The sequence below is a fragment of the Mustela lutreola genome, chromosome 1, assembly GCF_030435805.1.
Source record: "Mustela lutreola isolate mMusLut2 chromosome 1, mMusLut2.pri, whole genome shotgun sequence".
In the NCBI taxonomy this organism is placed as follows: Eukaryota; Metazoa; Chordata; class Mammalia; order Carnivora; family Mustelidae; genus Mustela; species Mustela lutreola.
The window spans coordinates 89,180,663-89,324,841 of record NC_081290.1 but is presented as its reverse complement, the minus strand read 5'-3'; the positions used below and the strand labels follow the sequence as shown (position 1 = coordinate 89,324,841).

General features: G+C 37.7%; 1 protein-coding gene across 1 annotated transcript; it reads right to left on the bottom strand.

Moving 5' to 3' along the window:
* Nucleotides 1–38,692: 38,692 nt before the first annotated feature.
* Nucleotides 38,693–107,321, bottom strand: QRFPR (pyroglutamylated RFamide peptide receptor). The gene is made up of 6 exons (XM_059169320.1): nucleotides 106,587–107,321; nucleotides 70,577–70,735; nucleotides 67,786–67,847; nucleotides 63,665–63,900; nucleotides 62,399–62,496; nucleotides 38,693–61,645 (listed from the first exon to the last, which is right to left on the bottom strand). Exons 1-6 carry the CDS (start codon nucleotides 106,924–106,926, stop codon nucleotides 61,305–61,307), a joined length of 1,236 nt encoding a protein of 411 aa, XP_059025303.1. The 5' UTR covers nucleotides 106,927–107,321; the 3' UTR covers nucleotides 38,693–61,304.
* Between the last annotated feature and the right edge of the window lie 36,858 nt (nucleotides 107,322–144,179).

The following is a 144,179-nucleotide window of genomic DNA, read 5'->3' as shown; positions in this document are numbered from 1 at the left end:
AATAGAATCCAAGAGAACCATAAGGAAATATGGTCTTCAATGTTTGGGAGCTCTGAGCAGTTGAAAAAGGACCTAAGATAAGTTACCTTAGAGGATTCAAGCAAGAAAGCGATAAGAGATTAGATTTGGATCTGCATGATACCTATTAAAGACCATAATTTATTGTCAAAACCAGAAAACTTTTTCAAAAAGCGAAAGGAGATACCACTAATAATTGTGTTAAATATATATATAATATAATATAATATAATATGTATTATATATATATATGTGTGTATATATATATATATATATATATATATATATATATATATAACTGGGACTTGGGGGCAAATTGGAATCTAGACACCTTACATGTAAATCAAGGACATTTCTTGTGGACTTTTGCCCACACCCAACTGTCTCCAAAGGAAGATTGCTCAGTACCGAAGGAGAGATAAAGGAAAGACGGACTGACAGGGAGCTGCAGGGAAACACTGTATATGTTTACATAAAGTTTATCTTTAAATCAACTATAAACAAAAATACAGCTATTATAAAATGTAAGGGGAAATACAGGAAGATAGAAAAACAACAAATATCACAGTGTACGTCTATCTGGTCTTTTAAAACTCATAGTTACATGTGTATTTTTAATCCTACTGTATTCAAATTCATATATCTCATTTTTAAAATTTAAGTTGTAACGCAAATATTTCTATGTTGGCTCAAATTATTTGAGATGTGATTCAAAGAGCTACATAAAACTTTACTTAGTGGCAATATTCTTGTTTCCTAAGCCACTGTCTTTTTTTCCAGTATTTAGATTGTTTTAAAATTTTCATGACCCTTATGAATGTACAAGTCAATGTCAACGAGCGTCGCCATGTGTAGTGCTCTTTTCCCCTTACAATAGATTTCCTTCTTTAATCTTTAAAAGTTAAACACCAAGTTAAACATTTTGAAAGCTTTGATGCTTTTAATTTATCCCCACCCTCCAAAAAAGCGTTGAACATTCTGGCCGGTGATCTCTGAATACATCTATTCTAACTTGTAAAATTTATCTACCTTGAGCATTAGCATTTAAAACTTTGCTCTTTCTAAAGGAGAAATTATTATTGTCTCAGCTTGCATTTCTTTTATTACAAATAAGATCAAACACTTTTCCATTATTATTCTAAACAATTATATTTCCTATAATACAACAATGCTCAACTTGTTAGTTCCAGGACACTTTGACCTCTTAAAAATACTAAGGACCATAGAGTTTTTGTTTATGTGGGTTATATCCTTTGACATCTTACCATATTGGAAATTAAAACTGAGAGGTTTTTAAACATATACTTATTAATTCACTGTAAAAATAAATCTATTACATATTATCACATATAACATTTTAATGAAAAATAGTAATTTCCAAAACAAAAGATTTTTGAGAAGAGTGGCATTATTTTACATTTTTACAAATATTTTTAATGTCAGACTGATTAGAAGACAACTTAATTCTCATACTTGCTTAGATATGTTGGCAGTCACAATATGTTGCTTTAGTTGAATTATATGCAGAAAATCCAATCTCTCACCAATATGTATCCTTTCTTTACGAACTACAGTTGACCTTTGAACATTATAGGCTTGAACTGTGTGGGTCTACTTATACACAGATTTTCTACAGTACAGTACTCTAAATATATTTTCTTTTTGGGGGGTGATGCTTTTTATATTATTTTTTTCATAGCTTCCTTCATTGTAAGAACACAGCATCTAACGACCATAACATAAAAAATATGTGTTCATTGATTGTTTACGTTACCAGTAAAGCTTTCAGTCTAGTATGCTATTATTAGTTACATTTAGTGGGAGTCAAAAATATAATAATGTTTAATAATAATAATATAATGTAAAAGTTATAGGTGGATTTAGGACTTCACTGGGGGTCAGAGTCCCTAACTCTCACCTGCTCAGGGGTCAAATGTAGTTGGTAAAGAAGAGATATTGTAGGGGGATCTGGGTGGTTCAGCCAGTTAAGCATCTGCCTTTAGATCAGGTCATGATCCCAGGGTCCCTCATTGGGCTCCCTGCTCAGTGGGAAGTCTGCTTCTCGCCTCCCCCGCCCTCCCCCTGCTTGTTCTCTCCCTCCCTCTCTTTCTCTGTGTCAAATAAATAAATAAAATCTTTTTAAAGAGTCTATTTTAATAGACTTTTCCTGAAAAAAATGTAGCTGTTTTTTTTCAATGATACACCAGAATTCAACAAGTGGTTGTTTCTTAAGGATTACTTCCAAAAAATAATCTGAAAACACATCAATGAAACTTTAGTGTTCTTTTCATTAAAACCCACTGGTATTTCCAGCTTTTAAATAGATTATTTTACCCTTGATTTTAAAATATCCTGTCTTAGCCATTTAAAAAATGTTAGTTCACTGAGTAATGCAAATCTTCCAAATGTTATATTTCATTATAAAATGTCAAAACTCCAACTTGTTAATCTTACCACTGAATATCATCAGAAAGGTCTTGAAGAACTGGAAGATATCAAGTTCACAATAGTAGTTACATATTTTCCAATATTCTAAATTTCACTTGAAAGCTGAGATTTTAACATTGGCAAGTGACAGGCTCACTTCCTTCAATTAAAAAAAAAAAAAAAAAAAAAAGTCTGTCAAATACCTAAGTCTGAATAGCCATAATTTGCCTGTCATTTCTTTCAAGTAAAAATGTTTCATGAAAAAAAATGGCTAGGTCATCTTGTAATTTAAACAATGACAAAGTGCTTTCTTGAGATGCTCTTGTATTTTGGTACTCACCAAAAAGGCTTTGCTCATACTTCCCATATTGTCACACAGAAAATTACCAATAGGTGTCCTGAAGGATTAAGGTTTAATAAAATCCATAACATTTGCTGCTTCATTGAGGACATTCTTCAGTAAAATTGGCCTTTTTGTTTTGTTCTGTACATAGCAGTGGAAAATGCAATGATGATGACTTTGGTGCCATTGTCTTGCTGCATGTTCAGGCACCAACAGTTTACCCACCATGACTTTTGTACAATGTCAGCATAGAGTACCTTGGGGACTTCTAGAGGTCCACAGATAACACAGTCAGATCACCACTACTGAAGTGAACTTTTTATTCACATCCTTTTTTCATTTGCCTGTTGGAGGTTTCCTGGGTATAGGTTCATTATATACTGTAGATATTAACCTTTTGCTGTATTTGCTATTTAAATTATTTTTTTCATATTATAGTTTTGGTCATGTTCTTATTTTTTATGCACAGATTTTTAAACATTTATATACTCTTATTCATTGGATCTTTTGTGTGTAATGCCATTCTTGCTTCCTTTTTCACTTAAATTTTATTAATATTTCTGTAGATTCACATGCAGATGTAAGAAATAATACAGAGAGATCCCAAGAAACTTACTGAGGTTTCTCTTCAATGGTAACAAATGAGCAAAATAAAATAAAAAAATCTGTTTGCAAAAAAATAGTCTAATATTGCAACCATGTTATTGATACAATGCATTGGTTTTATTCAGCTTTCCCAGTTCTATTTGTACTCATTGTCTATTTACTTCTACTAATTTTCTCACATGTGTAGGCACCTGTGTCCAGTCAATGTACAGAAACAGTTTCATCACCTCAAAAACCCCTTGTGTTTCCCTTCCCACGTCCACATGCCTTCTGCCTCCCCTCTTTCCCTACTTCTAATCTCTGAAAACCACGAATCTCTTTTTCAATTCTAAAATTTTCTCAAAAATACTATATGAATGGGCGCACCTGGGTGGCTGTTAGGTACCTTCAGCTTAGGTCATGACCCCAGGGTCCTGGAATAGAGCCCTGAGTGGGACTCCAAAAATTGGATCATACGGTAGTTACATATTTAATTTAGTTAGTATGTATGTGTGTGATGAAAGATATATAACATGAAATTTGCATTTTAAACCATTTTTAAGTGAATAGTTCAGTGGCATTAAGGATGTTCACATTGTTTTGTCCCATTAACAATCTCCAGAGCATTTTCCTCATCCAAAACTAAAACCCATTACCCATTAACCAATAACTCCTCATGACCCCTCCTCCCCAGCCCACACTGTATGACACACTATTCTACTTTCTGTCTATACAGTGACCATTCTAGATACCTCTTATAAGTGGAATAATAAAATATTTGTTCTTTTGCATCTAGTGTATTTAATTTAGCATCTTTTCAAGGTTTATCCACATTGTAACATGTGTCAGAACGCCATTCAAGGCTGAATAGTATATCATTATACATACATATTGTGTTTATCCATTCGTCCATAGATGGATGCTTGCATTGCCTCCACATTTTGACTCTTGTGGATATCATTGCTCTGAATGTGGATATATAAATATCTCTTTAAGTTCTTGATTTGAGTTCTTTTGGGTATATACCTGGAAATGAAATTTCTGGATCATATGATAATTCAGGGTTTAATTTTTTGAGGAACCACCATATTATTCACTACCATTTCACATTCCCATATGGGTTCCAATTTCTCCGTATCCTCACCAGCACTTGTTTTCTGCTTTTTTCTTCCTTAATAGTAGCCATCCTAAGAGTCAAGCATATTTAGTTCTAGTTCAAACTGCCAACTTGTTTTCCAGAGTGACCATGCCATTTCACATTCCTAGCAGCAATGCAGGGCTCATTCAAGTTCTCTGCATTGTCTTCTGTATTTGGTGTTAGCACTATTTTTTGTATTTCAGAAAATGTGACAGACGGGTAATGATATCTTCTTGTATTTTTAATTTGCATTTCTCCAATGGCTAATTATACTGAACATCTTTTCATTTGCCATCTGTATATTCTCTTTGATAAATTTCTTTTTATGTCTTTTGTCTATTTTCTAATTGAATTTTTTAATGTTGAACTTTGAGTGTGCTTTGTATTTCTAAATACTAATCCTTTATCAGATACATGGTTTGCAAATTTTTTCTCCCAGTCTGTAGCTTTTTTTCCATCTTCTTCACTTGGTGTTTTCCAAAGAAGAAATTTTTAATTTTGATGAAGTTCAGCTTATCAATTTTTTCCTCTTATGCATTGTGCATTGGTGTCAGTCATAAGAACTATTTGCCTAGCCCTAGATCCTGAAGAAGATTCTCACTGTTTTTTATAAAAAATTTTTAATAAACATTGTAACACATAATACACGTTATGAACATTTTATGGTTTATGTTTACATTTAAGTCGACAAGTCATTTTGAGTTAATTTTTGTATAAGATGTGAGGTTTGAGTTGAAGTTCAAATTTCTGCTTATGGGAGCGCCTGAGTGGCTCAGTGGGTTAAAGCCTCTGCCTTCGGCTCAGGTCATAATCTCAGGGTCCTGGGATCGAGCCCCACATCGGGCTCTCTGCTCAGCAGGGATCCTGTTTCCCCCTCTCTCTGCCTGCCTCTCTGCCTGCTTGTGATTTCCTCTCTCTGTCAAATAAAAAATAAAATTAAAAAAAAATTTCTGATTATGAATTTTCAGTTGCTCTACCAGCATTTATTGAAAAGTTATCCTTCCTCCACTGGATTATTTTTGTATCTCTTTCAAAAATTATCTGAGCATTTTTATAACAGTCTCCTTCTAGGTTCCCTACCCTGCTCCACTGTTTTAAGTATCTATTCCTCTGCTAATACTGCATTGCCTTGATTACTATAGCCACATACTAACAACAAGCCTTGTCCCACTTTATTCTTCTTTTTCAAGGTTGTCTTAACTATTCTAAGGCCTGTACCTATTAAAATAAATTTTGGAATAAGCTTGTCTATGTTTACAAAAAAAAAAAAAAAAAAAAAAAAAAAAGCTTGGTAGGATTTGAATAGTAATTGCATTGAACCTATAGATCAACTTGGAGGAATTTATACCTTTACTATGTTGAATTTCCCAGTCCATGAACAGAATACGTCAATCTTATCTAGGTTTGCTTTTAATTTTTTTCATAAGTCATTTATAATTTTCATCATATGGATCCTAAAATGTCCTTTTTAATACATTTTTAAAAAGATTTCATTTATTTACTTGAGAGAGAAAAGAGTGAGAAAGAGAGAGCACAAAGGGAAAGGGACAAACAGATTCCCCACTGAACAAAGATACCAATGCAGGACTCAGTCCCAGGACCCCTAAAATCATGACCTGAGTTGAAAGTAGACACTAACTGAGTCACTCAGGATTCCCCTGAAACATCCTTTTAAGAGTACACCTAAGTATTTCATTTTTTTGGAGTAATTTTAAATGGCATTGCATTCCTAATTTTGACTTCAACATGTGTAATTGTTTGTGTACAGATATATGGTTGATTTTTGTGTGTAGATCTTGTAATCTGTAACCTTGCTGAATTTATATATTAGTTCTAGGATTTTTTTTTTTTTTTGGTGGATTCCCAGAGATTATGTTTGTAGACAATAATGTAATAATGTCTCTGTAAATAGGGAAAATTTTATTTTTTCCCTTTCCACATTATATGCCTTTTATTTCTTTCTCTGACCTAATCGTAGTTGCTAGAACATCCAGGACAATGTTGAATAAGAATGGTGAAAGTGTACCTATTTCTACTGCTTTTAAACTCAGACAACTTTCTGAGTTTATATGATAATAATGGTTTCTATGTTCACCTAATTTTGTTTCTACTTTATTTTTTACACTACTCATGTGACCTTTAGAATTATTTAAACCCCTTCAACTTCAACATTTTCTTCTATAAAATGGGGCTATTAACATTGGTCACTAAAGTTAATAGAAAGGAATGAATAAAATAATATAAATAACTCAAACATAATTTTTTTCAACAAACAATTGTTGGTCGTTGAGAGGTGTAAAATAATAGTGCTTTACCCAGCCTAAGTTTAGTAGCGGTTAGAAGAAAATTGTAGAAGTCAGGCAGGTGAAATAAAAATAAAACCTTTACTACTGATAAAGCTTTGTTGATGGATATGGCTTGTGGCAGAAGGCAAATGACACTTCTGTTCTCTTTGCAAAACTCACCTTGGAATATATACTTTCCACCACCCCTGAAAGAAATAGCCTCCAAAGTAGAAGAGCTTGTCCAGGCTTAGACTGGTCTGCAGGAAAGAAGAAAAAAACAAAACATAAGGCTTTTGATAGGTTACCATCATCTATATGAGAAACATGAACCGATGGTTATTAACAAATCAACCAGGTAACAACCAGGTAACATTCTCAGACATTCGAGGACTGTTTCCTGAATGATAATGAGTATTGCCTCTGTTATCACATAGTAGTAATAGACTAAATAAAGTTAGAATTTATATTAGTACATTGCATAAGGAGAGGATATAATAGCTTTTACTTCCAAATAGCTGGTCAACAATACCAATTCACAAGTTACTTTTTTCCAGACATGAATATTTTAACTCCCTTCAAAAAAAAAAATTACAGTATGTTTTAGGGCTTAGATCAATTTGTAACTCTATATCCAATTGTGTTGCTAATACTATAGTTTTTACCTTTATGTATTTTAGTAGCCTGTAAAACTAGCTTCTCTCACCCACTCTCACTACTAACTACATGATTTATTAAGAAACTTCTTGCTACCATTTCCTGAATATTCTTTCAGAAAATCTGTTTCTATAAAGATATAACTTTCTATCAGCCCCCAAATAATTTTCTCTTTTCTAATAATAGCTTTAATCTCTTAACCCATTCAATGTACTTGGGATCTGAAAGACGACATTGGTTTTGTTAGGAGGAAGCTGAAGTTCAATTCCATTGCCTCAATATTATATTCTGCTTTTGAAACCGTTAATATGTAGGTACAGGTTTTTCCATTTACAATGTGAACTCATCCATCACTCTTTGTGCGTTAAAGAACCCCCAATTTTCTCTCCTGCTGACAGGGTTTGAGGTCATTCCAACACAGAAAAATTCAAAGCTACTGTGATAATTTAGATACAACTACTATTTGCAAGTAATATGTAGTTGCTACTGTAATAAAAACTAGAGATACAAATGCTTGCAACAATTGTGTTAGGTTAAGAATGTTACTGAAGCAAAAACTGATACTTTACTTACAACTCAAGGATTTCTGGCTACTACTCCAGTGGAGAGATAGAAAGATGAACCATTCATTGTGCGCTTTAATTAATGTAGAATTCTTGATATCAATTTAGCTTGCCAAAATGTCACCATGATAGTATAATATTATCCTCAGTATGTTTTGCTCTTGTACAGTTTCCTTCCCTTTCAGTATGGATGGACCTGTGAATGTGATGAGACAAGCACTTGATTATCGTGGGGTTTTCTTCCACAAATTCCACCAAGTCTTCACAGTGAAGAGTTAGGAAAGATCTCATTATGCATCTGACAGAGGGAAAGGAAAAGTAACCATTTTGAAAGATGCTCAGAGAATTCTCCATAAGAAAGAGCTACTATCCAGGTGAAAATGCTTTACCAAAGCCTCATCCCACCAGCTCAAAGAGCAGTAACTAAATTCAGTTCCCTCCAGCCATCTTGAATAAACCTAAAAAGGAAAAAAAAAATCTAAGGAATACTTGTAAAGGTCATAGCCTGGGGCGCTGGCCCACTAACAGACTGAAATTTAATCATAAGATTATAGAATGCTTTCCCTTTTAATATCTTACCATCAAAGCAATAAGACTTCCGAATAATAACAGTGGATTACAGCTAAAAGAGCTTCAAGCCTCAGACTATTTAACAAAGAATTTCTAGGAATACCCAAAGGCACAACAGGGGGACAAAAACAAGAATGCTAGAGGAATTTAAAGTTTCTGATATCGATAGCTCCAAACAAACAATAAACATAATTCAATTTCTAGCCATATTAACATGAAACCATACAAAAAAGTTCTTATTTTTTTTAAGATTTTATTTATTTATTTGACAGAGAGAGAGAGAGAGATAGATCACAAGTATGCACAGAGGCAGGCAGAGAAAGAGAGGGGGAAGCAGGCTCTCTGCCGAGCAGAGAGCCCAATGCGGGGCCCAATCCCAGGACCTCGAGATCATGACCTGAGCCGAAGGCAGAGGCTTAACCCACTGAGCCACCCATGCTCCCACAAAAAAGTTCTTTAGGTCAGTTATTACCCTATACATTATATCTGGCTTTCAACAAAAAATGGCAAGGTATGCTAAATGGCAAAAAAAAACACAGTTTCAAGGGACAAAGCAATCTTCAGAACCAGACACAGATATAACACATAATTATTAATATGTTAAGAGCTAATGGAAACATAGACAACATAAAAGAACATATGGTTAATGTAAGCAGAGAGATGGAAACTCTAAGAAAGACTTAAAGAAGTGCTGGAGAAAAAAAAAAAAAACTATAATTGAAATAAAGAATGCATTTAATGGGCTTATCAGTAGATGGGCACATGGCCAAAGGAAGAATCAGTGAGGTTTAAGATATGTCAGTTGAAACTTCCAAACCGAAATACAGAGAAAAAAGAATGAAAACAAAAAAACAGGACATTCAAGAACTGTGGAACAATTTCTAAAGGTGTAACATATTTATAAATGCCCTGTCAGAAAAAAGCAGAAGAGATATTTAAAACAATAATGTCCAGGAATTTTCCAAAATTAATGACAGACACATAGCCATAGATCCAGGAAGCTCTGAGAACATCAAGCAGAATAAATACCAAACAAAAACAAACTATACATAGGCATATCATATTCAAATTACAGAAAATTAGAGACAAAGAGAAAGCCAGAAAAAGATACCACAAAACTACAGGTCAGTATCTCTGATGAAAATAGATGCAGAAATTCTCAACAAATATTAGCAAACCAAATTGAACGATACATTTTTTTTATTAACATATAATGTATTATTTGTTTCAGGGATACAGGTCTGTGAATCGCCAGGTTTACACAATTCACAGCACTCACCATAGCACATCCCCTCCCCAATGTCCATCACTCAGCCACTCCATCCCTCCCATCCTCCTGCCCTCCAGCAACCCTCATTCTCCATGATCAAGTGAGATTTATTTCAGATTCAAGGATGATTCAATACCCACAATGTGGAGAAAAAGGAACCCTTATACACCATTGGTGTGAATGGAGATTGGTGCAGCCATTAAGGAAAACAGTATAGATGTTGCTCAAAAAATTAAAAATAGAATTACAGGGGCACCTGGGTGGCTCAGTGGGTTAAAGCCTCTGCCTTCTGCTCAGGTCTGGGATCGAGCCCCGCATCAGACTCTCTGCTCAGCAGGAAGCCTGCTTCCCTTCCTCTCTTTCTGTTCGCCTCTGTGCCTACCTGTGATCTCTGTCTGTCAAATAAATAAATAAAATCTTTAAAAAAATAAAAATAAAAATAGAATTACCATATGACCCAGCAGTTCTACTTCTGGGTATTTATCTGAAGAAAAGGAAAATACTAACTTGAAAAGATATATGCACCCTCATGTTCATTGTAGCATTATTCACAACTGCCATGTTATGGAGGCAGCCTGTGTTTATCAGTGGATGAGTAGATAAAGATTATAAATATTACATGCTACAGTGGAATATTATTCAACCATTAATAATGAAATATTGCCATTATGATGACATGGATGACACTTGAGGGCATTATGCTTCAAGTGAAATAAGTCAGACAGAGTAAGACAAATACTGTACGATCTCACTTGTATGGGGAATCTAAAATCAAACACAAGCAATAAAACCAAGTTTATAGGGGCGCCTGGGTGGCTCAGTGGGTTAAAGCCTCTGCCTTCAGCTCAGGTCATGATCTCAGGATCCTGGGATCGAGCCCTGCATCGGGCTCTCTGCTCAGCGGAGAACCTGCTTCCTCCTCTCTCTGCCTGCCTCTCTGCCTGTCAAATAAATGAATAAAATCTTAAAAAAAAAAAAACAACAACCAAGTTTATAGATACAGAGAACAGATTGATAGTTACCAGAGGCAGGGATTGTATGGAGGAAAAATGCATGAGAGGAGTCAAAAGGTATACATTTCCAGTTCTAATTTAAGTAAGTTATGATAACGTACAGTATGGAGACTGCAGTTAGTAATACTGCATTTCATATTTGAAAGTTCCTGAGAGAATAAATCTTAAAAATTCTCATCATAAGAAAAATAAATTCTATAAATACATATTGTGAAGGGAGTTTAACTAGACTTATTGTGGTGATCCTTTTGCAATATATACAAAAATCAAATCATTATGCTGTGCTAATAATGTTGTGTATCACTTATACTTTAATTTAAAAAATGGATAAAAGGACCAAGGTTTTTAAATTTTACTGGTGCTGATCTGTACAGACTGGATTTCATGTCCTCCAATGATACAGATAATCAAATACCGGCATTTCCTATGCATATATGTGAGCTCCCTGGCAACCTCTGAACTGCAGTCAGGTAGTAAACTCCCTGACTGACCCCGATGACACCTCCTCGGCTCCCATCTCTAGTGGTTTACCCCTGGTAAACCTGGTAAACCTGGTTTATCCTGCCTTTGCAGGAGATCACCACTGAGAGTAACAGTTTCAAGAAGCTTGAGTTTACCTTTAACGGTACCTACTTAGCCAATGGGAAACTCCTCCACATTCTTGCCAGAACATTTTCTCTAAGTGGGGTTGCCTTCCTTACTTCCCTGTCACCTTGCCTTGACATTATAAGCTATTCCCTCCAGCCTCCTGACTTCAGAGTTCTTGAGATATAGGAAGGGACCCGTTCTATGTTCACATTTCCTAACCCTAGGGGACACCCATCACTTTCTCTTAAAAGCTCTTCCACTTCACTCCTTCTTTGCCTGAATAGAGATGGTTATCAGATTTTGAGAATTTAGAAGATTCTTCTTTGGGAAGTCCCATAGGCTTAAGGCAAGGATGGGAAGAAAAATCTGTATGTTCTCCACCCCTGTGTAATCTCTTCCTGGAATTCTCCCAAAGAACTAGATGTCAGGGTGAACATACAGAGGACCGAGTTAGCCACCGCTGAGTGGACCCATAGAAATACGTCTTGCAGGCTTTATTTAGAAAGCGAGGGTACCTATAGAAGTATTCCAGGACAACAGAATAATTGCATTTCCTTCTGGGCTTTCTCTCCCTGAATAATACCTACTACTGATGAGTAAGTAGCCATATATGATACATATTGCTAGGCAGTAATCTATGAGCTTTACATGTACGAATGCCTGATACCTTCTTTTTCCAGAATACTTATAAAGATTTAAGTATTCAAGAGATATACAAAGCAAAAAGATAACATAGATAAGAACTGATGTAAAGAGATAAGAAGGCAGTAACATGGATTGAAGCCAGAAATAAGGCTAATCTGCAAATGTACTCCATGAAATTCTTAATATTTGTAAAACAGAGAACTTAATTTTGGCTTTAATTTTTGTTGTGGAGGGGGAAAAAACCTCAAAATGGAAGCATGATCAGCTCCATCAGTTATCTAAAAGATCAACGCTCAGCAACCTTCTCAGGTTGTCCTCAGAATTCTCATTAAGAATAGACTCTAAAATGTAATACACAATTTCTCAACAAGTAAACTCTTCGCTCCATGACTGACTAAGGGTGATTAATTAATATTTTTCCTTTCTTCCTGTTTTGTTCTATGATACCCCCCAGGCAGAGTATAGGAAGGAAAAAAAAAATGGTACTGAAGCTTTAGGAAAATCAAGTAGAATGTCCTTTGAACACAGTTAAAAATCAACATAGATCTTGTACTAGGGAATTTTCAAGTCTAAATAATCTTTCTTAGGAATTAGTTCTTCAGGTAACAATTATAATCTAACTATAATCTATAACCTAATTGTCAATAATCTAACAATAACTCACAGAATTTTAATATGTAAACACTTTTGCTTCTTAAACTTAGCAGAATTTATAGGAATTAAAATGTCCCCAAAACATATTTACTATAATTTGTATAAGAACAAAAAACTTGCTACTTAATAAGTATGCAAACATGTGGCATTCTCTAGGTAGCAGAAAATGAGATTGTTTTATCTCTTGTTATGAGTATTTCTTAAACCCAGTTCCGTAGTTGAAATGTCAAATTACTCACCCAAATTATTAAAAATCGTAATTGAATAATGCTAGAAACCAATTTCCTTTGGGGGAGAAGAAGTTTGAAGTTCTCATAGGATACAGAACAAAGCTATTAGAATGGGCTGCTCTGGGGTTATTCGGTTGTCATGATCTAAAGAAAGGATTTGGCAGGGTCTTAACTTTCAAATCTTTATTCTGCTGCTTACAAATACACCAGCTTCTTGGAAAGTACATGGTTAGAGTATAAACTAAACAAACAACCTTGCTTGATTGCCGGCTGGAGTAGATCCCCAAATCATTATTTTCATTCCAATCCTAATGATGTAGCTTCCATGACTTGTAAGCATGGAGATAGCTCCTGGTTACTCATTCTGGGGCTCCATTTCCCTGATCCTACCTCAGGCCCTTCTTGGTCTTCCAGCAACATAGTGTAGCTACCTGAAGGAGCAGAGGTTTGGGGGGAGAGAAAGGGATTTCTAAAGGAATAGCATTTGCCTTTGTCCAGTTTTATTCAACCCCCACCCCCACCCACAATTCTATCTCCTTATTGGATATCTATTTGAGATTCCATAAAAGTTCTATTTTTCTTTGACTTGATTTTAGAGAACTTCCCCTGCATGGTGTGGAAAAGAGTCTGGAAGGAGAAGACTGGCATGGCCCAGCACCTGAAGGCTAAAGTGTGTCTCACACAATGTTGCCGGAGGCGTCTAGCTTACAGCATCTGCCAGCTCACCTGTTTAGAACACGACCCTGATAGGGGTAGTGCTAAGGTTTAGATCCTTTATCAACTAATGCATTGAATGGGTTTATCTCAAAGGGAGAACAGTCAGGAATTGACTGCACTTTTTCTCTCACCCCAGCCTTTAGGTATCCTCACTGTGGGACGTAGCCCTTGAAATCCTCTTAGACAGGCCCCAGAGTTTTCAGTTATGCTTCTTTCTAGTAATTACAACTTGTTTTCAGGCTTTAAAACTTCCTAGTCCAATCCAATGCAGAAGTTCAATTTTAGACTCTGAGAGTCAATACAATAATTTCACAGTGTCAATTTTGCCCTGTGACTTGGAAATTCCAGTGAAGAAAAGGGAAGAGTTGTTCTTCCTACTGCCTTTCCAACTCTGCGACATTCATGTCTTGCTTCCTTCTCTTGCATATCGTGGCCAGAAGATACAGGTAGGGGAAAGGCACAAAGTTCCAGAGGTTCCTATAACTGATGGATAGGAGTGCCCTGTAAGACAGGCAGAGCCAAATGCCCTTTGGGCACATTTGCGATTTTCATTGGGAGGCTTCCTCTGTAGCTTCCCAAAAACCGTGAATGACTTTTGGTTAATTTCCAAACAAGGCAACATGCAATCTTCCCTTTCTTTGCTCAGTAGTTACATTCGTGCAAAATCAGGCTTTGTTAAAATGGTGCCAGAGTTTCCAGGTGTTTACATGTGCAGTGGAGTTAAGTTCTGGGTTTAGAGAATATCCAGTGAAATACTGGAAGGTTGTGGGAGGAGCAGGACAATTCTTCGCTGTGTGGCACTGCCCTGTGCACTGCGGGAGGTCAAGCATACCCACCTCCTCCCACTAACTGGCAGAGGCAGCAGTCCTACCCCCTTGACAGCCAAAATTACCCACTCAAATTTCTGGAAATTCCCCGGTGAGGAGTTGTACTGCCCTCATCGAGACCTCCAGCGGTTAATCTTTGAATATGGGGACAATTATTACTCCCTGTCCTCAATCTGTGCCTTTAGCTGAATCTTGAAGATAAAAGTCATGACTGAGAAAACCACCACTACGGGTTCCAGATTAACCTACACCTATGGTGCTGTGTGCTAAGAATATACATTCTCACAAAATTACATTAGGTTAAACTTTTACAAGTGACCAAAATCCGAACACTTAGGTAATTTATCTGAGGTCATTGAACTAATAAATGGTAGCATTGGAATTTGAGTTATACCTTTCTGATTCCAAAACATGAAAATAACTAAACTATCCTTTATGTAAGAAAAACCAGAGCAAGAAAAAACAAAGACCACATTATAAAATGGAGCAAGGAATAAACTTTATATTCATAAAACGTCTGCAATAAGGTTCAACGTAGCGCCTGAGGATGGACCACAAATTTTGCTCTGAAAGATAAACTACAGAGAGTCACACTCCCTATCTTTAATCCTGCCTTTCTGAATTCTGTGGCTTTAATTACCTATTGGCCTCATTTAGCATTCAGTATATATTCGTTCGTACAGTTATTTACCTTGATGCATGTTTTCTCTCTTTGACTTCACTGTGTGCTACTTGGAGCAGAGACCCTTTCTTTTTGCTTTCCATTTTCTAGTAAGAAACTCTAATATGTAACATAGACAAATAATGGAGATGTCCTAACTGATGCAGAGGTAGCAGTCCAAGGCCCCTTCCTTCATCTCCCTGGGTCTACACACACACACACACACACACACACACACACACACACACACGGCACACACAGACCTCTTCCCCACCACACCCCGTTGCAGGCACATCAAACACCATAGAGCACACTTTCAGGAGGGAGCACAGGCAGTCTTGGAAGGATGATCAGCAGCTGCGTTCCTCTCCAGCAACGCTCTTCCTCCGTAGGGCAAGGATGAAAGCATTTTCACTGCTGCTTGCCCCTTGGTGCTTCATCAGATCTCGCTGGCTTTCACTCTGCCCACTCCTCTCTAAGTTGTTCTCCCACTGAAGTCTTTCCAGTTCTATGAATGTGCTGTTTGCTCCCTAAAAGGCTCTCCAACTGATGAATAGCAAGTCACCAAAAATCAATGAATACCTGTTGCCAAAAGCTCATTTGCTGAACCATTAAGGATGGTTTTCCTCAAGATTTTCTTTTTGTTGTGGCTTCCCTACTCCTGTCCCTGACTCTCTCCATGCCTTGGACTTGGCCGCTCACCTTCCCCCGCTCCAGCCTCTATATCTGCCCCAACATCTGGCCTTGCCTCTCCCTCTTCTGTATCTTCATGCCATCCTATTCTCACTTCATGTTATCATTTAGGGAGGAAAGGATTATTTGGCTTTAAATGAATGTGCTTTGGCTATTTGATTTTCAATGAATTGATTATTCAGAGCACTGCTTTTCTTCCTTCTTCTTCTTCTTCTTCTTCTTCTTCTTCTTCTTCTTCTTCTTCTTCTTCTTTTTTTTTTTTTTTGTCTATTGGCTGTCAGTAGATTTGATTTTTTGAGAACTTCCCCAGAGCTCACTTTGATAAGTATTGTAGAAGATTGATGTCGTGGAAAAAATGATGATGTTCTCAATTCCATAAGCTCTCTAGAGCCTGCATTCTCCTCTCTGTCCTCAGTAGTGCTCACTACTAGTGATTCAGTATCCTGAATCTCCTTGGCTCTGGCCTGGCTCCACACTGTTCCCACATTGCTGTTAAATTCTTTTTAAAATGCAGAGCTAACTATATCTCTTATCTGCTTAAACTATTCTAGTGGTTTCTTTTCTTTTCTTTTCTTTTTTAGATTTTATTTGTCAGAGAGAGAGAGGGAGAGCACAAGCAGAGGGAGCAGCAAGCAGAGGGAGAAGCAGGCTCTCTGCTGAAGAAGGAGCCTGGGGTGGGACTCGATTCCAGAACTCTGGGATCACAACCCAAGCCAAAGGCAGACGTTTCACCAACTAATCCATCCAGATGTCCTTATTCCAGTGGTTTCTTTCTTTCTTTCTCTCTTTCTTTCTTTCTTTCTTTTTTTTTTTTTAATTTTTAAAAGATTTTTGTTTATTTATTTGACACAGAGAGAGAGAGTACAAGCAGGGGGAGTGGCAGGGAGAGGGAGAAGTGGACTCCTTACAGAGCATGGAGCCTGATATGGGGCTTGATCCCAGGACCCTGAGCCGAAGGCAGATGCTTAACTGACTGAGCCACCCAGGTGCCCCTCTATTGGTTTCTTAATATCTATAGGGTAATGGCTAAATCCTTAAAGCACTATAACAAACTCCTCTATGACACTCTGTTCCTGATTATCTCAATCTAATTCTATGCCCTACTTGTGCCCTATATTACCATCTATTGAACAACTTACAGTGCATAGCAAGACTTTTGTGGACCAGGAGAAACCTTCCCATGCTGTTCCTCCTGCTTGGAATACCCTTTATAGTCCATCCTCCTGACACATATGCCTTCCTTGCTTTGGTCAAGGATCATGGTATTACTAAAGTTTCAGTATTACCTTGCCCTATGCTAGGTAATAAATAATCCCCAAATTTTGGTGGATTACAACCATAATCATTTATCTCATGCTGTCTTACAGATGAATGGGAGAAGAGCCCTGTGTCAGACTGTGGGTCAGGTTGACAGCTTCTTCTTGTGTCTCTGATTATGGGACCTGTGACTACTCCAGGCCTATTTTTCTCCTGGTGAATGACAGGTTTGGAAAAGCAGTCAATCACTAAAATAAGTTTAAAGATTTTTAACATTCCACTGCTTGGTGCAAGGTACATGGCAAAGCACAGAATCAAAGGAGTGGAAAAGTATACTCTCCCCATTCAACAGCCAGAGTCACAGCACCATTGGTCCTTGAACAACACGAGTTTGAACCCCATGGGTCCATTTATGTGTGAATTTCTTATAACACAGTATTATAAGTGTATTTTCTCTTCCTTATGATTTTCTTGGAAATATTTTTTAAAGGATTTTATTTATTTATTTGGCAGAGAGAGATCACAAGTAGGCAGAGAGGCAGGCAGAGAGAGAGAGAGAGGAGGAAGCTGGCTCCCTGCCCAGCAGAAAGTCCAATGCAGGATTTGATCCCAGGACCCTGAGATCATGACCTGAGCCAAAAACAGAGGCATAACCCATCGAGCCACCCAGGCGTACTCTTCCTTATGATTTTCTTAATAACACTTTCTTTTCTCTAACTTACATTACGAATACAGTACATATAACATACAAAATATGTGTTAGCTGACTATTTATGTTATTGGTCAACAGTAGGTTAGGAGTGGTTAAGCTTTGGGGACATTTTTGATGCTATCCATGGATTTTTGACTACATGGTGGGGGGCGTGCCCCTAACCCCTACGTTGTTCAAGGGTCAACTGTAATGTCTCATGGAAAGTGGCGTGGATACATAATTTTGTTTTAGAGAGACAGTGAGTACCTGGGAGCTATAATTCAGTTGGTACTGATTATCTTCTTCAATCCCCCCCAGACCCTCAACAGAAAGATTGTTTTTTTCTTGTGGATCTATGTCACCATAGACATAAGTTCATGATAGCACCTTTACCATATTTAGTAAATTTCCTTCTTGAAACACCTTCCTTCTTCTATTTGATGGTAAAACCATGCTTATTCACATGTGTGTTCTTGAGGTTTATCACAGACCCTGGCACACATTTAAAAAATAGTTATTGAATTAATTACTTAATTTTGTCACTACATACATTGAGCAAAAGAGCATAAACGAGTATAAAGAGTCTAAGTAGGTTGTGTAAACTCTTGACCACAAGAAGAAAAACAAGTTGTAGATCATTAAATCAAGTTCATAAAGAAAGGAAGGCCTTTGACTGTACATCTGTCTTTGAGAGTATAAAATAAAGATATCCAAAGCCAAAGACAGCTGGGATAGGGTGCTTGGTTTCTTCAGACCAGATTTATGAGACTATTCTGTGTAACCCTTTAAAAGAGGAAGTAGTTACTTAAATAAGAAATCAGTCTGCTGGAGAAAAAGAAAAAGGGGCATGGATTATATGTCTTTGTAGATAATGCACCAAAAATATCTCTGAAAGATTGGATAGTGTTTATAAGCTAGGATTAAATACATGTGTAAAACTTCATTTCAGTTAAAATTATTTTTTAGGGACACCTGGGTGGCTCAGTCGGTTGAGCGGCTGCCTTTGGCTCAGGTCATGATCCCAAGGTGGTGTGATCTTGTCCTGCACTGGACTCCTTGCTCAGCGGGGAGCCTGCTTCTTCTCTCTCTGCCTCTACCTGCCACTCTGACTGCTTGTGCTCTCTCTCTCGGACAAATAAATAAAATCTTAAAAAAATATATTTTTTTATACTTTTAACAGTCCATAACATATCTGCACATGAATGCCACTATCCGTGTTTACTCAAACTCTTTCTTGTCAATATTAATCATGGTTTCTGCGTTTTACCAAGTCATCACTTAATATATTTCGTTAAACTAAAGTGTATTGTGCAAGATGGGGGAAAGATTTTTTAATCAGTAAGAAACTAAAGATTCAAATATCACATTCTTCTGAATTCTTCTTTTCTTCACAAGACTTATTTTCCCTGTATCCCAAGTCCAAGAAGGAAGAGCTTAGAGTGGGAGAGAATTAACTTACTGTAATCCTCTCAATCAAGGCTTCAGTACTTTTTTCACCACTGTCCTTAAATCAGCAAAAATTTTGCTGTGGAATTGGAAGCCAAGAAAGATCTCAAAGTTAGAGTTTGGATTGCTTAACAAAGTCCCAATTTCCTTTGGGTTTAAGTCTTTAACCTTTCCTATTGAGGAAAAAAAAAAAACCAACTTAGTCTCCCCTAAATTCCCAAATTTCTAGCAACAGTTTCTTGCTTTTAGCGTCCACTTCCTCACCAATTCACGTCTCCATTCACGTCTCAACCCGCCTGGATGCGAATCTGCTTTCATCATAATTGCCAAAATCTCCTTGGGCATTCTCGGGGATCAGCGTTTAAAAGTCAGTTTTCCTCACCCGTCCGACTCTGCATCTTTTCTCCTCTACAGAATATTTTCTCTATGACTTATCATCCCTCTTTCCTGCCTCCTACCTCTGGCCCTGGCTTTGGTTCCCATCTCTTGGCTGACAATACCCATATTCATCGTGGCAAGTGAGACACTGCCCACCCTGGCTCCCAGCCCTGAAGGAAAGGGCGTCACAGCCCACCAGACATACTGACATGGTGGTTTCCCAAAAAGCTCAAGTTCATTTTATTCCTTAGGGCATAGGTAACATCCCTGTCCACCCAGCTGAGCAAATCAGAAATGTGCAAATCCTTCCTGGCTCCTTTTTCCTTCTTTGCCCATTACTTCCAATCAGTTATTAATTGGTTTTCCTTCTTTAATATCTCTTTTTTTTTTTTTTTTTTTTTTTAATTTTTTATAAACATATATTTTTTATATACATATATTTTTATCCCCAGGTCTGTGAATCACCAGGTTTACACACTTCACAGCACTCACCAAATCACATACCCTCCCCAATGTCCATAATCCCACCCCCTTCTCCCCAACCCCCTCCCCCCGGCGAATCAGTCTGTATCTTTTTGTCTTAACCACTATTTGAAAGGGTCAGGCTATTATTATCTCTCACGTGACTTACTGCCTCGGTTACTGACCAGCTCACCCCCAGCCTCAGTAAACCCCAAACCTTGTCTATGCTGAAAATGGGATTTTTGTTCTTCAATACAGATCTGATTTTGTTACATTCCTGCTTTAAGCCTTTCCACAGTTTCCTATTGTCATCACAATAGAATCAGTAAGTCTTAAATTGCCATAAGGGACCTCATGATCCACTTCAGATTTGTCTCTAGTCTCATCAAATACCATGCCTGCCAAGCCATTTCTCACACAAAATTAATTTTTCCAGACATACTGAATGGCCTTCATTTTCTAAAATGCTTTCTCTCGCCAGGACTTTAAATGTGCTGCTTTCTTTGTCCTCCACACACTACCCTTCCTCACATCAGCTCAAAAAACCCCTCCTTATGCTCCCCTTCCTGACTCACACCAAGATGTAGACATTCCCCATCTTGATGCCCACAGCTGTCTGCATTTTTCCTTGTAGCACAGCACTTTTCACGCTATTCTGATTATTTTGCTTGATTATGTGTCATCCCTACTTCTCTGTAAGTTCCTTGAAGGCAAGGAATACATCTTATTCCTTGTTACATCTTCAGTGCTCATTAAATATTTGCTGAATGAATATAGACATGAAGATAAAATGAAAAGATTGATAAGAAGCTAGATGTATGAAAATGAAATTAAAGTCCTTTGGTTATCCTCTAAGAAGAACACGGTGCTCAATATCTTGACGGTTTCTATAAAAGTTCTTTATCTTACAACTCACAAAGGGTAGTTTAGAGAAATCAACCTACCTTTCTTAAACAACACACATACGCTTAATGCATTCCTTTATTGTCTGCTTCTCAGTAAAATGTAACTTCCACTTTGATTCTCGATGTAAAAGGAATCTTGTGCATTTATCTACACTACCTAAGTTTTGCTATTGTGTACACTGAACTCCAGGGACCTCACGCACAGTGGCTTGTGGTGTAGTTACTTGGCAGCACAAACTCTGAAACAGGACTCTGGGTTTCAGTCTTGGCTTCTCCACATCCTGCTGTGTAACCTGTGGCAAATTATTCAAATTCTGTATTTAGTGTCTTCACCTGTGAAATGGAAATAATGGGGTTATTGAAACGTTCAAACAAGTTACTGGATGTGAAGCACTAAGAGCGGGATCCGGTAACTAGTAAATACTAGGTATGTATTGTTATTTGCACACAGCTGATGCTTTCAACACTCCTCCTTATTCTCAGACTGCAACTGCCTCTCTCACATTCATCAGTAACTCCTTGTGGACAGGTACTGTGGTCTAAACTGCTTTCTCCTCCTAAGCACCTAGACTAGGAGGAGGAGCATAGTAGTTCAGTGAATCTTGAGTATGATTTAATTTGTAACCTGGGTGTACTCATTCACCACCTCAGGATACAAATATGTTCACACCTCTTGGTTGTGCACAGTTCATCAAGGCTCCTTTCATTTGCTCTCAGAACTTAGGCCCTCTAGAAGGAGCTTCATGTCCAGGTACCAGGCAGTGCCTGCTGCATGGCTACTTGGATCCTGAATGCATTGGTGGCTGTGATTGCATTTGTGCAAGATTTCCTTGCTGGCCCCGATCCCTATCCATGCCTTGATGGTACCCAGCTAGGCTCCAAGATTAGACCTACAAGCTCAGTCACTGTCCTCAAGCACTATAATCTAGTGGAGGGTTTTCCTAACGTGAACAACCCTTGGGCAAGAATCAGCCCCAGGTCAAGAGCTTTGGGTCATCAGCTTGGATCATTCCTTAAGGACTTAAAGATGTTCTTTTGTGCCTTCAGGTTCAAGTCAGGGCCACCTCATTCCACCATGCCCTGTTTTCTTAACCTTAAATTGTTAAGGACTGTAGGTTGGGGGAGGTGTTTCTTTCCTTCCTTCCCAGAAGGTTTTTGGGCTTCTTCTGCAAATTTGCCCACCCCCTTCCTAAGTTCTGTACACTAAAGGACAAGTCCGTATTAAAAAACAAAAACAAAAACAAAACAACAACAACAACAACAACAACAACAACAAAATTTTAAAAAAGCAGGGGCTCCTGCGTAGCTCAGTCGGTAGAGCATGAAACTCTTGATCTCGGGGTCATGAGTTCAAGCCCCAATTTGGGTATGGAGCCTACTTAAAAAAAAAGAAAGAAAGGAAAATGATTCCTCCTCCTCTTCTTCCTTCTCTTCCTCCCCCTTCTTCCCCTCCCCCTCCTCTCCCTCCTCCTCCTCCTTGCTAGACATTCTTAAAAGGTTATTAGTTTTTGAAGGTTTTACTTATTTATTTGTCAGAGAGAGGGAGAGCACATAAGCAGGGGGAGCATCAGGCAGAGGGAGAGAAACAGGCTCCCCACTGAGCAAGGAGCCTGACATGGGACTCTATCCCAAGACTCTGGGATCATGATCCACATAGGAATCTTTAAAAGTTATTTTTCACAAACACCTTTTAAAATGCAAGAGGGTTCTGATTCTTTGGAACTGTTTCTCACTTAGTCTTTAATGCATCATAGGAGCCTGCATACTAGAAGACTATAAAATTCTATAAAACAAAACAAAAAAAAATCCTCTATTGGTATGAGCTGAACATGGCAGGGACTGTTTGGGTTTTAGTAGTGTGAAATTAAAATGTAATTTTTGCCTCAATCCTGAGTTTCCAACTAGTCACAATATATATAAGTGAGGACTGTCTCAAATAGTATCTCCTCTGCCAGAGTCATGATGTCCTGACCCCATTCACTTGGGAGAAGTGTAATTGTTCTTCATATACCCCACGTCTCTGTCAAAACACTGGCATTTCTGAACATAAGTAAGAAATGAGTTTACAATATCATGTTCCTGGTTTGATGACAGAGGTAAGACAAGTATGGAAAGACTGTTTTCTGTTTTCCCTCATAGGCAAGAAAAAGCATGAATTTGCCTTACCATAGAAAGAAGGGCTCTCAAAAACAATGCTGTGTGTATACATTTTCTCCTTGTTAATCACAGTTAAGATGGTTCTGAGCTTTATCTCTGGAAAACTGCATGATCATTTATATTTCCCACTGACATGCTTTTCTCCTCACTCTTCACATTAATGTTGAGGTCAGGACTAAGGAGGCTGCCAGGGCCCCGGAGGAAGCCAGAGAAAGAAGAGGGGATGGTATATGGGCTCTTACAGGGCACAGCTGAACCTGGAGAATGAAGGGAGGAACAGAACAGACCCAGCAGCCATCTCCCACTCCTAAAGCAGGGATAGTATTTTGAGGATAATAGACTGCTGTGTTTCATTTCCTCCTATGAATCCTGCTCCTTCGAAGTCCCTAGGCTAAGTCCTGAGGTCCCTATAGGAAAGGAGAGGACAGAGCCCTCCAAGAGTAGGAGGTCTACCATTAACCTTGCCTCTTAGAGGTAGCCTTCTCTAGACTACAGCAAGACAAGAGTAGTGATGCACAGTCTTTATCAAAATATTAAAAAAAAATCCAAGCTTATTCTAACTTATTTATTAAATATATCAAAAACCTGGCCTGGTAGATATAATCCTTAAGATCTTTCATAAGGAAATTCCTTACCTGAGAGAAAGAAGAATGGGAGGGTCTGCCTCTTACTCTTTTGCTGGCTTGTGTAAGGAAAATGGGCATTGAAGACAAAACAGGTAGAGTAACGCCATTTCTGGAAGTCCTATCTCTGAGCAGGAGTTCTGAATGTAGATGGCATGCTAAATAATTATAAGGCAATGCACAATACACACGCACATGCGCGTGCGTGCACGCGCGCACACACACACACACACACACTGTTGCTGCTCTTGCTGCTGCCACCACCACCAACAGAGACTTGGGATCCCCAACTGATTGCCACATGGCCAGAGTCAAGGTTCTAGAGGCCCCATTAAACTCTTTGTGGCACGAATGTGTTAAAATCATCTTGCGTTCTCTCAGGAGGGACGCGGATAGTAGCCAGTCGTCCAGGCCGATCAGCATAGGTGAAGGAGGAATGTCACAGTCACACAGGCAAATGACCAAGGCCACAAGCTGATTTGGAGCCCAACCTCAGGAATAGAAATTGAGCCAGTCAGAGCCAAAGCAGGGCCAAGTGAGGAAAGAGGAGCCCTGAGAGAGCTGAGTTCATTTGCCAAAAAATTCAGCTTTCTACGCCAGAGGTTGTACAGTAATCAGGTGGAAGGAACACTGTATGGTGACAGAAAAGGTGAGAGGGTTGCAGGGACTGATGTGGGGATCCCCGACACTCCCTCTTCTCTGTTGCTATGAGGCTATGCAGCTCCCCACTTCTTACTGTTGGGAAATCTATCTGTCTACCTGTTGGGGTCTCCCTGTCTAGAGCACTGGGGTGAGGAAGGAGGCAATTACTGAAAAACTTAGTGTTATTCAAGAGAGTATTTATATTATTAGATCAAATGTGGTTTTCCAAGTTGGACCAAATGCTTTTCTCCACAGCTTGGGTTTGTAGCATCTCATGAGAAAGATCAACCAATTTCTGAAAAGAAAGAAATTGTATTCCGCTTGAACACCTGAGTTAGGGCGCCTGGGTGGCTCAGTTGGATAAGCGACTGCTTTCAGCTCAGGTCATGAACCTGGGGTCCCAGGTTTGAGTCCCACATCGGGCTCCCTGCTCAGTGGGGAGTCTGCTTCTCCCTATGACCCTCCCCCCTCTCATGCTGTCTCTCTCTCATCCCTCTCTCTCAAATAAATGAATAAATAAAAATCTTTAAAAACAAACAAACAAAAACCAAGAACCAAAAAAAAAAAAACGCCCCCCAAAAACCTAAGTTATTCCGCAGCTCTGCTACACCTGTCTGAAAATACCCAGAAGGCAGTTTCTATGCTCTCTTAAAGTGATTAACTCTTCATAGGTAACTGAATATGCCTGCAAAAAACGTCCTTGGTGGTTAACTGATGTGCCCATCTCCCCCAATGAACATTATGGGGGACCTTCATGATTGACTACCACTTATTTCAAATTTTCTTCCCTCTCAGATGCATCCTGTTTGCAAAGGAACTAGCTGTATGAGGAAGAGAAGGATGTATCTCCTAGTTCCACTCTTTCAACAGTCAAAACAATGCAGGCAAAAACAACACGTGTCTTTAAAAAAAAAAAAAAAAAAAGCAGTCTTCAGCTACTTTTCTGGTGGAAACTGACATTACAACTCTCATTTGTGGGGCTGATCCTCAAGGCAGAGCCACCCTAGGACAGTCTGTGCTGGCTGCAGGCCAACCACAGCTCTGTTACTTGGGGGAACTTCCGGGCTGTGGTTGGTTGCTCCTTAGTGATATGGGCTGCTCGACTGCTGTGACTTTAAACTTCCACCTATGAAAACAGAAACCCTGATCCCTTAGTTATATTGTCAGTGTGCTTCTCTTTTAGATTTTTCTCTAAAATTTTGTTTTACTAAAATTTAGTTCCTTCAGGCAGTTTTCATTTGAAATAAGGTCAAAGGAATAGATTCAGTACAGACCTACATGATCTTCGCTTCTGTGTTTCATTATCACAAAGTGTTTAAAAGTTGAGTCATGAAAAAAGCTCACATGTTTGGAAAATTATTTGTGGGGGGGTTAGACATGCTCCAGTAATTGCATGGTTATCACATTTTATCAGGGCTTCTTTTATGTGTAAAGTTATATGTATAAAATTAAGTATGTGTTTTCCTTCTTTTCCTTATCCCAATAATAAGTAGCAAGTTCTCTTTGAATGAGATGTTCCAGGCAATTCAACCTTACTAGATCATGTAATTAGTGATGGCTATTCACTCATGTATCCTTTGTGGACTCAAAAAATATCTGCTGAGCACCCACTATGTTCCAGACACATGGTGGGTAATGGACCCTCAGAGGTTAACAAAAGCTAATCCCAGGCTTTGAAGAGTGTAAGTAAGGAGAAGAGTGTTCCAGGAATGATCACGAACATTGTAGATATGTCATTATAGCCAACTGGTGAGATATGTAAGCAGTATACCAGCTTGGATGAAATGCCATCTGTGTCCATGAACCAAAGATTTTGGTTTTGAACAACTTATATATAAAGTTCAGAGGTTAGATCTGAATCCATGTCATAACCCCACCCCCAGTTTATGGATGCCATAACAAGCCATTTCAACTAATTTACAGAATATTTTTAGAGAACACAAAAGAAGATTTTGTTGGCATTAGGGAACAAAGAGTGTTGGGGCAGTTCCTCTAAAATACCATTGTCCAAAAAACAATCCAGTTGACCATGCTGTATAGCAAGAATGATCCCAATTGGTATTTTTGTTTGTTGCCTTTAGAGATTTTCCTTAATTTTGTCCCCCTAATCCTTTCTAATGCCTGCTCCTTCGAGCCATAATGCCTCCCTTACTTTCTAATTACGTGTTTGCTTCTTGCACTCCTCTGCTTTCTTCTACCTCCATGTTCTGTAATTGAAAATCCATTTTTAAAATTCATCTATCTCCCACCTTTTAGGTTTCAGAGTCTTTTCCCCCCTAAACTCTTCCTTCTAACCCTCCCTCCACTGACTTGAGCAGAGAGTGAGGAGCACCAAGATTTAACCCCAGTTCTCCCACTGTCTGGTTGTGTGACAGCTCTGGACAACTTCCTAACTATGTGGGGTCTCATTAGCCTGATTGGTCATGGGAAAGGGATCTGAATCACTGGCCTCCAGGCCCCTTTCTGGTTTTCTGATCTTATGGTTCTATGAATTTTCCGGGAAAAGTAAAGTCCCCAAAACTTTGTTAATATTTTTACAGTCATTCTTTGACATTTCCTAAACGCATCTTCCTCTCGTTCTTGGGGTAAGACTTACAAATACAGTGCTCTCAAGATCTCTGTGGTCCTTAGTCTTTTGGGGCTGTTGGCTCCCCAGGGCTGAAAAAGAGAAAGGAGGGCCTTCCTAGAGACTTACAGACACATTAAAATATTCAGTGCTAAAACCCATGGTTTTTTCACTGTCTACTTAATGCTATTCTCTCTGGCTTTTTATCTGTCCAGAAATAAAGGCCCTAATACATACCAGGAGCCATTTCCTGATACAGCCACCTCTGTCACGGTAGCTTTGAATGGAAGATTTAAATCTCAGACTACCTGTGTTCCTTTCAGTCTAGCCGAGATGTTTAACTTTCTATCTCTGCTTCATCCTGCCTCTCAGGTCTCATTAAACCAAAGCATCCCCTAGAGCTGGGCTCCTCTGAGGCTCAAACTAGTCTCTTGGATGTATATGGTAATCCAAGGCAGAATCTTTCCTTCAGTTTGAAAACTTTTTCTGTATACCTGGATGTTGATTTTTAAAATCCAAGTTCTCCTGAGGTCTTTTCCACTGACTGATTTCTCTTCCACAACTTCTATAAGCCTTTCTATTTCACATTCAGGCCACGATTCTCAAAGCCTTCATTTTTCTGCACAACCCAACAGACCTAATTCTAACATTAGTCTTGATGGATGCATAGATGGGCCTGTAATTGAGCCCCAATTGCAGAATATCTAGGAAATGTGATCTGGACCCTGATGTGGAGACACCTGGCAGAAGCTGAGTCCCAGGCAGGCTCAGACATTCTGATACAGTTCCTGGAGAACATGCTCAAGCATCATTCCCTTGTTCCCAATCTGCAGTTAGATTCATTGTCCTCCTCTGTAAGGTTTATTATCTATGTAATAGATTCTACTTGTTCAACTAATGCTCATCAGTTATTAAGCTACAGTTTGGCCAGGCCTCATAAAGATCTGTGGGATAGTTTACAAGGAGGCAAAAGACATCTCATGTCTTCTAGTATTTTTCCAAGATCTGAGAAGGGTTGCAGAGTGACCATACAGTCTAGTTAACTGGGGACAGTCTCAGTTCCTGTTTGTTCTCCTGCTGTCCTTATGAACAGAGCCTCTTCTCATTTTCTGAAGTGTCCCTATTTAGATAATAAATTATACAACCCACCTAGTTTTGGCATTGTGTAGGTGTGCTGCCGATGTGTGGCTAAAATCCTACCTCCTCATCTATGCATGTTGCTAAAGTGACCCACTTAATTCCATGCCGAACTAAACAAATGACATATTCACTCCTATTTCTAAAGCATATTTGACTTGTGATAAAAAGAAAACTAGTGAGATGGGCCTTGCTAAATCGCGGTGGGAAAAAAAAGCTGAAACTTCTAACAGTAGAGAATTGGTTAAAAATAATAAATCAGTCTGTTGAATCTTTTCATGAGAAGATTAGATAGGAATTTTCCTGATATAACACAAGCATGACCTGCTATCTTTCTCACCTCCCCTCGTAAGCTTATACACACTCATACACAAACCTGAGAAGGTTGTCTATGGATTTTTATAGAGGTTGATAGATAGCTCTTCATGAACCGTGTTCATCAAGGAGCTACACATCCATGATCCACTCTTAGTATGTTTCTACATGATGATGAAATTAGGAGCCAGTTCCACCTTTGTCAGAAAAGCCATCCAGTTGAAAAGACAAATTTAAAACTTTGTTTCAACAAGGGTAAATCAAATATTTGAGAGAGTGCAGGTTTTGCTTAACTATGATATAATTAAGTGATTCTGTGCAACTTAGTCTTATCTTTTGGGAAAAAGAGAGCTTTCTGGTAATGGTCTATGTTACATTTACAAGAATTCTGGAACTCACCGATGTCAGGAGAGATATGGCTGTGTACACTGAACTGGAAAAAGCACTGTCATTTACTATTAATAATAATATCAATAATAGCTAAAATTGCTTGGGTTTCCTGAATGTAGAACATCACACTAAACACTTAATGGGCAGTACTTAATTCAATCCACAGAAACCCTGCTTTTGATATGCTAGAGAGACATTGTGGGATCGTATTTGTGGGAAGTCTCAACTGACCTATCAATGTAAAGTAGTAATAATTTTTTCATGGATTTTCCAATGATATATCCTCATGATTCTCTGCTTCAGTGCTCGAAAATATTCTCATGAGTGTAGATTACTGTATGTGGAGGTTATAAATTATTTATAGTAGTCAGAAGGTAGGTAAATGGAGTGATAATAGGTAGGACAGAGTAAAGGTTTCCCCCATACACACCATTAGATGATAGCCGAGAGGTTGCTAGTTTAAAATACTGTGAATCTGAATGTAAGGACTGAAATATTAATCAGAGGAAAATTGTGTGTAGTATTGGGAATTATATGTCAAGGCAGAGAACCAGAGTTTAAGGAGGTGGGTGGATATTACTGGAAACCCTCAGAAAAATCCCCTACATGAGTATGAGGCTGTCTTGACACTGCTGTCTCTGATTTTTCCTTCCAAAGGAACTAATGAGGTTCAACATGCTGTCTCTTTTGTCTATTAAACAAGATATGCCATATTTTCTCAAGAGCTAAGCAAAGCAAAGCAAAACCAATATTCCTTTATTACCCGAGGGAGATGAACAAATAATTTCTGCAAATCTATTTAAAATTTGTTTATAAATCTTGTTTGACTGAAATTTCACACACACACACACACACACACACGCACATATATATATGGTAATGGACTCATAATCAAAGTAAACTTATATTATTATATGTACCCTAAAGGGCTATGAAGGGCAAATAATCTGGGGCTATTTCTCCTGCAAGTTCGAAAGAATGCTTCTAGGTCATGGTGACCCTAATAGAAGAAAGGATGTCTGCATAGTGAAGGCATATTCTTTTATTAATCATTCCTGATAGTAAAGGTTTAATAAAATACGTTGAAAAACAAAGAAAATGAGCCTACTTACTTTAAAATGTATGATGCTGTTCTAAAATGGGCTCAGGGACTGAATCCCCTAGATTAATTTCCCTTCCTTCCCTACAGTTAAATGGGTCTCAAATGTTTGAGGCTCCTTTGAGTACGAAGCACATGTAACATGTTCACTTTTTAGTGGAATATCAGTTTATAGCTAAATAAATGATTCTGACATTAGTCTATACATAAATAACATTTATGTAGCTCATATGGTTATGAAGCAGTTAAATAAAAGAATAATATTTGGGACATGAGAAGTGGAATTGATGAATTGGGAAAGGAAAAGAATTCTATGTGAGCCATAATTTCCAAAAGAGAGAACCCTTTTCATAATGGGGCAAATCAGAAGCTTCACTTTCCCTTTTTGAAAGTAAACATTAAAATAAATGCTCTTCTTGCCACAAATATAAAATACAGAGAGAAATATGGTCATAGAAAAATAAAGTTAATCTGGACTAACAAGCTGCAGGTAGCATTTACAGAATATATTAAGCATGAATAACCCTTAAATTCTAGTATTTCATGCTTCTATGCAGTGTCTGGAACACAAAAATTTCTCGAAACAGTTTCTCAAAATACTATTCTCAGGGGTTTACTTTTCAACAACTTACAAATAGAAAGAACTCTGAATTCTCTACAATTGAAAGGTATCTTTCAATACAGGCCTCATAAGGGATAAACGTTATAAAAAACAGGATAGAGTAAGAAGTACTATTAAAAATCCCAGATGAACTGGTGGATGCACAGACCTCAGAAGAAGTAAATGGTACAAGAAACGAGAATCTAAAATACTATAAAAACATAAAACAGTGGTTCCAAAGGGGAATGAGATAAAGTAGTCAGTAAGTACAAACTTAGAGAAAATCCAGAAGTTGTGGTAAAGAATTAAGACTTTAAGTACCCAGGATTAATAAATTAAAGAAAGTTTAAATAAATATGGAGAAAACAGATGAAAGGACAGCGGATTGGAATAGAGAATTAGAGTCTGTAAGAAAGAATCAAACATTCGAGAAATGCAAAACACAGAATTTGAAATTAAGAAATTTTTGATGAGCTTAAGAACAGGTTGAACACACAAGACAAGGTTTGTAGACTCAAAATGGGTCAATAGAAAGTATTTAGGAGGCACAGGCAGCCAACAAGAGTGGAAAAAAACAAATGTAATGTATAAGAGATATGATATATCATTAAGATACCTAACAGGCACACAGTTGGAGTCCCAAAAGGAGAGAAGAATTGGGACAAAAGAACTATCTGAGGAAGTAATGGCCAAAACCTTCTCAAATCTGGTGAAAAATAACCCACAGATTCAAGAAGTTCATGGATTCTAAGCATGATATATACTAAGAAACTTCAACTCTTACTCTAAAACTAATAAGAGAAAATCCTTAAAAGAGGAAAAAAACCCCACATTATTTGCTAGAAAGTACTGTTAAAGAACTGAATGAGAAAACAAAAACAAAAACAAAAACAAAACCTTCTAACCTAGAACTCTATACAGAGTGAAAATATTCTTCCAAAAATGAAGAAATAAAGACTTTTCATATAGCCAAAGCTGAAAGAATTGTTGCTAGTAGACCTGTAATAGAAGAAATACTAAAGATTGCTTTTCATGTCAAAGATAATGGCCCAGATGAAAAAACAGAAGCACAGGAATAGAAATTCAAGAGTTTATAACTTAGGCAGATGGGGAAAAAATGAGACAACAGCAAAAATAATGGTAAGAGGATAAATGGAGTTAAGCTATTATAATCTCCTTGCAGTACTTAGGACTTCTACTACTTCTACTACTTTTATGTAGTCATGATTGTATTTTGAATTTCTAAGGTAATCTCTAAAATAGTGATGCAAAAATGTATAACAAAAAGTTAATAATAAAACATAATAATAAAATGTAATCTATTAATGCAAAAAGAAATAATATCTATAGTCGGTAAAGAAGAGAAGGATATGATTTTTTTTTTTTTTTAAACACAAGGTTGAACTATTTGAACTGAGTTTCTACCTTGGGCTTCTCACTCATGTTATTTTGATATGCTCTTAGAAACAACATGTACCTTATTATAGTCCCCGTTTTCGTTCCCACTCCATATCAATATGCCTGAAGCTTGGGACTACATTTCTCTATTAGTTTATTTACTTGTGTATTTATATATTTATGTATTTATTTTTTATTTTTTAAGAAGATTTATTCACTTATTTAAGAGAGAGAGGGCAAGCAGGGGGAGGGGCAAAAGAAGAGGGAGAAGGAGACAAGCAGACTCCCCACTGAGCACAAAACCTGATGTGGGGCTTGAATCACAACCTGAGATCATGACCTGAGCCGAAATAGAGTCGGATGCTCAACTGACTGAGCCACCCAGATGGCCCCCCCCTTAGTCAACTTAAATTGCACAGTGGAGTGTATTAGATTCCCCCGCCATCTCCATTCACTTGATACTTTATGTAGTAGAAAGTTTGCAACAAGACATGTAAGTGTGCAGCGTGCCCAATAACCAGAGACCAGCTCATAAAGAACCAAGCCAGCACAAAGATTATTATTTTTTTTTAACCACACATATGTTCTATTCCATTATTAGATATCATTGGAAGGTGAGCATGATTCTACTCTTACAATGTATTAACGTGGACTTGAGAGAAAAAGCAATTTTGATTAAAGTGTCATCGGAAGGCAGTGAAGGGATTTAAATTCCAGAAATCCAAATTTCCACTTCTCACCCTCAGCCATCTTTTTATTCATTTCCAGGTTTGTAAATGTATTGATTTTCACATCAAAGCACCAGCTCTGGGAGTGTAGCCATTTTTTTTTTTTTTTTTTGGTTTCTAACACCAGTTTTCTTATTTGTTCTTTACAGGCCAGGCTTCCAAGACTCACCAAATTCTTGGAGTGTTTCACAGAGCATTTAGAAATAGAGAGTCTCAAGTTTTGCCTCAAACCTAATTGCATTGTAATCTGTGTGGGTGGGGCTCAGGAAATTTTTGTTTTAAGATATGGAAATCATTCTTCCAGACTATATTTTTTTCTTTTTTTTTTTAAAGTAGAAACAAATAAGCCAACCAAAATCTCTACCTCGCAACAATCTGCTTGTGAAGTACAAGTTATACTCTGTGAAATACACAGCAGCCCACAGTGCTGAGAGTACAGTGGACTACACCCAAAAGAGCTGAGCCAGAGTCATGGTTGGGTGAATCTTTCCTGAGCATGTAAACATTCTTCTCCCAGGCAACTCCTCCCCACCTTCCCACAGGTGAAGACGGTCTCTTGAGAAGAATGGCATATTTGCATACCAGCCCAGGTGAGCTCTGAAAGAAGCAAAACAAGGCAAGAGCTGGGCTGTCAAGGGCTTCCCACTAAAGGCTAAGGCACTGCACCCTCTGTCTTGCTGAGAAACCCACTTGTGAATTAATACTGCCAACTCTTTTTTACCTTTACTTTCCAGGCAGTAAAGGCAATTCGCCAACATTTAACCACAGACCAAACCTGAAAAAACTTAGCTCTGACCCAACCTTGTGCTGGAGTTGCAGATGATCCTTAAAATTAACCTGTTCTGACTCCTCTTGAAGGCCAATTTTTTACGCAGCTGACCTGCCACTATGTGGCAATGGCGCCACCTACAGAACAATGTGGAAAAAAAGACAAGCGCCTCAGAGATGGAGGTCAGATTTGGTGCAAAGAATGGAAAGATATAATTTTTTTAAAACTATAGCATATCAGGGGCACTGGGTGGCTCAGTGGGTTAGGCCGCTGCCTTCGGCTTGGGTCATCATCTCGGGGTCCCCGGATCGAGTCCCGCATCGGGTTCTCTGCTCAGCAGGGAGCCTGCTTCCTCCCCTCTCTCTCTCTGCCTGCCTCTCTGCCTACTTGTGATCTCTCTCTGTCAAATAAATAAATAAAATCTTTAAAAAAGAACTATAGCATTTCACAGTGTATTTACGATATGCACTTGGTAAGTTTAGGCTATCTTTACTTTTAAAGGATAGCTCTGCCTATCTTCGTTATCAACAGACTGTTTTACTTAAACATGTGAAAAGGGGAGACACCTGGGTGGCTCAGTCAGTTAAGAGTCTGCCTTAGGCTCAGGGTCCTGGGATGGAGTCCCCCATCGGGCTTCTTGCTCAGTGGTGAGTCTGATTCTACCTCTGCCTGCTGCTCCCCCTGCTGGTGCTCTCTGTCTCTCTCTGACAAATAAAATAAAATCTTAAAAAAAAAAAAATGTGAAAAGGAAAGAGATAAAAACATAAAAGAGAAAAATAGTTAATTTGAAATGAACAAATCACAATCCACGCAGTGCGTGAATCATGACAAACAAGATGGGGTCTTGACGTCAACAATTGCAGGGGTAGTCTCTTGATTCCTCCTCTTCCAGATTGTATCAGAGAAAAAGGCTTTTAGTCAAGTCAGTTGCACTTTATGAGAGTAATTCCTGCAACCTCAGTCTAGAGCTTGCTCTCCCAGCCCTTCCAAAAATACTAGGAGTCACCACAAAACTCCGCTATAACTTTTTTTGACATAAATTGAGTAAAGAGTGTTCTGTTGTCTTCAACCAAACCCTAACTCTATATGATACATGGGAGTGAAATAGATTAGTGATGGAAGAGAGTTGAGGGGCCTCTGCTGCAGCGGTCACAGAAAGCCAGCTGCTCCCATGGCTGGATTTTTCCACAGAGGCAGCATGAGGAGTAGAAGTGGGGCTTTCTAAGTTCGATTTATGCTCTTAAATAATTAGGAGTGACAGTTATGAAGGTAGATACATAAATGTAATAGGTGTGTCTCCTAGATCCCAGGCTGATGGTAGATCACAGGGAAGCCTGACCTCTAAAGGCACCTGGGATATGTCATCCTTGTCTCCCAGACTGCAGCGTGCAGAAATTCCACTTCATGCAGGTGGGAATGGAGGTGGTGAGCCTGTCTTCAGTACCAGCCTCACAGGATTTCGGCCTCAAAGTTTTTTCTGTGACTCACCAAACTCTTCTTTCAGAAATTATAATCTTGATATAATCATCATTTTTTTCCAGGGCATATTAAATAAATATATGACATTTAAGTTTCAAAATGTTCAACTCAATGCCACCAAAAATTCGTCTTATGTGCCACCGCTGAGCACCCTGGTGCATGAAGAACTGCAGGTTTTAGATTTAGATCTGGTCCTGCTCTACCTCTATTAACCTCACTTCACTTTGGCCTCCACTTTCTCAGGAGGATTTAGTCATAACACATGTAAATTGTTACCAGATCCATCACCCAGTGGCTCCAAAAATGATTAACTTTTAGATTTTTTTCTATTTTTCAAAGTTTCTAATGTGATAACTGATCTCTCTGGAAATCTGAAATATTTAAATATATGCCATCTGACAACTATCTTCAATGGAGTAAGCTAAGATGTCACTCAGTAAGAAAACATGGAGCACAGTTTATAAGAAAGCCAACATTGGTGTCAATAGAGAAAAATTCTAAAATTACTTTTGTTTTCTGAGCTCAGTGCTTATGATTTATGTCCTCTCTCTCTCTCTCTCTCTCTCTCTAGTAGAAAAAGAGAAGTGCCAAGAGATTTCACTGAATTAAACTTGGAATAGGTTGATGAAGTTAAATAAGATATGGAAAGAATGTGTAGTGAATGCAGATTAGATATTCTGGTAGTATGAAGACAGCAAGAAAAAGGCATACAGCTCTGTGCTGGGAATCTCAATACGGAGTATTGTTTTTCATATCCAAGAGTCTCCTATTTTGCACCGTAATACAAATGGATTTAAGTCAAAAGTGAAAACATTATTGCAAATTACTCTTCAGTCAGGATTCTCACTTGGCTGTTTTTCCCACTGATTTGAGTGAAGATTATGTATTTTTTTTTAAATTATGACCCCCTCATGTCATGTAATTTGTTTCTTCTCTTTATGACTTCAAGTAAGTATTTGTTGCTATATACCACTGTAGTTTCAGACATCTTAAATGTATGTGCTCTTTCAAGTACTTGGAAAACAAGTACTTTTTTTAAAAAAGATTTTATTTATTTTATTTTATTTTATTTGACAGAGAGAGAGATCACAAGTAGGCAGAGAGGCAGGCAGAGAGAGAGGGGGAAGCAGGCTCCCTGCTGAGCAGAGGGCCCGATGTGGGACTCTATCCCATGGGATCATGACCTGAGTGTAAGGCAGAGGCTTAACCCACTGAACCACCCAGGTGCCCCCGTAAATACTTTTTATCTCAAAAATATGTAATGATGCTGTAGAGAGGAAACCTTGACTCAAAGAACAAAAATGTCAATGCTAGGAGCTACGCAACATGAGTTTTATGAAGAAAAGGATGTTTCTAAAGGTATTGTAAAAGCTGAAAGGAGCAAAGAACACATTTAAAAAGATACTACTGGAGATGGATATTGTAACTAATGGGAGAAAATTACTCTTAAACTTTGTTTATATTTCTAAGTGGCGTAAGTTATAAATAAATTATAATAAAAGCAGTAGGAAACCTATGTGTCCCCAATAGTACCACCTTGAAATAATATGATATATAATAATAATAAGAAGAAGAAGAAATAATGATAAAACTAGTATGGGCAAAACTCTGGATTCTGCTGGTAAAGATAGTCACAGAAACTTTTGGCTTTTCTGTGACGGTGAATGCAGAGGTCCCAGGGCTCAGTTCCTCATTCTCCAGTGTTAAACAGCAGATCATAGGTTGTCCATTCACATGGAATGGATAGTGGCAGAAACTGTGTGGTCTTGGAGCCAGCAGCAGGAGCTCGCTTCCCAGTTCTCCACCTGTCAATGTTGGGTAACTTAAAAAAAAAAAAAAAATTAAAAGAAAAAAAAGGCTTGACATATTTAAATACACGAGGGTAGAGTCTATGTTTGTTCTGCTGTCAGTAATTGAACCCTAAAAGATGCAGGATGACAGAATGATAAATGATTAATAATAGAAAATATGAATGATTTTAAAGTTTAGAGGAAGAATTGTGGCCCATTTTCAGAAAATTTAGGATAAAATCAAGAACCATGTGTTTTCTGATTTTAGTGAACTATTGCCTAATTCTGGGAAACTGAAGAAAATATTACTGTATTTAGTTCTATGTCTCTGTGTCGTAGAATGGAAGGTGGGATATTACTGTGACTTTATAGAAATAGAAATGATCATAGAGAATGCAATAGAAATTATACACCAAAAAATTCAATAGCTTAGATGAAACTTAAAAATTCCAAGACCTGGGGCACCTCGGTGGCTCAGTCAGTTAAGAATCTGACTCTTGATTTTGACTAAGGTCATGATCTCAGGGTTGCGAGATTGAGCCCCACATTGGGCTCTGCACTGAGCATAGAGCCTACTAAAGATTCTCTCTTTCCTTCTCCCTATGCCCCTCCACCCCTTACTTGTGCTCTCTTTCTCTCTCTCCCTCAAAACAAAACAAAGCAAAACAAAAAACCTAGAAAGACACAAACTACTGAAACTGATTCAAGAAGAAATTTAAAATCTGAATAAACCAATAATAAATGAAGAGATTAAATTCGTGATTAAAAAAAATCCTCCAAAAAACCCCAGGCCCAGATGACTTTATGGGTGAGTTCTACTAAATGTTTAAAGAAAGAGTAACATATTCACAAACTCTTCCAAAAACAAAACAAAACAGAAAAATGGGAAAATTTTGTCAATGCATTATATGAAGCCAGTATGACCCTGATACCAAAACCAGATAAAATAATCACAAGAAAAAAAAATCATACACCAATATCCATTATGAACATAGATACAAAAATCTTCCTAGCAAACCAAATTTAGGGATGTATAAGAATCATGTTTCTATTTTTTAATTTGTTTTTTAAATTTGTTTACTTATTTGTACTTTTATTTGTTTGTTTATTATGTTTCTATTATCCAAGGAATGGAATGTTCATTCAACATATGAAAATTAATAAATGCAAATACCTCATGCTAATGGAATAGAGGGAAAAAACCACATGAACATCTCAATAGATATTAGATAATTGAAAAGAACTTATCCCATATGATAAAAGGCATTTATGAAAATCCCACAACTAATATCATACTTTATAGGGAAATACTGATAACTGTCCCCCAAATCAGGAACAATGCAGGATATCCATTCTCACTATTTCTATTCAACATTCTAGAGGTTCTAGAAGCTCTAGTCAGGGCATGAGGGGAAAAAAAAAGAAAAGGCTTCCACACTGGAAAGGAAAAAGTAAAATTACTTCTATCTACAGAAGACATGATCTTATATATAGAAAAGCTTAGGAATTCACAATAAAAACAATCAGTGAATAAATCAGTTGAACAAGGTTGCTTGGTATGTGTTCAATATATAAAAATCTGTTGTATTTGTACAAAGCAGCAACAAGAAATGAGAAAAGGAAACTTTTAAAAATTTCATTTGTAATTACATCAAAAATAATAAAACACTTAGGAATAAATTTAGTAAAAGTACAAGACTTGTATACAAAAAAAAAAGTACAAGACTTGTATACAAAAACCATAAAACATTGTTGAAATAAATTAAGGAAGTCAAATAAATAGAAAGACATCCCATCTTCATGGACTAAAAGATTTAATATTGTTGAGGTTGCAATACTTCCCAAATTGATGTATGGATTCAGAGCAATCTCCATCAAAATTTGCACTGCTTTTTAAAAATCTTAAAATTCATATCCAAATGCAAGGTAACCAGAATACCCAAAACAATCTTGAAAAGAAAGTACATAGTAGGAGTACTCATGCTTCCAGATGTTAAAATTTATTATAAAGTTAATCAAGACAGTGTGGTACTGGCATAAAAACTGACATATACATCAATGAAATAGAATTGAAGGCCCAGAAATAAATCTAAACATTTTTGGTCAGTTGGTTTTTGACAAAGGTGCTAAAACCATTAAACAAAGGAATGTCTAGTCTTTCAATAAATGGCACTGGGACAACTGGATATCCATATGCAAAAGAATGAATTTGGACTTCTACCTCAAAATGGATGAAAGTTCTAATGTAGTAGCTAAAAGTCTAAAACTCTCAGGAGAAAGTATTCATCTAAATCTTTGTTACCTTGGAGTAAGCATGTTTTTTTTCAGATATGACATGAAACACAAGCAACTGAAGAAAATAGAGGTAAATTGGACTTCATCAAAATTTAAATTTTTTGTGGATCAAGACACTGTTAAGAAAGTGAAAAGATAATCTACAAAATCGGTGAGAATATTTGCAAATCATAAATCTAATGAGGAGTTAGTTTCAAATATATAAAGAGCTCCTTCAACTCAACAATAAAAACCTATTTAACCCAGTTAAAAAATTGACAAAGGATTTGAATCTACATTTCTCTAAAGATGATATACAAGTGGACAATAAGCTCATGAAAATATAAACATCATTAGTGAAATGCAAACTTGAAACCACAATGAAATATCACCTCATACTTACTGGGACATTCATGAAAAAAAAAATTTAGAGAGTAACAAGTGTGGTGAGATTGTGGAGAAATCTGAATCCTTGAACAATGGTATTGGTTGAAAAAAATGTGTGATTACTGTGAAAAGCAGTTTGACAGTTCCTCAGAAAGTTAAACATAGAGTTAGTTTATGACCCAGCAATTCCAACCTAGGTATATATTCAGTAGAACTGAAAATTTATGATCAAACAAAAATTCACACATGAATGTTTATAGCAACATTATTCATAATAGACAAAAGGCAGAAAAAAATGTCCATCAACTGATGAATTGGTAAGTGGTATATCCACCCATAAAAAGGAATGGACTACTGGTACATACAACAACATAATAAACACTACAGCATCCCCTCTTTGTCTGCAGTTTTGCTTTCCATGGTTTCAGTCACCTGTGGCCAACAGTGGTCTGGCAACAGATGATCTTCCTTCTGAAGGTCAATAGTAGTCTAACCCACAATACCTTTGTCATTCACCTGACTTCATCTCATCACAGAGGCATGTCATCATCCCACATGACCATAAGAAGAAGGATGAGTACAGTACAATAAGATATTTTTAGAGAGAGACTACATTCACATAACTTTTATTCCAATACATTGTTATAATTGTTCTATTTGTTATTTGTTATTGTTGTTAAGAATAGGTTGAATAGGTAAATGGGTGCCAGAATAGGGAAACCCATAGAGACAGAAAGTAGACTGGTGATTTCCAGAGACTAAGAAATGGCATAGTGGAGAGTGACTGCTGATGAGTACAAGGTTTTGATTTGGTGTAATGAAAATATTCTGACATTAGACAGTGGTGATGGTTGCACAACTTCATGAATACTAGAAACTATTGAATTTCATACTTTTAAATGGCAAATTTTATGCTATGTGAAATGCATTGCAAAAAAAAAAATCTAGGTGTCTTAAAAGCAAAGGCAGGTTTTTTTTTTTTTTTTGCTAAGCATTAGAGAATTTTTTTACTGTTATGGAAATGAACCAAATCTAACTCTCTAACATGCCTTGTTAGAGAGTTTCTTCCCCTTCTGAGCCATAAAGAAATTATTTATGTCAAGTGTTTCAGCTCCCAGAAATAATATATTGGAATAAGTGACTTCTTAAAAAAAAAAAAATTCAGTGGTAGAATGAGCAAGCAAGGAAACTACTACAGTGAAGTGAATGTTTTCATATTCATCATGGTGTTGGTGCATTTAGATAAATGTTTTCTTAATCCCTACAACAGCATGATACATTATCTTATTACTTATATTTACTTATGTATTATATAATTATTTATATATACTTATTTATTATATTTGTTATAATCACAGAGAATATAAGAAAGTCTACATAGTAAGATGTAAGGAGGAAAGAGTTGATTTTAGAAGTCCCAATTGGAAGAGTGTCAGTCTTAATTTGAAGATCAAACAATCATGCATAAAACATAAGGGGGAAATATTTCAGAAAAATCTTGAACAGCGTAATAGAAAAATAATTGAAATTCCTAGAAGATAAACACACACCCACACACAAACACAAACACACACACACGCACACACACATATCACATCTAGAGAAATTCTCAGGGCATAGAAGATCAATATCCCACAAATCAGCTTCTGAGTTAGAAAGCATTTAATAGTTTTAGAAAATATGTCTGGTTATTTAAGGCCTTTTTCCTTTCACTTTATGGTCAGTTCTATCATGGATTATTCCTGATTCCTATTCACTGCCCTCTCCAGTATAGTCCTCCTCCTCCTCTGATTCCAAACCAGCTGATTTCTCTGTAGCTGATGTATTGTTCTCTTCAACTTGCCCATTTTATCTGAAATTTTTATCCTTTTCTTATACCAGTAGAGGCTATAAACTCCCAGAGTGATCATTTAATTTGCGTTTCATGCCCAGCATTTTAATAACTATAGGCACATCAACAGATGAATGGATAAAGATATGGTCCGTATATACAATGGAATTTTATGCCTCCATCAAAAAGGATGAATACCCAACTTCTGCATCAACATATATGGGACTGGAGGAGATTATGCTGAGTGAAATAAGTCAAGCAGAGAGAGTCAATTATCATATGGTTTCCCCTACTTTTGGAGCATAAGGAATAACATGGAGGACATTGAGAGTTGGAGAGAAGTGAGTTGGGGGAAATCGGAGGGGGAGACAAACCATGAGATACTGTGGACTCTGAGAAACAAACTGAGGGTTTTAGAGGGGAGGAGGGTAAAGGGTTGGGGGAGCCTGGTGGTGGGTATTAAGGAGGGCACATATTGCATGGAGCACTGGGTGTGGAACACTGAAAAAAAAATTAAATTAAAAAAAGATACCACAAAACAATATTAGAGAAAAAAATAACCACTATAGGCACTTAATAAATACATACTAAATTAATGAATTTATATATAAAAGAAAACTTGACTGTTTTGGTAAATTGATATAAATTCCAACCTCAAGCACAACTGTAATTTAAATCTACTTGCATTCTAATACCAAATATAAATGGCTTTATCTCTTTACTATACTTCCCATTGTATTTTTTCCACATGTGAGGCAATAAAGATTTATAGCATGAGAAAAGTAGTACTATAATTCTAGTGGGAAAAATAAGAATATCTACTTTTGTTTTAGGTCTTGAGTTTTATACTCTCAATGATCTGTAAAAGCAAGGTAATCATCAGATAAAAAAAACCCAAAATAGCTATTGGAGATAAAAAATTGCTTGAATTATTCTAATTTAAAGTTATTAATTTACCAGAATTCTTTTATTTTTATTATGAAGCCCAACTCTCTATGCTTTTTTACCAAAAGAAAGCTTATAGTATGCCTTTTTTATTTTCATTTAATTATGTGGCTTTTTTTGTTGTTATTGTTCTTGTTTGTTAGTTTGTTTTAGAAAATCATGTTCCTGGAAAAACTTAGTTCTATTTGAGTAGCCATTTTAAATTAAATCTGCACAATAAGGTAAACATTTCTGCAACAATAAAATATAAATAAATTTAATATTTGCAGATGGAATAACCAGTGACTCAATGTTTAAACTAGTTTCCTGCCAACCTAGTGAAATAGAGGCTCTGTAGTTAGAGTTAATTTTATTAATTTTAACTTTAATTTAGCTAAAGCAAATAAGTAAATATGGTATTCTTTAACTGCTTTTCTCCCCTCAGTAAACAGTAACTTCTTGGATGTGATTCAACCATATATGCTTATCCTATCCCTCTTGTGACACAGGCATGTACTGATGAAAGACCAGCTAGGAATAAGGCTGTCATCTATAACCATGGAAACACAATACTTTCATCAGTTCTTGGGCAATCTTAAGAGCTAACATTTCTCCTACAGAATGTTGAAGGCCTCCATGAGATTCCAGTCTCAGAGGACCTTATTATCAGTAAGGTAAGATCCTCAAAAGAGAAAAACACCCTCTTCCTTTTCCACCCAGGGAGGTGATGAGGAGGAAGTGGTGTCCAGAGGCTCAGCCACATCAAATTTTCAACGAGAGGAATGCTACCAGACAACCTGAAATCTCGTCTACTCACAGAAGTCTGCCCTATCGATGTTGTCTGTGCCACATTGCACACACTTCCCACTCTCCTCCTGTGGCCACCCCTGTTATCTGTGTCTGATGACAGAGGGAGAACTTTTCATATCTACTCAAAGAAAGTAATTTCTTTTCATCTTTATGTTTTCTTCTGCTTTCTTCTTACCTTTTTTCTGTTATTAAAAATAGAAGTGGTTACCTTTTCTTATTTTAGTGTTCCTTTTGTGTTCACCTTCTCTGCTGATCTGAATTTTCCAGACAACCCAATTGTCTCTTTGGCACTATTAGAAAATTTTATAAGATCATGCTGCTTTGATTGACCACTAACTTGTGAAATCTAACTTAAATCTGGCCCACCTGCTTACTCAGAAACGCTTTCAATCATCCCTTATTGACACATTCCCCATAGTTGGCTGTTCTGGACCATTTCCATATAATCTAAACCTACAAGCACTATTCCAATACTACTCACAGGAGATGGGTTTGCTCTAAAACAAATCTTATCAGATTTTTGATAGAATTCTTCCTCAATCTTATCAGATTTTTTATAGGATTCCAGGAATCTTTCTTTGCACCATTTCCCTTAATCTAGACATATTTTTTTTTTCCTCCAGACCATTCTACCCCACAACTTGTCTAAATATTTCAAATTTCAGATCTTGTTATTTTATTGTCTCCTTGAATATTCCAGAACCCTCTCTAAATTTCCTTAGGAATATTTAAATATCTTCTTTGACCCATTTTTTGCTGTCTAGTATTGTCTTTTCTTTTCTTCCTTTTATTTATTTATTTATTTGACAGACAGAGATCACAAATAGGCAGAGAGGCAGGCAGAGAGAGGGGAGGACACAGGCTCCCTGCTGAGCAGAGAGCCTGATGTAGGGCTCGATCCCAGGACCCTGGGATCATGACCTGAGCTGAAGGCAGAGGCTTTAACCCACTGAACCACCCAGGCGCCCCTAGTATTGTCTTTTCATGTGCATATTCTGTCTTCTTGAGTAATGATAAATATCAAGGCAGAAATAATAATATAACTTATAGTGTCTCAGAATTCACACTTAATAAGGCTGCATTTTGGAGGAGAGGCAAGACGTACTTGTTTGTTAGTTTGTTTTAGAAAATCATGTAGCAGACTGAAATGACATTGGATTCCAGGAGTTCAGCCAGATAGGCATTAAACCATTCTGAACACCTACAAACTCAACAGGAGACAGAAGAGTAGCAATTTTAGGAACAGAAAATTGATCACTTTCTGAAAGGTAGGATGTGGGGAGAAGTGAATCCGAGTGAAAGGAAGATAGCCTGGGTGGGTGGGGTGGGGGGCGCTCCCAGCAAGTGGCAGAGCAATGAAGCACAAAATCAGAACTTTTAGAAGTCTGCTCCACTAAAAGGACATTGCTCCAGAGGCTAAGTGAGGGTGGAACCCTCACGGGGACATTGTGGTCTCTGGTCCCACAAGGTTACAGAAAGATCAGGGGTGTCTGAGTGTGGCAGAGCTGCCAGGTATTGGCATAGGGAACCTGACTGCAAAGACAGAACCAAGGAGTGAGCTTTCAGATCGGGGTTACCTTAAACCCTGATCCAAGGCATATTTGGACCACTGCTCCTCGAGCAGGGACCCCACAAGTGGCAGTTCCAGGGAGACTCACCTTCCTCCTCCAGGAGGAGCAGTGTGGCAGGAATCTGCTGGGTTTGGAGACTCCAAACAGGGCCATGCACCAGAGATAGAAATGCTCAGTCAAAGGCTGGGTGAGCTTGGAGTGCAGTTGGAGACCAGGGAGACAGGAGTGATTGACTGCTTATCTCTGAGGACACACTGAGCAGTGGAGCCCTGAGCTCTCAGATCCTCCAGGCCAGAGATTGGGAAGATTCCATCTTCATTACTATACTACAAAGCGATACAGAAAGTGTTCAGGGAACAAAAGCTCCAAGAGCGAACCCAAGCAGATTACTTAGCCCAGTCCCGGGCAAGGGTGCAATTCCCCTTTGGGCAAAGACATTTGAGAATCACTGCAACAGGCCCTTCCGCCAGAAGATCAGCAAGAACATCCAGCCAAGACCAAGCTCATGGATTAAGGAGAACAGTGGAACTCCAGAGCTAGGGGAGAGCAAAGTATAGAATTCATTGCTTTTTCCTCATGATCTTTTAGTCTTGCAAAGCTAAATTTTTTTTTAAATTTTATTTTTTTCTTATTCTATTTTTTAAAATTTTCCTCTTTCCTCTTTTAACTTTTTTAAACTAGTTTATCTTAACAGTACCTTCCTAAAATAAATCTTTTAAACCTTCATTATTATAGTCATATTTTATCCCTTCATTGTATTTACCCTTATTTTATGTGTACATATAGATTTTATTTTTTCTAAAAAATTTTGGGGTAAAATTTCTTCTAATAGATCAAAATATACCCTAATCTAGCACGTGGGTTTGTTCTAGTCTCCAGTCTGAGCACATTCCCTCCTCTTTTTCTAACCAAATTACCTTACAAATTCCTTTCTTAGAATTTTTTTTTAATTTTTATCTTTACAGTCATATTCTATCCCTTCATAATGTTTACCCTTATTTTTGTATACATATAAGTTTTTCTTTCTTTAAAATTTTGAGAGGTAGTTTCTTCTAAGAGGCATAAATATATGCAAATTCAAGTGGGTGGCTATGTTCTATTCACCAGTCTAATTTTATATATATGCATATATAATTTTATATATACATATAATTATAAAATATGTATGTATTTTATTTTTATTTCTTTTTTCCCCCTTTATCTCCTCCCAGTTTTACACCTTTTCTGATTTGGTTAGCATACATTTTTCTGGGGTCTTTGTATCCTTTTAGTATTTTATTCTCTTGCTTATATATTCTTACCTGGATAAAATGACAAGGTGGAAAAACTCACCACAAAAAAAGAACAAGAGGCAATAACAATGGCTAGGGTCCTAATCAATACAGACATTGGTAATATGTCAGAACTAGAGTTCAGAACGATGATTCTCAAGGTGCTAGCTGGCTTGAAAAAGGCATGGAAGATATTAGAGAAATGCTGTCTGGAGAAATCAAAGCCCTTTCTGGAGAAATAAAGGAACTAAAATCTAACCACGCTGAATTTAAAAATAGCTATTAATGAGGTGCAATTAAAAAATGAAGGCTCTTACTGCTAGGATAAGTGAGGCAGAATAAAGAATTAGTGATAAAGAAGACCAAATGATGGAGAATAAAGAAGCTAAGCAAAAGAGAGACAAAAAACTACTGGACCACAATGGGAGAATTTGAAAGGTAACTGATACCATAAGAGGAAAAAATATTAGAATAATTGAGATCCTAGAAGAAGAAAGAGAGAGAGGGGCAGAATGTGTATTGAAGTAAATTATAGCAGACAATTTCCCTAATATGGCAAAGGGAACAAGCATCAAAATCCAGGAGGCACAGAGAATGCCCCTCAAAATCAATAAAATACATCCACACCCTGTCACTTAATAGTAAAACTTACAAGTGTTAGTGACAAAGAGAAAATCCTGAAAGCACCTCAGAAAAGAAGTCTGTAACATACAATGGTAGAAATATTGGGTTGACAGCAGACCTATCCACAGAGACCTGGCAGGCCAGAAAGAACTGGCATGATATATTCAGAGCACTAAACGAGAAAAATATGCAGCCAAGAATACTATACCCAGCTAGGCTGTCTTTGAAAAGATAGGAGAGACAAAAAGTTTCCACGACAAACAAAAATTAAAAGAATTTGCAAATGCCAAACCAACCCTACAGGAAATATTGAAAGAGGTCCTCTAAGCAAAGAGAGAGCCTAAAAGTAGTAGACCAGAAAGGAACAGAGACAATATACAATAACAGTCATCTTACAGGCAATACAATGGCACTAAATTCATATGTCTCAATAGTTGCCCTGAATGTAAATGGGCTAAATGCCCCCAATCAAAAGACACAGGGTATCAGAAGAGATCGGGCACATTCAGGGTGGTATGGCCGTAGATGTCACAGGGTATCAGAATGGATAAAAAAACAAGATCCATTGATATGCTGTCTACAAGAAACACATTTGAGACCCAAAGATACTTCCAGATTTAAAGTGAGGGTGTGGAAACAATTTGCTATGCTAATGGACATCAAAAGAAAGTTGGAGTGGCAATTCTCATATTAGATCAACTAGATTTTAAGCCAAGGACTATAATAAGAGATGAGGAAGGACACTATATCATACTCAAAGGGTCTGTCCAACAAGAATATCTAACAATTTTAAATATATATGCCCCTAACATGGGAGCAGCCATTTATATAAACCAATTAATAACAAAATCAAAGAAACACATTGACAATAATACAATAATAGTTGGAGACTTCAACACCCCATTCACTGAAATGGGCAGACCATCCAAGCCAAAGATTAACAAGGAAATAAAGGCTTTAAATGACACACTGGCCCAGATGGACATCACAGATATATTCAGAACATTCCAGCCCAAAGCAACAGATACACATTCTTCTCTAGTGCACATGGAACATTCTCCAGAATAGATCACATCTTGTGTCACAAATCAAGTCTCAACCAGTACCAAAAGATTGAGACCATTCCCTGCATATTTTCAGACCACAATGCTCTGAAGCTAGAATTCAATCACAAGAGGAAAGCTGGAAAGAACTCAAATACATGGAGGCAAAAAAGCATCATACTAAAGAATGAATGGGTCAACCAGGAAATTAAAGAATTGAAAAAAAATTCATGGAAACAAATGAAAATGAAAACATAACTATTCAAAATCTTTAGGACACAGCAAAGGTGGTCCTTAGAGGAAAGTATATAGTGATACAAGCCTTTCTCAAGAAACAAGAAAGGTCTCAAGTACACAACATAACCCTACACCTAAAGCAGCAGGAGAAAGAATAGCAAAGAAAGCCTAAACCCAGCAGAAGAAGAGAAATCATAGAGAACAGAGAAGAAACCAATGAAATAGAAACCAAAAGAACAGTAGAACAAATCAATGAAACTAGGAGCTGGTTCTTTGAAAGAATTAATAAGATTGATAAACCCCTGGCCAGACTTATCAAAAAGAAAAGAGAAAAGACCCAAATAAATAAAATCATGAATGGAAGAGGAGAGATCACAACCAACACCAAAGAAATACAGACAATTATAAAAACATATTATGAGCAACTATACCCCAGCAAATTTGACAATCTGGAAGAAATGGATGCATTCCTAGAGACATATAAACTGCCAAAACTGAACCAGGAAGAAATAGAAAACCTGAACAGACCCATAACCAGTAAGGAGATTGAAGGAGTCATTAAAAATCTCCCAGCAGACAAGAACCCAGGGCCAGATAGCTTCCCAGGGGAATTCTACCAAACACTTAAAGAAGAATTAATACCTATTCTCCTGAAACTGTTCCAAAAAATAGAAATGGAAGGAAAACGTCCAAATTCATTTCATGAGACCAGCATTACCATAATCCCAAAAACCAGACAAAGACCCCCTCAAAAAGGAGAATTACAGAACAATATCCTTGGTGAACATGGATGCGAAAGGTCTCACCAAAATACTAGCCAGTAGGATCCAACAATACATTTATTCACCATGACCAAGTAGGATTTATTCCTGGGTTTCAAGGTTGGTTCAACATCCACAAATCAATCAATGTGATATAATACATTAATAAAAGAAAGAACAAGAACCATATGATACTCTCAATAGATGCTGAAAAAGAATTTGACAAAGTACAGCATCCTTTCTTGATCAAAACTCTTCAAGGTGTCAGGGCGCCTGGGTGGCTCAGTGGGTTAAAGCCTCTGCCTTCAGCTCAGGTCATGATCCCAGGGTCCTGGGATCGAGCCCCGCATCGGGCTCTCTGCTCAGCAGGGAGCCTGCTTCCTCCTCTCTCTCTGCCTGTCTCTTTGCCTCCTTGTGATCTCTGTCTGTCAAATAAATAAATAAAATCTTAAAAAAAAAAAACCTCTTTAAGGTGTAGGGATAGAGGGCACATACCTCAATATCATCAAAGCCATGTATGAAAAACCCAAAGTGAATATTGTTCTCAATGGGGAAAAACTGAGAGCTTTCCCTCTAAGGTCAGGAACATGGCAGGGATGTCCACTATCACTTCTATTCAACATAGTACTAGAAGTCCTAGCCTCAGCAATTAGACAACAAAAATAAATAAAAGGCATCTGAATTGACAAAGGAAAAGTCAAACTATCACTCTTTGCAGATGATATGATACTTTATGTGGAAAACCCAAAAGACTCCACTCCAAAACTGCTAGAACTCACACAGGAATTGAATAAAGTGTCTGGATATAAAATCAATGCACAGAAGTCACTTGCATTTCTTTACACCAACAGCAAGATAGAAGAAAGAGAAATTAAAGACTTGATCCCATTTATAATTGCTCCCCAAACCATAAGATACCTAGGAATAAACCCAATGAAAGAGGCAAAGAATCTGTACTCAGAAAAGTGTACTCTTGAAAGAAATTGAGGAAGACACAAAGAATGGAAAAACATTTCATGCCCAATGGATTAGAAGAGCAAATATTGTGAAAATGTCTATACTATTTAAAGCAATCTACACACTTAATGCAGAGTCGATCAAAATACCATTAATTTTTTTCAAAGAAATGGAATAAATAATCCTAAAATATATATGGAGTCAGAAGAGACCCCAAATATCCAAAGAAATGTTGAAAAAGAAAGCCAAGGTTGGTGACGTCACAATTCCAGACTTCATATTCTATTACAAAGCTGTGATCATCAAGATGGTATGGTACTAGCACAAAAACAGACACGTAGTTCAATGGAACAGAATAGAGAGCCCAGAAATAGACCTCGACTCTATGGTTAACTAATCTTTGACAAAGCAGGAAAGAATGTCCAATGGAAAAAAGACAATCTCTTCAACAAAGGGCGTTGGGAAAATTGGACAGCCACATGAAGAAAAATGAAGCTGGACCATTTCCTTATACTACATACAAAAATGGACTTAAAATGCATGAAGACCTCAATGTGAGACAGGAATCCATCAAAATCCTTGAGGAGAACACAGGCAGCATCCTCTTTGACCTCAGCTGCCACAACTTTTTCCTAGAAACATCACCAAGGCAAGGGAAACAAGGGCAAAAATGATCTATTGGGACTTCATCAATATCAAAAGCTTTTGCACAGCAAAGGAAACAGTTAACATAACCAAAAGACAACTGAAAGAATGGGAGAAGATATTCACAAATGACATATCAGATAAAGGGCTAATATCCAAAATCTATAAGGAACTTATCAAACTCAACACCCAAAGAACAAATAATCCAATCAAGAAATGGGCAGAGAACATGAACAGACATTTCTGCAAAGAAGACATCCAGATGGCCAACAGATACATGAAAAAGCATTACACATCACTTGGCATCAGAGAAATACAAATTAAAACCACAATGAGATACCACCTCACACCAGTCAGAATGGCTAAAATTAACAAGTCAGGAAACTATAGATGTTGCAGAGGATGCAGAGGAAGGGGAACACTCATACACTGTTGTAAGAATGCAAACTGGTGCAGCCACCAGTGGAGGTCCCTCAAAAAGTTGAAAATAGAGCTACCCTATGACCCAGCAATTACACTACTGGGTATTTACCCTAAAGATACAAATGTAATCATCTGAAGGGGCACATGCACCCGAAAGTTTATAGCAGCAATGTCCACAATAGTCAAACTATGGGAAGAACCTAGATGTCCATCAACAGATGAATGGATAAAGAAGATGTGGTATATATATACAATGGAATACTATGCAGCCATCAAAAGAAATGAAATCTTGCCATTTGTGATGACATGGATGGAACTAGAGGGTATTATGCTTAGCGAAATAAGTCAATCAGAGAAAGATAACTATCATATGATCTCCCTGATATGAAGAAGTTGAGATGCAACATGGGGGAGTTAGGGTGTAGGAAAAGAACAAATGAAACAAGATGGGATTGGGAGGGAGACAAACCATAAGAGACTCTTAATCTCATAAAAAAAAATGAGGGTTGCTGGGGGTCGGGGGATGTGGAGAGGGTGGTTAGGACATGGACATTGGGGAGGGTGTGTGATACGGTGAGTGCTATGAAGTGCTTAATTGTGAGGATTCACAGACCTGTACCCCTGAGGCAAATAATACATTATATGTTAATAGAAGTAATTAATAAAAAATAAGGCTGCATTTTAAAGTATAAACAATTATTTAACAAGCATAAGTATGTAAGATTTTGCACATTTTATAAATTCTTGCTTTATCATCTTCTCGAAAGTTTTGAAAATGACTAATTAGTAATGTTATGTGTGTCTGCTTGTTTTCAAGATGATAAGTCAGTTTTGTTCAAAGCCCATTCTATGGACTAATAACTAATGAGTAGAGCTATCTTGTAAATGTAGGTTTGGCATATAGAAGTCACTCAATAAATATATATTGGATGGATTGATAAACAGAATAAAAATGTGATGGCTTCATCCTTTTGGAAAAAGGAATTCAATTGACATTGGGATGAAGGCCAAGGTTACCTGAGGGGGAGAGGAGTAAACAAGGACAGAATAGTCTGAATCACGGTGCTAGTAACTCTGTCCCTTCAGGGACATCCTCTCTTTCTGTAAACTCACAAGGAGGGTAGCACATGGATGCAGCCCCTTTCAGGCTTCCTGCATATTACTAGCCAAGATCTCTAACACTTTAAGAGGGAATAAGAACACACAGAATAAATTATGGAAATATCTGAAAAACACAGCTACTATTAAAGGATGAGGGTAGAATAAACAATCTATGTAGCCATGCAAAATAAATGGAATGAGGATATCAAGAATTTAAAATAAACATAACAGGGACACCTGGGTGGCTCAGTCAGTTGAGCATCTCACTCTTGATTTCAGCTCAGGTCATGACCTCAAGGTCATGAGAGTAAGCCCCACATCAGGCTCTGTGCTCAGTGCTCAGCATTAAGTCTGCTTGAGATTCTCTCTCTTTCTCCCTCTGCCCCTCCCTCCCCCTACTCACACATGTTCTCTCTCTCTCCCTCTCAAAAATAAATAAATAAATAAATAAATAAATAAATAAAAATGTTTAAAAAATAGCATAATAAATATTCTTCACAAAATGTTACAGAGCTCACCTATACTTTCGTTAAAAAATTGTATTAATCTTAAGGAGGTTTCTGGTGCTATGAAAAGAAACAGTTACAATGAAAAATCAAGCGGATATGCTGTGTATGAAAAATATAAAATTGAAATAAAAATATCATAAGACAAGATCAAAAGGCAGAGTAGAGAGAGAAAAAGAAAAAGTTATTGAGCAAGAATATTAAATTAAGAAACTCTCCCAGAAGACATCAAGGAAGTTTTAAAAAAATGAAAAAAATCATTAATGAAAAATTAAGTGAAACAGACAGTGGAAGTAGCAGTGTCAAATCCATAGAATAGAAATTCTGGAATAGAAAAAAAAACAAAAACAAAAATAAAGGGAGGGAAGGAAATATTTGAAGAAATAATAACTAGAGCTTTCCAGAAATAAAGATGCAAAACCTCAGACTGAAAGTACTCAAAGAGTCCCAAAGGGGGGGAAAAAAAAACACATCTAAATACATGGTGATAAATTTTACAGGATCTAAGTCAAAGAGCAAATTTTAAGAAATGCCAAAGAGAAAGAAGATATCTCAAACCAACATCAGAATTCTAAGCAGCCTCACTGAAATCAAACAAACATCACAGATTTAGATGTAGTGCAAGAAATGAACTGAGAACTTGGACTTTTATATCTACCTAACCACCATTTAAGTATGAACATGTTACTGAAGATGTTCAGACATTCAAGTACTGGATATTTTCTGTTTGTCCACCCAGAATCACCTACCTGCATCATTTTCCTCCATGCCCGGATCAAGGGGGATCCTTTGCATCTTGACTGTTTTGGGGAATGGAGACCCCTTGCAGATTAGAGGGAGCATGAGTCCAGTTGGTGCATTTGTGTCCATGGCACCTGCCATGAGGCACCTGCATTTGATATGCCTTGAAAGCTCACATTCCATCACTTTCAGCCACATTTCCTGCAAAGAATGTCCCATGTAGTCCTCTTTTATAAACACATATTCTCACTAACCTGCCTTCAAACAAACACCAATTTTTGGGTGCCTGGTTAGAAGCATGGGCTGGCTCACTCTTCCACCCACGGTTACAGCTTCAATAGATGGCTCCCTACACACAAATCTTTCACTGTCTCTCAGTTTCTTCTTTTTCCCTTCCTGTTCTTCCTCTTCTTCCTCCTGCTCATCTTCCCCAATCTTTTTGTCTGCCCTTCAGGCCTAGGGATGGGAACACTGCCTTGCTATAATTGGCAGCTGGTACTGCACCAACCCTTCTGTTTTTCTGCACCCTGCTCACTCCTTTGTAAATTGTCCTTTTATTAATGCCACCTCGAATTACTCCATTTGAATGTACCATCTGTCTCTAGACAACACCTTGAATGAGACATAGCCTCAAGTGGTTTGCCATACAAATATAATCTAGGAAACACATGTGAAGGAAATTTTCTGGGCTCCTCTTAAGTGTATGGGGAATAAAGATGAGTAAATTATCTATTTTAAAATTTAGCAGTCTATCTTTAAATTTTTAGAGTTTTATTAATCCAATTTTTTCCATTTGTAGCATGCTTTATTGATGGTTTTATAAAGATGGTATCTCCTTACATTTCTGTGAGAATAGCACTAATTAAATTCATTTCTAGATTTTCTTTTGTTACCTTGAATTATTTGCTTATTCTAGAGTTAGTATTCTATCTATATCATAGTCTCATTCCTTCATTTTTCAGAGTGTTCTAAAATGTTCAACAACCCTTTAAGGAGGCAGAAATGAGAACTGGCCAAGAGCTCCGTGAACACTGGATGATGGTGGCAAGTGGCTGGCTTTGATTAGGGTGATTGGGGTGTGGATTCATTACACTAAGACCCTCTGGTATTCCAGAACCCTGTGGCTTCTGCCAATGGTCATACCAACTGCTGTAGTTCTCCAAAATCATTCAAAAGGAAACCTGTGTGTTTGTGGGTCAGGGAGGAAGTGTTAAGTACTGAAAAGTAAACGCTTTTGTTATGGCCATTTTGTACATGATGAATAATGGGATGGATGTAGACAAATCATCAAGGTATTCCTCCCCCTTTTACCTATTTTTTTTCTCTCACTCTCCTTCTAAGATACCATCTAAAATATCCCAAGTCTCTTCAGGATTCAGCTAAAGAGAATATTTTCCTCTTCTTGTTTTGATCTTCTCTGGGTATATCCTAACCTATAACTTCCTCTGTTTTTCTTCATGATTATGATGTTCATAATCAACATCTAATTTTTGTTTTCAAGAAATTTATTGAAAATTCTCATCAACGGTGACTACCCTCTGTTTTTCATCAATGCTGTGGGTTTATACATTTTATTACTCTTTTGTTATCATTCTGGTAGGATTTCAGTAGGGAAAATAAATATGTTTACACAATCTGCTATCTTACATAAAAAATTCTTTAATTATTTTTGAACCCATTCAGGCTGTGGAGCCTAGAGAAAAACTGACACTCAAACTGTGTACTTCCTATAAAGAGGAGCTATAATTATAGGTTTCCCAGATGCTCTTTTTCATTGAAATCTCCTTTTTTAAAAACTGCCTTTGCCAGCTCATCAAAGATTCCTTTTAGAAATGGTATCAGGATACCTGGCTCAATCAGTTAAGCATCTGAGTCTTGATTTTGGCTCACATCATGATTTCAGGATCATGAGATTGAGCCTTGTAGGCTCAGCATGGAGCCTGCTTGAGATTCTCTTTCTCCCTCTCACTCTGCCACTCCCCATAGCCTGTGTTCACATTCTCTCTCTCGCTCACTCTAAAAAAAATAAAAAATTAAATTAAATTTTAAAAATGGTTTCTTCATATCTAGGTTTTCCTGAGTTAACACAGTTTTGTAAACATAGAAACAGCCCAGGAATCTGACATGGTGACCAGAAACCAGTGGAATTGGCACAGTATTTCACTAAGTCCTGTCTTCTCAGGATTCTAAATATACAAATTGGAATATTTTTATGTCCTTTTATCTTGTTTCTTTCTGATTTTTTACTTTCATATATGAATCATAATCTCAGTTCTAGAAAACTAAAAATCTGAGTGAAAAAGAGGGCCAAGGGCCTGAGATAGAAGCCCGTAAAGCTATGCATGATTTTAAGTATATAGATTCACTTGATTTTATGACTTTATTCCCGCTGTTCTCTTGTTTGCCAGCCAACACTGTTTAGCCTCATGTGGTTCAGAATAGAAAAGATTTTCTTGATTTTGAAATGGAAATAGGGTGTCTAGTTCTGACACATAGCAGGAACTCCAAAAATATTATTAAATAAGTGAATGAGAGCAACATCTAAGAAAAAGAGTGTAGGCAGTCTACACTTTTTCATGGGTGGGTCTGTTTCAACATTTGAAGGTCTATTGCATTAATATTGCCGCTTTGGTCAAAATAAGTTGTCCATATCTATGCACATCCACTTCTGGTATCTGTTCTTTTGCAATTGTTTATATGTTTATCGTTAAGCCAATGCCACCCTCTTTTGATTATTGTAATTTATAATAGGTCTTCAAACAAGGTAGCATGGGCCCTGCAACTCCATTCTTCTTTTTAAAACATATTTGGGCTTAGAAATTAGTCTTTAGTCAAACTAGCATGTAGAATGCTGATGTCCTGATCCATAGCAACTACGATAAAAGAGGTGATTTTTTTTTTTTTTTTACTTTTGTTTTTGTTTTGGTAGAGAAGAAGAAAAGACACAGCTCTTTTTGGTATAACGATCCATAATGAAATAAAAGGCTTAGAGGCCTGAACAGTAATGCAAATCTTTTCATGGACTTCATAGACATTTTACCAAATGCTAATGAATGGTTTTAATGCCTAGCTTTCTGGACCCCCCCACATCCCTGCCTCCCAGATCCAAAAAACACCTTTTCAATTCTCACTTAAACACAAGTTAAGGGGAAATCATATGGAATAAAATGAGTGACAGCCCAAGGCAAAGGAAAAAAAAACAGGGGGAAAAACAAGTGCCTGGGTGGAGGACAAAGGGCCTAAGAGACTAAGAGGGCTGCAAAGTCAGAGGAAAGCAAAAGGAACACTTGGATTTTGCAAATCCAAGGTGAACTCTCTGTGGGCTTGTCAGCTGTGTTACAGCTTAGTCAGGACTCAGTGCCCAGACTGGACTGAGAGCTGCTTTGACAAATTGTAACAGTTTCTCAATAATGAATTAAACCAATTTTCTCTTCGAAACCTTTAAAACAGAGAAAAAAGATTGCATGTTTATAGGACAATTTTTTAAAAAGTATTCTATTTTTGTTTCTAGAATAGCATTAATTCAATGTGGGGGCGGAGTCTTTCATAGAATATCTGGACATTTTAGAGTAATTATTTAAATTATAATTTAATACCTAAATGTTTTTAGATCAAGCTCTGCAATGTTTAGGAATTTAAAAAAATCTCTAATCTTCATAGTTAAATGTTTAATAACACTGTCGATTTATCCATTCATCATTAAGTTATATTAAGAATATGTGTACATCAAATTTAGGAAGAGTCTGATGGATATTTACTGATTAAATAAGAATATACAAAATCAGAGAATCTGATTTATATTTAATGGCTTAATGATTTGGTGACAATTCTTGTTTTGCCACAGGGTAGCTAGTCATAACAGGAGGTGCACACACATAACCCATAAGTCTATTTTAGCCCAAACCAAATCATCAGTTTTCTTCTCTTGACCTTGTTAATTTTGTGTCATATTGCCATTTTTTCTTAATACCATGCAGTGCTTCATTTTTGTTTCTTTATTCATCCTTACAGTGACACACCTATAAAGTTAAATGTCTATATTTTGAAATATCCCTATGGCCTGATTTCTCTGGTTTCCAAACCTTAAAGCTTCACAAGTAATATACCCTGAGAATTCTTGAGCTTCTCTTCCTTTCTGTCCTTCCTGACAGAAGGAGTAATTGCTAGAAAACTGGAGGCAGAAGAAACACTTGACCCAAGAGGCTCTGAAAGGACTTTGGGAATCTCAGATGTTAAAGGGAAAGTGATAGGCCCTGGGATGTGGTCACCAGTTCCATGACATTTGAAGGTAATAAGAGAAGACTAGAAAGAAAAGGGGTTAAGTTGAAGTGAGATTTAGTTCAGAGATACGGATGGGGAACTCTGTTGTTCTTCCTGGCCTTGCTCTCCTGAGGGTCAGTCTCAGGCACAGTTAAAATCTCGTGGTCTTGGAGCTGATTTTCTTTCATCTACTAACCACATCTATAGGTCCTTTTACATAACAATCAGTCTTTCATCCCTCTGGTAAAATAAGGGGTTTAAAAATAGAAATAGTTGAGATAGATTAGCTTATGTATATTACAGTCAACCTATACATGAGGATCACAGAAATCTCCTTTTTTTTTTTTGATGAGGGAATCCAGCTACCAACCAGGAAGAGGTGGAAAGCTTGACAGGGTTGAGGGCCATTCTCGAGAAGCAAAAGGGAACAGAATGGGGAGGCCTGGAACATGCTTCAGAACTTGAGGTTGCTTTAGAATACAAAGCACTGGCAGTGGTCCTGCAAGGCAGAAGAGGCACCATCCCAGGTTACAAGGGAAAATACAGAGGCTTAAAGTGGTTCAGTGGCTTACAGGTCATCAAGGCTATGGTAGCTGATAGGCCTGTGAGTAGCTCAAACCTGGGCATCTGCCTCTTAATTTCATTCTTCTGTCATTTTGCAGCTTCTTCGTCTTCTCTGACTTTATGATTATTGAACAGAAGTCATTTGTAAAAGACTGTATTACCAAACTCCAACAGTACACTGAAAATTACATTACTGTATTCAACTATTAACTTAAGAAAGAAGGAGTAATTTCTAAATTTAGAAATTTATTTCTAAATTCTAAATTTATTTCTAAATTCTAAAAATTATTTTCTCATCTAATTTAGCAATACATAGAAAGTCACATTACAAGGGTGCCTGGGTGACTTAGATGGTTAAGCACCCGACTTTTGCTTTTGTCTCAGGTCATGATCTCATGGGTCCTAAGATGGAGTTCCCCACTGGGCTCCTCACCCAATGGAGAGTCCACTTGAGATTCTCTCCCTCTGCACCCCACTCCACCTCTCTCTCTAAAATAAATAAATCATTTTTTTAAAAAAAAGTCATATTACATGGATTGCATTGGGGGAAATACTACTACCCAAGAACATTAATTTCTGTACAATTTTTTTCTTAAATCCATGATCTAGAAGGATAGTTTACTAATTTTTCAAAACTGTGCTTTCATCTCTGTCATATTTTTATGAAAAAATGATTTACTTCTTTTTATCATTCCAAGAATAAAAAAAATCTTCAACATTCGCTCAAAATAATATTCTCTTCTAAGGGGGAATCCTCCTACACTGCTGGTAAGAATGCAAGCTGGTGCAGTCACTCTGGAAAACAGTATGCAGTTTCCTCAAAAAGTTGAAAATAGAGTTACCCTACAACCCAGCAATCACACTTCTGGGTATTTACCCCAAAGATACAAATGTAGTGATCTGAAGGGGGCACGTGCACCCAAATGTTTATAGCAACAATATCCACAATAGCCAAACTATGGAAAGAGCCTAAATGTCCATCAACAGATAAATGGATAAAGAAGATGTGGTATATATATATATATATATATATATATATATATATATATATACACACACACACACACACACACACACATATATATATATATATATATATATATATATATATATATATACACACCATAGCCAAACTATGGAAAGAGCCTAAATGTCCATCAACAGATAAATGGATAAAGAAGATGTGGTGTGTGTATATATATATATATCCATATAAATGGATAAATCAGATGTGTCTGATAGCCATTTGTATGTCTTCATTGGAGAAGTGTCTGTTCATATCTTCTGCCCATTTTTTGATATGATTGTCTGTTTTGTGTGTGTTGAGTTTGAGGAGTTCTTTATAGATCCTGGATATCAACCTTTTGTCTGTACTGTCATTTGCGAATATCTTCTCCCATTCCGTGGGTCGCCTCTTTGTTTTGTTGACTGTTTCCTTTACTGTGCAGAAGCTTTTGATCTTGATGAAGTCCCAAAAGTTCATCTTCGCTTTTGTTTCCTTTGCCTTTGGAGACCTATCTTGAAAGAAGTTGCTGTGGCTGATATCGGAGATTACTGCCTATATTCTCCTCTAGGGTTCTGATGGATTCCTGTCTCACATTGAGGTCTTTTATCCATTTCGAGTTTATCTTTGTGTACGGTGTAAGAGAATGGTCGAGTTTCATTCTTCTACATATAGCTGTCCAGTTTTCCCAGCACCATTTATTGAAGAGACTTTTTTCCACTGTATATTTTTTCCTGTTTTGTCGAAGATTATTTGACCATAGAGTTGAGGGTCCAGATATGGACTCTACTCTGTTCCACTGGTCTATGTGTCTGTTTTTATGCCAGTACCATGCTGTCTTGGTGATCACAGCTTTGTAGTAAAGCTTGAAATCAGGTAACGTGATGTCCCCAGTTTTATTTTTGATTTTCAACATTTCCTTAGCAATTCAGGGTCTCTTCTGATTCCATACAAATTTTAGGATTATTTGCTCCAGCTCTTTGAAAAATAATGGTGGAATTTTGATCAGAATGGCATTATTAAAAGTATAGATTGCTCTAGGCAGTATAGACATTTTAACAATGTTTATTCTTCTGATACAAGAACACCATCTTTTTGTGTCTTCTTCAATTTCTTTCATCAGTGTTCTGTAGTTCCTTGAGTACAGATCCTTTACCTCTTTGGTTAGGTTTATTCCCAGGTATCTTATGGTTCTTGGTGCTATAGTAAATGAAATCGATTCTCTAATTTCCCTTTCTGTATTTTCATTGTTAGTGTATAAGAAAGCCACTGATTTCTGTACATTGACTTTGTATCCTGCCACGTTGCTCAATTGTTGTATGAGTTCTAGTAGTTTGGGGGTGGAGTCTTTTGGGTTTTCCATATAAAGAATCATGTCATCTGTGAAGAGAGACAGTTTGACTTCTTCATTGCCATTTTGGATACCTTTTATTTCCCTTTGTTGTCTGATTGCTGTTGCTAGGACTTCTAATACTATGTTGAACAAGAGTGGTGGGAGTGGGCATCCTTGTCGTGTTCCTGATCTCAACAGGAAGGACACAAGCTTTTTCCCATTGAGGATGATATTTGCTGTGGGTCTTTCATAGATAGATTTTATGAAGTTCAGGAATGTTCCCTCTATCCCTATACTTTGAAGCATTTTAATCAGGAATGGATGCTGTATTTTGTCAAACACTTTTTCTGCATCAATTGAGAGGAAGGACCATGTGGTTCTTCTCTCTTCTCTTATTAATTTGTTCTATCACACTGATTGATTTGTGAATGTTGAACCATCCTTGTTGCCCAGGAATGAATCCCACTTGGTCATGGTGGATAATCTTTTTAATGTGCTGTTGGAACCTGTTTGCTAGGATCTTGTTGAGAATCTTAGCATCCATATTCATCAGTGATATTGGTCTGAAATTCTCCTTTTTGGTAGGGTCTTTGCCTGGTTTGGGGATCAAGGTAATGCTGGCTTCATAGAAAGAGTCTGGAAATTTTCCTTCTGCTTCAATTTTTTGAAACAGTTTCAGGAGAATAGGTGTTATTTCTTCTTTGAAAGTTTGGTAGAATTCCCCAGGGAATCCATCAGGTCCTGGTCTCTTGTTTTTTTGGAGGTTTTTGATCACTGCTTCAATCTCGTTTCTAGATATTGGTCTATTCAGGTTGTCAATTTCTTCCTGGTTCAATTTTGGGAGTTTATAGTTTTCCAGGAATGCATCCATTTCATCTAGGTTGCTTAGCTTTTTGGCATATAACCGTTGATAATAACTTCTGATGATTGTTTCTACTTCTGTGGTGTTAGTTGTGATCTCTCCCTTTTCATGAATTTGGGATTTCTCTCGTTTCTTTTGGATTAGTGTGGCCAATTAACCATAAGAGACTCTTAAACTTAGGAAACAAACTGAAGGGGAGGGGTGGCGGGGGAGAGTTAGGGTGGTTAGGTTATGAACATTGGGAAGGGTATGTGCTAAGGTGACTGCTGTGAATTGTGTAAGACTCAAGATTCACAGACAGGTACCCCTAAAGCAAATAATACATTATGTGTTAATTAAAAATAAAAATGTTCTCTTCTGATTAAGCTATTAATGGTACTAATTATGAAGGCCTTGTTATAATTAGTGTCTGCTGCCTAAAGCAGAATTCTCAGAAAGTTCAGAGTTGAACAGGGTAAGATGTCATTTGAGATATTTTTTCTCCTTTGGTTGTTCACACAATTTGACTTCAATGTTGCCATCACTGAATGCTTCTCCTTTGGTCTCCTCCACAGGATTCTGTCTCCGGAACAACATTGCTTTCTTCTGCATCATTGTAATTCCTGAATTTCTGTGCCTTCGTGCTGGAGATAAGGTTTCTTTCACTATGCAATAACAAACTGCAGATAAAAAATTTTTTTTGAAGTTTTCGTTCAGAAATGCATAAACAATGGGATTACAGATGGAATTGGAAAATCCAATTATCTGCACTATGGCAAAAATCATCTTGATTGTAACATCGTCATATTCCTTTTCAAAATTACCTGAAATAAAAATTAATAGTCTAGAATGTATTATGTTCTAACAAGCAGAAAATAGAATTTCTGTTTATCATCTGTCTTAACTGACCACTTACACTTTGACAAGTGGATAAAGATATAAAAGTCTCAAGACAATTCTGGGAAGAGCCATCTCATGTCAGAAGAAAAATAAGCTCTGTGATGTGTCCTCATTCATAGAGAATCTTGCCTCACAAGCACAGCCTGGCGCCCAGCACATATTAGGGAGCTTACTGCATTTCTACTTGATTCTAAGCTTTGTATAAACTGGAAGCAGAAGTTACCAATCACATGTTTGCTTGTGTTATGGAAACACATCACCTGAGAATTATGTTAAGTCTCAGATTATCAAAGGTAATACAGTGAGGGTCTGACTGAAATCCTAGGTGTTATTAAATGTATGTGGTTCAAGTAGGTATTCTAATCAAAATGGAGAACACTCATAGTATGTCACACTTCTCCAGTGTCTGAATGGCTTATGGAAAATGGGAGGCATGGCATGAAAGAAACTCAAACATGTTTCTGTATCTTCTGTAATTATTAAAAATTTGGTCAAAGTCATACATAATTATCTACCATGTAATGATCTGGGGTCTTGAAAACATGAAAGAAACCCACAAAATGTTTGATATTTGATTACCCAAGTGAATAACAATAAATTTCTATGATTCATTACATTATCCATTCTAGCAGGAAATAAACTAAAACTTCTATCAAATGAGAATGAAAAGCACTCACTGTATTCAATCATCATGTGAACGATGTGGAAAGGTGCCCAGCACACGGCAAAGAGAGCCACCACTGTCACCATCATAATGACAGCTCGCTTCTTCTTCCTGGACCCATAAGGATACATTGTATTAGTTAACTTCTTGGAAAATTTGTCACATTGATATCAAAGTTATTCAAGTTTGAGCCTAAATTTCTCCACCATAATTTTTCAAATATTAATAAAGCTCATGACAGGTTAATTGTGGGCTGTTTCTCATTTTTCCCATTTCCCTATGTTTCTCATATTATAAACATCCTTATGATGTGTGCTCATAATAGGTCAAGCACTTGGCTAGATGCTTGGTGTGGATTATGTCATTCATCTTCTCAGTAAGCCATTTATGGATGCAGAAACTGAGGCACGGAGAAGTTTATGTCACTTGCAAAGTCGGATGACCAGTAAGGTATTTAAACTGTAAGGGGTAGAGTGGCCTTAAAGTTATACAGCTTAACTTCAGTATTAAGCTCTTATTCCCTTCATACTGAAGAGCATTCTTCTGAGGAAGTGGGAGAGCTAAATCAGCAGTAAATCCCAAGGTGCTCAATAGTCCAGTACCCACGCTGACAGGGAGGATTGCTTCATACAAACTGGGCACCAGAGGTCGCTGCACACTTGAAAAATGAGACAATTTCACCAAACCACAAAACTCCCTTAGAAGGTTTTTGTTTTTGTTTGTAATAGCCATTCCACGTAGATTATAAAATAAACATATGGACTACAAGTGCCATATCAGTAAATTGTGTTTTATTTTTATTAGTAGTGAATATGTTCAGAAAAGAAAGCTTTTAGTGTTATATCAATAATAATAATTTAAAGTAAATAGCATACACTGACCACCAAAGGATTTCCATATATATCTCGTGCATTTGAGCATCACTTTTGGGTAGGAGGAAGTGAGGATGGATTTTTACTAAGCTCCTTGCTACATAGGAGGAAAGCAGGAGCCTTAGTCCACTCCATGTGGCTGGTGAGTTGTGGGGAAGAGAAGACCACAACCCTTACCCCCATGTCATGCTGACATGGAGATGAAAATGTAACAATTTTCCAAATTTTCTAAACTCCTGCCATACCTAAAATCTCCAAAGTTTAAAGTCAGCCCATGTCCTAAACATGAATTACAAATGGCACTTCGGCTAAATTTCCCAGGAATTGAGAGATTTCTAGCACCTGCTCCTTCAAGCACAACTAATTACAAATATTTTAAACAGAGGTGAATATTTCATTAAACGGACCTGGTTATTTTTGACATTTCTTTTCCATGAATAGTTCGAAGCACTGAGCAATCCCCCACTCTTTTCTTTATCCAAAGTTCATAGCCGATTTTACTATACAGGATAAGCATCAGCAAAAGAGGCAGGAGGAAGAGGATGACAAGGATGAAGGTGGAATAGATTTTCTGGTGTGCAGGGCTGGCCCACTCTTCCAAACAGCAGACATGTTCTTTTTCATATAAGAAGTCGTACTTAATCTTTGATACAAGAACAATTCAGTTAGAGGAACCAGAGTCAGCATGGAAAGAACAGAAAGCAGTTAACTACCATTGTAATGCTGCATTTTTCAGATCCTTACATATTTACTGTGGGGACATATTTCAAATGAGAAATATTTTTGATTGTTCTTTTGTTGTGAAGTGTCGTTTTTCCTTTATTCCTTACATTCTTAATAGTTTTATACTTTCTTTTCTATTTTAAAATGGAATTGAGGGCAATAACCTCTTTATTTTATTTTATTTTTTAATCTCCCACAACTTTTTTTCAATTTGGTAAAAGAGAGCTATGCTCTTTGACCAGAGTATGTATGCAGAGAGTACAGATGAAGAACGTTGCTTTCCAGGTGGAGAATACACTACAAATACAACCACCAAAGTATTGTATGAAAAAAATATTTTGTACTTGCATGCCAGCTAGTTTAATGTTACATTATTTTGCTTCCTCAATTGTTGAAGAGACAAATTTTGGCAAGGCATCAGATATCTCTCAATTGATAGTACTGAAAGCCTGTATTTTGTTACAGCTATTCCAGATTGGAATGATCAGGTTGTTTGCAAAGATTTTAGAAACGTAACTGATAGCTTTAAGATCCGAGATGAACAAGAAATTGAGATTCAGAGTATTGTCAATCTACAAATATTCAGACTCAGCTCTGAGCCTGATAATGTCTACCTCAATTGAGGTAGATATCTTACAGAAAGACAATGTCTCCTTATTAATATTATTTCTGACCGACTCATGAGTTCAAAATATTATTAATAGCAGTATTAATAATAACAGCAAATGTTAATAAAGGACAAACTTAGAGAAGCATATCAAGAGTTATTTAACTGGATAATAAGAAAAAAAGAGAATTTAGCAAAACTACTGCTATTTTGGTCATTTTAGAGCTTTCCAGATGAAGAACACCTAGGTCTTAGACATATTTTTGCCTTCATTCCTGCGAATTTTATCATCAATTGTTAGTCAGTTGAATTGGGAAACAACCTTTCTGGTATACTCATCAAAGTTAAGAAAATTCAAGCTCTGATCAAGGTTGTTCTTTACAAATACAGTGAGGGATGAAAACACTTACTGAATAATAATTTCAAGATCCAAACTCCCTGGGAACCGGATATAAAGTGAAATTCAATCTGACTCCATGGAGGAAGAGCCCACAAAGGCACAGCCATGGGGGCAACACACTGGCACATGGTAAGGCACAAACTACCCCAGCAGTCTCCAAATAGGTGCATGTTGCCCTGGAGACAAGCACAGACTTTCTGAGGGCACAAGGCAGATGGCTTTAAGGGAGCCAATTTCAGATCTTCTCTTAGCAACTGCACAGTCCTCTAAAATTCTGCTACCTCGGGGTGCCTGGGTAGCTCAGGCCTTAAAGTGTCTGGCTCTTATTTGGCTCAGGTCCTGATCTCGGGGTCCTGGGATCGAGCCCCCCTGTCAGACTCTGTGCCCAGCGCGGAGTCTGCTTGGGATTCTCTCTCTCCTTGTACCTCTGTTCCTTCTCCCCACTCATGCTCTCTAGCTCTCTCTAAAGTAAATAAATACAATCTTTAAGATTCCACTGCCTTGGAGAAGCCTGAAACTGAGTGTTGTGCTCTCTCTATAGTCTCAGTTTCTTGTTTCTAATCCCTCTTCTCCCCAGCTACAAAAGCCAGATCTCTTACCCAACCACAGTCTTACTATGAGGCACTGAAAAAGGAGGTGGCTTGAATTACTGATGTCAGTGAAGCCACCATGATCAAGAAACCATAAATACATGACAGGGCTTTGTGCTTTTCCCTGTATTAAACACATTTCTATTCAGGGTAAAGCTTGGCATTAGGAAAAAGTGTTTTGACAGATGTTGAGATGCTGTGAATTTACATTTTTCATACAGTGAAGGGGCAGAAGTAATGACAATTTTAATTTTACCACCTCGTTGCTTCCATCCCCTGAAAAATTGTCAAATACATCACTCCTGAGAGAGAGCCCGGTGAGAGCAAAGCAAAGAGAACTTCAGTGGGTGGAAATGGTGACGTGTGGGTGCTTCGTTTCACCCAGGTGAGACATCCAGGCTTTCTGCATGCTCACACACACTCTCTCTAGTAGAATTTTAGGAGTGAGAAGGTGGTCACGGGATGCATATTAATAGATTTATCTGGTATGAAAAATGAAATCACAATTTTTCCTGACAGAAAGCAAATCTGACTTGGCTGATTGGTGTGACAGTGAGGACTGGCTTTGCCCATTTCATATGCATTTTCTACAAGCTGAATGAGTTACATATTTAAACTATATTTAGAGCAGATGATAAAATAAGTTTATTTAAAGAAACAGACAAATACCCTGTGTCTATGGGCTAGGAATGGACCCCTCAAATGACTACTGGATTGGGTCACTTAGGAGAGGACTCCACTGGTACAGGATTCCTGTTAGGATAAGGGAGAAAAGAGCTGGCCACATACAGTTGTGTGTGGAAGCTAGAGGGGCATGATAAACAGCCTGCTGGAGAAGGGAATAGCAGTCAGAAGCCTCAGTGATGTTATCTTTGAAAAACCCACAAGTAAAGACTTAATTGTGAGCAATAGTCACGGGCAGAGGGCACTGACACCAGGGTACACCTGCCCCTTCCTCCCCTCACCTTTCTCACCAGCTCCCAAAGAGCCAGAGGCAGTCCATTGAACGGGAAGGGAGAAATGCGCAGTAAGGAAGGGGAGGTAATGCGGATTATGTCCCTTTTCCATACTGTAGGATTCTAGACCTAAAATAGCTTAATCTGAGGGAAGGGGTTGTTTTGCTTTGATTGAAAGTATGGATTTATGTGGTTGGGACACTGGGCTGGGCATTTAACCACAGAACTAACACTTTTGTTGTGACTGAAAGTGACCAGAGGAATGTTGCGCTTTGAACGGTTGGAAGAGTAACAGGGCCTACCCAGGGCTTCATCCACAGCATTGCATCAGAGTACTGGGAGGTCCTCGGGTCACATTTTTACAGGCAGCAATGGACAGAATAAAATTACCTTCTGCTCTCACCTATGGAGTCCGGCTCATTCAATACACAGGTTACATAAAAAAATTAAGTCATGTTTTCAATGTACCCTTGCCTGAGAGCTCATTTGTTATCCTTGCCATTGGACACCGCACATCCAATCCAGTTTCACATTTGCTTCCGTCAATTTAAAAAGGTATAAAAGGATACATGGTTTAAAAGATTATCTTCGTGGTGTGTGAACAACGCCCTACTGCCTTTGAACACTACTATCTGGGCTAGATCGTGTATGCAGGACACGTTGAAGTATGTATGCCCCACTGGCGAGACTGGGTCACCAAAAACAGCACCATGCTCCCTCCACTGTGAATCCCCATGCAATGCTGGGCCCATTAAATAAAGGTGTGAGGGAAGGAAAGAGGTCAGATAAGATGATCCTGGCATACACCCTAATTCAAATTTCAGTTTGTCAATGTATGGGAGATGAATAAGAAAAGATTTATGAAGGAGAATCAACTAATAAGCAGATAATCGATGACAATTTTTTAATGTGATTCAAAAATAAAAGAAAAATCTAGAGCAACCACTGAACTCTTCAAATGCAACAAGACACCAGAGGCCACTTGGAAAGGCATGCTCAGCTTGCAGGAAAATGTAGAATGTGACCCTGGTTAATTTTCTTTTAAGCATTAAAATCTTAATAATACAAGATCAAGGGAGAGTTAGATAAATGGGGGAAGGGGAGGATCTTAAAACAAATTATTTTATTCCACTTGAATAATTTCCAGTGAAATAATTGGGATCATACAAATTTGCAGGAAGAAATTGGATTATCACTGAGAGGGCTGGGAAAACTTTCAATAACATGACTATCAATCCCAGTCCCAATCTACCTCAAGACGTTGCACATGCCACATGGGCGATCCAACGATGACTGCCACCAGCCAGACCACACCTGCCAAAACATTACAATCATCAGAATATGGCTCCAACAGCAAAGCAAAACACATGTATGCTTATGAATAAAGCAGATGCTCTGAACATAAAGACTCCTTATATGCAATCATATTTGCCCTCAAGCAGAGCAGGGGTCTACCCATTCTCATGGCCACTCTTCCATCATCTTCAAAATTGCTGGTGGAACAGTCTTCTGAAACATTTTTAAATGCTTAATTAAAACTTCTTAAAACAATAACAATAAAACTCCTGAATAGTGTTTCAGTGACTTCAAGATAAAACCCAAAACCTTAACCTGGTTTCTGGGGTTCTCTCATTTGCCTCTCTTTCCTCTTACATTTCTGTCCATGTTCTTCAAAACAGCATCCTTTACTGAGGAATGTACAGATTTGCTTTCAGTCCCTGTATCTCAGAATGCATTTGAGGTGCTCTGACACTGTCACCCCAGATGGCACCTTATTCCACTCATTTTCCAGGACTTGACTCAAATGTCACTTTCTCTATGGAATCTTTGAAGGTCGCCATCATTTCCAAATAGAACTGATCGCTAATTCCCTGTTGTCTCCATGTGCCCTCTAGTCATTTGTTGCCCTTAGTCATTTCTTCTCAACTTCATCTAAACTCACTGAGTCAAAGACAATGCAATTTACTTGTTTTGTTTCTTTGTTTCCCCAAACAAGAGTCCAAGGATAATTCCTGGCCCTCAGTAGGTGTTGATCAAGCATCATAACATGAGTATTATTTCCTTATTAACAAAAACAAACACTTAAACATCAGAAACAAGAGTGCTCTTTCCAAATTCCCCATCCACCATGTTTTTGTTGAGGGAATTGCTTTAGTGATGTGTCCTGAGCCAGGAACAAAAGAGAGTCCGAACAGACTAGTATAAGGCCAAAACCAAGAGACTCAACATCAATTCTGAGAGCAATTTCTCAGCTCAAATTTTTCTTGTGCTTTCTGTATTGAGTAGAAAACAATCTATTGCCTTGGGTTTCAAGAAACTGAGACTCACTTAAGCTATAGCTGGGGCTTATTATAAAGAAACACATGAACTGGCACTGTCTATAGAGAGTCAAAGATTTAAGATGGTTTTAAGACTCACAAATCAATCTCTCTCCACATTGCCATACACATCTATTCTATTCTAGTCCAATCACTATCTCATATTATATTAAGTCCAATCACTTCTCCAATCTTTAGTAGAAATTCTGGAGGAATTGAGTCTAATTGGCTTAATTCATTGACAGTCCTTCTGTGTCTACTACCTGTTCTGGGATAGCAGGGGCAGGGTTAGATTTATATTACTGGTATAATCTGTGAAATCTTGTGGGCAAGTGAGTCTAGCAGGTCATTGCTGATGTCCTGGGGGCAAGGCAGTCTCAGCGAGGAGGTACTGGGCATGAGGACAGGGCTGGTTCCCAGTGTAACAGAGCTAGAGAAAGATGTCAGGCAACACTGCATGCAAGCCCCATAGAGACAGGAGACTCCTTGGTTTAAAATCCTTTCTGTCTCCCATGACTCTTTCGAGTAGAAATTGCCTTGACTGCCTGTTATTGACTTTGCCTTCAGATCCTTAGACTCTCTACTTCTCTTTCCTTTTTTAATAACTTCCCTCCTCCACATATTCCTTTTTTCACCCTCTTTCCACATCCACACACACCTTTCAGATTTTTCGAAGGTAGAAAGATGTCAATTATTAAAAGCAACGAAGCCTTTGAATTCCTTGTAGGGAGGATATGCCATACATTTGAAACTAACTAAAACTAATGAATATTTTTCCTGTTGATTTATCTGTTTATTTCAAACTATGTAAAATGGGTTTAGCATTGCAAAGCCTTCAGGAGTTCTTTCTGTAATTCTACTCTCCCATGCTGGCTGATTCTTACAGCAGAAATAAACGTTTACTCATTCCTCTCAAGTGAGATATTAGTAAAAATTTCTCTTTGGTTATCGCATTAGTTGCTCCCTCGACCTCTCATTGGTGAACTGTCATACATTCAAACCACTGGGAAGCACATTAAGATTTTAAATGCTTTGGTTATAATGATCAGATAGAGAAATTCTTCCATTTTACTGTGCTAGGCTTTAGGACATCACCTTGAGCTCGCCACTTATCAGGAGGTACCTGCTCATCATGACTTGTTCACTCAGGAATGGTTACATAAACCTGAGGATTCAGGAATGCCTGAGCAAAATTATGAAGTGGATAGAATTTGTGCTCATCAGGCACCTCTAGCATTCAAAACCCAGGGTTCTCATGAGTCCTCTGAACTTCTACTATTGTGGCCTCACCACTGGGGTCACCTCTGAGCAGCACTCCAGTTCTCTACCTTTCTGAAAAGCATCTTTCCTTCCCATATCAAAATCTACCTGCTCTAAGAAGGGCCTCTTACCTGAGGATGACAGTTTACAAATCTAACAAATGTTAATGTGATAATGCCACTGAAGGGTGATCTTAAATTAGCTAAAAGTAGTGCTTAAAAGGTTAAGACTTGAACTGAAGAACTAACTCTGAAATGCAAAATTTTAAATGTGGGGGTAGGCCTAAAGGAGAAAAGGAGCCAAGGTCTAGGTAAATGGGAGAGGTCTGAAATCCTGAAGTTACCCCGTGATGCCTACAAGCTACACCCGAAGCTATTTGTGTGGTTCATCAACACAGTTCACTTTGAAGAAATTCAGTGTGCTCTGTAATAAAGAATGGCCATACTGCCACTGGTACATCCTCACCTAGCATGGTGAAAGCCCTTCTGTTGGTGTACTGCCACTTCATTTTAAAAGGATGCACAAGTCCCTGGTGCCTTTCCACAGCAATGCAGGTCATGGTGAGAATCTCTGTCATGATAGCAGTGGACTGGACAAATGGCAGCATCTTGCAAACGAAGGCACCTGCAAAAAGAAAGAGGACAGTCAAACATCAAGAGGGAAAGTTTTTCTGTGTTTCTGTAATTGTTGCGGTTAATTAATTCTGAGCCTCTGTTCAAAAGTTTTATGACTATAATTACATTATAGATTCAACATAATTGAGAAAGGTGGAACTGGCTAACATTTTCTCTAAGTACCTAAATTATAGGTGATTACCTAGAAGAGGACAATGAAAAGGCAAGTAAATATCTGGTCATTGATAATAGGCAGGAAAAAAAATCAATGTGAGTCTTGCTGAAGAAAGAGCAAAGGCAGTCTCCTAGAGTCACAACCACACAGTAATCTTTGATTATTTTTTCCTTTTTGGTTCTCTGTCAAATCATGACAAAGGAAGAATTCTCACCGAAGACTCCAATCTCTTCTTTTATTTTTTAGTCTCCTTTGATTTTCTGTCTACAACCTTATGTGTGGCTTACATCATTATACTCTTAACTGATTTCACTTTCTCCAGTGCAAAGGCCTCAAACTGGTGGCTCCTGGGCAAGATTAGGTCTACAAACATGCTCTGCATGATTTACACAATATTCTTGCAATACGTGAATACATCATCAGCATTTGAAATGTTTACACTACTTGTCTTGCCCTGTCACCATTTATTTGTAACGCTGATTTGATGTTTCTGCTCTTGAATCCATCTTACTCATGGCTATCAAACTCATTACTCTTTTTATCAGATAATCGGAGCTCAGGGAATATGAAAAGTTGGAAGAAACCTCAGAAGTCATGGAATTTTCAAGCTCTCTCCAAAACCAGAAATCATCTTTTCAGCTTCTCTCACAGATGCTCTGCCAAACTCTGCTTAACACACCTGCAGAGGAGACTTCCTGGCCAGCATACTCCCATCTCAAGCTGATGCTTTAGGTTTTTGTTGTTGTTGTTTTTCCTTCTTCTGCTTAGAATATTCTTCCCCCAGACAACTGCCTCCCACCCTTCACCATGGTCTTTGCTCAAGTGCCTCTTCAATGAGGCTCATATGCTCTGACAGCATATCCTTAACTAAGGTTTGCCCCATTCCCCTTCCACCTCCTCTCATCCCTTGGGTCTTATTTTACTCTTTTCCTATAACTCTTTCACTAGAGAAAGTGCTTTTTAATAGTTCTACCCGCTTCTTCCAGTTTCGCTTTCTGAAAGTTTCAGAACTAACCAACTATCTTTTCCAAACCTCCGCTCTTATATTCAAAAGAAACTTTCATGTCATTCCTAGGTCTTTTCTTTTCGGATTGTCCCTGCTGTTCTTCATTTGACATGATTTTCAAACTTTCAATTCCTTGGACACCTTCCAAGGACTTCCTCTTGTTAGTAAACACGTGGTTAGGAAGGAAGGAAACCTACCATCCTCAAGATGCAGTCTGGCCAAAGCAGAAACTGCAAGATTATATTGCCTCCTTGGGTCTGAACACCCTCTTCTGTGACTGTAACTAAAATTTACATCAGTCTTTGATGTTAGAATTTTTACATGGTTGGTTTCCATTGCACTTGAAATCAACTTGGAATAAACTAAATTGGTCTAATAGAAAACTACTGTTTTTTAAAGAAAACTTTTGTTAATCCAAGATCTTGTGACTAAGGAAAAAAAAATGTATGTAGATATCACTAGATATTCCCTTTCTAGTCCTTTTTGGAAGCTTCCAATTTCAATCCAAAAGTCATTCACACTCACTCTTATCCTCTGTTCCTGTTCCCCAAATCCCAACCCTGTTCAATGTTAAGGCCTTTCCTTATCTAGCAAGATAGTTTATATGCTAAGTGCAGAAATTTGCTTTCAATTCTAATGTATTTCACTCTTCAAATACTGATCACACTGTGAATGAATTAAATTAGCTTAAATCCTGTTTTGGATGTGACACTTGAATAGAGGAATATATGAATAAATTATTCATCTGAATGTTTCTCCTTTTTTTGTTTTTGTTTTTAAATCTGATGAGTTCTTCTATTCTTTTAACCAAGTTGTTTATAAAAAAAAAAAAAAAAAAGTCTGACAGGCTGAGGTTAAAGAAACATCAGAAAAATTTTCCATGAAATAAACATAGACTCATTATCAGCACAGCTTAGATATAACTATCCAAGCAACTAAGAATTATTATGGTAATGTTATTTACTCTATATAAATATATTATATTTACATATGTTATATACATTTTATACATATATATTTATATACATTTATATAAGTAGATAAGACTACATTCACTGTAGTCTTATCTCATGGTAGTGTTATCCATCTCAAATATATTCATTTTGTCTATCATAACAGCATGGGAAATTGGTCACCTGATTCTGTGCTATCAGGACACATTGTGATCCTGAGTCACCTGATTCACTCTGAGCCTTGATTTCATCATTTGTAAAAGGGATTAATAACACCCATCTGTCATAAGACTGAAGTGTGTGCTTTATAAAATCACATAAATACCCAGTACAGATGTGTTACTTAATAAATGAAAGTTCTGGGGCAGCTGGGTGGCTCAGTGGGCTAAAGCCTCTCCCTTCAACTCAGGTCATGGTGTCAGGGTCCTGGGATCGAGCCCCACATTGGGCTTTCTGCTCGGCAGGGAGCCTGTTTCCCCCTCTTTCTCTGCCTGCCTCTCTGCCTACTTGTGATCTCTGTCTGTCAAATAAATAAAAATCTTTAAAAAAAATTAAATGAAAGCTCTTTTATCATCAGACTACCTGCATAAAAAAATTGAGGTAAATTTGATATGTTTAGAGCTAACAGATTTTTTTTGTGAATAGGTTCTAAACTACACATAAAAGGATAGCTAGTTTTATAACATTTCCCAGATAAAGATAGTGCAGCTCAAAAAACTCAAGTGATTTGCCTACATCCACACAGCTGTTTATTGACAGATGAGGGCATGTGACTAGGTCATCTGAATCTAGTTCTTTTCTCCATGCCACTTTCACTTAACTTAATGCACTCGTGCTATGTGGCATAGATTTCTTGTCTCATAAGTGTTTAATAATCTTATTTTATAATCCACTTGAGCATTTTGCACCAAGTTGTACTAGTTCTATAATCTGTCCTCTTATCCTTTTAAGGCACCCAGATAGCATTAGCCTAACTCATTATTTCTGACATTTCTTCAACTAATATTTTAAGAAATTACAGAAAATGTTTTCTTCTTTTTTAAAAAAGATTTTATTATTTATTTGTTTATTTGCATGTGCAAGTGTAGGGAGGGGCAGAGGGAAAAGGAAAGAGAGAATCTCAAGCAGACTCCATGGGCTGAGCATGGCCTGGATGCTTAATTAATTGAGACACCCAGGTGATACTGACAGTGTTTTCTTGATCACACTGCCGAGTTTCTTCAATGTTATGGCATGGTACTTATTTAGGCTAAAACTTTGAGTTTTTTAAAAATAAGTAAATAGATGCTCTTTTCCTATTTACTGTCTTATCTTGGATCTTTATTTTCATTCTAACCATTTTTGGTATGCTCTTTTTAAATTTGGACATTTTTTCCCAAGGTTTAGAAGACTAAAGTAAAATAGGCATTGAAGAGATTTTTTTTTTTCCCCTCTGTCTTTCATTAAATTTCCAGCCCTCCTTTCCTTTTTCAGCATCTTATTCTGGTAATCTCTCTAACAGCACTCTGGCCCTTCCTAGGACAAGGCACACAGAGGTATTCCTTGTAGGTTCTGCCTATCGCTTGGGGAGATTCTCAACTCAGAGGTACAGAACCCTTGGGGATGATTGGGTTTACATGACTGAAATAATGCTGCCTGAAATAAAAGAGGGTTGTTTGGTATATAACAGTCACTGTAACAGACATTCTTTGATTTATTTTTCATTTTTTCTTTCTTTTTATTAATTGAAATTTTTATGAGATAATTATAGATTCACATGCAGTTGTAAAAAATAATACAGACATATTCCTTGTGTAGTTTTTCCAGTTTCCCCCAATGGTAACATTTTGCAAAATTACAGTAAAATATTACTACCAAGATATAGACATTAATATGATCTGCTGATTATATTCAGATTTTCCAGTTTTGCTTTAAGTCTTTTCTGTGTGTGTATGTGTGTTCTATATGATTTTATTACTTGTGTAAATTTAGGTATTTGCCACAACAGTCAAGATACTAAACAGTTCCAACACCCTCTTGCTGCCTTTTAATAAGCACACCCAAGGCCCTCCTGCCTCTACCCATCCCTGTCACTAACTACAGGCAATCTTCCATTTTTAATCTGTCTTCCATTTGTAAAATTTTAAAATTTCACAAATATTACATAAAATGAGTAAAATAATAGATAATCTCTTGGGACTGTCCTTTTTTTTCTTTTAGCACAATCCCCTGGACACTCATCCAAGTCTTTGCACGTGTCAATAGTTTATTCTTTTATACTGCTTACCAATATTCTCCAGTTTGTTTAATCACTCATTCATTGAAAACATCTGGGCTACTTCAGTTTTTTACTACTACAAATAAAATAGTTATGAATATTTGTGTACAGGTTTTGGTGTGAATACAAGTCGTCATTTTTCTGAGACAAATGTCAAGAATGTAATTTCCAGGTTGTATGATAATTGCATGTTTACACTTATAAGAAACTGTTAAACTATTTTCCAAAGTGACTGTATCATTTTGTGTTCCTATTGGCAAAGTATGAATTACCCACTTTCTTTACAGTCTTTTTTATTTTTTTGTCAAGATCTATTTATTTATTTGAAAGAGAAAGAGAGAGAGAGTGAGGGAATGCACAGGTCGGAAGGACAGAGAGAGAGGGAGAGAGATCTAAAGCAGACTCTGTGTTGAGTATGGAAACTGACATGGGACAAAATCCCGCAACCCTGGGAACATGACCTGAACAGAAACCAAGAGTCAAATGTGTCACCCAGACACCCTAGTTTCTTCATATTCTTGTCAATATTTAGATTTGCCATTTTTTAAAATTTTAGTCACTCTGTTAGCTGCAGAGTGTTAGCATTTTTTTTCATTTCTTCTATTTCTAATAATACTGAACATGTTTTCATATGTTTCCTGTCTTCATGTGTGTCTGTATATTCTCTTAGATAAAATTCCCTTCATATATTTTGCTGTCCATTTTCTACAAAAACTGCCTTTTTATAACTAAGGTTTAAGAGTACTTAATATGGGGACAGCTGGGTGGCTCAGTTACTTAAGCTACTGCTTTTGGTTCAGGTCATGATTCTAGGGTCCTAGGATTAAGCCCTGTATTGGCTTCTTCCCCTCCTCCTGCTCATGCTTGCTCCCCCTCTCATTTACTCTTTCTCTTTCAAAGAAAAAAAAAGAGTACTTAATATGGATCTAGATGCTAATCCTTTATCAGACAAAAGATATATGCTTTACAAGTATTTTCTTCCAGTTTAGCTTATCTTTTCATCTCTTCACCAGGACTTTCACAAAGTATTTAATTTTGATGAGGTGAGTTTATTAATTTTTCCTTTTATGCATTGTACTTTTGGTTTTAGTTAAGAACTTTAAGAACTCTGTGTCCAATCCTGAAGATTTTCTCTTTTTTTTTCTATAAGTTTTATAGTTTGCATATACATTTAAGTCTATGATCCATTTTGAGAAAATTTTAATATAAGTTGTGAGAATTAAGGAGTTCTTGTGTGTTTTGTTTGTTTCTTTTGGGCTACGAATGCCAATTGCTCCAGCAACAATTGTTGAACAGGTAAGTCCTTCCTCCATTGACATGCACCCTTGTCAAAAGCAGTTGGGCATATACATATAGATATATTTTTGAACTCTCTATACCATAATGTCTTGGTTACTTATCTACATGGGAAGCTTTAATATCAGTTAAAGGGAGTCCTCCCACTGTATTCTTTTTTGTTAAGGTTACTATAGCTCCAAGACCAGCAAATCACACCTGGTTAAATATCCAAACACTCTCCACTCCTAAGAAGGACTAACTCTTTAGAGGATGGGCTAGTAGGAAAGAGCAGCCAAAGTGCAACAGCAGAGTGCACACAGCATACACCAGAAACACATCCTGAAGTTTCCTTTATTGTTGTTGTTATTGTTGTTTTCCTTTTCTTTCTTCTTTTTTTTTTTTTTAAACAAAACAACAAGACAGAGAGATTCATCCCAAAAGGACTCACAGCAAGGGATTTAATCAATACAATATAAGTAAGGTGTCTGAACTAGAATTCAGAACAATGATTATAAAGATACTGGCTGGTCTTAAAGGGAAATAAAACTATTAGATCACAAAGATAGATTCAGGGAACTCAGCAATTCCATAAAATGAAATAATATTCAAATTATAGGAATCCCAGAAGAAGAAGAGTGGGAAAAAGGGACAGAAGTTTTATTTGAACAAATTAGAGCTGAATACTTCCCTAATCTGGTGGAGCAAACAGATATTCAAGTTCAAAAGGCATAGAGAACTCCCCTCAAAAATCAATAAAAACAGGTCAACACAAAGACATATGATAATGAAATTTGCAAATTACAAAGATAAAGAGGAAATCCTGAAAGCAGCGTGGGACAAAAAGGTCCTTAATCTACAAGGGTAGACATATAAGGCTGGCAGCAGATCTGTCCACAGAGACCTGGCAGGCCAGAAAGGATTGGCATGATATATTCAATGTGCTAAATGAGAAAAATATGCAGCCATACTTTATCCAGCAAGGCTGTTATTCAGAATAGGAGAGATAAAGAGTTTCCAAGACAAAAACTAAAGGAATCATGAACACTAAACCAGCTCTGCAAGAAATATTACAAGGGACTATTTAAGCATAAAGAGATGCCAAAAGCAATGAATATGGGGGGTAGGGAAGGGGTGCCTGCTTGGCTCGGTCTGTTAACTGTCTGCTTTCAACCCAGGTCATGATCTCAGGGTCCTGAGATTGAGGCCACATCAGGTTCCCTGCTCAGTGGGAAACCTGCTTCTTTCTCTTCCTATGCCTGCTGCTCCCCTTCCTAGTGCTTTCTCTTTCTGTGTCAAATAAATAAATAAAATCTTAAAAAAAAAAAAAAGACCAAAAATGGAGACAATCTACATGGACTTTATAGGTAACATAATGGCAGGGAATTCATATCTTTCAATAATTACTCTGATTGTAAAGGACTCAATGCCCCAATCAAAAGATACAGAGTACCAGGAAGGATTAAAAAAAAAAAGACCCATCAATATGCTGCTTATAAGAGACTCATGTTAGATCCAAAGACACCTTCAGATTGAAGGTGAGGGGGTGGAGAACTATTTATCATTCCAATGAGATCAAAAGAAAGCTGGAGCAGCCGTCCTTATTTAGATAAACTCAATTTTAAACTAAAGACTGTAATAAGAGACGAAGGACACTGTGTCATAATAAAGGGGTCTATCCAACAAGAATATTTAACAATTGCAAATATTTATGCTCCTAACTGGGGGCAGCCAAATGTATAAAACAATTAATAACAAACTTAAAGAAACTTACCGATAATAATACAATAATAGGAGGGGACTTTAACACACCACTTACAGCAATGGACAGATTATCTAAGCAGAAGATTAATAAGGAAACAAGGGCTTTGGATGACACACTGGACCAGGTGGACTTAATAGATATATTCAGAGCATTTCCTCATAAAGCAACAGAATACACATTCTTTCCAAGTGCACATGGAACATTCTCTAGAATAGATCACATACTAGATCACAAAATAGGACTCAACTGGTATGAAAAGATTGAGATCATACAATGCATATTTTCAGACCACAATGCTATGAAACTTGAAATAAACCACAAGAAAAAACTTGGAAGAACTACAAATACATGGAGGTTAAAGAATATCCTACTAAAGAATGAATGGGTCAGCCAGGAAATTAAAGAATAATTTTTAAAATACACAGAAGCAAATGAAAAAGGAGCAAGAAACGTTTCAAAATCCCAACCTAAACTTATACCTAAAGGACCTGGAAAAGAATAGCAAATAAAGCCTAAATGCAGCAGAAGAAGGGAAATAATAAAGATCAGAGCTTAAATCAATGATCTAGACATAAAGCAAACAAACAGCAGTAGAGCCCATCAATGAAACTAAGAGCTAGATCATTGAAAGAATTAACAAGAATTGATAACTCCCTAGCCAGACTTATCAAAAATAAAAAAGAAGGATCCAAATAAATAAAATCATGTATTAAAGAGGAGTGATCACAATCAACACCACAGAAATATAAACAATTATGAGATAATATTATGAGCAATTATATGCCAACAAATTAGGGAACCTGGAAAAAATGGATGAATTCCTAGAAATGTATATACTACTAAATTGAAACAAGAAGAAATAGAAAATCTAAACAGACCAATAACCAGGAAAGAAATTTCAAAAAGAGGTTTCAAAAATCCCTCAACAAATAAGAGTCCAGGGCTAGATGGCCTTCCAGTGGAGGCTTACCAAACATTTAAAGAAGAATTAATAATCTCCTCCAGTCCCGTCCATATTGATACAAAAGTTGGGTATTCATCCTTTTTATAGAGGTATAATATTCCATTGTATATATGAACGACATCTTTATCCATTCATCTGTTGAAGGGCATCATGGCTCTTTCTACAATTTGGTGATTATGGCCATGGCTGCTATGAACATTGGGGTATATATGGCCCTTCTTTTCACTATATCTGTATCTTTGGGGAAAAAAACCCAGTGGTGCAATTACAGGGTCATAGGGTAGCTCTATTTTTAATTTCTTAAGGAACCTCCATGCTGTTTTCCAAAGTGGCTGTACCAACTTGCATTCCCACCAACAGTGTAAAAGGGTTCCCCTTTCTCCACATTCCCTCCAACACTTGTTGCTTCCTGTCTTAATAATTTTGGTCATTCAAACTGGTATAAAGTGGTATCTTAATGTGGTTTTGATTTGAATGTCCCTGATGGCTAATGATGATGAACATTTTTTCATGTGCCTGTTAGCCATTTGTATGTCTTCTTTGGAGAAGTGTCTGTTTATGTCTTCTGCCCATTTTTTGACACGATTATCTGTTTTTTGGGTGTTGAGTTTGAGGAGTTCTTTATAGATCTTGAATATCAGCCCTTTGTCTGTAGTGTCATTTGAAAATATCTTCTTTCATTCTTTGGATTGATTCTTTGTATTGTTGACTTTTTCCTTTGCTGTGCAGAAGCTTTTGATCTTGATGAAGTCCCAAAAGTTTTTCACTTTTGTTTCTTTTGCCTTTGGAGACATGTCTTGAAAGAAGTTGCCATGGCCGATGTTGAAGAGGTTACTGCCTATGTTCTCCTCTAGGATTTTGATAGATTCCTGTTTCACGTTGAGGATTTTTATCCATTTTGAATTTATCTTTGTGTATGGTGTAAGAGAATGCTCAAGTTTCACTCTTCTATACATAGCTGTTTAATTTTCCCAGCACCATTTATTGAAGAGACTATCTTTTTCCACAGATATTTTTTCTTGTTTTGTTGAAGATTATTTGACCATAGAGTTGCAGGTCCATATCTGGACTCTTTACTCTGTTCCACTGGTCTATATGTCTGTTTTTGTGCCAGTACCATGCGGTCTTGAAGATCACAGCTTTGTAGTAAAGCTTTAAAATCAGGCAATGTTATGCCCCCACCTTTGTTTTCTTTTTCAACATTTCCTTAGCAATTCTGGTTCCATACAAATTTTAGGATTGTTTGTTCCAGCACTTTGAAAAGTGCCGGTGGGATTTTGATCGGGATGGCACTGAAAGTGTAGATTACTCTGAGCAGTTTAGACATTCACTTATTTGTGGAGCACAAGGAATAATATGGAGGACATTAGGAGAAGTAAAGGAAAAGTGAATTGGGGAAAATTGGAGGGGGAGATGAACCATGAAAGACTGTGGACTCTGAGAAACAAACTGAGGTTTTTGGAAGGAGGAGTGTGGGGGGATGGGTGAGCCTGGTGGTGGGTATTAAGAAAGGCATGTATTGCATGGAGCACTGGGTGTAGTGCATAAGCAATTTCTCTTGGAACACTGAAAAACTAAAATAAAATTGAAAGAAAGAAAGAAAGAAAGAAAGAAAGAAAGAAAGAAAGAAAGAATACCTATTCTTCTGAAACTGTTCCAAAAAATAGAAATGGAAGGAAAACTTCCAAGCTCATTCTATGAGGCCAGAATTACCTTGATCCCAAAGCCAGACAAGCATCTTAAATATGCTGAGTCTTCCAATCCATGAGCATAGTATGTCTCTCCATTTACTTATGTATTCTCTGACTTCCTTTATCAGCATTTTATAATTTTCAGCCTATAAGACCTGTATGTTTTGTTTTGTAGTATACTTAAGTATTTCATTTTCCCAGGATTAATTATAAGTAGTGTTATATTTTTCATTTTAGTTTCTGAATGTTACTTGTTATATGTAGAAATACCACTAAATTTTGTACACTGATCTTGTATACTGTGACCTTGCTGAATTCACTTATTATGGGAGTTTTCACTAGATTCCTTGGGATTTTCTGTGCAGAAAATAATGTCATCTGTATTATTTCTTCCTTTCCAAAGTGCATGTCTTAGATTTCCTTTCTTTGTCTTTGTGCAGTGGCTTGAATTTTGAGAGCTATGTTACATAAGAGGGGTATGAACAAACATCCTTACCCTGTTCCCAATCTTAGAACAAAAGTATTCAGTCTTTTACCATTAAATACAGTGTTACTTGTAGGTTTTTACATTTTACTTTTTACATTTTATCAAGTCGAGGAAGTTTCTATTTCTAACTTGCTGTGAATTTTCATCACGAATGGTACTGGATTTTGTAAAATGTTTTTCCTCTGCCAAGTGCTAGGATATATATGATTTTTCTTCTTTAGCTGATTACATTGATTAGCTATGGCAGATTACATTGATTATTTTAATAAATTCTGAGTCAATACTGAGTCAGTCTTATATAAGTACGATAAATCCCACTTAATTATCTTTTTTATATGTTGTTGGATTCTATCTGCTAACATAGTAAGGATTTTTGTATCTAAGTTCATGAAAGATAGCAGTCTGCAGTTCTCCCTTTATTGTACTGTCTTTCTCTGGTTGATTTATCAGTGTTATAAAGGCCTCATAAAATGGATTAATAATTGTTTCCTCAGCTTACATTTTTGGAAGAGTTTGTGTAAAAGTAGCATTAATTCTTTAAATGTCCCACAGAATTCTCCAGTGTAACTATCTAGGCCTGGAGACTTCATTTTGGGAGAGTTTCAGCTGCAAAGTATTATTTGGTCACTTTCTTTTTAAAAATGTCTTTAAAAAAAATTTTTTTTAGATTTTATTTATTTGAGAGTGACCAAGCAAGAGAGAGAGCACCAAAGGGGGAAGGGAGGAGGAGGGGCAGAGAGAGAGAGACAGCAGACTCCCCACTTAGCAGGGCACCCAATTTGGGGCTTGATCCCAGGATCCCAGGATCATGACCTGAGCTAAAGGCAGATGCTTACATAAGTCACCCAGGCACCCCCCAAAAATGTCCTTTAAATCACAGAATTTTGAGCATATGGTTTAAAATCAGAAGGGCTACAATTTAAAAGAATAGGTCTCTATTCACCCTTGCTCACCTGCTGTTCCCAATGTCTCCTTGTTTTTAATACTTCTAGTGGTAACTTCACATTTTGAAAACAAGTTGTTTTAGATAGCCTTTCTTCATTTATGGACTTTACCATGATATATATTGACTTTCTTCTGAGATAGATGAACTTTTGGTCCACTTTTATCACCTCTTATTCCCTCTTCCGATAGCTTTTAATTTTCTTATAATAGCACTCTTCAATAACTTCTTTGGAAAGGTTATGGGAGATTATTTCCTAAATTCTTGCATGTAGCTTCCTCTATCTTAGACTCATAGAGAAATATACTTAAACCCCTATTCACTGGCCTATCAACTTCCAACAGTTTATCTTCTTCCCCACATTGCAAGATAGTGATACCTCACCTTCTTCCTCCTTTTCTTTTATCTTCTTCCTTCAAACTTCTATCAGCTTGCCTTTACATTTACTTTATCAACCAGGACAGCTTTTCATTCTGTTTCATAACCATATTAAGTCTTCTGGACTTGACCTACATTTTAATTATAAAAGATTAAAACTATAAACAGCATTTTCATTATTATGACTAAATACTATGACAAAGCCAATATATATGTTGCAATGTAAATACATTTCTCTTTCTCTGATTTTATAATTAAGATCCTTATTAATTTACTTATTGCTCTAAAGTATGCCATATTTTAATCCAGGCCGTAACTTTCTTGCAGAAGAATTTTGTTTATTTAATTTTTCCTGGAGTTTTTTATTGCATTTTTTTCTAGTTGGAAGAAGAAACATGTACCTTCTTTCAACACAGTCTAAGGGTTTATCTTATGAGCTTTGGAATTACTGCCCAGGTTTAGATCCTGGATCTACCATTAGTTGACTGTGAAACCTAAAGCAAATTATCTTACTTCTTTGTGTCTTGGGTTTTCTTATCTTTAGATGATGATAATAGTACTTATCCTATATAGCCATTAGAAGATTAAATGAAATAATAAGTATAATGTGCTTAGGATAGTGCCTGGCACTATGTGAAAGTGCATTCATTAATGTTAGCTACATTTATTGCTGTGATCATCACCATCATTGGCATCCTCATCATTTTTACTATTCTATCTCAACTTTTCACATTAACATATTTACTCCAAATCAGTCACAAATGGTGTTGGGAAAACTAGACAGCAACATGCAAAAGAATGAAACTAGACCATTTTCTTACACCATGCATAAAAATAAACTCAAAATGGATGAAAGACCTAATTAAATGTGAGGCAGAAAACCATTAACCTCCTAGAGGAGAACACAGGCATAACCTTTCTAATATCGGTCATAGCAATTTCTTACTAGATGTTTCCTGAGACTAGGGAAACAAAAGCAGAAATGAATTATTGGGACTTCATCAATATTTGTTCTTTTAAGATTCTTCTAGAAGACTACTGACTCATAATTTTTTTTTTGATTTATTCATTTATTTTAGAGAGAGAGAGAGCATGAATGGGAGGGGCAGAGAGAGAGGGAGAGAGAATCTCAAGCAGACTCTGAAGCCTGATGTGGGGCTCAAGCTCATGAATCAAAGCTGAGATCACAAGCTGAGCCAAAACCAAGAGTCAGATGGTTAACTGACTTTGTCACCCAGGTGCCCTTATTGACTTCCAATTTTAATGACTGAAGTTTTTAATTTGTTGTTTTTTTTAAAGACTACTGTCTTTATTTTTATTGGATTCCTTTTCCACTGTTTCTTCAATTTCATGGGTTCTTATTTCTTATGTTTTGTGAAAATTTTTTCAGGTAATTTCTTCAAAGTAATGATTTTAAAGTAAGCTCTTTAAGTTCTTGCATATCTGAAAATGGCTCTAAAATGACTTGAAATTCAAATATCACCTTTCTTTGGAATATTGAAGACCTTGCTTTATTGATTCTTAGAATGAATGTAAAGATTGTCCATCTGATTTTTTTTTTTTGTCCCTTACAAGTCCTCCTTTACTATTTAGAAGCTTTTGTTGACCTCTTTGTAATTGGAATTCTGAAATATTGTAGGAAAATGTTGAAGCATATTTAATTTTTTACTCTTTGTTTGGCCTGTGTGCACCTTTTGAATTTTGAGACTTCTAACTCATTTATTTCTGTGCTTCCTTTTGTGCATTTTTTGTGGAACTCCTATTAATCAGATTTTGGAATTCCTGGGTTGATTTTCCTATGCTTACTACCTTGGTTTATATGAATTTTTTGCTTTATTAATTCTCTTTGTCAATTTGCTCATATTATGGAGATTCTCTTGTCTTTGTCTTTATATATGAATTACATATTAATACATATTAATTACATATTATTACATATTAATTCAACTGTCCTATTTTCACTTATAAGAACTTTTTCTTATTCTCAAAAGTGTTTATTTTCAGAGACACTTCTCGTGATTTATGAAGTCAGTATCTCCTTAAAAGCAGCCATCTCCCACTCAACATTAGTAACTCATTCGTGAAAAGAAGACATTCTGTGTGAAATGTGCACTGGTAGCCTATTTCTCATTACATAAAAAGCCAAATTAAACTCCCAACACATTTTGACTGTAAGTTGTAACTAAAACACAGTAAAACCATCATTTACCATATAAAATATTTAAAATAATGCTCTTGGTAGAAAAACAGAATGGTTGTTATCGAACTGTTTGCATGTATGCTGCTCTGTATGCAGCATTTTCATGGTGTGTCATAAATATTTCTTTTCCAACAAGGCATAGCAAATAGCAAACATTAATAAATATATTAGAAAAGTGAAGGTAAATTTTTCCATAACAAGGAGACAAATACCTTGGATGTCCCATTACTTATGAAGAAAGGAACAGCCCGAAAACTTGAAAGGGGAGGGGTGTTCAGGTATAATCATTGTCATTGGTGTTGCAAAGTGATGTCATGGGTAAATGGGTTGCAAAGGTACTATTTCAGGCAAACTATGAAACTCAGAAGCTTACAGATTCCTTATTGCTTTAGTAGGGAGTGCTAAGTGGATTTTCGGGGAGGCAGATGACACTTTAGGATGAAAAACCTCAGAATGGAGCTTTATTTACTCTCTTATAGTTCATGTTTATAGAATTCTTTGCATGGTGCTATAAGAAATATCAAGCAATTATATCTCCACTTCCTTCAGAGATAATTACTATCATTGTATTGTATAGCCTACAAATTATTTTCAGCAAGTAATATCTAGGGGTTTAATTATATGCTTTCTAGGTTACTATAATGATTAACTTTTCCAGCTGATATTCTTTTTTAAAAAATTATTTATTTATTTATCATAGAGAGAAAGAGGGAGAACAAGCAGGAGGAAAAGTAGAGGGAGAAAGGGGCTTGATCCTAGAACCCTGGGATCACTACCTGCCCTGAATGCGGATGCCCAATGGACTGAGCCACTCAGAGGCCCCCTAAATGATATTCTAAACAAGTTCAGTACTTGTAATTTGTCAGCATGACATTTAAAGAATTCTTCAACATTTTCATTCACGTCTTCTCAAAGCCAGACTTCTCTGCAAGAGTTAACAAAGAGTTGCGAAGAATGGCTCAGTTGCAAAGAATGTATAAAATGATGTAATGCTTCTCTCAGTGTCAGCAACATGTGGCACACACATCCCTTTGTGGACACTAGGCATGCTTTTCAAAACATCTATTTGTTTTTTATGTTCTACCAACTATATTTGGAATATAGCTCAAGTTTGATATCCAGGATCTATAATGAACTCAAACTCAACACACACAAAACAGACAATCATAACAGAAAATGGGCAGAAGATATGGACAGATACTTCTCCAATGAAGACATACAAATGGCTATCAGACACATGAAAAAATGTTCATCATCACTAGCCATCAGGGAGATTCAAATTAAAACTACACTGAGATATCACCTTACACCAGTTAGAATGGCCAAAATTAGCAAGACAGGAAACAACATGTGTTGGAGGGGATGTGGAGAAAGGGGAACCCTCTTACACTGTTGGTAGGAATGCAAGTTGGTAAAGCCTCTTTGGAGAACAGTGTGGAGATTCCTCAAGAAATTAAAAATAGAACTTCCCTATGACCCTGCCATTGCACTACTAGGTATTTACCCCAAAGATACAGATGCAGTGAAAAGAAGGGCCATCTGTACCCCAATGTTTATAGCAGCAATAGCCACGGTCACCAAACTGTGGAAAGAACCAAGATGCCCTTCAACAGGCGAATGGATGAAGAAGATGTGGTCCATATACACTATGAAGTATTATGCCTCCATCAGAAAGGACGAATACCCAACTTTTGTAGCAACATGGATGGGACTGGAAGATATTATGCTGAGTGAAATAAGTCAAGCAGAGAGAGTCAATCATCATATGGTTTCACTTATTTGTGGAGCATAACAAATAGCATGGAGGACATGGGGAGATAGAGAGGAGAAGGGAGTTGGGGGAAATTGGAAGGGGAGGTGAACCATGAGAGACTATGGACTCTGAAAAACAACCTGAGAGTTTTGAAGGGGAGCGGGGTGGGAGGTCGGGGTACCAGGTGGTGGGTATTAGAGAGGGCACAGATTGCATGGAGCACTGAGTGTGGTGCAAAAATAATGAATACTGTTATGCTGAAAATAAAAAATAAATTAAAAAAAATAACAATTTTTCTATGTAGGGGTGCCTGGGTGGCTCAGTTCGTTAAGTGGCTGCCTTTGGCTCAGGTCATGATCCCAGGGTCTTGGGATTGATCCCTACATTTGGCTCCCTGCTCAGTGGAGAGCCAGCTTCTCCCTCTGCCTCTGCCTGCTGCTCTGCCCACTTGTGCTCTCTCTCTATCTCTCTGTCAAATAAATAAATACAATCTTTAAAAAAATGAATTTTTCTATGTATTATTTTGTTTAAAGTGTTTTATTAATTTGGGGGACATAAGTTTTTCTTATGTAAACATCAGCTTAAATATTATGGTACTGAATGACGCATTTATTGTTGAAGCTTGAGACTTCAAAACAAATAAGAGTATCTGGGTGACTCAGGTGGTTAAACATCTGACTCTTGATCTCAGCTCAGGCCTCCATCTTCGGGTCATGAGCTCAAGCCCTGCATCAGGTTCTACATCCTACTTAAAAACAAAAACAAAACAAAACAAATGCTAATTCTACTGGGAAAATATTAAATGAGAAAAAAATTTTCAGGATATGTCTGTAAATATGAAAATACTACTTGGAGTTTTATTTCTGAATTTATCTATTAATAACCCATTTTTTCTAGTTTAATTTATCTGTATTGTTCCCTTTTATTCTGCAAACCTTCTTCAAACTACCTATGAATCCTTAGTTGCCTTTACATATTTAAGAATGTGGCAGAGTAAAAGACAACTGACATTCCCTATTCACATGGGCTGGAGTGGTCCCCCCAAAGACTTTGATTTAGAATGAGTAGAGCCTTAGAGATGAAAAACATTAAGGTTTTTCCTTATGGAGCCCAAACTCATACTAACTCTGTAGTTCTGCTCTGAGTGCTTCCTTCAATTACGTTACAAGACAAATCATCTGGGTATATATTTGTGCCGGAAAACAAGTTCAGTACAGTAAAATCGTGTGTCTTCTGATATTTTTCTTCTAATTTTCATTACTCTAATAGCTACAAATCCTATTTTAGAAAAATAACTGAATTGGTTTCTTTTCCTCTCCACTAACGGCAATAATTATACTTTCAAATAATAGAATTAAAGGATCCCAGGTTAAACTTTAGGGTTTAAAAGCAAAAAGCAACAGACAGCATTCTAAGTATTACTTGCCTATATTGCTTTAACACATATTTTTCTCTTGTCATTTCTCAATCAACTTTAGTTCAACATTTTGCTTTTGGTTTTTAGATATTTTGACTCCTTTATCCTTGACTGTATTGAAACTGAATTGTTTGGAATGTTACTTTGTAATTAAATGTTTATGTGTGGGATATTAATGCCTGCTGTCTTTCCATGAACAGATGGGAGTGTTTGTTTTGTCTTTCTCTGTATTCAAGTAGTCTTAAGTAGTATGTGACCTACAGGTGAATGAATGAACAAATGCATGAATGAAGGAGAAGACAGAATATAGATGAATTCTTGTTATATAGTTAATTTGATGTCAGCTTGACTGGATCATGGGATGCCCACTTATCTGGTTAAGCAATATCTCGGGTTGTGTCTGTGAGGGTGTTTCCAAAAGAGATTAGCATTTGAATTGGTTAGATGAATAAAGCAGATGGCACTCCCCACGTGAGTGGGCATTATCTATAATCTGTTGAGAGCCTAAATAGAACAAAATGCAGAGAGGAAGGTTAAATTTGTTCTCTGCCTGACTGCTTGAGATGAGTAATTGATCTACTCTGGAGGTACCTGGTTCTCAGCCATTCAGACTCAGACTAGAATCTACCTACACATTGGGTCTCTGGCTCTCAGGTCTTTGAACTACCACCCCCAGAGTCTCCAGCTTGCCGGCAACAGGCTGTGGGACTCTTCAGCCTCCATAACTATGTGAGCCAATTCTGATATTATACATCTGATAATATACAAATGTGAAGAATGTATATTCTTCACACTTTCTATTCCTTTCCCACCTTGTTTTTGTAACACTAGTTTTTCAAATCTTATTGAGGTAATGTTTTTCTTCTCTTTTCCTTTCTTTTTTTAAAAGATTTTATTATTTATTTATTTTTAAAAATTTTATTTTATTTATTTTAGAGAGCAAGAGCACGAGTGGGTGGGGTGGGGCAGAAGGAGAGGCAGACTCCCTGCTGAGCAGGGATCCTGACAGGGTTCTGGATCCCAGGGCCCTCAACTGAGGGACCATAACCTGAGCTGAAGGTTGCTGCTTAATCAACTGAGCCACCCAGGTGCCCCTGGAGTAATGTTTTTCTAAAATTTATTTGAATGGTGGGGCTCCTATCCTATAATTTATTGATCTCCAACTTCACACAGTCTAAAAATTGAAATATAGTATCCAGAAAGAGTACATGATACTTTTTTCCCCCACAAAAACTCTGTTTTTATTACAGTAATAAAAAACAAAGAGCTAGGAGGCCCTAAGCAAAAATTATATATAAGATAACCATTCTTCCACTCAGCCACCAGTTGTGTCTTCTGCCATAATCTAATCTAAACAGTTCTCCTTTGTTGCAATCTCATTTATACCCACACATTCCAAGATGAATAAAACACTTACTAGTTTATTAGCAACTAACCGCAAGTAAATCAATTTTTCAATTATCTGTGTTCGTTATAAATTGCACCATTAGTTTCTCCAGTTTAGTAACCCAGTTGTGAAAGCTGGCTGAAAGGAAGTTTAGTCACTGTGTAGCAATAGGCCCCAGTCATGGCATTGCTAAGTCCTGTTGGGTTTAACCTGTTTATGGTCACCTGTACTTGCTCTAACCCAACTCCCTTTCCAACAGTGAATTTAACCAAAACCCACAATAATAAGAAGTACCTTTCCATTACACATACAACACACACACCCATAAAGTTATTTCTTTCTGGATGTGTGTGTATACACACACACACACACACAGAAATACATGTATTTATATACATATACACACATATACACATATATACACACACACACACATATATGTATACACACAACCAGAAGTTTTACCATGTAAATTTTCTTTGATATTCTGTATTCTAATATGTTTTTTTCTCAATTGCTAATTCTGACTCACCAAATAATTTCTGACTCATTAAGACATTGTAACTCCTACTTTGAAATTTACTGCCCCAGAACAGAGATGTCTGTGCTCTAAAATGACCTTCAAACTCCTTAACACAGCAGTAGAAAGCTCTTCATGATTTGTCTTCCTTTCCCTCCAGTTTCATTGCTCACCATTCCGCCTTTGAATGCTAAAGTCCAGGCCTACAGAAATACTTATATTTTCCAGGAAGACTGAGGTCTCTCTAATCTTTACAATATCTACACCATGTACTGTTCACCCTTGTCTCTCAAGTTCAATATAGTGGCTGGCATACTACTGTATTGAATAAATATCAGTTGGATGAGTAAATGCATGAGTAAGTGAACAGATGGAAAGTTCAACATGTAAGGAATATACTTTAGCAATAAAATCTCACTGATTTCACTCTGCAAACCCAGACATTGGCTACAGAAAAGAAAAAAAGCATTCAATAACCTAGAGCTTTATTAAGGAAAACTGTAATTTTTGAAAACCAGAGTAATCCATTCCATGAAAGCTTATTTACTCAGGAATTTTTCACCCATTTAATTTGGGTCAGTTTGATCTTTGTCATCAATAAATCAAGCCCACAAGTAAATTGACTGTGTATTAAATTCTGTGCCCTTCTCAGTATAATGATGATTTGGAAAAATAAGCTGAAATGACATAAGTTCTGGTTACTGTAGTAACTGCCTCTGTGGTATAATAGATAATTAAAGAGAACTATTTAGCCAATCTATTTGCTAATAAGTAGCCTTTCATCATTGGTCAAAGTAATCTATCCTGTGTTCATCAGAAGCAAAAGTGGAACACAGCAATGGTATATTTATAAACCAGCCTCAACTTCCTTCCCCATAGGGCCCACACTGGTAATTTCATTAAAATACAGATTCTGATTCAGTAGGTCTGGGATGGAGTCTGAGACTGTTTCTAACAAGGTTCGAGGTGATACTGATGCTGTCAGTCCACGAAGCAGATTCTAAGTGGCAAGAAAATACACAGTATATTGAAGACTGTTTTGCTCCTAGGGAACATGATTTCCTGACACAAACATTCTTGTTACCGAGGTAACTGGGCCACAAGTGGGTCCTACAACTACTTGACCTCGTGACCTACTGTGCCAGCAGAACTGTTTTAGCAAAGGAGAAGCCTCTCCTTCTCTTAGGCTGCTTCTCTAACAAGGAATTTCTCTTCCCTTTCCAAATTAAAGGAACCGGTACAGTTTGTCCCCAGATAGTGTATCTTTCAGTTACCGGTGAAGCAGCCATTTTTAAAATTTATCTCTTTATGCGAGAAACTTAAAAGAAATTAATAACTTCAGTTGTACTCGACGTTGCTACTACCTAGAGCTGAAAACACGGGGGAAAGGATGTATAAAATCCATGCGGAACCCAACTAGCTCTATATAGAATTTTGACTTGCATGCCTCTCACTTAATAATTCTTTCTCTGTTAGAGTTTTTCTGAAGGCTTTTAATGGAAGATAATCAAATTCCATTCTCATGTAGTCTGTTTCCCATCTGTCAGTAACATCTGTAAGTCAAGATTTTCGACTGTATTAGAAAAGTGTGGGTGTTTTCTCCCCAGTTCTCTCCCTTCTTGAGAGTTTTCTTTTATTTCCTTTTTGATATATACCTTTCTCCAGGAAGAGAAAAAAAGGCACAGGTGTACAGAGTTACTTAAATACAGGGAAAAAAATCTTTCTTCGACATGTTTACTGCAAGAAAAACCATTGACGATGAAGTCTGACAAGGCTATAAAGCAAAGCCAATTTATAACCAAGGTTCATACTTAGCTGACTTAAAGTTCTCATCATTGTTAATGAAATAATATTGAAAACATATTACAGAGAACTGTTCTTTCAAAAATTTGAGAATTTCACAGATAATTTAAAGAAATTAATTAGCCAATTAACCTCTCTGCCATCCATGCCAGCCTAGTACATTTTGGAGCCTCTAGGGATTTCCTAATGAAGAAGCCCAAACTACATCTTACCCCAGCCCCATCCTGCCAGGCTAAGGCAGTGTCTTTAGCTCTGTGGGAGTAGAAGTCCTATACCTTCACATGAAGCCACCTGTTCCTCCTAGCCCTTTGTCTATTGAACCCAAAGGCTAAGCCAGTCGAATTCCTTGTCTTTGGAATAAGACGTAGGGAATAGTATAAGAATGCACTGTGAGATGAAGCCAGTGGATATACAAAAAAGCCTGTATTGTAGGGATGAAGATTTCTGTGATTTGTCCTGCATAACCTACCCCTTTGACTTGCATATATGCAGGCAGGTTAAAGAATGCTGTTTGTGAGACTTACGCTGCCTGAGTGTCCTTGGGAACCTCATTAATTGACATTAGCTGGCCTCCAGGTCAGAAATGGCCCTCCTAGTCTGGATGCTGAGAGCTGTAATTCTTGCCTAATACGCCCTCTGGCTCCAAGCTGGCCTGTCCCCGCAGAATGGGATCTGCACACCTAACCCAGGCTCCTTGAAGAAGTAAAGACATGGTAATACAGAAATGCAGCCACTCTAAACAGCACACAGGCAAACAAATGTTCACCTTCATTTGCCCCATAAACACGGCCCTTTTGGGGATAGTCAGTTGGAAGTCTCACCAGAGGGGAGGACGCTCCGCCCAGGCCTCTCAATCCAGACTCCAACGTGACTGTCTTCAGGGGGCTTCCCTAGCTGATGAGGTTGGATGTTCTAAGTACCCAATTTGATGTAATTCTGTCTTACTTTCCTTACTGTTTACTATTGCCCTCATCTATGTGTAGATTGCCCTTTTCTTCTGTTTCTATTCGATTTTTAACATATCAAGAAAGTGTTTTTATCCTCTTCAAAACTGAGAGTATGGCTGCTGTGAATCTTTTCTTCAGAAAAAGAAAATTAGTAAGAGTGGGGGCAACAAGGGTTATGAGAAAGTAAAAAATCTAAAGACAAACAAATAAAACAGGGATAAAATCAGTGTATGAGATTTCCTAGCTTCTTTCTCTCCTCCATTCTTTCCTTCTCTCCTTAACTAAAAGACATACCTGCTGGATAGTTCCCTCTCTGGGCCATTTTATTAACCAGAGCATGTGGAATAATTTGGGTCAGGTATCAGGATGGGAAATTTGCATAAATAAGACTGAGATTTAAAGAGAGAGAGAGAAAAGGTGGGATGTGGAGGGAGAGAGACAAAGAGAGAAGGGGAGATAGACTGATGAAGATGGAGGGAAAGAAGGAGGCAGTAAGAATGTCCACAAGGGGGTGGCCTGGGTGGCTCAGTGGGTTAAATCCTCTGCCTTCAGCTCAGGTCATGATCTCAAGGTCCTGGGATCGAGCCCTGCATCGGGCTCTCTGCTCAGCTGGAAGACTGCTTCCTCCTCTCTCTCTCTGCCTGCCTCTCTGCCTACTTGTGATCTCTGTTTGTCAAATCAATAAATAAAATCTTTTTTTTTTTTTTTTTTTTTTTTTTTTTTAAAGAATGTCCACAAGGAACTGAAGCATAAGTTCGTAGTCAACGGAGGTTTCCTTGGGGTGGGATGGGGAAGTTGAGAGACCTTGAAGTCCAGCCTTACAAGATGAGGGTGTAAATCAGTGACAGCTTTGTATTAATACTAGTGGGGCAACATTGTGTCTACTGTCTGGGGTGGCCTGAAAGGACATGTGATCTTTGCAAGGTGAAAAAAGTTCTGTGGAACACTATTAAGTGTAATAGTAAAGACCTGAATGAAATGGAAGAATGGGGTTTTAAGAGAGAGTCTTGCGAGAAATGAATTAAAATCTTTTAAAATTTCTCTGAGACATATAAGTAAAGATCAAAATTATTTTACACTAGTGTTGGTCACTGAACTAAGCCTCTTTGAATTTGACAGTTGGAGTGTTAGGATTTATTTGGCTGTCCAAGAGTGTAAAGCAGAAGGTGGAAGATATAGGATAGGAGAAAGATTGAACAAACTGAACGACTGAATCTATGGCAGTAAAAAGCAATCAGACTGAATAAACAAGCCTTTGTCCACTGGGGGAGTGGAGCAAAGTCGTATTTATGGCCGAGCCCTGGAGATTCATGGATTCTTCATGTTGAGCTCCACACAGCTGCTGCTTCAGATTCCCCTTCAATTTCCATGAGACCGACCTGTTACTGTCCTGAAATTCAAGAGAGCCCCCTCTTCCTCACTGCTACAAAACAGGCTTGCCATAGCTCCAATTGCTTGAGGTAAGTTGAATCTTTGTTCCTTGCAACCAAAAAAGCAGACATGAAGATAAATACAATCTCATTCTTCAGTGTGTCACAAAAATGTATACAACTGATTTCTTTTTTTTTTTTTAAAGATTTTATTTATTTGATAGAGAGAAATCACAAGTAGACGGAGAGGCAGACAGAGAGAGAGAGGGGAAGCAGGCTCCCTGCTGAGCAGAGAGCCCGATGCGGGACTCGACCCCAGGACCCTGAGATCATGACCTGAGCCGAAGGCAGCGGCTTAACCCACTGAGCCACCCAGGTGCCCCGTATACAACTGATTTCTTAAAAGCCTCAAATATTAGTATAATGTCAAATAAGGTGATAAACATTAATAACTCAAAAAATACTTATTAAGAACCTACCATATAACCTAGCAATAGCTATGCAATTAAGTGGTGGATATACAAGAGAGATCAAGTCTTTAACCTTATGGAGCTTATATTCTAGTGGAGGAGACAAAAACAGACACACAGATTGTATCTTCAAAGTCATAAAATTCACATCTATTATTTCCTCAATACTGAAAATCTAATTTGAAAAGAGTGATCACTGAATTAACCAGCTGTTTTTGCATCTTGCAAACACAGTGTGAAGATGTGTATTTTATACCTAAGGATTTATTTATAGGTAATATAAAATTTTAACAAGACCTACATCTTGCCCAAAGTGAAGTTTTATTTCATTATGTCTTACCAATCTCCAAGGTTTCATCACCCTGCCTTTTTTTTTTTTTTTTAAATAAAACTGTCCTTGTAAAATACATTTTCACTGTCTTTTCCTCAGACCCGCTGAGGAAATCACTGCTTGGATCAGGTTTATATTGATACTTAGATTAGATTTTGACCCAATAAAATTCCTCCTAATAAAAATAAATTCTTCAGTGTTTATAAATGATGCAGTAAAGGAAAAGTTTTAAAAAGCCAAGCATGTTGCTCAGTCTGTAGACTTGCTTGACAGGACTTCTAAACCTGAGTCAATATGGACTTCTGTGAATAGGTGTGTGTTAACTTTGCAAACGTCAGTAGACAGGTGGCCAGAGCCACTAAGAGTCAACGAAGAGGAATCCATTCTCAGAAAGGTTTTGGGGGAAAAGACCAGAACAACTTTTCATTTCATAACTTTGTCCTCCAGGTCCCAGAAATAAATATCTGCGGTCTAACTGTGCATGCAGCACTGTGCACATACGAGGCAGAAGCAGGGGGTGAGACAAGGCATTGCAGAAAGGACAATCATGCCCTATTCCAGCAGACCTGCTGTGGTGAAAAACCCGACACAGAACCATAGCTCTTGCCCTCAAGTCCTGGCAGTAGCACTTCCTATTTATATGAGCATGAGCACTGTCCTAAATGTGATAGATTAATTGAAAAAAAAAAAAAAAAGGCTCCAATTTCCCCTGTCACTGTCTGCAAGCTTCCCCAGCCCCCATCAATGTGACTTTGCCAAGTGGAGAGACTCCTTCCCCACTGATGGTGTGATTTGCTTTAATCACAGAAGGGACACTGGTGCAACTTCCAGTCCTGGGCGAGAGATTTTGAAGCTTCTTCTCTCACTCTTTTGGAACACGTTGCTTCCACATAAAGAATTGTGGACTATCCTGCTGAAGAAGGGAGCCACATGGGACAGAGATAGCCCCTCCCTGCTGAGGTCATAAAGTGGTGAGCCTCCATCAGGTTGCCAGAAGAACATCATCGTCTTGTGAGTGCCCTCAGGGGAGACTAGCAGAAGAACTGCCCAGCAGAGACAAGCCAAATGGCTAAGCCACTGACACTGAATAAGGAGCAAAAACAAAAACAAAACAGTGGTTTCTTTAATCTACAAGGGTTTGACTAATTTGCAATGAGAAAGAGATAACTGGTGTACTAACCCCATCTTTTTGTGCCTCCTTTTCTCCTCTGTAAAACAGGGATGATAATATACTTGTCACATAGTGAGCCCTAGGAGTTTGGTGGTCATTTTGATATTATTATTTCCATTTCTCTGCAGTGCAAGTGAGGCTCTGGCAGTCAGAATTGCCCAGATCCCAACAGTCTTTGCCAGCACTCTAGAGCCGTCAAAGGACAACAGTCATGGAACTGATGTCACTGTTGCACCCCGACTGTCATGGCCACACTGAGGGGCCGTCATGAGCCTTTTTCAGGCCATGAACCAGGCAGCAATAATGTTCACAAGGTAACTGGCCGCTGAGGTTCGCCTGGGGGGAGAGGGATGAGGAGTGTGGCAAAAGGAGCTGCATTACAAGACCAGGGCAGGGGTCAGTGGGACGGCTCTGTTTTAATACTAAGGTGGTGACCTTGTGCCTCCTAGTCTGCAGTGTCCTGGGAAAAACCCCGAGCCTGGCAAGCAACTACAGAATCTATAACAGCCCCAACAAATCTTTGACCACTTTAGCCCCTTTTCGGGATGTATAATTGCTTCTAAAATGAAAGAAAGCAAATACTCTTTTCTGTTTTCTGAGTACAAATGATTAGTTTGAATTTTCATTGAGGATAGGAGTAAATATTTTCATGACAGTTATTAAAGACTTTATTAACAAAAATAAATTATATGGACAGGGTTATTTATAGTGGTTTCATATAAATGCATACATATGTCTTTGATAAATTAATATTACAATTACAGTTTTTTTTTTTATCTCTGTCATCCTGTACATACAAACACGCCTAACATTTTAAATAGAAATACTTCGCAGCTGTAAACGACAATCTGCTTCCTTCTATAGGCTACCCACCAAGTGCCAGATCCTTTACATATAGCGTCATTCATTCTCCCAGCAGCCTCATAAGGTAGGCATAGCTTTTCCCAAATTTACAGATGGGGAAACCATAAAAAGAGAAATAAAACAACTGTTCCAAGGTGAAACACGGTGTTTGCCGACCTGCAAATATTAAATGCCTCTCAATTTTACAAGAGTTTTTTCACTATATTTTTAAGCATGCATTGAATGCATGCATATTTCAAGTTTTTTATTTTTTTATTTATTTTTAAAAAGATTTTATTTATTTATTTGTCAGAGAGAGAGAGAGAGAGAGAGCAAGCACATGCGTACAGAGTGGCAGGAAGAGACAGAGAGAGAAGCAGGCTCCCTGTTGAGCAAGGAGCCCGATGTGGGACTCAATCCCAGGACGCTGGGATCACGACCCGAGCTAAAAGCAGCTGCCTAACCAACTGAGCCACCCAGGCGTCCCTGTTTCAAGGTTTTTAGATGAAAGGTTTTATAGCTGGAAATGTGTAAATACTGCATACTTCATACTGAAATATAATAGGAAATCATAAGAACTGGGTACCCATTAATATTTTTGATAAACTACAGCATGATGTAAATCTTGCATCTTTGTTGTAGTTTCTGCTGCTGCATTGGCCACTGGGAGGCAACACCATATATAATTTTATAACTTCTCTTGGTCTCCTAATAGGGGCAAACAATGCAAGGAAGTGTAGTTAATAGCTAATTCAGTAACCTATGGATCATAAATGGTGCAACAGTATTAGAACCCAATATTGTCCATTCTAGAGTGTATATTCATTTTCATTGCACCAAACTATCTCTTTTATCTCTCCCAGGTTATGAGAACACATGATATTATAAGGAGTATTCCACTAGTCCTTAATAATCTGCAATCTTTCTGGTACTATAGATGATGTATATTCTCAGAACACAGCCACACGAAGAGCAAATCTAGTTTTGCCTAGGTAGATAAAAACACTAAACACTTGAGTACTTCAGAATTAATCATTAGAAACCAATCCTTAATTTTAATATAGGAAATGAAACAACAAAATTACCTATGAATACACATTTGGGTTAAAACAGGGAGTTTTGGTTTTTTTTTAAGATTTTATTTATTTATTTGACAGACTAGAGATCACAAGTAGACAGAGAGGCAGGCAGAGAGAGAGAAGGAAGCAGGCTCCCTGCTGAGCAGAGAGCCCGATGCGGGGCTTGATCCCAGAACCCTGGGACCATGACCTGAGCCGAAGGCAGAGGCTTTAACCCACTGAGCCACCCAGGTGCCCCCAGGGAGTTCTTTTTAAGAAAGGTTTATTTATTCATTTTAGAGAAAGAGAGAGAAGGGGAAAGGGCAGAAGGAGAAGGAGAGAACATCTCAAACAAACTCCGTGCTGAGTGTGGAGCTGGACATGGGGCTTGATCCCAGAACCTTGAGTTCATGACCTGCGCGAAAACCAAGATTTGGATGCTTAACCGACTGAGCCACCAGGCACCCCTAAAATGGGGAGTTTTAAAGAAAACATGAGCCAATAGTTCCAGGACCACCTTTCATAATACCTGACAACAATAACCCAAGAATGAAACTGCACTACAGAAGGAAGTGAGGCTGGGCACAGACGGGGAGAATGGCAGAGCCCTGGAGTCACTGTTGGGAGATCTAGATTCAGCTATGCCTGAAGCTGGACCTAATCCTCAGTTTTTCAGTTTCATGAGACAGAATATCCCCCCTCACCTTTACTTAAGTTAGTTTTAGACAGGCTTCTCTGTTTGCAGACAAGAATCTTAATAAACCAATCACTGGTCAAAGAACATGCTAAGGTATGTTCTAGGAAAGCAATTGGAAAAGGGAATTTTTTTTTTATGCTTTCTAAGTACACAATAAAATTTTTCAAATTTTCTCATTGCCAAATTCTTTGTGTCCTTATTTTAACTGTAAAATATTGTTGTCCTAGGTAGAGAGACTCATACAAATCCCATTGCTGACAGGACCACCTTCCAGCCTCCTGAGAAAACTTAGTAAATTTCTTGACCCTGGCATCTTTTCTTCTTAAAGTGTGCACATAACTGATTCATGAGGAGACCACCCAGAGGCTGGCCCTATGGCACAATTTTTTATTTGACTTCCAAACTACTGTCGTTGGGTCTTCTCTTCGATTTACTTCTTTTATTTTTTTATACTTCTTCACTTCAGTGGGTCTATTCTTTGTCAGCAGCTTTCATCATTCCTGTTTAAAGTTTTTTGTTTTTGTTTTTTAAAGGCTCATGATATTGTTGATTTTACATCAGTTTCACCATATTTAGTTTCCCCCAGGAACTCTGAGGTTTCTAAAATGTTATAGAAAAGAGAAAATTATTATCGTAAGTGATATTTTCCAATCACTAATCAAAAAATAAAGTAGACCTGAAGATGTTCCAGTCTAATCCCTCTTCTCTGAGCTGGCCCCCCAAATTAAGATCTTTTCACCACATAATTCAACAACCTCCTTTTTAAAATTTTTTTTAAATTTATTTATTTGAGCAAGCATGACAGAGACAGAGAGTGTGCACAAGGAGAGGAAGAAGCAGACTCCCCGCTGAGCAGGGAGCCAGATGAGGAGGATAGTAGTTGGGGGGTGGTTTGAACCCAGGATCATGACCAGAGCCAGAGGCAGACACTTCGACTGAGCCACCAGGCACCCCAACAACTTCCTTTAATAACCGATTTCAGAATTTATCAGGTTGAAATCTCTTAAAACTCACCTGATTTTTTAAAAGATTTTATTTCTTTATTTAGAGAAAGAACATGAGAGCCAAGGAAGGGGCAGAGGGAGAGAGATTCTTAAGCAGACTCCATGCTCAGTGGGACTCAATTTCATGACCCTGAGATCATGACCTGAGCCAAAATCAAGAGTTGGACACTCAACCAAGGAAGCCATTCAGGTGCCCCCCACCTAAATTTTTGTGTGGTGTACAGTGAGTGTTTTTTTTCTTTCCTACCCTTCTTCCCTTCAATCTTCATTCCAGTAAAATCCTTTTCTATAAATATGAAATCTAATGGAAAATCCTATTTATTAAAAAGAAAGAAGGGAGCTGTTTTGGTGAAGCCTGGGAGCCTGCCTGCTCCACACCTGCGCACACCAGCCACCAAGACTCTGGGTAACTCGCACTGAAAACCTTGCTGTGGCGGTGTGCTCATTTAAAACTAGAGTTTTGGAGCGCCTAGGTGGCTCAGTGGGTTAAAGTCTCTGCCTTCGGCAGAGGGTCCTTAGATGGAGCCCCGCATCTGGCTCTCTGCTCAGCAGGGAGCCTGCTTCCTCTTCTCTCTCTGCCTGCCTCTCTGCCTACTTGTGATCTCTGTCAAATAAATAAAATCTTAAAAAAATAATAATAAAACTAGAGTTTTATTCTCCAGATGAGAGAATAATTCTTTCAGTCTTTTGTCATATGTCAGGTATCCCAAAATTTTAATCATTTTCGGCTTCTTTCTAAATCCACGTCAAAAGACTCCAAAAAACTTTAGGGCTTGTGTAGAGACGTAATTGATGAGTATAATGGGAAAATCAGCTCCGAGTTCCATGTCAAGCTTCATTTTATATAACTTATATGTTGATTTTCCAAGCACTGTAACTCTGATGGCGATTTTTTTCCCTACACTGTAGAGCAACCTTGCGCTGGGGTATGTGGCCGGTGCTGTGCTACGGAAGCACCTGGCCTCCTTTATTTCTTTTCATCTTCACAACAGCCCACGTCTTGGTATTGTCAGCATTTGTTCTACATTAGTGATTCTCAGCCTTGGCTACAAATTATGTTATTGGGGAACTTCTGAAAATCCAATACCTGGGTACTCAGACCAATTAAATCAGAATCTCCCAGGGTAGAAACCAAGCATCATTTTAAAAACTCCCTGAGCGATTCTATGTGTTGGCAAGACTGAGAGCCACCGCTCTAGGCAGAATTTTCCTATCAGCCTCTGAGAAAATGAGTTTTTGCATTTTTTTACCCAAGCAAGCAGTCTTCAGGTATAGTAAGTAGATGCGAAAGTGCCCTTTTCCCAGTGAGGCTGCCATTACTTAGGCTATTTTGGGAACTCCTTTTCTGTAATTGCTTTTAGTCAATTTACCAGTCATCCTTAGAAAATTCTTTTCAGTGCCCACAGCAGGATCGCAGGGAAGTGCAGAGAGCTCTGGATGCACCTGGGGAGATCTTCCCTTCCTCTGTGACCCTACCCACAACAGGATAAAAGCAGGCAGAGTCCTGTGGCTCCCAGAAGGCCAACAAGCCCTTCCCCACCTCAATTCATTAATGCTGAGAGCAATAAAGAGGCTAGAATGAGATCTGATGTTCTGCCTCTTTCTGGGAATTCTTCAGAATTAATCCTCCCGTATTTTGTAAATTCACATTTACCTGAGTCACCATGAGTCCCGTTCTCCTAGACTATCCCTTGCCCCTGAACCCAATCGAGGCTCTAAACATTCCTATTCTGATCCAAGCCTCCAGTTCCCCAACACTTCCCCTGTGCTTTCTCCACAGTGCACTCTGAAACTTTGACAACAAAATCCCCTGCCTTCTCCATTTTTTCTTTGAGTGCCACACTCCCTGTCTTGCTCTAACTGAAACCTGGCAATTCCCTAAGGACTCAGCTTTCTCTACACCTTTAATATCCCAGAGCAAACAACAGATACCCGGAAAATGCTGAATACAAAAATGACTCAGACTATTAATGATAATAGTTTAGACCCTGGGCAGAGAGATAAGCTAGGGTGAGAGAATGTTGGATGCTAATAAGAGATCTGTGTGTAAATGCCCAGTCTCAGATCAGGGGGATTAGGGCTTAAGATATTAGATCCTGATTTCAGAATTATCAGCAAAGAAAGGAGAGTCCTGGTTGGAACCTCTATGCAGAAATGGGTGATGAAAGACGAAATCGCATGCTAGGCTTCAGTGGACACACACTCAAAAACTAAGAGGAATTACAAAAACCATCAAAGGGTAGAATATAAAGAAAGAGAAAAGTGTTCTGGAGCATTGTTGAGAAGCAAAATCTATTTTGTGGAATTTAGTTGAAAAAAACAACATAATCAGACAGTGAATTTGGAGGAGCATGTATATATTTCAAAGCAAGAGATTAAAGGAGGAGGAAAAAAGAGACAAAATGAGGAAGAACAGACTGCACTTAAGGAGAGGTAAATTCCATGGCCCCAAGAGTACAATGGGCAAGTTGACTGCTAGAGTTTGATCAGATAGATTTGTAAGTAGAATGCACACAGATCTTCCAAAGCCTGACTCCTAATTGCTATAACAACACAGCCCCATCCTCATATTAGTGATTTTAAAAAACCATAAACAAATGCTATTTACTGTTCTTGTGGGAAGAGAATCCCCATTCCTGCTAGCTCTGTGTTGAATGTTCTGGGGAGCAGTGTGGGAGTAAATCAACTAGTGGGTCAAAGAGTGTTGGCATATGCCAGACATATACAAGAATTGCACATACACTTGCCTCAGTGCTAACCAACACTTAGATGCTGAATTTAGATCTCCTTCTAAATTGAGTGTAATTCTCTTAAGCTAAATGTTTATGGATACACTTTGTTGCATCTGTCATTTATGATGCCATCACTGTACCAAAGATAATTCAAAGTCTTTGCTCAGTGGTATGCTAGAAAACAACTGTACGTTTTGTTTTTTTTTTTAAAGACAGTTTTTATTGCTGTCATCCACAATGTAAATATTCCTGTCATGACTGATTTCAAGCCAATAACATGACTCTGAATGGGGAACAGGGTAGAGATATGCACAATGGTCTCTTTAAGTTGGCAAGCTGGTTTCAGAGAGTCAGATGTAACTAGTTTGGACACAGGTTGGCACAAAACATTTTTAAAGCTCCTCAGGAGGTTCTCTGTGTAGCCAGGTCTGAGAATCATTACTTATAGTGGTGCTTCTCAAATTTTCATGTGCTTATGTATCACCTGGAGATCTTGTCCAAATGCAGGCTTTGACTCAACAGGCAATGTTGGTCCCTAGCAAGGGAGATAAGTGGACTAGGAAAAGAAGAAGAAAATAGTCATTTATAGCCCTACCTCTGTCAGAAATGTTTGAGGGGGAGACTTTGAAGAAAAGTCACAAACTGGAGGTCCATGAATTATTTGTGGCCAAACTCCCAGGGAGGTTTTCTTTTACCCAACTGCATTTTATTTTATTTTGAACTAAATGCCAAGATCATAAAATTCCAAAATTCCATTTTTCCAGCTTCTCTAGAATTAAAAAAAAAAAAAAAAAAAAAAAAAAAGAAAGGAAGAAAAAGGGCAGTAACAGCAGCAACAACAAAAGATTTGACAATTCAGGGCACACAGTCCTGCCTCCAGGGGTCCTGTCCCCTTTAAGGGAGGTCCTGAGACTTTGTCCTGACACTGTTGCCTCCTAGTAGTTCCCACTGCTTCCTTTATATTTCCTCCTTCACCCTGGAGGAATTTGAGGGGTAATCATATTTAAGTTTAGCATAACTGATACTCTTCCCTCCCCAGTTGCACTATCCTACCTTTCTGTCTCATTTCCCACCATCCCTCACATATAAACTATATACTTGAAAAGACTTACACAGTGTTCTTGGACTTCATCCCCTTCATTCTTTCCTCCAAACTTTGGATTGACCCCTGTTCCTGGGACACACTCCATCCTTCTTTCTCTGCTGAAAACAATCTGAATCATTCTTCAGTAAGTGGCTCGAAATTCCCCTCTTTGGAGAAACCTTCCTGACTTTTATACTCCCACAGCAGAATGGATCCCGTTCCATTACATCCTGTATTTTTTCATTTGAGGACGTTTCTTACTTTCAGAGGTCCAAAAAGGGATTAGATTAGCTTTATTCCTTTTTTTTTTTTGTATTACCAAGGTAGAATGCTTTGCCTTAAAGAAGGTCCTCAATAGCCTTATAAAATAATATATTGTGAATTACCATTGAACTATTAATTACTTTCCCTTGAAAGCTCTTTTTTTAATTAATTTCTAAAATTTTTTTACAAACAAATAATGTTTTTTTATCCCCAGGGTTGAAAGCTCTTTTGCTAATTTATCAGCTTTAAAATTATTATCCTATCCTATAAAGGACAAGTTAATTCTGTTTGCATTGTTACCTCCAGAAACTCTGCAAACTATTTCCTCTTCCATGATATTCAATTTTGGTGTTACTTACTTGATTTGTAAGAATATTTATTCTAGGGACGCCTGGGTGGCTCAGCGGCTGCCTTCGGCTCGGGTCATGATCCCGGTGTCCCGGGATCTAGTCCCACATTGGGCTCCATGCTCAGCGGGGAGCCTGCTTCTCCCTCTGCCTCTGCCTGCCACTCTGTCTGTCTGTGTGCTCTCTCTCTCTCTGACAAATAAATAAAAATAAATTTAAAAAAAGAGTCTAAAAAGAATATTTATTCTACAAATCTAGTCCCAGATAAACATAAGCTACCTAAAATTAAACATTTCTTAACATAATGAATACCTTACACTTTCATGATATAATCAATTTTTTCAAAGCACTTTTACTAATACACTTTGTCCTCACTCTAAAGTGTGAAATACATGCACAATGCCTTACCCTTTTTCAGCATTTAGAAGCTAAAGTGAAATGTGCTCCATGAACTAGGAAGCAAGGAAAACAGAAAGTTTAAGAAAAACTTTCACACCATCCACCAAAGTCCTTGGGAAGGAAGATCTACTCTGTAGTCTTCCCAAGGCATGATTTCCCAATTTGCTTAGAGGCTAAACATCTGCCTCATTTCACTTCCAAGCATCTAGAATTCCTAATATTTTATCAAAAAACTGAGGCCCAGATGTGTTAAATCAACATGTATTAGAGCCAAAATAGGAACCCAGTCTTTGGATTCCCAGTATAGCATCCCACTTTTTAAATTATGTTCACCTTAACAAACAGAGCTATAATCATCCAGACATACATATATGCTTCATAAATCTGCCTTCACAAACATATAGAAATCGAAACTCTTATGCCCTTTTCTCAAAAAACTAGGTTTATGAGATGATCAAAATTTTCCCCATTAATTTTATGGGGTTAGTTGCACAGGACAACTTTAAAAGGTCCAAGTACAATGATTTCATCAGAGTGCATAAGAAAGGCTGTAAGTCATAAGTTGGTTTGCCACTTGCTGCATTATGTGACACTCTCACATCAGTGCTATGTTCTCTAATGGTTAGTGCATTTTTGGAAATACTTTGGAAATACATTGTAGATGAGATGGGAATCAAAGATCTTAGCCTCTTGATGCACTAAAGATAAACCTGATGTAAATTAATAAAGAAAAAATGTCAGAGAAAGAAACTGAAGAGCTCAACTTGTTAATGGTAGGATAAAAGAAACTCCGTGAGATTAAAAGGAAGTAGCAAAAGAATGGAAATGGCAGGGCTTGAAGGCATAATGATCAATTTCCGTCACGTTCTCTGTATTTGCAGCCACTTTCTATGAATTTTGATGTGGTTTCAAGAATTCACCCATCCATGACAATGGGGGCACAACCAAAGCTTCATCTCCAAGACACACCACTAAACACAGGTGACAACAGAAGGCATTACTGCTTATGGACTGGAGCAGGCTCTGTAGCTGTGTGTCTGGAAAGACTGGATTACCTGGGGGAAGGAAGTGCACTGTCGAGCGTTTCTCAACCTCTACACTGGGATCCCAGCTCAATAACTCTGAATGGTTTCCCTACCATTTCCACTCCCCTTTAAAGGAAAGAGAGGAATCAATGTCTCCTTCTTTATCAGTCAAGAGGGGGATATGTTTTCTGTGTTAACACTCCCTGCTTGCTTCTGTTAATCCAATCTGAAAAAAATGACTATACACACACACAATATATTTATATATGTATTTTATATATATATATATATATATAATCCATTTGCAGGGGATATATTAAATATATATTCTATATAATTACATAACAATTATAATATATAATAAATATGTTATACACACACACATATACAAAATTAGTTTTAAGTCCTTATATAAATTGGATGTACAAATACCTACAAACACCTGTTTGGAAGCCACAGAGGCATCTGTGGAGTGAGACTGTAAGTTAGGAGGATGAGTGGATATGGATATTTTTATTTTTGAAATATTTTTATTTTACTTGAAAAAAATCCTGGTAATTATGGAAAAAGGAGCTGGTGTGCAATGGAAAAATTACTGGTGTGCAATGTGACTCCCCATCTCACTGCCTTGTACTTTTCCTAGCATTTTCCTGTGTCTTTCAAAATTTTATTTTATTATGTTCAATTACCCAGCATATAGTACATTAGTTTTTGACGTAGCGTTCAAGGACTCATTAGTTGCTTTTAACAACCCAGTTCTCACCACCACACCTGCCCTTCTTCATACCCATCACCCGGTTATCCATCCTCCCACCTGGCCCCCACCCCATCCCTCAGTTTGATTCCCGGGATCCAGAGTTTCTCATGGTTTGTCTCCCTCTCGGATTTCTTCCCATTCAGTTTTCCCTCCCTTTCCCCCCGTGGTCCTCCGGGCAATGCAAGGAAATCTGTGTCGTTAAACGACAAAGAGAAGCGTTGCACCGAAATCAAGTACCAAAAAACTCTCCAAGTGAGCGCAGGCGAGGAAGTTCTAAGAAAGAGCTCTGGATTCTTTTGGTAGAGAGAGAAATGTAAGGAACAAAGGGGCGGGGAGAGTCCCGTGGAAGGCTGGGGGATTAGGGAAGAAGGTGCGGACGTGGACTCACCCCCCCGCCAGGTGTCAGAGATGTTCTGGACCATGGTGACCGGGATGCAGAAGAAGGCGATGAGCAGGTCGCTGAGCGCCAAGGAGCAGATAAAGATGTTGGTGACCGTGCGCATGGCTTTGCTGCGGGTCACTACGTAGACCACCAGTGAATTGCCAAAGAGTGCTAGAGCAAAGATGAGCACTCCGGTGAGCACTAAGGCCAGCTTGGCGCGCCCGGGCAGCTCCGGGGTGTAGACCAGGGGCCGCAGCCCATACCGCGCGATGAACTGCTCGCGGGTCAAGTTGTGGTCCCGCAGTAGCCGGGAAAACTGCTCGCGCGTAATGTTGAGTGATTGCATACCGCGTGCTCCCGGAGCGCCGTCAGCTACAGCCGGGCCACCCACCGCCCCACAAGCGCACGGAGGCGCGGCGGGGTGGGGGCTGCGAGGAGACGGGGCCGACGGCCGCTGCACACTCGGGAGGCCAGGACAGCCTCCGTTCCAGACTCTGGAGCGCTAAAGGACTCCGGCTGCGCCCCAGGATGTTCGGTAGAAGGAAAGCAGCGCGGGATCAAACCCGCAATCAAGAGGCGGGAAGTCAAAGCCTGGGAGACTATCCCTTTACCAAAAATATTCGCAGTTCAAAGAAAGTTCTCTTGCTCTTCTCTAAGGTGAGGGGCTGGGGCGGTGGGGAATGCTGGAACGCCGCTCAAGAGTCCCAGCGCTTCTGCCTCCCCAGCCTTCTGGCGCACCGCACTGGCTCCAAGGGCGGCGGAGGGAGGGGCTGGAACTCTGTGGCGCGCCACGCCCCTCCCAGCTTCAGGAGAGCGGACGCCGCCTCCGACATCCTCAGGGCCTGGAAAACACCTCTTTGGCTCACCACATTGTGCTGCACAGCGACTTTCTTCTGCCCCAGGTCATGCGTATATTTAAAACCGAGTATTGGGGTTCCTACGGTCTCACGGCTTCTCCTCTGACGAAGTAATGGGCGCCACAGCTACCCAAGGCGAAATAGGATTATTTTAATTTTTGCCTGCATTTTCAATAATAATTACAGCACACAGGAAATTGCAAGGATAGTACAGGCAGGTCCCACGTACCCCTTATCTAGTTTCTCCCTTTCTCCCATTGATTACATCTTATTTAATTATGGTCCAACACAAACCCAGGAATTTGTCATAGGTACAGTGTGTGTGTAAAGTCTATGTCATTTTATCCCAAGTGTAGATTCCTGTAACCATCACCAAAACCAGGAGAGAAAACGATTCTATCACCACAATGATCTTCCTCCTACTACGTCTGTAGTCATACCAAGTCCCACCTCCCACCCCAGGCTTAAATTCCTGCCAATTATTAATCTGTCCTCCATCTCTGTACTCTTGACAAAAGGTTATTTAAACAGAATCACACATTATAATACCTTTTGGTATTTTTTAGCACTCAAGCATAATGCGATTGCTATTCCGATCCACACAAGTTGTTAAGTTGCTCCTTTCTATTGCTGAGGATGTATCATCTTTTGTTTAACCATTCATGTTTAGGAGGCATTGCTTGTTTCCAGTTTGGGGCTATTGTAAATAAAGCTGCTATGAAGAATCATATACAGGTTTTTGTGGGAGCAAACATATTTATTTCTCTGGGAAATGCCAAGAAGTTTGACCGTTGAGTCTATGGTTTATATCTTTTGATTTTGAAGAAACTTCCAAATTACCTTCCAGCATGGCTGTACCATTTTACATTTTCTGCAGCAACATAGGAGAGATTCAGTTTCTACACATGCTTACCACCATTTGACACTGCCATTAGTTTTTAAGCCATTCTAATAAGGGTGGAATGGTATTTCCTTAAGCCTTAATTTTCATTTCCCTAATAGTTAATGATGAACATCTCATGTACTTATTTGCTTAGTATTTTCTTCAGTGAAATGTCTTTTCAGGTATTTTGCTTATTTTCTAATTGAACTGTGTGGTTTATTTGCTATTAGTTTTGAGGGTTCTTTTTACATTCTAGATACCAATCTTGTGTCAAAAAAGTGGTTTGCAAATATTTTCTTTTAGTCTGTTTCTTGTTATTTATCCTTTCAACAGGGACTCTCACAAATCAAAGTTTTAAATTTTTAATCAGTTATATTTACCAATTTTTATTGATTATACTTTTGATGTCAATCTAATAACTTTTCATCAAATCCTATTTCCCCCAAATTTCTTCTATGTCTTTTTCTAAAAATTTTTATAATTTTACATTTTTCATCTTAGGTTTTCTTTTCTGTTCCATGTGTTGCTCTATATGGCTGTCTACTCCAATACCACACAATCTTGAATACTGTAGTTATGTAAGTCTTCAAATCAGATAGAGCGATTTGTCCCACTATATTCTTCTTTTTCAAAATTATTTTAGATATCCTAAGGCCTGTGGCTTTTCAAATCTTACAATAAATTTATTTATGTCCACAAAAAATCATTACTGGGATTTTGATAAAAATATTATCATTACTCTGTTGAGTCTTCCAAACCATATATTTAGGCCTTCTTTTATTTCTCTTTTCAGAATTTTTCAGTTTTCAGTATATAAGTCTTGTATATGTTTGTTAGATTTGCACTTAAGTACATCTTTTTAAAGTATTTGTGCACAGTATCATATTTCTAATTTTTAGTTCTATGTATTCATTACTATAGAAATGCGATTTATTTGTATCTAGATCTCAAAACCTATCATGTTGCTGAATTCACTTATTAGTTTTAGGAGATTTTGTTGTTGTTTTTGTTGTAAATTTCTTGAGATTGCTTACATAGACAATCATAATATTTTAATAGAAGGGCAGTTTTATTTCTTACTTTCTGATTTGTATGACTTAAATTTCCTTTTCTTGCCTTATTGCAATGGCTGGAGCTTCCAGTACTATGTTAAATGGCAGTGATGAGAATGGGCATCTTTTCCTTATCCTCAGTCTCAGAGGGGGAAACATTCAGTCTTTCACTATGAAGTCTTTCATCACTAAGGTGATGTTAGCTGTAGGTGTTCTTTATCAATTTGAGGATGTTCCCCTCTATTCTTAATTTGTTGAGTGACCTTATCATAAGTGATGTTGAATTTTGTCAAATACTTTTTCTGCACTAATTAAAATAATCATGTCTTTTTGTTGTTGTTTTCTTTCATTCTGTTAATGTAGATTTTGTTGGTTGACTTCTGAGTATTGAACCCACCTTGAATATCTGAAATAAACACTATTTTGTCACGGTATATAATTGTTTACATATTGTTGAATTCTACTCTTTTTGAAGAATTTTCATGTCTATCTTCATGAGTGATACTGATCCATGACTTTCCCTTTTTGCACTATCTTTGTTGGGTTTTGGTATTCTAAAATAACAGAAAATATATATAGCTCTCTGCCTCCAGTTCCTGGCATAGAGCTCCTGAAATTCTTGTAATTTCCTAAGTAATAAGAGCACTAGGAGCATTTTTTATTCTAATATTTGGTCTTTGATTCTAGGTCCTGACACAGAGCTTTTTTTTTTTTTTTTTTTTGAAATTTAAATTCAGTTAGCCAACATACAGAATATCATTAGTTTCAGATGCAGAGTTCAGTAATTCATCAGTTGTATATAATACCCTGTGCTCATCACATCAAATTCTCTCGTTAATCACCCATCACCCAGTACCCCATCCCCCTACCCACCTCCGCTCCAGCAACACTCAGTTTCTTTCTTATAGTTAAGAGTCTCTCATGATTTGTCTCTCTCTTGATTTCTTCCAATTCCTTTTTTTTCCCCTTCCTTTCCCCAATGATCCTCTGGGCTGTTTCATATATTTTTCATATGAGTGAATCATATGATAATTGTCTTTCACTGATTGACTTATTTCACTCAGCATTATATCCTCCAGTTTCATCTACATCGATGTAAGATTTCATCTTTTCTAATTGCTGAGTAATATAGTAATATTCCTCTCTCTCTCTGTCTCTCTTTATATATATATATATATATATACACACACACACACACATATATGTGTATATATTTCACACCATCTTTGTCCATTCATCCATCAATGGACATCTAGGCTCACTCCATAGTTTAGCTATTTGTGGACATTGCTGTTATAAACATTGGGATGCAGGTGCCCCTTTGGATCACTACATTTATGCCTTTGGGGTAAATACTTAGTAGTGCAATTGCTGGGTCCTAGGTAGTTATATTTTTAACTTCTTGTGGAACCTTTATACTGTTTTCCAGAGTGGCTGTACCAGCTGGCATTCCCACCAACAGTGTACGTGGGTTCCCCTTTCTCTACATCCTCCTGAACATTTGCTGTTTCCTAACTTGTTTATTCCAGCCATTCTGATTGGTGTGGGGTGGTATCTCGAGTATTGCCTGTACATAAATTTAGAACCACATTAGTCAGTATTCTAATTTTAGCTTCAACTATCAAAAATAATTTAGGAAACTCTGGAGAAGAAAAAATCTATTGTATTTTACTCATATTTTTCCTTCTTCTACCAATCTCTTTCTCATTGATATTCCCAGATCCCTTTACTTATCCTTTCCTTTCTGTATAAAGAACATCCTTAATTGTTCTTTTTCAGGTAGGTCTGCTAACAATTGATTCTCTTAGTTTTTCTTTTCTCTGATAATGTATTGATCTCTCATTCATTCTTGAAGAATATTTTTACTGGTTATAGAATTTTAAATTGATAATATTTTTGCTGTTAGTGTTTTTGGTTTGTTTGTTTTGTTTTGTTTTGTTTTATTCAGCATTGACAAAGCCTTTGCCACTTCCTTCTGTCATTTATGGCTTCCTGCAAAATTCACTATCATTCAAATTGTTTTTCCCTATAGGTAAGTTGTCATTTCTCTCATTATTCTCAAATTTATTTTTACTATCTTTAGTTTTCAGAAGTTTAGTTATGTCTTGATATTGATTTCTTTAGACCTCTTTTATTTGAGATTTGCTGAGCTTATTGAATCTGTAAGTTTATGTTTTTTGCCATATTGGGGGAATTTTCAGTCATTATTACTTCACTTTTTTTTTTTTTTCAACCCTGACCTCTTTCTCCTCTCCTTCCAGGACTTGGGATAACATGAAGGCCAAATCTTTTGTTATAATCTCACAGGTTCCTGAGGTTCTGTTTTATCCTTTTTTTCCTTTATCTTTTTATTGGGGGGGGGTGTGTATTTTCTCTATTATTCAGATTGGATAATTTCTACATTTCTAAAAGCACATTGATTCTTTCCTCTCCCTTCTCTGTTCTGCTGTTGAGACCATTTACTCAGTTTTGCCTTTTGGTTATTGTGTTATTTTTGGTTCTAAAATTTCCATTTTTTTAATGTGTCTTCTATTTCATTACTGACACTTCTTCTTTTTTCTTTTTTTTCTTTTGCTTGCTTAAAATGTGTTTATAATTGCTTGTTGAAGCATTTTTATGATGGCTGCTTTAAAATTCTTTTTTTTTTTTTTTAAGGTTTTATTTTTAAGCAATCTCTATACCTAACATGGGGCTTGAACTCACAACCCTCAGATCAAGAATTGAATGCTCTACTAACTGAACCAGTCAGGTGCCCCTAAAATTCTTATCAGATAATTCTAACATCCCTAACGTCTCAGTGTTCATGTCAATCTTTTTGCATTAAGTTGAAATATGGCCAGTTATTGATATAAAGATTATTTTTTCCTTAAAACTGGAAATTGGAGGTATTATGTTACAAGACTCTAAATCTAATTTAATTCTCCTTTTGTTGACGTTTATCAACATCCTCTATCAGGGGAATAGAAGATACCCTGCATTACTTCCAGGCAAGGGTGGAAGTCCAGAAATATAAGAATTTATAAATTTGCTTTGGAGTATTCTCCTGCCCATTTTGCAACAGAAGTTTTGGCAATTCATGGTGATACCTCTAGACACTGAGAAAGCTGTAATGAAATTTTATGGAAAATTTTGTTTCATTATATTCCCCCCCCCCCACTGCCTTCCCATCTTTTACATTCAAATAATAATATAAGTATTATAATGTACACTTATTGCTATGGACTAAATTGTGTTCTCCCTACCCTCACCACCCCCCCAAATGTGACTATATTTGGAAACAGAATATTTAGAGGTAATTAGGTTAAATAGAGATGAGGCCCTAATACAATAGAACTAGTGGTCTTACAAGAGGAGAAAAAGAGAGATATCTATCTTTCTCTTCATGTGCATGCATCAAGACCATGTGAGTACACAGTGAGCAGGTAGTCATCTAAAAGTCCCAAAGAGAGTTTTCACCAGAAACTAAATTAGCTAAAACCTTGATCTTGAACTTTCTAGCCTCCAGAATTCTGAAGAAATAAATTTTTGTTGTTTAAGTAACATTGTCTAGGTAATTTGTTATGATGGCATAAACAGACTAAGACACTTCCAATTTTTCTAATTTTGCCTCAACTCTTTCCTTCATTTGATAGAAATCTTGTAGTTATTGCTCTCTCTCATTAACTTTCAAGATAACATAAAAACTGAGAAATATAAAAACTCAGAATATGAATATTCGGAAATCCACATGCTGACCCACACCTGGCATTATCTAAACCCAGCCCTGGCATCTACCACATATTAATGCAAATGTCTGGGAATGTTGTTATGCCAATTTTTAAAAACAAGCAACAATGTTACAATATTATATACAAAATGGCTGGAATTCAAAAACGCAATGATAAATGAAAGGTAACATTATAACTATTAAAGAGAAGCATACCAAAAGATGTCCTGATGATTTTAACTCACCTAAACCTCTAATAGGAATGATAGTCCACACCTGTGAGCCTGGTTCTCTGGGCTGTGGGTTGAAGGTTTGGGTCACAGCCAGCAGCCCTCAGAAGGTGCAAAAACCACAGAGATGGAGGATAAGCCCTCCCTCTCCCAGGTCTTTGGTGTTGGGATTAAGGAAGGCTAGCAACACAGCTGCGCACCAATTCTAACTCTAGGTGATTCATAGAAGAAGTCTCAGGATCTCTTGGAGGCTGAAGTGAGGCTGATGTCACCATATTCAATTCCTGATACTATATAGACACATGTTACTCTGGACAGCAGTAGTACTGACCTGGCTGCCTCAGCCCTAGGCCTGTGCAGCACTCTTCAAAATAGGTGAAGGGGTAGTAGAGAATCAGAGGGGTATGAAAAAGAAAGATTAACTCTCTCAGAGGCTCCTTGGGATGTACTGAAATTCCCCACAAAGAATTTTAATTGAAGTAATACATAACTGATGTTAGAGTTGAATTAGAGCTAAATATGGACAAAGATAAAGTTCAACTTTAAAGTATCAAACTCTCTCTCTGTTTTCTTCTCTTTCTTAATATTGCACAAGCCTTCATTTCTATCACTTATCCACACCTCTTCAACCCTCGCTCCCCATCCTCTCAATCCACTCCATCTCAGCCATCCACTTCCAGTCCCCATCCATGTGAAATTATCCTTATTAAGGCAACCCAAATCTGATCTCACAGGCAGTCCCAGTGTTCCTCACTTTCTCCTCCATCCTAACCCCACCAACTCTTTGTGGACCACTCTATCAGATCTCTGCTTACTTCCAGAAGACTGAAAAAGTAAATTAATGTTTATTCCTCTATTCAGTAACCCTTTTGGATGCACTGCACTTACCATTGAGGGTATGGTGAAGAAAAAGACCCAGCCCCTGTTCTGAGGAGGCAACTCCTGATGGACAGAGCATTGAAACCTGCACACAGGGCCATAAAATATAGCCACCCTTTCGGCAGCTCACAATCTAGTCCAGAGGTCAGCAAACTACAGCCCAGACTGAACATGGTTTACTCCTTGCTTTATTTAGTACAGCTCATTAGCACATTAGAATGGTTTTTACATTTTCAAATGATTGAAAAATAATCATAAGAAGAACATATTTCATGACAGAAAACTGCATGAAATTTAAATTTTAATGTCTATAAAAATAAAAGAAATTTTTACTGGAATACAACCATGTTCATTGTTTACATATTGCCTATGGCTGATTTCATGTTTTAATGGAAGAACTGCCTATTTGCAATAGAGACTATATGGCCCTCAAAGCAGAAAATATTTACAAACTGACCTTTTGCAGAAAAAGTTTGCCAACCCCTGATTTTGTTAAAGAGGCAGGATGGACACAAATATGCATAGCCCAAAGAAAGGTTATAAAAGCCAGACCCATATACAGAAAAGAAACGTTCTAGAAATTCAAGCAAAGCAGACCGACAAATGCTGCATAGAGAAAACAGAGTGTAACTTGTGCCTAGAAGAAAAGGTAGAGATGAAAGAAAGACTACTCATTTCACACTGAGGGAACAGCCTCCACAAAGGCACTGATGTAGAAATTATTATGCCAGAAACAGGGAATACTGAGAAGTATAAAGCAGGGAATGTAGGGTTGGCTTCTGATACCCATGACTAGAAGATAGTAGTGAAAGAGGGTCCCTTTAAAAAATAAACAAACAAACAAACAAAAAACCACCAGATGACCCAGTGAAGGGAAAGAATTGAAGAGCTCTCTCCCCTTTAGGGTAGGAACCACAACAGAAAGGAATTGGATAAATGTAAAAGAAGCAGCAAACAATACTTTTATGGAATGTTCTAATTTATCTTACCAGATAGAGGTTGTAATAAGTCTTTTTTAGAAAAGATTACAAAATTGTTAGAGATGAGGGATTAACTAGACATTGACTAAAGGTATAAGCAGTCTAAAAGCATAATATATAGTAAATGTTTTCTTCACCTGGCTGAGAATTTTGTCACTCAGAAGGAAGAGGTATCTGGAAGAACTGGTATTCCATTCTGGCCAATATGGAAAGAGTTGATGGTGATGTGAGAGAGACAGAAAGCTTGCTGAGAAGATTGCTATTGTCAACTACAAGTATGAGGTGAGGTAGGACATGCTACATACAGTCAGAGGGGAATTCTAAGCTTCTAGAACCCAGTTGATGATATTTAGAAAGGTCCCTATGATCTCTTGGTCTGAATTTTTAAAATAGAAACTGATGAAAGAGGGCTGAGCAGCTCCACAATTTAAATTTCTCACAACATAGTTGTGTATCACAATGAGAAAAAACAAAAAAAAGCAGGCCCAGAATATTATACGGATTCATATTATCAATATGCTGAACTCTACTACAGAGCTGAAATTCATTTGATTATGAGCAGGAATTTCATTTGATTATACCTAACAGAAGTGGTCTTGGGAAGGCCTACAATAAACTAATTTTTGTAAAAAGTGTTTACAGCAAAAAAGAAAAAGAGAAGCAGAAAGACAGAGATAGAAAAAGGGCTTTTTCTAAGTTGAAAGCAAGAAGTTGAATAAGTAAAAGCTAGGTCCACTAATTTGGAAATAAGATCATTTAATTATATATATTGGATACTTTTATATCCATATTAACTATTATAAAAGAAAATTAGAAATACCTTATGCCTTAAAAAAAATCATCCTTAACCATTCTATACACAAAAAATGTAAGAATAAACAAGACAGCAAAGTTGCAGGACACAAAATTGATACACAAAAACCAGTTGTGTTCTATTCTTATACACTAGTAATGAACAATCTAAAAGGAAATTAAGAAAACAATTAAAAATTTGATGTACAAGATCATCAAGAAGAAGAAAATACTTAAGGAGATATTCAACCAGGGAAACTGAAAACTACAAAATGCTGCTGAGAGCAAAGAAAGAAAACACAAATAAATAGAAAAACATCCTGTGTTCATGGACTGAATACTGTTAAGTTGTCGATACTACCCAAAGTGATTGGCAGAGATTATGCAAACCCTATCAAAACTCCTCTTTTGTTTTGAGAAATAGACAAATCCACCCTATATCTGAAACAATCCTGAAAAAGAAGAACAAAGTGGGAGGTCTCAGACTTCCCAATTTTAAAATTTAGTACGAAGCTACATTAATCAAAACAGGGTTGTACTTGCATACAGACAGACAGATAGACCAAAGGGATAGAATAGAGAGCCCAGAAGTAACTTTCACATATGTGCCAAACAATTTCAACAAGGATGTCAAGACCATTCAATGGGGAAAGGGAAATTTTTTCAACAAAATAACTGGTAAAACTGAATGTCACATGACAAAGACTAGACTCTTATGCTATATATAAAAATTAACTAAAATGAATCAAAACTATAAGAACAAAAACTATAGAACTCTTAGAAGAAGACAGGGAGAAATCTAAAGAGCACTGGATTTGGCAACAATTTCTTGGATATGACACAAAAAGCACATGTATTAAAAATGACTACAACAAAATTAAAAACTATGCATCAAAATTAAAAACTGTGCATCAAAAAAACCCCTGTGCATCAGAAGACACAATCAACATAGTGAAAATGCTATGTACAGAATGAAAGGAAATATTTTTAAATCATATATCTGATAGGTAGTTCATATCCAGAATGTATAAAGAACTCCTACAACTCAAAAACAACAACAAAAAGCTTGATTAATAAATGGGAAAAAGATTTGAGTGGACATGTCTTCAAAGAAGACATACAAATGTCCAAAAAGCACATGAAAAGATGCCCAACACCACTAATCATTAGAGAAATCAATTAAAATCACAATGAGCTACCACCTTACACTTCTTAGAATGGTTATTATTTTTTTTTAAAGAAACAAAAACAGGAGATAACAGGAATTGGCAAGAATGTAAAGAAACCAGAACCCTTGTGCACTGTTGGTGCAAACGTAAAATGGTGCAGACACTATAGAAAACAGAATGATAATTCTCAAAAAATTAGAAACAGAATTACCAGATGATCCAGATATTCCACTTCTGGGTCTATACCCCAAAGAATTAAAATCAGGGACTCAAAAATATATTTATACACCCATGTTTATAGCAGCATTTTTCACAATAGCCAAAAGTTGTGGGCCCCTGGGTGGCCTAGTTAAGAGTCTGCCTTCGGCTCAGGTCATGATCTGAGGGTCCCGGGATCCAGCCTCACATGGGGCTCCTTGCTCAACAGGGAGCCTGCTTCTCTCTCTCCTGCTTCTGCTGCTCCCCCACTGTGTTCTCTTTCTGTCAAATAAATAAAATCTTTAAAAAACACAAACATTCACAAATTTTCATTCATCATGAAAAAAACTAGCTAAAAGGAGGAAGCAACTCGTGTCCATCAATGGAAGAATAAACAAAATGTGGTATATACATGCCATGGAATATTATTCAGCCTTGAAAAAGAAGGAAGCACATGCATGCTACTACATGAATGAACCCGGAAGATGTTACGCTTAGTGAAATAAGCTCGTTACAATAAGATGAATACTGTATGGTTCCACTTATCTGAGGTATTCAGAGTAGTTAAATTTGTGGAGATGGAAGGTAGAATGTTGGTTGCCAGCAGTTAGTGGTAGGAGGGAATGGATTACTGTTTAATGGGTATAGAATTTCAGTTTTACAAGAAGTAAGGAGTTCTGGAGATTGGTAGCACAATAACATGAATGTATTTAACACTATTAAATTGTATACTTCAAATTGGTTAAGATACTACATTTTATGTTATTTACATTTGATCACAATTTTTAATTTTATTTATTTTTATTTTATTTATTTTTTAAAGATTTATTTATTTATTTGAGAGAGAGAGATAATGAGAGAGTGAGAGCAGCAGGGAGGGGCGGAGGGAAAGGGAGAGAGAATCTTAATCAAACTCCATGCTGAGGATGGAGGGCTCAATCTCACGACTCGAGATCACAACCTGAGCTGAAACCAAGAATCGGACACTTAACCAACTGAGCTACCCAGGCACCCCCATGATTTTTTAAAAGGGAAAAAAATCACATTAATAACATCATTTGAAACATACTTTATCACTGAAAAAAGTTCACAACCAAATGAGGCAAGTGTTTTTATTATCCTCATTTTATAGTGAAAATGGGAGGCATAGAGAATATTATGAAGCTTGCTCAAGGTCACACAGTTAAAAACTATGAGTTTGTTTCTCAAAATTCCTGGAGGTCAGACTCTTAAGCCCATACTGCCTTTACTACCAAACAAAAAGCTGCAAACTTATTAAGACAAAAGAAAAAGGAGAGGGAGGGTATGGAGGCATTGGCTGGTAACGAGCAAAGCCAAGCATCTAGTCATACCAGCAAATCTAGAGTATCGGAAGCTACAGCAGGTGAATAAAATGTTTAGCTGTCAGCTTCCTGACAACTAAAGAGTCAGGGCCAAATGAGAAATATAAAGGAGTACAGCAGTCCTCATTACCTAAGAAAGAAAAGAAGCATATTGGTATGTCAGAAGAGACCAACCTTTTTCTGGCTCTGAACACTGGGAGGAATTGATCATATTAGTCTTTATATAAGAAACATCAACATACATAATGCACGGTGTCCTCAATAACAGTGATCATTCTTTTTTAAAAATATTTTTAATTTTTATTTTTTTGCTATCCTATTTTTTTTTATTTTATTTTTCCAGTGTTCCAAGATTCATTGTTTATGCACCACACCCGGTGTTCCATGCAATACGTGCCCTCCTCATTCTGCACATAGCCGTTTGTAATAGCAAACTTGAGACAAGCTAATAGCATAATTCGAGTCACAGTCCTATAAAGTGATTTGTATGGAGAGCCAGAATGTAGGTATGCTACTTTATGGTGATTTGACTCAATAAGAGAAAGCTTAAGGAATATGTACCCACTCGTGACTCATAAACTATCAGTCCTGAATATCAATTGATTTTTCAGGCTTTAACTAGCAGCTCTACAGGAAATGGCTCTAAATTGAGATAAATGAGGTAATCTCTGCTATTGATTGAAAAGAGATCCATGTGCTCTGGATACAAGGCATCCACTAATTAGTGAATTCGTTATGAAAAGTTAAAGGGCTCAGCTGTGTTGTACTACTGTTCGACTGTTCTACTGTTCGAGTGGATCCATCCAATTCTGCATGGAGTCAGCAACAGACCTGTACGTGTACAGTACTAGGAGGACTGTCTGACAACCAGAGTTGTGGAAGAAGGACTGAAGATCTTGAGGAAATCAGAAGATAAAGAAACACGTTGTAGACTATACATGGGTAAATTCTCAACTTTTCCAGAAGGAAAATGGGGATTTAAAACCATAAATTTGAGGCCAGTTAAATTCTAGAGTGACATAATAAAGGTAGGGAGATAATCAGCACAGGTTTATAGTAAAATCAATTTTGTCACAGCTCTACATATTTTTGGGTATGGTTAGTAACAGCAGAACACAGGGCAGAGAATGATGTTATTTATCCATGAGTCTCAGCTCTGTTGCTTAGGAGCTGCACAAGTCACATGATTTTCTTAACCAAACTAAGCCTCAGTTTTCTTGACTATGATCTGGAGATTTTAACACCTACTGAACCCTTCTATGGAGAACCAGAAAATAAAATAGCTCATGTAAATTGTTTAGTATAGTCTCTTAAAAAAGTGGTTGCTAAACATTAGTTACTGTGATTTTTTTCTGTCAAAATTTAAAAAGCACAGGTTTGAAGGAATGAGTTTAAGGCTCAAAACTGTCAGGAAATGTTTTCATTTTCATGAAAATCTTTTTTTTTTGTTCCCATCTATAATGACTGGAGAGTAACATTTTATTTTTTTTTCTTTTCTTTTTTTTTTTTTTTTAAAGATGTTTATTTATTTGACAGGCAGAGAGGCAGGCAGGGGTGGAGGGGGAAGCAGGCTCCCTGCTGAGCAGAGCCTGATGCGGGGCTCAATCCCAGGACCGTGGGATCATGACCTGAGCCGAAGGAAGAGGCTTTAACCCACTCAGCCACCCAGGTGCCCTGGAGAGTAACATTTTAGATTTTACAAACACAAAAGTTATTTAAGGATATGACCACAAGTGGAACACAAGAGTAACTGAATATTAGAAAGGTTTTAGGGGCTTTCTAGGGAACTTTGACATTTATGTTTTAACCTCCCTAATGTTTAGCTTACTTGTCTATAAGTTATATTTTAATAAAACTAAGATTAAACACAATATATTAGGGATTGAGCAAAGTATGATTCAGTCTAATATATGCAGGAATGTATGTACATAGTAAATGGAGAGAGAATAAAGGATTAGCAGTGGTTATTTCTGGGTTGTACAAGTATAGGTGTTTTTTAGTTACTTTATTTTGCTTATAAGCATCTTTAAATTTTTCCTACAATGAATATATATATATATATATTTACATATATTAAATTTTAAAAAGTGGAGCAATCAGGAATGTCAAAATCTAAAATTTTTATAATTAGATATAAACACATGTAGAATGTATTTGTTTAAATTTTCTAGTCACTTGGGTTTAGCGAGCAGGAATCATAAGCTTCAGCCATAGGAGAACGTCAAACACATTTCAGAATATTTATTTATTTATTCATCAAATATACATTGTTTCTAAGATATGCTATATGCTATATTATATATCAGGACTAAAATTATAAACTGGATACAGTGAAATTCTGGGTGACGGAGCCTTTTGTTCTTCATACATATAAAAGAACAGAAGCCTAAATTTTGCTAAGTCAGGCTTACAGATACTTTAGAATCATCTGAGGAGCTCGTAACCACAACTGCCCAGGACCTGTCTACAGAGATTCTGATTTAATTAAAGTAATTCAGGTGAATCTAATATACAGCCACAGCCTGAAGAATGAATATTGAAACCGATGGATAGTGGCTATGAGGAGGGAGGTGTAGGAGTAAGGGGAGGCTGAGCTGGGGTGGAGGTTGGACAATGATGCAGGAGAGGTTGAGGAATGGTGTGTGGGTAGGAATGATGCCCTACAAAACTACTGGGCACTGGGCTTACAGAAGTGTCCTGTTTGGATGTGGGTTTTTTGGTCTTTGTTTTAAAGAGAGAGAGAGAATGCAAGAACAGGGGATGGGGAGGGGCAGAGAGGACTTAAGCAGGCTCCACGCCCAGCATGGAGTTCACCAGTGGGGCTTGATCTCATGACCCTGAGAGATCATGACCTGAGCTGAAATCAAGAGTTAGAGATGCTTAACCAGCTGAACCAGCCAGGCATCCCTGGATGTGGTTTTTAAATGTTTTACTAAGAAGAACCTGGCCCCATTCATTAAGGATCCATCTGTGCCAGCCATCCTGAGACAGGTGGGAAAAACTGTTAGAATCCTGTGACATAGCTCAGTAAAAACAAATTCCATGTGGGTATAAATACTTTATCAGAAACCCCATCTCCAGGGGGAAAGAAGCCTGCCAAACCTCCAGCTCAAATGGCACATGGGATGGGTCAGGCTAAAACAGGTCAGCAAGCAGAAGCGCACCAGAACCTCAGGGGCAGAGAAAGTCACTGGGATAAGTCTCAAGAGTTGGCAGTAAAGCAACAAACATTTTGGAGAGATTGGCAAATACATTCGGAGGGGTGTGGCAAGAGGCCGAGAGCCCTGAGAACAGCCTGTGGGGATCAGTAAGATCTGGCTGACCAGTCCAGGCTGCGGGCTGGACTACAAACCCAGAAGGCTGCAAAGGAATAAGAAAGGGCCATTATCTCAGGTCGGGGCCTGCATCAGAGGCTGGAATGTGAAGGAAAGTATACAGAACAGAAAAACAGAGACTCAGTTCTTAAAACTAAGATAGAAAGAAAGATGTGATCCCAGAAGTAAGTAAAGAGCCTATTTGAGGGTGGATTTAAGGCCAGACTATGGTCAATGACTGTGGATATGGCAACTTCTTTTTTTTTTTTTTTTAAAGATTTTATTTATTTATTTGACAGAGAGAGATCACAAGTAGGCAGAGAGGCAGGCAGAGAGAGAGAGAGGAGGAAGCAGGCTCCCTGCTGAGCAGCGAGCCCGACGCGGGACTCGATCCCAGGACCCTGAGATCATGACCTGAGCCGAAGGCAGAGGCTTAACCCACTGAGACACCCAGGTACCCGGATATGGCAACTTCCGAGTGACCTTCTGCCGCTCCTCCTAGACGAAAGATTCCAGGCCCCCACCCAGGCTCAGATATCAGTAGCTGCTCTTAAGTGGCTCCAGCTGCAGGTCCTCAAGGGCCTCATATCAGCAAGGCTCTGCTGATCATTAGAACGCAGAGGAGAAGTAGGTTTCAGGGAGAAGGAGGCAATGGGAGCTTTCCCCCTCTTCTTAAGGCCTAAGGCTGGGAGAACCCCTCTCTTCCTCCTGCTGCTGTACACAAGAGGAAGATAAGTTCTCCCTGGATTTGGGGGTTCATGAGCAGTTTGTTTCTGTGCTGCCCCTGGGTGTCCAGAAAGCTGAAAGGAGGTAAATCAGGAATGTTTGAGAGACAATGAACACGGCTTAAGAATGCCACACAACACAGGAGTTTCTGGGGGAACACTCGTCATGTTCTGTGACAGTGCAACTCCAGTGAGAGCAAGAAGTTCATTTATTTGTTTGGAGGGAGGGGAGAATCAGTTGTTTGCTTAAGAGCATGAAAGGCAGGACTATATGAATGAGATTTTCATGGCCATACAAGTTTGCCAATATCAATAAATGATTTTTAAGCTGAAGACCCTGGTATGGGATATAGGGTTTAATCTCAGTTATGTAAACTTTGGGAAAAGAGGTTTGTTCTGGGACTAGAACAATAAAAACTAGATCTGGCAGTTACTGATAAGACTGGCATTCACGAAGGAAGTTTTCATCACCATCAATGTGTTTCTGTCTGTAAAAAGCACCCAGGAGTGTGCCTATGTGTGTTTGCTGCCTCCATTGTAGAACTACTCTATTTAAAAATATAAAAAATAGGCAGAATAATTTAAGGGTTAAGAGGCAACTTGACGGAGCAAAAATCATTACTGTGCCACTTAACGATGTGGGCGACTTTGATCAAATCACTTGATTTCTGGCCCTTCTTTCCATCAACTGACACAGAGGTAATAATATCATAGGGTCATAGTGCGAATTGAGTTTATATTAATAAAATGCTTACAGCAGTGCCTAGTATGTATCAGGTGCAATGTACCAAGTGTTCTCTCTTATGGTAAGTTTTGTTAAGTAATATTTAAAAAAATCTCCCTGTAAATCAGTAGTTCCCAAGCTCAGCTACATATATTGGAATCTCCTGGGGGACTTCAAAATGTATGACACCTGGATCCCAACCCCTGCGATACTGGTGTAAGTGATTTGGAGGCAGTGTGGGTCTTAGTGTAAAAGCTCCCAAGATGTTTCTTTCTTTCTTTTTTTTTTTTTTTAATTTCGTTTCAGCATAACAGTATTCATTGTTTTTGCCACACCCAGTGCTCCATGCAATCCGTGCCCTCCTTAATACCCACCACCTGGTTCCCTCAGCCTCCCACCCCCTGCCCCTTCGAAACCCTCAGGTTGTTTTTCAGAGTCCATAGTCTCTCATGGTTCACCTCCCCTTCCAATTTCCCTCAACTCCCTTCTCTCTAACTCCCCATGTCCTCCATGATATTTGTTATGCTCCACAAATAAGTGAAACCATATGATAATTGACTCTCTCTGCTTGACCTATTTCACTCAGCATAATCCCTGGATGTTTCTAATGGCTAGAGGGTTTGAAGAACCACTAATCTACAGAGCTCTGTTGCTTTAAGTAATGAGTGTTGTGTTTAAGGAAATCACTCTTAGAGCAAATAAGTCTAATCTATTCATGAATGATAGGTAATCAAACTACAGATCTAGACCCAAGGGAACTTATCAAGCTTGTGGCCCAAATTTGGGACATGATAGCACAGGGTCCACAGTGCTTGTTTTATGGATTCTCCTACTATGAGAATGACCATAAAAATCATGTAAAGCAATAAACTGTCAAATTGTTGGAGCAAGGGATTCATTGAATCAGATGCTTTGTCAGGGAAGCCACAAAGGGGAAAAGCCCTTTCTCCTGTGTGTGTGTATGCATGCAAAGACTATACACAATGACCACACCCAGAAGCCTTTATTATTCCTGTGGGTTGTTTTGGGATGAGGGTAACACCTGCTTGCTGGTGTTCCAACAAAAGTGTAATGATCATGTAGCCCACATACTATTGGTTTAAATAGAAATTCTCCCCCCAAAGCCACTTCTGAAGCTCTTCTTTCAAAATCATTACCCATGCTACCTTTCCCAGGAAATGTCAGCATGTCATGGAATGGGAGATCTGTTTCCTTTTTTTAATTAATTAATTAATTAGTTAATTTTTTTATAGACATATATTTTTATTCCCAGGGGAACAGGTCTGTGAATCGCCAGGTTTACTCACTTCACAGCACTCACCATAGCACATACCCTCCCCAATGTTTCTATCTCAGAGTCTGCATAGCAAATTTTTCTTTTGGCTGAAGGAAGATGGAAGTGCTTTTGTCATCCATTAGCCCAGCAGAATCTGATCACTACAGAGTAACCACAGCCATGAAATAGCATGTGGTTATGGGGAGCTCTGGTTAGAGGCTTAGGAAGTTGCAGAATTATTGAGGTTGGCAAGCAAAGCAGCCAGCCCAGAATTTTGTAGAGTGTTTTGGAAAGAAGCAACACTTTCTGAGGAAATTGATTACATCCTGCTTAAAGACCAATTCTGGAACAGAAAGCCAGGAAGTTCTCTGATTTATACGAAGAACTCTGAAGTGATTAGGACAGACACTGTCAGAAGAACCCTTCTGTTGCATTGGTCAAAACCTGTGGCATGGGGGCGCCTGGGTGGCTCAGTGGGTTAAAGCCTCTGCCTTCACCTCAGGTCATGATCTCAGGGTCCTGGAATCGAGCCCCACTTTGGGGCTCAGCGGGGAGCCTGCTTCCTCCTCTCTCTCTGCCTACTTGTGATCTCTGTCAAATAAAATCTTTTTTTTTTTTAAAGATTTTATTTATTTGACAGAGAGAGAGAAATCACAAGTAGGCAGAAAGGCAGGCAGAGAGAGAGAAGGGAGGAAGCAGGCTCCCTGCGGGCTCAATCCCAGGACCCTGGGATCATGACCTGGGCTCAATCCCAGGACCCTGGGATCATGACCTGAGCCGAAGGCAGAGGCTTTAACCCACTGAGCCACCCAGGCGCCCCTGTCAAATAAAATCTTAAAAAACCCCACAAACCTGTGGCATTTAGTGAAGCTCTTTAGTGAGGTGGTGGAGGCCCCCACACCTACTGTGTAACCTTCTTGTATATGATTAACCCACTGAGCCGCCCAGGCGCCCCTATCGTGTATATGATTAAATGTATAATTCCCACCACAGAACACCTCTACACTCAGCATCAGCAAGTCCAGGTGAGGCAGCCCAACACAGCTCATCAGACGTCCCAGACCCTTTCTCTGCTGTGTACCCTCTGGGGGAAACCTGGGCATCTGTGTTTCACTTCATCTGTGAAAAGAAATCGTAAGAGTATCTTTTCTTTAAAAGCGCTTATGAAAATCAAAGAAATTTGTATTTATAAGCTGCCTAGAAAAATGCCTTCATACAGCTATAACTGCTTGCTTCTTAAATAAGTAAATCTTCATCCAGCCTCAAATTAGAAATTCCCTTCTGAGTTTATGTTGAGACACCTGAACCAGGAACATCCTATCGGATCATTAAAGTTCTAATTCTGGCGTTCAGAAATAGAAAAGATAAGCAGTGATTCTTTCAGAAACCTGTTTTGCTAGGATTATTTCTACCTGAATTAGGCTTGTGTTATAGCAGCAACTCAGAGGATATTGGGATGTAAGTGAAGTAATTTAAGAAACAGAGGACATAATTTGCCCATTATTTTCTTACCAGGAAATTAGTTATAAAATTAACTCCCATGATTTTCCATAATACCATACAGCACTTCAAGATTCACAGAATTCATCCTCAAAACTCTATTCAGTCTTTGGCTGATTTGTTAGTTTACTTGTCTGTTTTTTGTGTTTGTTGTTCAGCTTTTTTACAGTCTGGAAAAGAGGCATGAAATTACAGAAGTCTATGCTGTTCAGTTTTCTGGTGTTGGAAATGCTCTTGGAAGAAATTGTTCTTTCAATTACAGGTCTTGACCAGTGTCTACCACCAAGAAAAATAAATTGTGATTGGGACCACATAGTCCTAGGGGGCTAGAATTTCTAGATGACCAAGGTATCAGTCTTTGAAAGTTCTGGGTTCAGACCGATGAATCTCCAAAGATGAATACAAATCAGAAACATTCAAGTTTCTTGATGTCCAATTTAAGAAGTCAAGGCATGGCCAGGTTTATATCCTTAAGAAACCCTGTATGCACCTATATCCACACTCACCCACAAAATTACCAGATTTTGAGCTCCTTTGTAAGAAAAAGTAATGAGGCAAGCACAGGAAAAATGAAGGTATCTTAATTTCTATTATAGTAAAGTGAATTCTTGCTATTACTATTATATTACCAGTTCTATAAGTTTTCTTAGCACTCAGTATCCAGTTCTCCACACTGGAGATCTCCAGTCACTGAGGATGCCAATGAGGTCCTTTTGTGGAGGACAATCCAAGGGCTCTGTGTTTTTACTGTCTCCTTTCTCAACTTTCTTTTCTATTTCCTGTTGCCCACCTAAAACTGGTCCTTCATAGTGACCCCTAACTTGCTGTCTGTTGTCCTGAGCTCTAGCAGAATCAGCCCAGATGGTTCTGATCAGCATGGGATTTTGGAGTAAGTGGGAAAGGCAGGATCAGGCCCTGTGACCTAAACAGATTTTCTCCAGCCTCGTCCTTGCCCTTAAAAGAATTCCCTGTAGGCAAAGAAAATAACCGGATGCATTGTATTGAACTTCTTTAACTTCTATCTAAATTAGTTTATGGCTGAAATTGATTCTGAACACATAGTACAATTCTAATTTGAGATGATAATTTTGAGTAACTTCATGAGATGAGGAAAATAAACACTGTGTAGAAACTAGAGCATTTTCAAACACTTCCAGTGTTTTCCATATTTCTAAGCAACCATAGAGAGCCCAATTCTACTGGCCTTGAAGGATGCCCGAAGTTCTACCCATTTCATATCTTGAAGTTCACCCCGTTCTACTATTCCATATCTTGATCCTGCACACTCCTTTGAAGTTCCTTCTGCAGACAGATGCTTCCAACATAACTGACTTTTAAAGAGAACCTGAGGTGAGTTCTTATCTTCAACATTTCTTACTTTCATTTACAGTTTATCCGGACTTTAAATTTCTTTAGTAGAAAATTCCCAAAATGACCTGAACCAGCCAGTCTTTTGATATACACAGCATTTACATGGTCTGGTGAAAAAGACCTGTCTTTAGCAGAACAACCAAATTGCTTTGTAAGAAACAAAATATCAGGACCTAAAATTTACTTCTACCTTGACTATGTAGCCATAATAGAAACGTTCTCTTCGTTGTAACTATTTCAATAAACACACTGTCCCTGACTTAGAATGACTCAACTTAAAATTTTTCAATGGTATGATGGTGCAAAGGCAAGACGCTTTTGGTAGAAACTGCGATTTTGAATTTTGATCTTTTCTTGGACTAGCAATATGCAGTGCAATATTCTCTTGTGATGCTGGGTGGAAGCAGCAAACCACAGCTTCTTGTCAGTCACAGAGTCATGAGGGTAAACAACGGATAACTTACAGTTATTCTATTTTTCACTTCTAGTACAATGTTCAAGAAATTATTTTAGATATTCAACAATTATAAATGAGAATTTTTTCTTAGATGATTTTGCTCAACTGTAGGCTAATATAAGTATTCTGACCATGTTTAAGATAGGCTAAGGGGAGCACCTGGGTGGCTCAGTGGATTAAGCCTCTGCCTTCGGCTCAGGTCATCATCCTGGGGTCCTGGGATCGAGCCCTGTATCTGGCTCTCTGCTCAGCGGGGAGCCTGCTTCCTCCTCTCTCTCTCTGCCTGCCTCTCTGCCTACTTGTGGTCTCTGTCTGTCAAATAAATAGGTGGAATCTTAAAAAAAAAAAAAAAAAAAAAAGACAGGCGAAGGGTACACTATGATATTTGGTACATTAGGTGATCAAATACATTTTCAACCTCCAAAACTTTCAACTTAAAATGGGCTTATCAGGACGTAAGGGAGATCTATAACTGATCTAAAGGAACAAATTTTATGTTCTGTTCAGAGTCCCTATGACTTGAATGGCTTCTCATTCCATCATTCTGGGAAGTGAGAACTATTGTTGGTAGACTCTTAATATCACACTATTCTGCAACTCTCATAGAAGCAATTTGCTTCTGTTGAGTGACCACATTCATTGCTAAACCTAATTCTAATCTTTTACCTGACTATGCAATAAAACCATGCCTTGAAATAGTACTGGAGGTTACAGTAAAGAAAATTTTAAATTTTAAAGCCAATTTTTCTGAGAAGTGACAGAACTTTTATCTCCATATCACATAAGCTTTACCTACATCCCAAGAACAAAAAGTGTTTTGGGGACAGCTGAAAATTCTAAATTTTTTTTCTCTTGGCAGAATTGTCATCTACAGTTTCTAGATATTATCTTTGCTTAAATTTTTTTTTCTTTAAGAATTTGTAGACAATTTCTTAGTGGTGTGTGTCATAGTGGCGTGTGAAAAATGATTTCTCAGTGAGCAATGTGTGAGATTCCCATGCTCATGGACTGGAAGAATTAAAACGTCCATACTACCCAAAGTAATCTATAGATTCAGTGAAATCTCTATCAAAATACCAACAGCATTTTTTCACAAAACTAGAACAAATAATCCTAAAATTTGTATGGAACCACAAAAGACCCCAAATAGCCTAAATGATCTTGAACAAGAAGAACAGAGCTGGAGGTATCACAATTCCTGTATTCAAACTATAATACAAAGCTGTAGTAATCAAAACAGTATGGTACTGGCACAAAAATAGACACATAGATCAATAGAACAGTATAGAAAGCCCAGAAATAAACCCATGTTTACATTGTCAGTTAATCTAGGACCTAGGCAAGAAGGTACAATGGGGAAAAGATAGTCTCCTCAGTAAATGGTGCTAGGAAAACTAGATGGCTACATGCTAAAGAATGAAATTCAACAACTTTCTCGTACCATATGCAAAAGTAAACTCAAAATGGATTAAAGACGCAAATGTGATACCTGAAACCACAAAATTCCTAGAAGAGAACATGGGCAGTAATTTCCTTGAGATTGGCCATAGAAACATTTTTCTGGATATGTTTCCTGAGACAAGGGAAATAAAAGCAAAAATAAACTATTGGGACTACGTAAAAATAAAAAGCTTTTGTGTAAATCTTAATTCTGAACTTTGTGAAATGTAACTTTGAACATGGAAGTGAAAGAACAAAAGATTTTTCATAATGACACTTTCCTTAAGAATTGTATTTATTTGAATTCAAATATCTTGACACTGTCAAGGAGCAAAAAGGTGTTATTCTTTGCAAAAGTAAAAAGTTTGACATATGAAATGATTCCTTGTTGTTGGCCTACAAGCATTCTAACTGGTTTATTTTTAATTTCTTCCTAAAAATAGAGGAATTCTAACAACAGGCTAAGTGTCTGGAATGTGTAGAAAAAGTAGGAAAAAGGAATTGTATAGATCAATGCTTCTTGATATTTTATATCCTGGCTTACACTGAAAATGTTAATCTTAAGGCAAATGAGTAGACTGGGTTTCCATGCATGTATTGGAGCTTGATGAAAATAGTTACATTTTCTTTATATTATATGATTAAAATTTAGAGCCCTGTTTAGAAAAACCTTCAATTCCAAGAAATAAAAGTCTTCACTTGTGTGTTATTTTAGTACGTATTATTTTAATTCTTAGCTCATCAATTTGAGATTAGTCTATAGTGTGGGGTATAGATCTGAGCTTTTCTCTTCCCAACAGCTAGCACTTGCTTCGACATCAATAATTAAAAAGCCCATTTTTATCATGTACTAACTCTTCACATGCACCTGGGTCTGTTTCTTGACTTTTGTCTTCTACTCCAGTGGTCAGTCTCTGTGTGTGTCAATATTCAATCCTATTAAGTACAGGGCTTTATTGGCTTGGTACCTGATGGGATTGGCATCCTTTATATACTACTAGATCTTCTTTTTTCAGGTTTTCCATGTCATCTTTAAATCAACTTTTTATTTCCACTTTTGTTTATAACAATATAAAAGTCAAGATTCTTACATTATCTCAAATGAGACTATGCAAAACAATTTAGAGTTATTACCCTCTTCAGTTTTGGTATTATAAATAACTGTGTAATTGACAGCATGGGTGTGGTTGGAAATTTCACCTGTTTATAAGAAAATACAACTAAACAGAAAAACCCAACAATAAATATGTAGAATAATTGTTACTTTGAGTCTGAAAGTCAATATACAAACTATCTATGTAGGAGATGCATGGGACTGGAAATTTTAGTTGCTCAATTTTTATCCAACTACCCCCACAGGAAGCACAAATTGAGTCCCAACCCTGTAAACTCAGGTTGAGATAGTGGAAACTGTTTATTATCTGTAGTGGACTCAGCTGTTGAGTCTAAAAACTTGGGCTTTTTCTCTTAACATAATAAATCTCCTTAGGGCTTTTCCTCTAATTTTGCTAGACTGGGTTCAGAAGAACAGTGAAAAATTTCCTTATGTGAAATTTAAAGTGTGACAACTGCAAAGTATTCTGTTGCATTATACAAAATTTTTGCTATTGACATGGTCTAAAGACAGTTTGCTAGATGGCACTAAAGAAAAGCCTGATCCATGTGGCACTACTCAGTCCAAATGTTTCTGAGCAAAGATTATACAACAGTATTTATAGGCTTACTTTTAAGAGATGACTGACATTAATACTGTTTCACATTTACATATTTCATATCCTATATAGTCTAAGAGTTTATAAAACAAATACATGCATTACCTCTAAGAATATCCTGTGCAAGATTACCACACACACCCTGCCATCAGTACTTGGGACAGCATTTCGGTGGGTGCAATCTTGTGTACAAAAACCAACTTCTTCTGCTGTGTTAAGTACATAATTTAAAGAAATTTCAGAGATTACCAAGGGGGAGAAAAATCCCAACAAAAAGCACATAGATACCTTGTCTGAAACTCCTGTACTTCCCAACTAAGTCAGAAGTAAAGTGGATGGTGGGGGGAGGGACCTTTGAATAAAATGTGAGGTGGGGGACAAGTGAAAGATTGTCCTATATGTAGTTATTAGCACTGTAATAATGTAACTGGTGAGTATAGAGTAGAAAATAAGTATAGTTGTACAATTGTTCTACAAATTAACCTTTTAAAATGCAGTTGTTGCTGGAAATGTGCTATTACATTTAAGGGAAACTGGTTCCTCTATTTTGAAAAAGACTTTATGCCATAAATGCAACTGAACTGACTATAAATATTAGTTCACTGTGCTGTCAAAGGAAAGAGTAAATTAGAAAAAGTTTGAACCAATGGCCTTTTGTTTTAAATTCTGTAGTATGATCAAACATCGTCTAGAATTTTTTTTTTTGAAGATTTTATTTATTTGACAGAGAGAGATCACAAGTAGGCAGAGAGGCAGGCAGAGAGAGGGGAGGAAGCAGGCTCCCCGCCAAGCAGGGAACCTGATGCGGGACTTGATCCCAGGGCCCTGAGATCATGACCTGAGCCAAAGGCAGAGGCTTAACCCACTGAGCCACCCAGGCGCCCCTCATCTAGAATTTTTACATTTTTCTTTGTACACAGGTTTTGTATTCTGGATGGGTTATTATATATTTTTGTTTTTATTTTTTATTCCAATATTAACATACAGTATTACATTCATCTCAAGTATACAATATAATGATTCAACATTACTCAGTGCTCATCAAGATACACGTACTCTTCACCTATTTCACTCAGTCCCACCCACCTCCCATCTGGCAACCATCTGTTTGTTCTCTATAGTTAAGACTGCATATTTTTGTCTCTTTCCTTTGTTCATTTACTTTGTTTCTTAAATTCTCCATATGAATGAAATCATATTGTATTTGTCTTTCACTTAGGATTATACATTCTAGTTCCATTTGTGTTGTTGCAAATGGCAAGATGTCGTTCATTTCTATGACAGAGTATCACTCATCACAATAAGACACCACTTCTTTATCCATTCATCTATTGAGGGACATTTGGGCTATTTCCATAATTTGGCTATGGTAAATATGTTGCAATAAACATAGAGTTACATATATCTTTTCAAATCAATGTTTGTATTTTTTAGTAAATTCTTCATATTAGAATTTCTGGATCATATGGTAGTTCTAGTTTTCATTTTTTGAGGAACCTCCATACTGTTTTTCATAGTAGCTGCACCAATTCATATTCCTACTAGCAGTGCCCAGTGTTCCTTCTTCTCCACAACTCTGCCAACACTTCTGGTTCCCTTTGTTTTTTGTATGTATATATGCATGCATGTTTGTATGTATGTATGTGTGTATATATATGTATGTATGTATTTTTACCAAAATGGTTGAACATCTTCCCATGTGTCTTTTAACCATCTGTTGTCTTCTTTGGAGAAATGTCTGTTCATGTCTTCTTCCCTTTTTAATTGGATTATTCATTTTCCTGATTTTGAGTTGCATAAATTCTTTGTATGTTTTGGATACTAACCATGTATCAGACGTCATTTGCAAATATTTTCTTCAATTTGGTAGTTTGTCTTTTGGTTTTGTTGCTTATTTCCTTTACTGTGCAGAAACTTTTTAATTTGATGTAGTTCCAATTGTTTGTTTTTTTTGTTGTTGTTTGTTTGTTTTTTAAAGATTTTATTTTTATTTGTCAGAGAGAGAGAGGGAGAGTGAGCACAGGCAGACAGAGTGGTAGGCAGAGACAGAGGGAGAAGCAGGCTCCCTGCCGAGCAAGGAGCCCAATGTGGGACTCGATCCCAGGACGCTGGGATCATGACCTGAGCCGAAGGCAGCTGCTTAACCAACTGAGCCACCCAGGTGCCCCCAATTGTTTGTTTTTGCTTTTGTTTTTCTTGCCTCAGAAAACTTATCTAAAAAGAAGTTACTACAGCCAATGTCAGAGAAATTACTGCCTATACTCTCCTCTAAGATTTTTATGGTTTGGATATCACAGTTAGGTTCTTAATTCATTCTGAGTTTAGTTTTATGTGGTGTGAGAAAATGGCCCATTTTCATTCTTTTGCATGTAGGTGCCCAATTTTTCCAGCATCATTTGTTAAAGATACTATTTCCCATTGTGTATTCTTGCCTCTTTTGTTGAAGATTGACCATATAATCATGGGTTCATTTCTGGATCCTCTCTTCTGTTCCATTGATCTATGTGTGTATTTTTATGCCAACCACCATACTGTTTTATTACTATAACTTTGTAGTATAACTTCAAATCTGGAATTGTGATACCTCCAGCCTTTGTATCTATTAAAAAAAATATTTTTTTGGCTACTTGGGGTCTTTTGTGTACCCATACAAACTTTAGGATTATTTGTCCTCGTTCTGTGAAAAATGACATTGGTGGTTTGATAGGGATTGCATTGAATCTGAACATTGCTTTGGGTATATGAATATTTTAACAATATTTGTTCTTCCAATTCATGAACATGGGACATCTTTCAAAACAAAGTCTCTGTGTAATATTCAATTTCTTTCATTAATCTTTTATACTTTTCAGAATATAGGTCTTTTACCTCCTTGGTTAAGTTTATTATTTTATTTTATTAAGATTTTATTTATTTGTCAGAGAGAGGGAGAGAGAGTGAGCACAGGCAGACAGAATGGCAGGCAGAGGCAGAGGGAGAAGTAGGCTCCCTGCCCAGCAAGGAGCCCGATGTGGGACTCGATCCCAGGACGCTGGGATCATGACCTGAGCCGAAGGCAGCTTCTTAGCCAACTGAGCCACCCAGGCATCCCAGGTTAAGTTTATTTTTAAGTGGTTCATTCTAGTTGGTGCATTTGTAACTGGGATTATTTTCTTTTTCTTTTTCTACGGCTTCATCATTAGTGTACAGAAATTCAAATTTCTGTACATTAATTTTTGTATCCTCTGGTCTTACTGAATTCATTTATCATTTTTAGGAGATATTTTTTGGTGGAGCTGTTAGGATTTTTTATATATATAGTATCATGTCCTCTACAAATAGGTAGAATTTTACTTCTTTGCAATTTGGATGCTTTTTACTTATTTTTTCATTGTTATTTGATTGCTGTGGCTGGACTTCCAGTACTACACTGAATAGAAGTGGAGAGAGTGGGCATCCTTCTCTTATTCCTGACTTTAGGGGAAAAGCTCCAGTTTTTCACCACGGAGTATGATGTTTGCTATGGGTTTTTCACATATGACCTTTATTGTGTTGAGGCATGTTCCTTCTAAACTTACTTTGTTGATGGCTTTTATCAATGAATTGGTATTGTACTTTGTCAAATAATTTTGTGTCTATTAAAATGATCATATTTTTTTGATAATTTTTATTATGTTTTTTTCTTTTCTTTTTTTAAATTAAATTCATTTATTTTCAGCATAACAGTATTCATTATTTTTTCACCACACCCAGTACTCCATGCAGTCCGTGCCCTCTATAATACCCACCACCTGGTACCCCAACCTCCCACCCCCTGCCACTTCAAACCCCTCAGATTGTTTTTCAGAGTCCATAGTCTCTCATGATTCACCTCCCCTTCCAATTTCCCCCAGTTTTTTTTTTTTAAGATTTTATTTATTTATTTGACAGAGAGAAATCACAAGTAGATGGAGAGGCAGACAGAGAGAGAGAGAGAGAGAGGGAAGCAGGCTCCCTGCTGAGCAGAGAGCCCGATGCGGGACTCGATCCCAGGACCCAGAGATCATGACCTGAGCCGAAGGCCGCGGCTTAACCCACTGAGCCACCCAGGCGCCCTCCCCCAGTTTTTTTTTTATCTTTTCTTTTGTTGATGTAATGTATAAAGTTGATTTATTAGCAAATATTGAACCACTCTTGCATCCAGGGAATTAATCCCACTTGATTATGGTGAATGATCTTTTTAATGTATTGTTGGATTCAGTTTGCTAATATTTTGTTGAGGATTTTTGCATTTATGTTCATCAGAGATACTGGCCTGTAGTTTTCTTCTTTTGAAGTGTCTTCTGCTTTTGATATCAGGGTATTCTGGCTTCATAGAATGAATTTGAAAGTTTTCCTCCCTCTTCTATTTTTTTGGAAAAATTTGAAAAAACAGATATTAACTTTTCTTTAAATATTTTGAAAAATTCACCTATGAAGCTGTCTAGTCTTGGGCTTCCATTTTTTGTGAGTTTTTGGATTACTTGTTTGATTTCATTGTTGGGTAATAATAGGTCTGTTCAAATTTTCTTCCTGTTTCAGTTTTGGTAGGTTATATATTTCTAGGGATTTTCCCATTTCTTTGGGTTGTCAAATTTTAGGCATGTATTTTTTCATAATATTGTCTTATAATCTTTTGTATTTCTGTTGTATTGGTTGTAATTTCTCCTCTTTCATGTCTGATTTTTTTCTGAGTCCTCTAATTTTGTTTTGTTGTTGATGAATCTGGCTAGAGGTTTGTTAATTTTTTTAATCTTTTTGAAGAATCAGTTCCTAGTTTCATTGATCTGTTCTAATTTTTTTTTGTTTGATCCTGTTTTACTTTCTTCTGATCTATTCTTTACTATTTCCTTCCTTCTGCTGTTTTTGTGTTTTCTTTGTTCTTTTTCTAGCTCCTTTAGGTATAAGGTTAGACATTTTTCTTTCTTTTTTTTTTTTTTTTTTGAACATAGGTAGAGAGCATTTAAATAGTTTTTTTTGTTTTTTTTTGTTTTGTTTTTGTTTGTTTGTTTGTTTGTTTTTGTCAGAAGGAGAGAGAGAAAGCACACAAGCAGGCAGAGAGGCAGGCAGAGGTGGAGAGAGAGTCAGGCTCCCCGCCAAGCAAGGAGCCCGATGCAGGACTCAGTCCCAGGACCTTGGGATCATGAACTGAGCCGAAAGCAGTGGCTTAACCCACTGAGCCACCCAGGAGTCCCAAATAGAGAACATTTAATATGAACATCACTATAAATGATTTGAGCTTCAATATTTTTTAAATTATTTTTATTAACATAAATGTATTATTTGCTCTAGAGGTACAGGTCTGTGAATCATCAGGCTTATCCATTTCACAGCACTCACCATAGCACATATCCTCCACAATGTCCTAAACCCAACCACGCTCTCCCTACCGCCCACCTCCCAACAACCTTGTTTGTTTTGTGATACTAAGAGTCTCTTATGGCTTATCTCCCTCCAAATCCCATCTTGTTTCATTTTTCCTTCTTTACCCCCAATGCCTCCCATGCTGCCTCTCAAATGAATCATATCAGAGAGATCATATGAAAATTATCTTTCCTGGATTGACTTATTTCACTCATCATAAAACCATTTAGTTCCATCCATGTCATTGCAAATGGAAAGATTTCATTTCTTTTGATGGCTGCATAGTATTCCATTGTATATATTTCTATACCACATCTTCTTTATCCATTCATCTATTGATGGACATCTAGGTTCTTTCCATAGATTGTCTATTTTGAACATTGCTGCTATAAACTTTAGGGTGCATGAGCCCCTTCAGATCCCTACATTTGTATCTTTACAGTAAATACTCACTAGTGTGATTGCTGGGTCACAGGGTATCTCTATTTTCAGCTTTTTGAGGAAACTCCATGCTGTTTTCCAGAGTGGCTGCACCAGCTTGCATTCCCACCAACTGTGTAGGAAGGTTCCCCTTTCTCTGCATCCTCGACAACATCTATCATGTCCTGACTTATTAATTTTAGTCATTCTGACTGGTGTGAGGTGGTATCTCATTGTGGTTTTGATTTGTATTTCCCTGATGCCGAGTGATATGGAGCACTTTTTCATGCGTCTGTTGACCATCTTGATGTTTTCTTTACAGAAATGTCTGTTCATGTCTTCTGCCCATTTCTTGATTAGATTATTAGTTCTTTGGGTGTTGAGTTTGATAACTTCTTTATAGATTTTGGATACTAGCCCTTTATCTGATATGTCATTTGTAAATATCTTCTCCCATTCTGTTGGTTGTATCTTGGTTTTGTTGACTGTTTCCTTGCTGTGCAAAAGCTTTTGATCTTGATGAAGTCCCAATAGTTCATTTTCACCCTGGTTTCCCTTGCCTTTAGGATGTTTCTAGGAAGAAGTTACTGTGACTGAGGTCAGAGAGGTAGCTGCCTGTGTTCTCCTTAAGGATTTTGGTGGATTCCTTTCTCATATTGAGGTCTTTCATCCATTTTGAGTCTATTTTTGTGTGTGGTGTAAGGAAATGGTCCAGTTTCATTCTTCCACATTTGGCTGTCCAATTTTCCCAAAGCCATTTTCTGAAGAGACTGTCTTTTTTCCATTGGACATTCTTTCCTGCTTCCTCAAAGATTAGTTTACCATAGAGTTGAGCATCTATTTCTGGGCTCTCTATTTTGTTCCATTGATCTATGTGTCTGTTTGTATGCCAGTACCATACTGTCTTGATGATTTCAGCTTTGTAATAGAGCTGGAAGTCTGGAATTGTGACTCCACCAACTTTGGCTTTCTTTTTCAACATTACTCTGGCTATTTGGGGTCTTATCTGATTCAATATACATTTTAGGATTATTTGTTCCTTTTCTTTGAAAAAAATTGATGGCATTTTGATAGAGATTGCATTAAATGTATAGATTGCTCTAGGCAGCATAGACATTTTCACAATATTTGTTCTTCCAATCCATGAGCATGGAGAATTTTTCTATTTCTTTGGCTCTTCCTCAGTTTTTTTCACGAGTACTTTATAGTTTTCTGAATACAGATTCTTTGCCTCTTTGGTTAGGTTTATTGCTAGGTACTTTAGGATTTGGGGAGCAATTGTAAATGGGATTGGCTCTTTAATTTCTCTTTCTTCTGTCTTGCTGTTGGTGTATAGAAGTGCAACTGATTTCTGTGCATTGATTTTATATCCTGCCACTTTACTGAATTACTGTATGAGTTCTAGCAGTTTTGGAGTGGAGTCTTTTGGGTTTTCCTCATAAAGTAGCATATCATCTCCAGAGTGAGAGTTTGACTTCTTTGCCAATTCAGATGCCTTTTATTTCTTTTTGTTGTCTGATTGTCAAGGATAGGAGCTAGTACTATGTTGAATAGCAGTAGTGATAGTGGACATCCCTGCCATGTTCCTGACCTTAGGGGGAAAGCTCTCAGTTTTTCTCCATTGAGAATGATATTCACTTTGGGTTTTTCATACATGGCTTGATGATATTGACGTATGTACCCTCTATCCCTACACTTTGAAGAGTTTTGATCAAGAAAGGATGCTGTACTATGCTTTTTCAAAAAATGCTTTTTCAGCATCTATTGAGAGTATCATATGATTCTTGCTCTTTCTTTCATTAATTTATCACATTGATTGATTTGCGGATGTTGAACCAAACTTGCAACCCAGGAATAAATCCCACTTGGTCCTGGTGGGCAATCCTTTGAGTCTACTGTTGGATCCTATTGGTTAGTATTTTGGTGAGACTTTGCGCATCTTTGTTCATCAAGGATATCGATCTGTAATTCTCCTTTATGAAGGGGTCTTTGGTTTTGGGATCAAGGTAATGTTGGCCTCATGAAATGAATTTGGAAGTTTTCCTTCCATTTCTATTTTTTTGGAACAGTTTTGGGAGAATAGGTATTAATTCTTCTTTGAATATTTGGTAGAATTCCCTAGAAAACTGTCTGGCCCTAGACTCTTGTTTGTTGGGAGATTTTTGATAACTGCTTCAATCTCCTTACTTGTTATGGATCTGTTCAGGTTTTCTATTTCTTCCTGGTTCAATTTTGGAGTTTATACATCTCTAGGAATGCATCCATTTCTTCCAGATTGTCAAATTTGCTGGTGTATAGTTGCTCATAATATGTTCTTATAATTGTTTGTATTTCTTTGGTGTTGTGATCTCTCCCCTTTCATTCATGATTTTATTTGTTTGGGGTCTTCTCTATTTTCTTCTTGATGAGCCTGGCCAGAGGTTTATCGATCTTATTAATTCTTTCAAAGAACCAGCTCCTAGTTTCGTTATTTGTTCTACTGTTCTTTTGGTTTCTTTCATTGATTTCTGCTCTTATCTCTATGATTTCTCTTCTTCTTCTTGGTTTAGGCTTTCTTTGCTCTTCATTCTCCTGTTGCTTTAGGTGTAGGATTAGGTTGTGAAGTTGAGAACTTTGTTTCTTTTTAAGTTTTTTTTGCTTTTTTAAGGTTTTATTTACTTGACAGAGGGAGATCACAAGCAGGCAGAGAGAAGGACACTTTGCAGGACACAAGCAGGACACTTTGCTGTGTCCCAAAGATTTTGAACAGTTGTGTTTCCATTTTCATTTGTTTCTATGAATTTTTTTCAATTCTTTAATTTCCTGGTTGGCCCATTCATTCTTTAGTAGGATACTCTTTAGCATTCTTGGATTTGAGTTCTTTCCAGCTTTCCTCTTATGATTGACTTCTAGCTTCAGAGCATTGTGGTCTGAAAATATACAGGGAATGATCCCAGTCTTTTGGTACCAGCTGAGACCTGATTTGTGACCCAGGATGTGATTATTCTGGAGAATGTTCTATGTGCACTAGAGAAGAATGTGCAGGGGCACCTGGGTGGCTCAGTGGGTTAAGCCGCTGCCTTTGGCTCAGGTCATGATCCCAGGGTCCTGGGATCGAGTCCCGCATCGGGCTCTCTGCTCAGCGGGGAGCCTGCTTCCCTCTCTCTCTCTCTCTCTGCCTGCCTCTCTGTCTACTTGTAATCTCTGTCTGTCAAATAAACAAATAATATCTAAAAAAAAAAAAAAAGAGAGAGAGAGAGAAGAATGTGCATTCTGTTGTTTTGGAATGGAATGTTATGAATATATCTGTGATGTCCATCTGGTCCAGTGTGTCATTTAAAGCCTTTATTTCCTTGTTGATCTTTGGCTTGGATGATCTGTCCATTTCAGTGAGGGGGTGTTAAACTGCCACAATATTTTTGTATTATCATCAATGTGTTTCTTTGATTTTGTTATTAGTTGTTTTATATAATTGGCTGCTCCCATGTTAAGGGCATACATATTTAAAATAGATCTTCTTGTTGGACAGACCCTTTCAGTATGATATTGTGTCCTTCCTCATCTCTTATTATAGTCTTTGGCTTAAAATCTAATTGATCTGATATAAAGATTGTCACCCCAGCTTTCTTTTGATGTCCATTAGCATGGTAAATTGTTTTCCACCCCCTTACTTTAAATCTGGAGGTATCTTCGGGTCTAAGATGTGTTTCTTGTAGATAGCATATCAATGGGTCTTGTATTTTTATCTTCTGATACCCTGTGTCTTTTGATTGGGGCATTTAACCCATTTACATTCTGGTAACTATTGAAAGATATGAATTTAGTGCTATTGTATTGCCTGTAAGATGACTATTACTGTATATTGTCTATGTTCCTTTCTGGTCTACTACTTTTAGGCTCTCTCTTTGCTTAGAGGACTCCTTTCGATATTTTCTGTGGGGCTGGTTTGGTGTTTGCAAATTCTTTTAATTTTTGTTTTTCTTGGAAGCTTTTTGTCTCTCCTATTTTCAATGACAGCCTAGTTGGATATAGTATTCTTGGCTGCATATTTTTCTCATTTAGTGCTCTAAATATATCATGCCATTTCTTTCTGGCCTCCAGGTATCTGTGGATAAGTCTGCCGCCAACCTAATATTTCTATCATTGTATGTTACAGACTTGTCCTAAGATGCTTTCAGTATTTTTTCTTTGTCACTAAGACTTGTAAGTTTTACTATTAGATGATGGGGTGTGGACCTATTTTTGTTAATTTTGAGGGGAGTTCTCTGTGCCTCCTGGATTTTTTTTTTTTTTCAGCATAACAGTATTCATTGTTTTTGCACCACACCCAGTGCTCCATGCAATCTGTGCCCTCTCCAATACCCACCACCTGGTTCCCCCAACTTCCCACCCCCCACCCCTTCAAAACCCTCAGATTGTTTTTCAGAGTCCATAGTCTCTCATGGTTCACCTCCCCTTCCAATTTCCCTCAACTCCCTTCTCCTCTCCATCTCCTCCATGCTATTTGTTATGCTCCACAAATAAGTGAAACCATATGATAATTGACTCTCTCTGCTTGACTTATTTTACTCAGCATTTGATGCTTGTTTCCTTTTTCATATTAGGGAAATTCTCTACTATAATTTGCTGCAATATACCTTATGGCATTCTCTATTTCTTCTCCTCCTCCTCCTCCTCCTTCTTCTTCTGGGATCCGAATTATACTAATATTGTTTTGTCTTATGGTATCACTTCTCTCTCGAATTCTTCCCTCATGGTTCAGTAGTTGTTTGTCTCTCTTTTGCTCAGCTTCCTTATTCTTCATCATTTCATCTTCTATATCACTAATTCTCTCTTCTGCCTTATTTATCCTAGCAGTAAGAGCCTCCATTTTTTATTGTACCTCATTAATAGCTTTTTCTATTTCAACATCCCCAGATTTTAATTCTTTTATTTCTCCAGAAAGGGATTCTCTAATATCTTTCATGCCTTTTCAAGACCAGCTAGCACCTTGATAATCGTCATTCTGAACTTGAATTCTGACATATTGCCAATGTCGAATTGATTAGGTCCCTAGCTATCAGTACTGCCTCTTGTTCTTTTTTCTGTGGTGAGTTTTTCCACCTTGTCATTTTATCCAGATATATGAAAGAGAGAAAAAAATTCTAAAAGAGTGGCAAGGACCCCAGAAAAATATATGCTAACCAAATCAGAAGAGACTTGAAACGGGGGGGGGGGGGGGGAGAATGAGGGAAAATACTAAAAATAAAAAAAAATAAAAATAAAATTAGTATATATTAAAGTGGTGAATAGAACAGAGCCACCCACTTGATTTTGGGTGTATTCTGGTCCCTTAGAAGAAACTACCTCCCAAAATTTTAAAGAAGGAAAAACTTATGTATATACAAAAATAAGGGTAAACACAATGAAGGGATAGAATATAAGTATAAAGTTAAAAAGATTCTAGAAAAGGAATTGATAAGCTGCTTGAGAAAAAATTGAAGAGGAGAGAATGTGATCAGACTGGAGACTAGAACAAAGCCATGTGCTAGATTTAGGGTATATTTTGATCTATTAGAAGAAATTGTATCCCAAAATTTTAAAGAAAAAAACCCTTATGTATACAAAAAATAAGGTTAAATACAATGAAAGGATTAAATATGACTATAACAATGAAAATTTAAAAATATTTTTTTAGAAAGGTGTTGTTAAGATAAAGTAGTTAAAAAACATTAAAAGAAGAAAAAACTTTTTTAAAAAGTAGAATAAGGAAAATATAAAATTAAAAAAAAAAATTTCAGGATGCCTGGGTGGCTCAGTTGGTTAAGCAGCTGCCTTTGTCTCAGGTCATGATCCCAGCGTCCGGGATCGAGTCCCACATCGGGCTCCTTGCTCAGCAGGGAGCCTGCTTCTCCCTCTGCCTCTGCCTGCCATTCTGTCTGCCTGTGCTCGCTCTCTCTCCCTCTCTCTCTCTGATAAATAAATAAAAATCTTTAAAAAAAATTCACATTGCAGGACTAAAGGATCATGGGGAAAATGCCATGAATTCTATGCGTTGCTTTCCCCTAGCTCTAGAGTTTGCAGTTCTCATTGATTCATGGTCTTGGCTGGATGTTCTTGCTAATCTTCTGGGGGAGGGGCCTGTTGCAGTGATTCTCAAATGTCTTTGCCTGAGGCGGAATTGCACCACCCTTGCCAGGGACCAGGCTAGATAATCTGCTCGGGTTTGCTTTCAGGAGCTTTTGTTCCCTGATTGATTCCTGTACAGCTCTGGAGGATGGGAATGAAGATGGCAGCCTCCCAGTCTCTGGTCTGGAGGAGCTAAAAGCGTGGGGGCTCACTCTTCAGTGCATGTTCAGAGAAAAGCTGTCAATCCCTCCTGTCTCCCGGGTCTCTGGCCACACTCAATGCTCACTGGCCTGTGACTGAGCATTTCTATCTTTGGCACATGGCCCCATTTGGTGTCTCCTAACCCAGCAGATTCCTGCCACACTGTCCCTCTAGTGGAAGAAGGTGGGTCTCCCTAGATCTGCCACTTTTCGGTCCCTGCATGAAGAACAGTGGTCCGACTGTGCCTTGGATTATGGTTTAAGGTAAACCCAAGCTGAAAGGTCATTCCTTGGCTCCATCTCTGTAGATGGCTTCCCCACTGCAATACCTGGGAGCCATGCCATACTCAGTCACCCCCAGTCTTCAGTAACCCTGAGGGTCCTGAGACCACACTCTTCCTGTGAGGATTCCACTCCCGCTTAGCCTCTGGAGTGATGTCTCTCAGTGGAGCAGACTTCTAAAAGTTCTGATTTTGTGTTCCACTGCTCCACTGCTTTCTGGGAGCCATACCCTCCCCCCATAGTCTATCTTCCTGTCGCTTTACCTTCACTTCCCCACATGTCCTACATTCCAGAAAGTGATCAATTTTCTCTTCCTAGTATTGCTGCTTTTCTTCTCTTCTATCTCCTATTGAGTTTGTAGGTGTTTGGAATGATTTAATAACTATTTAGTTAAACTTCTAGGACCTAACACTGTTTCAGTCTGCTACTCCTCTGCTATCTTGCTTCCTCCCCCAGAAATTTTTATTTCTTGAGGTAGGTCTGTATTGTTATAAACTTTCTTCTTAGAGCAACTTTTGATGCATCCCAAAGATTTTGCACAATTGTGTTTTTCTGGTCCTTAGTCTCCATATATTTTTTTATTTCCACTTTGATTTCTTGGTTGACCCATCCACTATTTAGGACATGTTATTTAACCTAAT

Excerpts from the sequence above, each read along its gene's own strand:
- QRFPR (XM_059169320.1), bottom strand. The coding sequence starts at position 106,926 with ATGCAATCACTCAACATTACGCGCGAGCAGTTTTCCCGGCTACTGCGG. Across the intron at positions 67,848-70,576 it reads AAGGGCTTTCACCATGCTAG|GTGTGGTCTGGCTGGTGGCA; the intron begins GTGAGGATGTAC and ends ATGTTTTGGCAG. Across the intron at positions 62,497-63,664 it reads GAAATGTCAAAAATAACCAG|GAAGAAGAAGCGAGCTGTCA; the intron begins GTCCGTTTAATG and ends TTATGGGTCCAG.